Below are 144179 nucleotides of genomic sequence, written 5' to 3'. Positions count from 1 at the left end.
ATTTCGTGTGTTCCTCCGAAAATGCCCGAATGATGGGTGTCTTCATCTAACATCCCTATCGGACGAGCAGATGATCTCCTGGCAGCTTTTTTGTTGATGTTCGCTCCACACGAAAAAAGGAGGTCAGTAGTATAAATCTGCGAGTTGGTGCCACTAGCGACCGTTCGGATTTGTTACGGTCAAGGTGAGCGGTTGTTTGATAGGGTTAGGTGAGATTATTTACTTCATCTCTTGGTTTAATGCCTACTGAAGCGTTTGGTGCCATCAGTGTGTGCACAAGCAATGGGAGATCGCACACACAGAACAAATAGATTGGCACATTGTACGCTGCATGAGCGTTTAAAAGGGTCGCTCGAAAAAAAAATTTACGATTTGCCGCTGCCTCTAATACCTTAATCTCGTCACGGGCGTACTTTGCGCCACTGAGGATACCTTAAACAAACGTCAGGGTGAAGACACTGATGATTAAATGTGCTGCCGGAAATTTGAAGGTGCAAAAATCCCTCTCGGGCTGTAGCTTGGAAGGGGAGGAAGGACCATAGTTGGAATGAAGACGCCGCAAACATCGCGGATTGTCCGATAGTCACTGCAAGATTACTAACGAAACACGTCAGCACCAATTGCCAGAGGATGAGTTATAACTTCACAGTTGAAGCTGCGATTCATAAGTGTTAACTTGGAATGATTTGAGATTAGAAAGGAGTTTGGCTGCAAGTAGTGGTAGCCGATTGTTATCCCCTACCGAAATATTTTGTTTGGAAACGTCATCTTTTTTTGTTTTAGATCATTGTTGATTTTTTATTTTTGCGGTACGAACCTAAAAGTGCGTTTCAAGGGCTTCAGTGAGTCTTTGAACTGTTAGTGCAAATGCTCTGTTTCTTGTAGATCGATGCAAATAAAGTAAATTATCCTTCACACGTTGATTGCCACGTCACCCGTTTCTCGAGGGACAGTAGCAATCCACATTTGCTTTTTACACTACTTTAGTAGTGAACTAGTACAGAAGTAAGCAACAGTAATTGCAAACACATATCCTTTAGGAAACTTAATCTTAGATTGTTTTCATAAAAATGTTACAAACATAATGAAACCAACAGGTTTAGTACCACAAGCTAAAAATAGACTTCCCAGAGTAGTAACTGCAACCATATAGTATAAAACTGCAGTACAATGTTAGTGTACAAGGCTGATGTGGATTGCTGCTATCACCCGGCTGACGTGGCTGTCAACATGTTAAACTAGTTATCAACTAGAAAAGGTGTACTTTGAACCAAATTACCCATTTGGAATTGAATTGCTTAGTCCAAATAGCACGCACTATTAATCTTTGGAATGCATGAAAAATAATTTCATCTGAATATATAAGAAGGTTTAGTTGTAATTACGCTATTTATTATTAAAGCTATTATTTTACTTGCCTTGCTATTATTTTACTACTTTGGTAGTAATTTTGGTCTTATACGATTTCAAACTATCGGTCGAAGGGTTAACGATCTGTCATTATTGAAAATGTAATAGTTCAAAAATAGTCCAATAACAACCGATAATAAATGCTATAGAAATCTTTTAACTAAAACAACAACTGAAACGAGCATTGGAGAAATAAATTGCTAATTAAAACTAACTTACCTCCCCGCACACCTCTCACAAGCTCCCCGTGCATCACTTCTGATAAGTCTCAAGATTTAGTGGCCAACCATTGAGGGCTGCCAAACAGTAACACTTGCTCTATATAAAGCGCTAAGCATGATTCGATCATTTCTGCGAAGTTGGAAAACGAAAAATCGGAAAACCAAGAAAAGCACAAGTAAAACGGTGGAAAACCCCTCGGATTCGGTGCAGTTGCTCGCCCACTTGAGCGCCGATGCATGACCACGAAAGTATACAGGGTGGGTTCCCCCATTCTCCATCCTTCTTTTCCTCTCTCCATGTTCTTCTCAGGCACGTCTTTCGATGGTTAATTGCTTTCCACCGGGAGAGGCAGAGTGAGAGATGCTTATTTAAGATTTTTAGTTCCGTTGCACAAGGCCAACTCCGAGCGGGGAAGAAGAAATGTGATGCCTCGATGGCTTCCGGCTTCAACGTGTTGACCGCAGCACACCAATATGTCCATTCTATATTTTTGCCAACCTGCAGCCAGAGCAGCACCGGGTTGAAACTTGGCCGGGTCTTGAACGCAACCCGCGATCGTGGACGTACGTGGATAATTCTCTTTCGTATGCTTCACCGGTGGAAAACCTTGAATCATCGTTTTTCCCTGAGAACGGTTGCAAGGTAAAGGACCGGTTCGGTAATGTGATATCTCAGTGTCTACCCTTTTTTATGGTGGACGATACGAGTACTTTCGTACACTTGCTACCAATAGTGTGTCTTGCTGGTGGTAAATGAGCGAATTATCGCCTGTAAATAATTGATTTCTAACTGCAGCTTCTTAAAAACTGCAATATATTCGTAGTTTAATTTCTTTGTATTTGTTAAATAATCATTTCATAGTTTGCCTAGATCTGTGTTTTAAGTTTTAGTTTATTACTCCTCATTTTACGTACAAATTTGTAAAAACAAGTAGAGTGTTGAATTTATAGAGAAAGTAAACTTACAGAAGTTGTTTTTTTTTAACTAATGATTTAACTTCTTTGGAGGGTAAATATAATAGCTTTCAAAGGTAACCTTTCGAAAATCGTTGCTAAAAAGTGAGCTAGGTAAATGAAGTAGCAAATGTGTGTCACTGTATCATCAAGCCTCAGAATCCGCGTGGTTAAAGTAAACTCACCGGACGCTGGGTGGCTTTCGGTTTCAAGTTCAAAAAATACCTCCTTGCCGTCAGCATCACGTTACTTCACGCCACATTCGAGTGTTTATTTTCCTACCGCACCGAGAAGCGAGCGGGCGCGGAGTAGGATCGGTCCGTATGCAAATAAGGAAATCAATACGTGATCTCAAACAATACACACACAGACGGACTGCGTGAACACCCACCGGGTTTTGAGGAGCACGTGAGGAGGGCGCGAATCACGAGACCACGCACGACTGTAATTGAGATGTGGACGGTATGATGTCTTGCCCGCCAGAGTCGATAACATTGCGGATCGTCAGCGTTGCCCCTACAAGGATTGCCCCACCTAAGATGGGAGTGGATTTTTTTGGAATCCGACTTGAGTGTCACACTCGCTGAAGATGAGCGGATCGCTTTGAAGCGTCGTAAGGATTGAGCCAGAAGGCATGATTAATCGACCTTTTTACACATCTCGATGAGCGGTCAAAGTTTTCAGAAAACATTTGCAATTCCAATAGCTTCCATGCAATTTATACTAGCAGCAGCGTTGAGTTTCCGTATCCAAAAGGTAAAAGGCAAAACTCGTGTTGATATTATCGTAGAAAAGTAGTATGTAGTATGTTGTTAATTCAACAGCTAGATTTGTTATGATACTAGAAGAACTATCGCCATATCTTCCACCCAAAATTCTATCTACGCTTATTTTTCCATTTGTTATTTTCCTTATGCACTGGTTGTGATATTAAACATTTTTGGAATAATTTATGGAATATCAATGTTCTTTAATACTAGATCAAATTAAATAAGATCAACATTATGTTTAATCCTGAAATAAATCTGTTTTTCATAGATCTGTAACTTTTACTGTCAACGAAACGTAGTGTAGTAAATATTTTCATAATTTATTCGTCTACATATTTTCATGTTATAGTTCTAACTAGTTTTATTAAACAGAATGAAACATACATTTTGAATATAAGTTTTTTCCTACAAATGTGGTTCCAATATAATATTTATATTTAGTACAACAATGTGGATATATTTTAAAATGAATTATTTTTAGGGGATCGAAGAAGAAGTACCAGAAGTTAATTTAAATACCCGGTGCTCTATGCATTTATTTCTACGTTTTATAAGTGTGCGCTTGCTTATCGAGAATTTTAGAAGTTTTTTGAATAAAAAATATTTAAAGCATGTTAAATATCTAATTTGGATCTCAAATTGAAGCAAAGCAAAGCATAAATGACTATCCTTAAAATTGATCACAGCTTATGATTGGGTTGAACGAACCTACCCTCAACAAGGCTGTTGACCATTCAATGGCAGGCAGTTGATGTTATGCGTATTTCCCCCTAATGTTGAACCATTCTACGACGGAATTTCCGTTGGTATTTAGAAATCCCCTGACTGCGAAAACCAGCATAAAAATGATCGACAACAGTGTGACTCAATTCAAGGATTGAGTTTTCTCATAAGTTTGAGGTGATAGTTTTCTTTCGACACGCTTCCTTCACCAACCACTGACGATCAATTCAAACTGCACTTTGAAAGCAGCAAATCTAAGGAAAGAAATAAAATGTCGGCCTCTCCACCGGATGTATTATCGAAGTAATAGACATGCGGCGTTCGTCGACGTCCCTGACCGAGACATTTCGCGCACAGTGTTGGCCCTGAAATTTGCATCATGGAGAGTCCCATTTTTATTACCGCAAGTCAGACGCTCAGATGGCTTGCCTCACCCTGATTCAAACCGTCCTACGTAACGAATCACCAATGGGCGAGTGCCGTGGGCAATGTCACCGAAAAATGTCAATAATTCTTGGGAGTGTTAAGATCATCACTATCGAACCGAACTCTTATCGTACGCTTCCCATCGCAAAGGCGCGAGGTGACTAGGAATGATCGTCGCCAATCAATTTCCAGCCTCCGGACCGCCGTCTTTCGATGGCCAACGGGTCCGGGCTGCCGACTGCCAGCGCGAAAGGTTTCGGGTAGCTCTATGATTCCTCCGAATCAAACCTCACGACTTGCGTACCGTTGTTGGTAGCTGCTAACCTTGCCCGCGGGCTTCGAAATCAACATTCGAAAATGCTGCATGTTCTGCACTATCCCCGCTACATATTCCGCCTCGTACGCAGCCGCACTTTACGGGGAGTTCTGCTCCATATCGATTCGACTTAGCGACGTTCGAGGGGTTTTGGCAACCATGAAATTATGCTCTCGTGCCACGAGTGACCACTTCCTTCCAAAACCTGCGAAAAGTTAGTGCTGGGGGGGGGGTCGGCTCGTCATGCTGGTAGTGCCTCCCAGGGCTAACTAACAGCAGGTGTTGGTCAACGAAACACAAACGTATATATCTAAGCGCCTCAGTGACCTACAAATCGAAGTTTGGCGGAAGGGATTGAGTCGAACGAAGAACAAAACAAAAATCTACTATATAAAAAAGCACATCATCATCTCGTAACCTCAACTAATTTGAATATCTTCCCATGTGAGCCACTGCGAGGTGCTGGATACCCGCTTCTGGGCAGTGGACAAGGTAGCGCACACCGGAAGTCGAGCTGGAGGCGCCTTTTGCGGAACCCTAGGAAGTTGAAGGAAAAGGTCGCATAGTCGATTACATAAATTAACCACATTCGAACAGCCGGCCGCTTCCCCTTACCCGTTCATCCTGCTGAATTGGAAGCGAGAAGTCGTGCGCGAGGTAAAAACATACCGCAACTTCTCGTCGATCGTCCGGCAATCAATTGTTGGTAGGAAGGAGGCGCCAAGGTACGCCTTAAAACCGTTTAGGCATCGCTTTGCGCATCGTTTTCTGCAAAACTTATGGCTGTCGCCCTCTTCCTTCCACCGCAGGCCGGTGAGGGATGGGAAGCACACTTCAGACATGTCTCGCGTCTAACACCGAGCTAATGATATGTCTGTACTTCCTAAAATGGACCATCCGGAGGTTTCAGTAGCAATTATGGAATGGAAGACACCTGCTCTCCGGGTTTGTAGGTCTCTGGGTCTAGTGTGCCGTTTAAACGGTCGCCTCCAAGGATCAGCTAGTGTCGATGATCGATAGGGAAAGATTTAAGATCCCGCAAGCCACCGTGGGATGAAGTATCGCTAACAGGGTCTGTTGTTTATACATCTGATGAGTTATGGCGCAGGTCTTTGCCAACTCGCTCCGACCCTCATGGCTTGGGGAAATTCGCTGGAGGTAACACAGCTACTACCAAAGTGCTTAGAATTGTAAACATTTTGTCATGTTAGTTGTTTCAATTCGTACTAAGACTTTATGACTTATAAATTGATCACACAAATAAGAAGGTTACTGAAGTGCCTTTCATTTTATTTGTTTGGACAAGAGTGCAAGATTGCTGATTAAATATAAATGAAAAGATTTTTTCTTATCTGTTTAACACATTATTGGAATAGAGTCAAAAAAGCACAATAACTTTCTAATGATCGTTGTTTTTGTTTCCTTTAAAAAAGGTCTCCAGCAAACGGTTATCGCAGGAAGGTCCGGTTGTTTTTCGTGTACTACTTCATAACTAAATTAGCCAGCGAAGGTAACGTATGATGCAACCCCGCAAAGTCAGACCACGTAAACTATGACGCACACTTCGTGCGGTGCTACTACTTTTTCGTCATGAAGTGGGCTGGTTTCTGTACGTTATTACCGGTATTCATGTTCTTTTTACTCTCTAGTCGGCAGTGTTTAGGAAGCACTTTTTCAAACTCAGAAGGTAAACCCACCCTGGTTGGTAATGCTGCTTCAAGGAAGGTAGTTCTACCTGGCGTGCCTCGAATGCGTACGGAAATGAATGGTAATCGGAGCAGATTGATTCCCACCAAGGGAAAAGTGGTATAGTTTTACATCCAATTTGTCGTGCAGGCATGGGTTTTGGGGGAAGAATGGAAGCGTTCTTGCTTACATTGCGTAATGCTGGCTTTAAGGCGCGCCAAATGGTGGCGTTGGTTTCAATGTTTTGAAGTCGTAAGGGTTTTCCTTCCTTATATAAAATAATTTTGAAGCTTAGAAATGTAGTTTTAAAATGTTCTTCTACTTACTCCCCAAAACATGGACATAGAAAGGTAATAACCTAGAAAATTATTCAGACATCATACCGCCTCACAACAACGGCAGTTTATTCACGTGCTCCATTTCATGACACAATGCGCCAAGCCAAAGCGTTCGAAAAACATTCACTTTCTGCCAATCATAAGGTCAAAGTCAATCGTTGAGATCTGGTTTCATTTCTCACAGTATTCTATCCTACTTTATTGCACTGAGTATGATAGGAGGTCATGTTTTGGACGGATCGATTTCGATCTCATTTTCAAGTGGTTTTGATCTGTTATATGAAGTTTTTTCAACCGGGATCCACAAATTTATAGAACACAACAATAATTCCCAGTTATGTAGTTGTCTTATTAGTAATGATTTCAAAGGTATATTTTATAAATGAATCAATCTATTTTCTAAATAAAATATTGCTTATTTATAGTAAATCTTTAATAATTTAACTTCCAACTAGTATTAATCAAACTAAAGCTCGTCGGATGCTGGAGAAGGCCAACGTTGTTGTTCCACAACAACACTACTAAGTGCGGAAAAAGTTTGTAAATGGCAACAATGATTACAATAAAAAAGTTTTTTTTTCTGAGCCGGTAAAACCAAGCGGCACCTTCAATGGCCGCGTAGCTTCCAAAAAGGCTCACTGAACTTTCCAGGGTCAGCTAGGTGAAGTGATTGCTTTCAGTGTCACTCCTCTATGGACCGTTCTGGACAAAATGGAAGGGGTTGTGTCTCGTCGTAGGGCTTTGTACGTCTCACTCTAGCTTGTCTCACGTACATAGACTACGGCGCGGATTTTACTGTGAGAATTCTATGTAATAATGTTTGACTTATTTATTGAAATTGAATGAGGTGCTTATAGCGCTTTGAGGTTCTATAAATAAGTTCCAACTTGCTTACAGAATATTTCTATTTGTTTGGTTTGGACCACGTTGTCGATCTAATGAAGCTCACCTCCCTAGGGAGTTTAAGGATTGGACATCCTTCAATTCTTCGCCGATCACATAACCACCACCGCCAGACAACAAGGGATACCGATTGCAGTCAAGTGAATTGACACACTGACCTTCGATAACTCCTTATAGAGCTCTTTTACTCTTCGCTCGTTCCTCGTTCACACAGTGTTGGAAGGAGCAGTGCGTCGTTCGATCACGTCGAATGGATTGGCACTAGGGCTCCCATGAAGCCTGCTTGACATCCTCGACATCGTATTTTGTTGTTGTTCCGCACTGCCCATACAGCGGTGAATTGTCGCATGAGAGCTTTCTGGTCACGAAACCAGCCAACCCGCGAGCGAATGGTATTACGTGAACGAAATGAAAATTCCGTACACGTATTCGGTATTATTCTGCCCTGAGGTTGGTGATCTTGAACCCGCACTGGTGTGCGCTGTCGATTGACCGACTGGCTCGATAACTGGCCCGATCCTGGCTGAGAGAAGGACCAGATTTTGCAATTTGCTCAAGTGGCACGTGATTCCTCAGAAGGGCTTCAGACAAAGGTAAACCAGCTCGGAACGTTGATGTAGAAGCGCCGGCCGTTTAGGAACCCTTCCAACAAAAGCGAAAGGAAGCGGGAACCTCTCCGAGGACCACTTTTGGGGATTTTTTCATACCTCGCTGAATCCCTTTCCGGACCGGTCGGCCTTTCTCGTTCGTGTTTGTATTGGTACTAGCATGACGCATATTTTTTTCATGAGACTAAAATCCTTGGCATTTGAAGTCGTAGAATTCTTGTTGTCTGCCAATATGCTTACTTAGGTGATCGGGTAGAGATTCGATTGCCGTCCGAACCTCCTTCGCTCAATGGAAGTTGCCAAATGTAGATCAAGTCAAAACAGGTTCGAGAGACGAGCAATTTCCCATAAATTGTTTATTTGGTTTATTGAAATAATACATTCGCGTCGGGAGTGAGAATTGTATGTTTGATTTCTTCCATCACAATATGGAATATCACCATAGCTAACCTTAGCACGAACTGTGATCGAATTAATCCGATCGAATTGAACTGCCAAATTTCATACATGTCTCGTCAAATAAATCCTTGAGCATTTGTAGTATAAACTATGCATTTCTGTAGGTCGAAATAATTCGATTGAATTCCGTGCTTGCATCGATCATCTTTTCAGAACAAAAATGACAGACAAAAATAAATTGCAAGGAGAATAATTATAAAACTAATTGTAACGTTTATATAAAACTGTGATATGAAAAGATATCTATATATATGATATCTTAACGATCAATATTCAGGATTCAAATATGAATATTTTTTTTTACCTGCTTCTTTATATCTGCTCAGGCTCTGCATATTTCCTTTTTACAGTTGTTAATAGTATCTGTGCCGTAAGGGGTATTGTATTTAGATAAGTACTCTTTTTTTTACATTTAGAGTATAAAAATATAAAGCTGTAGATATTCAAGTCATTGCAATAGATTATTCATAATTTTGTAGTTGTCTAAAAATAAGCATTGATAAACAACTAGATATTGCAATAAAAGAATGCTAACTAAATACTTTTTTTTCGTAACCCAATAGCCTTCAACGCCACGTTTATGTGTGGGCAAGGAAATACATAAATTCAACAACAAACATTGTTACAATACATGAAACATTGTTTTTATTTGATTAGATTGGTTTTGTAATCATTTTATAAGAAAATATGAATTTATTACTAATAAATAAATTATCAAAACTGTACTGTCTCATCACCCGATTTTTTTAAAATTAGCTGATGGTTAAGTAAAAAATTTTTTGTAAAACTCCCCATTCTGCATCCCATGAAACACATTTTTAGATGACGTGGTGGTTGAAATGGCCATACATGTGTGCCTAATTGAATGCGACAGTATCTGTCCTTAGCCCGTCCGATGCAATGTCGCCCGAAAGCGGGCTCGATTTGATTGCTCGGATAAACGATTGCCCCGACCCGATCGGTTCTGGTAAACCGACATAGATGACGTTAACTATCGTACCGACGCCAACGGCAATGGCCATCATCATTGCTGATGGGGCGCTGATTCTAGATCATTTAGCCGTGCGTTTCACGTTCGTGGCTCTCCACACATCCGGTTTTGCCGGTCGCGAACCGGGCGCCGCTCGGCGGTTCAAATGTCAGGTGCGGTCGACGAAAGCGATCGCAGCGAGGGGAACCACTAAATCATGGGATCGCATAAATAAACCATTCGGGCAACCTTGGGCCACGGCCAAGGCTCGCGTGGTGCAGTATTATCTCACAGTGGCTCCGTGGGCTAATCCATTAGTCACCAAAGCGTTCGCGAATGGCGTCCATAAAATATGAACCATGCTGCCGGTGCGTGTGCGCACGGGGAATTAGATGGGTTTCTTTCTTCCCTCGACATGCCAGCCAGCCAGCTGCCCGCTTCATGTCCGGGCCGAGCCTTCATCAGAAAAGGTTAACGCTCATTCGTTGCACCGCACCGCGCCATTTGTAAAGCCAGTCACGCACGCATGTGCCAAGTTCAAGAGTACCAACGCGGTGGCCGGCGCCGGTTGGCGGGGAGAAATAGAGACGGTGGCGCGAAGGAAAAAAACAAAACAAAACCAAAATGGCACGATAGTGAACGGCGGTCACGTGCTTCCGCGCCCCGGCTGTCAAAGCATCGCACTTCCGATAGTTTAAATCTGATCGCCGCAAACACCCGCCGCGTGCATCGAGTGACCCCGTTCTGATCGAATCGTTTGTGGGTTTAAATCACTTCCGGTGGAGACAGAGAGCGGTGTGTGAGAGTGAGAAAGCGCACTAGAATGTGCTATCCACTCCGGGTCGGCAGGGACGAGTGTGGAAAAGGGCGATGGCCCAGTGTGCGTGGGGACACTCCAGGAAAAACCTCCACCAATCAATGTCGCACATTCCGATCCCACAGGGCCGACGAGGGGCCGGAGCTCGAGGACGGCCGGAATCGGTGGCATGCGCGACGGAACCGGCCAAGTACATCGGGTCCGATGCACCATCAACGATGGGTGGTGCGTAAGGTGCATCGTGGATGCGCGTCGGAAAGGCAAACGCGGTCGGTTTTGACGTGTTGATTATGCCGTTCGGCGTTGTCGCCGTTGCATTTCTCGCCGCGGTGGGGCAGATGGAGGCGGAGGGGGCGCGGGCACACTTGACCGCAATCGAGTCCTTCGTCGGAGGAGGGAGTAAGAGGGCGCGTGGGTTGAGTTCCGCGCGTGAATGATGAAAGTATTTATTTATTTATAGAAACATTAAATGAAAACCAGCGAATCAGTCATACCGACCCTCGTGGGGAAGGAATATTTGAAGGCCCTTCAGGGAAGTTTAATGAAGCGAAAGGAGGGGATAAAGTGAGTCGGTACAACATCGGAACGACGCGCCAGATGCTGGCGCATGCTATAGAGTGCATCCTTTGTTCACAGAATATCCATCGTGATTCTTACTCTCTCCGGAAATTAAATTATATTAACACATAACTTTACTTTGTAAACATTCGCCTTCGACATCGATTTACAACAATAACCAATAAAATTTACAAACTTTTGTAGATGTTTACGTAGTACTTAAAATCATTTTTCTTTTTGCACTCTCCATCTTGAACGTTTTATGTAGATTGTATTAATTTATTCGATAGTTTGAAATAATTCAGTTTGAAGTAAAAACTTATGAAATAGAATGAAGCAATAAATGCTCTTATAACAATTTAAAAACATTTTAAATACAACCACTACTGCAACTGCAACAGCTTTTAGCGCAGCGTGCCCATGGAATAGTGAAAAAAACAAAGCACTACAGCGAAAGGCAAATCCATTGGTTTCTTTACTGTTTTAGTCTGCAAATTATATAGAAGTTTTATAATGTTTCAATCTTCAGCGGGTTTGAAAAATCTAAAATAATTTTGGAAGTTCTTTGCAAGACATGAAATAAGTTTTGTGTTTCTTCGTTTAAATTGTTTGCCATTGTGTTATCATTCCGTCTATGAGATGGTCATTTAAAATAAGAAACGTCAAAAAAATCTACACATACAACTTTAATTATGTGATTGCTTCCTAACTGCACCACTCGTACAACGTTTAGCAGGTGAAGTGATCTTGCCTGGTGGTCTCGCGCTCGACCTCCGACTCCTCTCATTTATGGTTCACGCTCGAATTAGTTTGCAAATCGATTGTGGCCACGATGAAGAGCCGGCTGTCGTCGTTGTGACCAGGCACAACCTCCACCCGGAACGCCTCGTTCAGCGCCAAAAGTGCCGACATAGACGGCGCTCTTCGTATGCTGCGCCGCCACATGTGGCCGGATGATGATTTATTTGCATTTCGTGCCAACACTGATCGACGCAGCGTGGCCTACTCGCTCCTCGCGGCCATTCACTTTCCCGCCCGCGGCAAGCCACCCCTTTTGACATTCGCTACAGAGCGATTCTTCCGTCGTTTCCGCAGAGCAACGCATAAGTAAATATTTACCCCGCGTTTGGCCCTTGTGATGATTTCTTCACATTGTTTGCTCGGAAATCCGTCGTGATGGCTTCGGAATGACTTCGAGACCTACGATCTGGCGTGGAGGGCTTCCTATACGTTTGTGCGCGATGCGACGCGTGTGTGTCACAAATTGCAAATGAGATGCACCCCGTCTACAAGCGCGCCGCCTCGATCTTAATTCCGATCGGAGGACGAATCAAGGGTGGAAGCCATGAGTGCGCGGTGGGTGAGTCGGTAGGTGACGGTAATTGCCATTTGATGACAGCATTAGTGACATAAATAAATAATTTCGAAGCACCTTGCACTTGCACTTGCTTACGTCGTCGCTTGCAAAACGAGCTGGCAACACTGTGCGAGTTGCGTTGGACACACACCGCAATCCGGTTGGAGCGGGGTTGGGACTTACGCAAGTGTGAAGGGGTAGAATTCGGTGAAGTCCGTTGTGGGTTCCGTACGAGGTAACCTTGTGCCATATCTCTGTGTGAGCTTCACAGGTGTCCTTGCGGCGATAACGTTCTACCCCCCGGTGGCAAATTAGTAATGGTTTGTGCTTGCTAACGTAAGAAGGGGCAAACTAGACGGGCAAACTACAGTATTCGAAAGTGATATGATGAGCTGCTACAGCGTCATTAGGCTTATAACATTTTTTCTCAGCCTTGTAAGGATACTTATTGTTGGTGTATGTGAGTGACTTCAGTCACCTTCATTTGGGTAAAGTTAAATCAAGAATCGCAATCGCTCATAAAATACCATCAAAGTTGACTGAATGATATTGAAAGTTTCTTCTTCTTCTTCTTCTTGGCGTAACTATCCAGTTGATCATGCCTGCCCCGTTAAGGGCTTACGAGACTTTTACCCTATGTGTACGTGGATACTCAGTCCTCTCGTACAGGGGAGGGTCCGGTCTCGGTTGGGATTCGAACACACGCCGTCGAGGTGGTAAGCCTCGGCGCACATGGGCCGATTTTATAACCGGCGCTACCGCTCGGCTGTCGCGGACCTCCTAAAGAATAAAAAATATTAAATGTAATTTATAAATATGATTAAACATGTTCTGGTGATTTAGCTACAAAATTTATAGTTCCCTCGTACATTAAACAAGGAGATCAATTATTAAAGCTGTACATTTAAATCAAACAAAATTTATCATTTGTAAATCAGCTCAGTAAATGATCTTAATAAATCATTCAAATTGAAGCATGTATAATAATTTATATACCGTTCGATTAAAATGTAGCCTTAATGCTAACACGTGTTGTGTTTATGATAAAACTGTTAAACATCCTTCAGCTCGTTGATCAATCGCAGAGGAATATTATTAATGTGATGTCACTTGTGGCGCTAGTTGCCATGTGTCATTAAAACGAATCTGTTCGAGAACTAATGAATAGACAAATATTTGCTGAAAGGTGTCGTTCAAGAACTCAGACTCAAGCAGACACTTTGCTCTATATCGTGGTACCCCGTTCAGTGAAACATCGTCTAGATGAAGAAACAAACGTTTAGAAGTTCAAGGTTTTGACTGAGTCGCACAACATTGGTCAGGCGTGAATAAGTCTCGAAAGCACCAGAAAGGGAGTGGAAGCTGTGGATCGTTGTGGCGATCGAGAGAAGGTTACGAGACAGGCCGGCGACGTGGCGAGATGAGATGTTGTCATTCAACCCGGTGCGAATGCGATTATAGCCTGCGCTCTCGGAAGCTTCCTCTCTGTAGAGACTGTGAACGGACTATGGGAAGCATCGAGATGTGAGCCTAATCTGGCACGCGAGAACTCAACCTCGTGTTTGGAGGCGTCGGTTCTAGCAGATAAGTCACCCGCTGTAGCCCTGGCACGGAGCGACGAGTTGAACGTCCCCAACGGTAGTCAGCAACGAACACCAACCGAGGAAGCCTGAAGTTATCCACGCGAGCTTTTTTAGCATAAATCGCTCGTTCGTTTCGACGGCCTGTTGCCCTTGAACCTTCGCGCGATCGTAGCTAGAATAAGTGGCAGGCGACTGGGAAGTAGGAAGTAGCCACAGCGGTGCCTCAAGAGGGGTTTTGTGCTGGTCAGCCACCGAAAGCACGATCACCAGTTAAGTAGCAGCTGTAGCGTTAGATCACCATTTAGTTGAGGAACGACTTTTTAAGGCGCTTTTGAGAACACTCCGGAAGTACAACGAAGAGAAGAGCACAAAGTTACCGGCGAGGAAACTAATGGATTCGGACTTTTGGGAAACACATATACAGATCAAGAACCACTCTGAGTAAGAAGTTCCTCCAAACTAATTCTACCAAAAGTGTTCTACTTCTCGTCTCTTTATCCGTAGTTCTACTGACACTCCGACAAGGTCAATGCACACCGTGCTCACGCATCAGGTGTTCTATGGTGGTGCACTGTCCTCATCATACGGAATAGACAGTAATGGGTTCTGGCAGCCACTGGAAGTGCCCTAGGTTCGTTGGGTGATTTATTCCTAATCTCTTACGATCAATGTCATGGTCAGTGTCTGTAAAGGGTTCACATGAAATAGATAGTTCCATCCACGTATAAACAGTATAGACGATGATACAGTACTTGGTTACTGTATCTTTCAAGAGTAGTACGTACTGGTACTTCCTCGGGTGCACCTAGAGCCCTGCCAAATATATCATTTCGTTGGTTGACGATGGAATGGGATGTCCTGCGTCTAATGCACCATGACATCGATTTCCATGGCTAACGGCTCGATGCCATGTCCTTTCACGGCACGTTACCAGCACGACTCACACTATCATTCGGCACCGTGCCGGGGAAGAAGAATGGAATGGTTTGAGAAGTCAGTGTATGTTACTGCCCATCGTAAATCACACGCTCACCCTGCGCGACAGATGGTTTCTAAGGTCTCAGGAGGTTCCGCGAAGTTTCGCGACGGGACGGCCGGGTGTGTCTCCGGTGCGCTTGACATTTCTGGCGGCCGCCACTTACACTGTGGAATGTTTGCAAATATTCGCACTCCTCGCAACGATTTGACGTGTGAGATGGAGGCACTCTTCTGGCTCGCCATTGTGTGTGTCTTTAGGTCAGGGATAATTCTTGCAGACTACGCTTTGTTTAAGTGCACTTTTTCTACGAGAGAAATGCTTTGTGATCCAGCCTTTCAAAATTAAAAGTGGTGTCACGATAGGTCTTTATAATAGTGTTTACCAGTCTAAACGCATCGTAGAGATTCATTTCTTCAAACTTGGAGTCACAATCACACTGCTTTCAGCGATACAATTAAACGCTGATAACGAACAGCCGTGATTCGAAAATTTACCGCTCGCCCTAGAGTTCAGTTAGAGGGTATCATTTTTACGATGATGATAAAATCCACTCCATGTACACCACACTAACACGGTGCTGGGTTCGAATGGGCTCGTTCCTCGGGTTGGCACCGAACGTAGGTACCTATGAGATTGTCGTAGCTGCTAATGACAACTAACACATGCTGTGTTGTTCCCCACCCTATTTCTCACATGCCCTAATCGGTTAGGTTCCTCACGGGACTCCCTGATGACCTTGCTTGCTGACGGGGTTGTTCACGTGTGGTGCTAAAGGGTGACATAAGTGCGCGGTTCACGTTGATAGATGAATAATATTAAGGTAATGTGAGGAAAAATGCTCCACCTAAGCGGAAACAATAATTTGTAGCAGACCATTAATAGAACAAAAATTTAAATAAATACATCCTTTAAACTCTCTTCAACTGCCAAACATTGATAACATAATATCAAAACTTTACATTGTTATCTACACGAAGATTTGTGGGTCAAAATGGACCAGATTGTGGGGCACATAATTATTTAAATAGAACTATTTGTCTTGATTATATATTTTTGGTATATTTGTAACTCCATCACAACTCTGCGTCAAGAAATTTATTTAAACGTGTTTCTAACCCATAAACATGTCTTTGCATCCTCCAATTAATTTAGTTAGAACAGTGCCATACTGAATAAACTTTAATAATTTGCCTAACACTTACAGCAGTGCATTCTGCCTTACATAACCCGGTGTATATTGCCTCATGTTGAGGATGTTTTTTTTTGTCTCCACAACAATAATTACATTATTCTGTTTAGTATTCGTTAAGTACTATGTTGAGGTACGTAATGATTATCTGCTTGATTGAAATTTTTTTATAACTTAAACTTTCATTCAGTTATTTTAGACGAAATTTGTAGTTTTTTCTGTTGAAACTTACTGTAATGTTATGAAATTCAGATAGGAAAAACTGTACACGCCAATAACCATATTCTATAACGTCATTTTTTATTCTAAATAACTTAATTCAGCTCAAAAGGTGCCGGTGTATTCACCCCACCGGGGTATCTTGTCACACTTTACCTCCAATATGTGACGGGAAAATGCATCAGAAACCGGATAGATTTGCCTTTTATGAAAGTTGTTTGATTCTATAAAATAATGTAATGTAAAATTAATTACAAAACTGTTGTAAAACAGCCTTCAATAAATAATAATTTAATTAAAATTGAGGTATAACCTGCATGTAATGTCTAAAAACTGAAGTTCTTGTTGTTTTTTGTCCAAAACCCTGCCGTCTGCTTTCGATATGTTCAATCGCGATAAAACATAAACGAGATTCGTAACAAAAAAACTTCTGTTTTCTAGCTTCCGTTGGACCTTGTCGGCAGCCGATGCATATGTTAGATAGTTGCATCAACAGATTTTTACGGAAGGTCTTCCAATTGCCTGTCGCGGTTACCTATCGACAGAATGGGAATGTATTCAGATGAAGATGTACAAACTTACACCACGAGCGAATATAATCAAAATTATTTGTATGTATTTTATGTGAAGATAAATTATATTCAATTTATTTAATATTTTATCTATTTAGTATTTAATCATGTTTCATCAAAATGTTTAAAAAGACAAGGGTTCTAGAAAACGCTTATGTTTGATCAGACTGACAACCGGCCGTACATAGCAATCAATCAATAGTGCATAAGTGACCGACAATCGTCCTCGACATTCACAAATGCGAACGGTGACAGATCGTGACAGGGTAACTGGAACAACACGTAAGCTATAAAGCCGATTCAGTGATGCTAAGCTTCACGATTATCCGCAATCATATGAGTCTTCGGAAGAGCTACGCGAAGAATCTTAGATTCAGTCGAAGACCAAACAACTTGGCTCTGGTAGTCGGAACTGCTGTGCCCGAGTGCCACTTAACACCTTGTTCAAAATCGGACAACAAACACGAAAATAAATGGCGGATGAAAAATATTGAAATATGTGTCCCTCTCCACCGGATGTGACCTTGACCGACAAAATGGCGCCGGGTTACTGGACGAATTATTCTTTGATTACGCAATGCAAATCTTTTGCTTAGTGACTTTTTGCCATGATGTTATTTATAAATTATTTATTAATTCCTATTTTTTTTTATAAATTTCTATTTGATTAGAAAATTATTGATTGAGGTTCCATCGCCCTTAAATAAAAAAAAAATGTAATTTGAACAGCTCCGTACCGTCATGCGGTTCATTTGGCAGCAATCGTACAGTGGTTTATTTACAAATGTGTTCAAGAACTACTATGAAACTTTAAAATATACTATAAGCTTCATTAATTCATTTAGGTCAATGTGTTTGATTTTCACATCCCATGTTTTACCCATGTTTCCTTATTATATTTCATTTTGTATTTACTATTGTTTAACCCTGAATTACAGCCTAAACACAACACTTCCACATATTATCTAATGAGGTATAGCCCTGGGCAGAATACATTGCTTCACTAATGAATTCTATAAATAGACTGACACAAATTTGGAACCCGTTCTTCAAACCGCGTTACCGGTTTAGACCGGTAGAATGGGAATCTCCCCAAAGTCGTTGTGACAGCTGATTTCCACCCGATATGCGTGGTAGGAAGGGATTGTTGTTTTTGTTTACTACAATTCATCGTCGTCCACGGTGCTCCCACGTGTCCGGAACGCCGTAATCAGCTGTTTACGGAAGAACCCGACGCCGGAGGGTGTGCGTGTGTACGCGTGTGTATGTGATTAGGAATTCGGCGGTGATGGAACTGTTGCGAGCGGATCTTCCCAGATCTATGGCGCAGCAGGAAGTGTTGTGCTGGTAGTGTCCGCGTTGTACAGCGAATGTGCGCCCGCTTTTGACCATGGAACCGTCGAGGTTAGTTGGCATTAGGGGATGTTTTTATTTTTCCCTTAAATTTTCGGCAGAACGTGACTCACCTTGGTCCAGCGTCGCCCGTTGGTGGTAGCTGTGGGAAGGGGGGAAGGGGAGGGATGTGAAGCAGGTGTACAAAGTTGTTACCTTTTGATTGCGAGAAACCGATTGGTTTGCTATCTCTTTTTGGTTTCTGGCAGCTCTCTTGTTATTCGGTTCTAAAAATTTCGTAAAGTAAAAAAAAGTCACGTAAACAAGTCAGGGCATAAACAAACCGACATTTTGTGGTTTGCTGTAAGCTGGTTCCGTTTCATGTAAGTTGTTTACATGCACACTCAAAGTATCATGTTTTTCGGTTCACTGCGGCATATCGATTGTTTACGAACTATCAAAACAACTTTCTATGAACGTTTGAAAGTTATCTTTTATTCATGATAAACTTCATACAAACAGGCACAACTATGAATCGAACATGTTTCTGGGCGTTTGAAGCATCGGAGTCGTATTTATAAACTACTATTGCAATTTAAAATCGATGAAAGTACGCTTTATCTTTTTTCCTTTCTTGTTATTAAGTGTTTGGGCTGCCCTTTATCCTTTACTTATTTTCTCGAGAGACTTTTATACTTTACTTCTTCTTCTTCTTCTTGGCGTAAACGACCTTGTTGGTCATGCCAGCCCGTTGAGGGCTTACGAGACTTTTACCCTATGTGCACGTGGATAGCCAGTTCTCTCGTACAGGGGAAGGCCCGGTCTCGATTAGGATTCGGACCCACGCCGTAGAGGTGGTGAGTGAATGATAAGTATACGCTGTTCAAACTCGTTATTATATTTAATTGTACTCATGTTGCTTCTTTTATTTTCTTGCTAGTCTAATCATTCTTAATGTTTGCTTTCTGTTACAGTTTAATCATTTTCTTCTCACACACCCAAACACATCCGACCTGGTTGAAGTGAAAGAGTGTTGCCGTTGTTTGCTCGGTTTTCCAATTACCACCAATAATTCCTTCCACGTGTTTCCTCGGTTTAGAGAAGCGAACGGTCAAGTCGCACTTGCCGCGAGCCCTTTTTACCGGTAAGCCTTCGTCAAAAGAAAAACTTCAAATGTTCCAACGTTGTGCAGCGAAAAAAGTGTTTCGTTCAATGAAAAAGATACATCAAATTTCGCAAACCCTGCTCGTTCGTTGCAGCTAGCCGCGATTTGCACCGTTGTCTATTTTCCACCATAAAGCACAGCTCCACCACATAGAGCCTTCACCACAAACTCACGGGTAAATGAATTGGATTAATTGGGCTTAAGTCAAATCGACTCCACAGTGGCTTTGCGGTGTGCTAAATAAAACTATGAAATACCTAAAATTAAGATGGGGAAAAAGGTATACAAACGCCGGCGAAAATTGTAGATTACGGTGCAAGGAAAAACACAGCAAATCACTAAAAACTTCCCAACGGGGAGGGACGTGTACATTTCCACCACATTCAGCTGTCGAACCGGGGGAACGGGGTGGTTCCACGTTGTCTGAATTTTTATGACCACCCGGTGCCGATGCCATTGACCCCGTAGATTTTATTTCATCGCCATACCGTTTTTGTTTCGCCACTGAAGAAAACAAGAGTAGGAAAACCTAGCGTGTTCCACCTGAAAGGGTGGAATGGGAAACTCATATGCTCGCTCAGCTGACTTTTCTCGAGCCAGCCAAGTTAGGGGCCGGGGCAAAGAAACCCGAATCCGACGTCCACTTGGGCGGTACGGAACGTGCCGGAATGATCGCGTTCGGGAAACGATAGAAAGTTTGACTTATTTTCTCCCGGCTGACTGGTGAAGTTTGGCTCCTTCCGGTTGGCTGACCACCGGAACCGGTGGTATCGGCACGTACATTGAAAACGAAGAAGCTTGTACGTTATCATTTTTCCCCCCAAACGAGTTATTTTTGGTTGCTTACGGTTCAACATCGCAGAAAACTTGGGAGCTCCAAGGGGTGCGTGGTGTGGTCGACATGATTTTTACGCTTCATTGTCGCTGCATCTGTCATCGTTCACTGACGTTGGTGACCCGTATCCATATTTAGTAGCATTTTTAGGAATTAGTACAATGGAATGTTTATGCCCTAAGAGAGATAAACTCCAATAATACCGGAGCTCATGCTAGATTACTGCACAAACAATTTGTCATTCTTTTCTCCAATTTTTTTTTGTTTGAGTTGTTCATATTTTACTTACCCTTTCCTATTTACATTTTCTATATAAAATGTTCGAATATCCTGCTGTACGGCTGTTGCTTTGTATACAAGCATAGCTTGAAACTGTATAGTAAAAAACTATTTATTTCAATAAAATGATCATGGTTAACATTCAAGCAGAATAAAACAAATGTTTGGATTTCATGTTATAATTTATCCTGCAATGCTATGCTTTCTCAGATAAAATAATTATTTCTACTTGTGTAGAACGTTTTTTTTATGTTTTATAATCTGTATTACTTTTCTTTTTTTATTCTTTTATTATTTCCATTCATCTGTATTACTTTTATTATAGAGAAATAAGTATTTGGGACATTTTTTCCAGCACAAAAATATAAATTATTGGAAAATGAGTTTCTCGTAATAATTTTCCAGTTTGTCTTTGCATAAATAAGTAGATAGTAAAGATCTAACGAAGCAATCTTGTCCACGTTTTCAAATATAGTTTTTGCATAATTTAACAAATATTTTTGTATTCTCAACCCATTCGAATATAATTCCAAATATATTTACAAATTTTTTACATTTCTATCGATGTTAGGCAGTAGAATTAATACATAAATACATTCGTTCGTTTTAACCGCTGTTACCAAGGTGATTATAGATCAAATGGCTTATGTAAGGATCAAAACAAAATGTTTGTGTCATGTGTACGGATATTTTGTAGGCGCGAAACGTATCTAGAAACGTCTTGGACACAAAAACTAATGCCATCTTTCGATCAGATATTTTCTTATCACCGAGAGGATTGCATGAACGCGTGGCAGTGAAATTCTCTTCAGATGACACGACGGCAAATCAATAACGGCCAGGCAATCGGTAAAAAATGAATGCCATCCACGGAGTCATTATGCAAAAATAACTTAACCTTCCGAGTCCAGCAGGTGCCACGGGAAACGAGGACGAAGACCCTTTTCTACGGCTTCTCCTGCCGGAGTGGCCTGATCGTCACCTGGACCAATCGGACGAGAACGTAGGCACACGCCAAACCACTTCGCCAACTCATGCAGTGTGATTGCACAACGGGCGACGCGGATTAGGGACTCCACCGCGAGAGGCTTGTCCGACCCAAGAATGGTTTGGTCAGGTGATTTTCCGATGGGAAGCAACAAGCGCAATGCCCATAAATGGGCATTGGTTGGGCCAGCTAAGCACCTGTGCCACCTAAACAACCAGCAAAGAATGGTTCATAACAGGGGAGGCCTCATATAGCAGAGGAAAAGCGGGAAAATAAGGCTCACTTCGCTACGAGGCCACCAACCAAACAGGTAAAAATAAACGCATGCTGGCACTTTGCAGCTAGAATTAACAATAAATTCTTGGCCCGTGAAGACTTCGACTTCTCACCTTTGCTTGGTTGGCAATGTTTAAAGGCTTGTGAAGATATTTACGTTGTTAATTACGACAGATCGACAGCATACAAACAGGAGTTATTTGTAAACATTCATAGTAGGTAGAAGTACGTTCATGAATCAGATACAAGATTTAGTGTAACTAAATAATATACAGGAAAATGTAACATTGATCACGATTGATCCTTTAATTAAGTTGATTATAAAAGGAAGGTCGAGAAAAACAACATCCTCTTTTAAATGTTTTATTGTGGAAAAGCTACAGATAATAAAACGCGATGAATTCTCAATTCGTATTATTTCTATAATACATTCACTGTTTTAAATTGAAGGGACATTCAGTCACGTTAAATATAGTTTCGATCATAAACGCAATAATAACATTTTGTTTTTGCAATTGTTCAAACCAAGCATAAAAATGGGCCGGTTTCCATAACTTTTCACTGCACTACAAAATTATTAAAAAATAGTGTCGTCATTATAATTAAAGGATCACATCAAATTTTTCGATGTATAATGATCATAAAAATAGCATTTTTTTTGTCACTTTGTTTGATTCAAGGTTATAGATTTTATTTTTTAAAATACCCCATATTCAATGATTACTGAAATTGCAAAAAAACTGTTCGCTGATAGAAGACCCTGAATATGTTTTGTATTGCATTAAAACGACGCATTGATTTTTTCGGGCTTTGTTTATCGCTTCAAGCTAGGGTAAGTAAAATGTAAAACAAAATATTTTCAGTAAAAAAATGAAAATAAATACTTCATATTACCAAATTTTTCAAAACCATCGATAAAGTCTTCAGAAACGCCTTAGTTTTGCGGTTGTGCTGATCAAGTAAATCAGCCCTTCGTTTGACACTCCTCGAGCCAGCTGTGGTTGACTGACCGGGTCGACAAAACGGTCCAGCAAAGGGCAAGGGCTAGCGAACGCTTACAAGGTTGGGGTTTGATGTCGGCTCCATTTCGCCGTTGAGTGTCACTAGAGACGCAATTTAGTGTCGGAGTGATCGAGATCGGTAGGTTTCTTGCGTGTTTACGGAACTGAACGACGGTACGCGAGGAAAATTAATTGGCTCAACGGTACCTTTTCCAGCGAATCGCGCGGCGTTCCGTGTGGCAGCATCGATCGAGGGGGCGAGTGTAATGACCTAATGCTTGAAGCAGAGCAGCTAAAGATTTCGTAAACAATTCCAATATAATCGTTGGAGGAAGCGATAAGTTTCCATAAAATCCATTTACACTCTTTTCAAGAGGCCATATACATTGTTTAACGGATATAGTTCGACTAGATTCGATGTAGTTCTACGTAGATCATCTTTAATGGAGTTATACTACAGACTCTAGCTTATCCGATTCGAGAAATCGACTGCTTCCGATGTGTCGATGTATTCTTGCGTTAGGCATGCTTTCATGACACTGAAGGTTCAATTTTTATCTTCTCCCTACTACTAACTATCTTGCAAACTCACAGATTGCAGCCGAACGTGGATTCAAACTGATGCTGAAAGTTTCTTCGGTGACGTCGCGTGTCACTAGAAGGTTCATTAAATGGCAGGTAGCGTGCTAGTGCAGGGATTAGTAAAACTACGTGAGGCATATGACCTACCGATTGGTTGATAATAATCTTGATCCAATTATTTCATATTCAATGAACTTCAATGCATACCACTAAAGCGTGTCTCACTTGTTCTTCTTAAAGCATGCACAACAACCCACTTTATATATTTAATTTCCTGAATTGTGCACAGAAGATAGACTTTAGCTTTGGATACATTTGTTTTGTGCCATGCTATTTCTGAGTGTACCATGCAATATAAATACACAGCAAATCAGGCAAGACATCTCGTAACAAAATATACAATAAAACCAAGAGAAAAAGTTCCAAATTTAAGCAATGGAACGAGTAAAGCGAATAAACATTGAGGCTTCAAAAACGAGTATATCATTAATCCACCTGAGTGAACGAATTTTTCAATTTCATCTAGTGGTCTTAATCATAATCAAACTTTATCCAATCATTATTTTGGTAAATGTTTCATAAGTTCGTTTAATAGTAAGAAAATGCTCGATTCTCACTTCCTCATGTGCCACACATTACACTCCTTAGATCGTAGGAGCAACACATGTTGGTTTATTGTAATTACAGGTTGAATTGCACGGCCCGGTCCACTGCCTGGTGCTCGAAGCAGGAAGTAACTGAACACCGCCAGACGTCTGGGGCTTCAGCTTTGCACCGTGGCCGTGCACCGTGAAACTAACTGTGAAATAGTGCCACCGGGCGCCAAGAGGCACACGACACCACACATGCACGCATGCACAAGCACATATCGTATACGTACGCGTGGCTTACACGAGAGAAGAAAAATAGCAAACGGAACACACGGATCGCACGGATTGCTGACATTGAATTTTTCCATTGAACTTGAAACCCTCCTCCTCCGATCGAGATGCAAATCTTGACTGGCCGTTTCCCACCGCTGGTTTTTGTAGTTGCCGCCAAGCCGTGCGAGCCACACGGGCTGGCGGATGGCTTGCCACTTGCACCCGACCAGTACCACCAGCTCCCACCGACAATTACTACCGGGCCGGTTGCCGTTGGATGGCGCACGACGGTCCGAGAGCATTGGCTGGTAGACTGGATGGTGTGATTGTCCAACTTCACGGTCACATCTACCGTTATGTCTGGGCTGTCCCGTGTCTGACCACCGAGGCTTGTGCGATATGACCCGGTGGCTGATTGCCACGAGAACTGAAACCGCCAATTAATAACCGTGGCAGTTTGGTCATGCTGTATATAGTGCTGATTTACTTTTCTCTTGTTCCATCAGGTTTGCAAGATGAGGAAACAGATCAAATAATTAAAAGCATTACTTTTTGGAAAGCTTTATATTTTTTAAATTCCCAAGAATGTTGATATATTTGTATATTTCATTTACAGTTTACTTGATTCTTTCATCAATTGAACCGGAGTCATTGAACTTTACATACAAGCATTTATCGATTTCCATACGAAATTTTATCATTGAGGTTTCAAAGGTCTACGACTCATAGTACTAAAGCTAAAGAAGAATAAAACCAAAAATTCGTCGATTCTCATAAAACATGTATGCCATACCCAGATACCCAGCGGGCATTGTTGCGCATCATTTGCTTGCAACGCTACACATTTTGGCTAATCTTTAGCTAATCCTCGAAAAAGATTAGCCAAAGATTAGCCAAATATGAATGAACGAATCGTGACGTCACGCGTGACCATTCGAATGGTTCACGCGATCGCCTCCGTGAACTCTCCTCTCTTCGTGTGTACATTCGCCCTGCACCTCGAGGTTCCCAATACCCGAGGCGAACAAAACACGCCAGAATGAAAGGAAAGCAAATGATGTTTGTTTTAGAAAGATGTTTTTTATTATTTCATCACTTCCAAATGATGTCGTCGCCTCTCCACATGCATTCTTTTCACATTTGATATGAAAACATAACGTTTTCACGCGTAAATTCGTCAACTTATTTCACTGAAAACTTATCACTGTGTTCGCACCAAAACCCAAAACAACTATGATCGAGTTGTCAAGATTCACTCGCAGAGCTCGCTAGTGATCGCAGCGCTAGGAGAGGGAATGCAAATCACGCCATACACACGCAAGTACATGTACCGTATGCGTGGTAATGTGCTACGGAGTAGTGTGGCGTTTTTAAAAAATGAATTGTGTCGCACTTCGCGAGCAAGTGTGGGATCTAACGGGGGTGCGGGGAGAAAAAGCATGAAATTTGAGGGGAATTTGATAGGATGTATTGCAACAATGCCCGCTGGGTATCCGGTCTGTTGAAACAATGTGACAAAGTAGCTTAGTACCCAGCGGGCATTGTTGCAATACATCCTATCAAATTCCCCTCAAATTTCATGCTTTTTCTCCCCGCACCCCCGTTAGATCCCACACTTGCTCGCGAAGTGCGACACAATTCATTTTTTAAAAACGCCACACTACTCCGTAGCACATTACCACGCATACGGTACATGTACTTGCGTGTGTATGGCGTGATTTGCATTCCCTCTCCTAGCGCTGCGATCACTAGCGAGCTCTGCGAGTGAATCTTGACAACTCGATCATAGTTGTTTTGGGTTTTGGTGCGAACACAGTGATAAGTTTTCAGTGAAATAAGTTGACGAATTTACGCGTGAAAACGTTATGTTTTCATATCAAATGTGAAAAGAATGCATGTGGAGAGGCGACGACATCATTTGGAAGTGATGAAATAATAAAAAACATCTTTCTAAAACAAACATCATTTGCTTTCCTTTCATTCTGGCGTGTTTTGTTCGCCTCGGGTATTGGGAACCTCGAGGTGCAGGGCGAATGTACACACGAAGAGAGGAGAGTTCACGGAGGCGATCGCGTGAACCATTCGAATGGTCACGCGTGACGTCACGATTCGTTCATTCATATTTGGCTAATCTTTGGCTAATCTTTTTCGAGGATTAGCTAAAGATTAGCCAAAATGTGTAGCGTTGCAAGCAAATGATGCGCAACAATGCCCGCTGGGTATCAGCTCTAAAAAGCTTAGTATTAGCTCTTTGACTAACTGCCCAGCGGGCATTGTTGCGCATCATTTGCTTGCAACGCTACACATTTTGGCTAATCTTTAGCTAATCCTCGAAAAAGATTAGCCAAAGATTAGCCAAATATGAATGAACGAATCGTGACGTCACGCGTGACCATTCGAATGGTTCACGCGATCGCCTCCGTGAACTCTCCTCTCTTCGTGTGTACATTCGCCCTGCACCTCGAGGTTCCCAATACCCGAGGCGAACAAAACACGCCAGAATGAAAGGAAAGCAAATGATGTTTGTTTTAGAAAGATGTTTTTTATTATTTCATCACTTCCAAATGATGTCGTCGCCTCTCCACATGCATTCTTTTCACATTTGATATGAAAACATAACGTTTTCACGCGTAAATTCGTCAACTTATTTCACTGAAAACTTATCACTGTGTTCGCACCAAAACCCAAAACAACTATGATCGAGTTGTCAAGATTCACTCGCAGAGCTCGCTAGTGATCGCAGCGCTAGGAGAGGGAATGCAAATCACGCCATACACACGCAAGTACATGTACCGTATGCGTGGTAATGTGCTACGGAGTAGTGTGGCGTTTTTAAAAAATGAATTGTGTCGCACTTCGCGAGCAAGTGTGGGATCTAACGGGGGTGCGGGGAGAAAAAGCATGAAATTTGAGGGGAATTTGATAGGATGTATTGCAACAATGCCCGCTGGGTGAACCGAAGTCCACCGATACAAAATTAATGGTACCGTAGATGTACCATATTTGGCGCAGTTAAGGAAATTCTGCATAAAAAGTTGAATAACTAAATCAATGTTCGGTCAAATCATACTACGTTTTGCACAGTGCTAGCCTTACTACCATAGAATACAAGTAAAATAAGTGAGAAACTCTTAAATTAATATTTCTTCAAGTTTCAGAAACCCTTTGTGTGGCACATTATGTTCCTAACTTGGCGCATTGTGTTTGCAATGTTCCTTACTTGGCGCGATGTGTTCCTTATTTGGCGCACTTAAAACAAAATGGCTGTAGTTCATTGAATTCAACAGCTTTACTCAAAATTCAACTTAAAACAATAGAAACACTTTTCAACAGCAATTTAAAAAATAATTAAGCTTTTTTTTTGCAGCGGACTTTGGCTTCTCTCGTGAAAATAAAACTATCTCATCGCTAACTTTTATAATCTCATTCATCAAAGCCTTCTATGATTCAAAAATATCGAGCGGTGCGAACAGTCATATTCTCCACGGTGAATAATTAGGAACACTGTGAGCCAAACTTGGCGCAAAATATTTTCGCTTCAAAATTTGCATAAAAATCTCAAAAAGCGCCGAATCTAACCACGATTCATTGGAAATACTTACGTTTTAACAGTTTCTGATAAAAAAAATCGTAGGTAAGCCAAAATTCTTTTTGACAGATTGAGCAGCGGAATGACACGATTACGCTAGCGATTACGCTTCGTTTCCCGTACCCTAAAGGGAATATTGAAAGAAATTTTCATTCATTTTCACTATTTGGTAGCTGTTCACTAAAATTGATCAGAAACTCAACATTAAACTTTTTTCATATATCTGCTCCCTTACGATTCTTCGGATGATGTTAAACGAAAAATCGGTAGCACGTGGTTGAAACTATTGTCCCACATGGAAAGCGCGGATGAAATGATGGTAGTTTCATTTTCATTAGTTTCCATCACCGCCACCTCCAGCCACCTGTTGTTCCGGCGGCCCGTTTCACCGGCAGTGTTTTACGGTGTTTTACTACCATTGCATTTCCCACCAATGGCCTGATGAAGGACCAAACCTTTCTAGCCAGTGAGCATCGATTCGGCCAGTGGAAGGGGCAGAAGAAGAAAGTAACGTAATGGACAAGAAAATCCGCTGGTATTTTGTTTTCCTCACTTGTGCCTCGGCCACCGTATGTGTTCGAGACAAACTTATTTTCTTCCTCTCCCTCAACCCCGCTTTGAAGTGGGCAGAAGCCCTTGGCACGGCAACCCTTCCACTCAACAATGTTGCTCCGAACAACAGGCTATAAAAGTTTAAATACATTGCGAGCCACAATACGCTCGGCCAACGCTCGATAATGAACCATTTCGCGCTTCGTTTCGGGTGCGGATTTTTGTTCGTTCTGTTCCGGTGATTTGTTAGTTAAAACACCGAACCACCATCTCCCGGGTCGGTTGTGTTCGAGTGCCGGCATTTTCCTTCAACCCTGGAGCTGGCGGAACTGGCGCTTAAACTGACAGCAGGAGGGTACGCAAGTTACTAAACCAAACCCTGGCATCTAGGCGGGAGGAACATCACGTGAGGTCGGTGGAAGGTAATCATAGGAAACGGTTCGCAGTTCGTCACTAATGCACACGACGTGGTGTTCAAATCATAGGGGGTCTTTAATACTCCTGCATGAGCCGACACTTTCGACAGTCTGGTTACGCAACTATGGCCCTCTTTCACCTCAGAATCGGCACAAGATCGTGTGATCATAGCAGTTTCGTGGTATCAAATGATTCCCTCCCGGGCTATAATGCGCTTCTATTGGCTAAATACAAATTGTCGCTCCCAACCGGAACGATACTTTCCCCCATGTTCTATCCATTTGTCGAGGGCAACGGCCGTGATGGGGCACACTTTACGCAATAGGAAAGTTGCGACACGCGAAAGTGGCAAATGTTGGTAGATTGAAGAATAAGCAAAACGTGTCAGGTTTTCGAATGTTGTGAGAAATAAAATATGTTAACTTCAATATCACATTATTAGTTTTTTTAACAGCCAACGTGGTCATGCAAAAAATTTGTTAGTTAGAAAATTATCGTACTTCTGCATGTATAACATAAACTTTATGTAACGCCACCCTAGCATTTTCTACCGGGTTTACTCAGCAGTAGGGTTTTGTTTCAATTTATTTTTAAATTTATTAATATAAAACATGCATTAAATGACCAAATTACTTTGATTTAATAATAATGAAATTATCTCTGCTACTTGCAAAATAGATGCTTTCGTTTTGTTTTGCTCTCCGCTCCATTCGGCAGAACATAAAAATAAAGTTCGAATTTCGTTTATTTTTAATATATAAACCCATTTCAGATTCAAAGCTGTTTTTTTTTTATAGCATTATAAATTATTCCTGTATATAACTCGCCCTTTTCAGTTTAAGTAACAATATTTATAAAAAGGGTGGTGTGACGCACACAAAAATGCGATAATTTGGGGCATTTGAATGTGAAAAGCAAGATTTATATTTCTACTAATATTTTCAAACTTAATTGAAAAAAATTAAGCTTTGGTATATTTATTTATAAAATAATAAAAAAGTCCAGTAAGTCCAAGTATTGTCGATAATAAAACTCAATACTGGATAACACTGAAATAATTCTTAAATCGTCATGTAGAAAAACTAGGCAAGGATATAATTTCGCATGAACTTGAAATTTTATGGTAAAAAAGACTTCATTTTTACACAATGAAAAATCTCCACCAAGGTTTTTTCAAACAAAATTTTGCGTATTCATAGCCAAACAACATACAAACCCGCTTTTCATACACAAAAGCAATTTACATGACAAAATATCTCAACACAACAGTCGAACAATCGAAAACAGGTAATACTGGTGAGTAAGGACACTCATATCGAAGAATACACGTTGATTGGACCAAAGTGAATAAAAACTCCCTAAAAATGTTCAAAGACATTTGTTTGCAAAAACAAATAATCTGTGATCTTCTTAGTTCCAACCGTCAAGATGCACGCAGACACACGCCAAAAAACATTTAAAAAAACCTCGACATTCGTAACCATTTTTGCGGCACGCAAACACCACGACCTTCGCCGTTTACAAAGTGGCTTTACCAAGGTATCATAATCGTTCGAATCTCGGAGCAGCTTCCAAAAACAAAACAAAAAATGGCAAATCAGATAGGGAAATAGAGCCGCCTTTTATTTGAGCAGGAAAAAATAAAACAAATGGTTATTGAAATTGGACAATATAGCCCACAGGTGTTCCGCTGGGGAACCATCGACCTTGAGGTGTCAGGAGCTTGGGACCAGAGGCAGAGAGAGAGAGGAGAGAGGCACAAACACAAGCCCATCCATCAGTCACGCGAATTTGAAACCAGTTTGACAGGCTGATGGGGCCATACAACATAACGATGCGAACTCGGTCAAACCAACCAAAGACTCGTGATGGCTAAAGATGGTTGATCTCTGGCTCGCGATGCATCGCAGAGACGAGACACAGCAGCATTATTTCTTTGGGAACGGTTCGGCGAAACGCCAAATGATGTTCGGTTCATGTATCAGGTGGTTTTCCAACCTTTAGGGTGTTTCGGTTCTACCTCGTGGATGTAACACGCAATGTAGGTGTCCTGCAGCCACCGTAGAAGTTCCTCGAGTTTCTCACACCCCGTGGCGTCCACGTTTTCGCAATGTGTCAATGTTGCGTCGTTACCGTACTCATTGGGAACATTGCCAAACCTGTCGCCGGTAGCGTGTTGCTCGTGTTTCATTTTCCGTTTGAGTCTGGGATGGCGGTTCGCAAACATTCGCACAGTGGGAAGTTAGAATAAGACATGTTTTCATATTTCTTAAAAAAACATTCGAACATGAAGCAATGAAAATTTCGTACTCTACAAAGAATTTTAAGGGATCGCAGTGAATTACTAAATTGGATTTTTTTCGATGTTTCAATATGAACATGAATTATTGATAATTTTGTTTACTCATTTTGAATCTAAATATTAATCCAGTTATACTTCTACACAAATATTTTATTTAAATGTTTTTCATGCTTATATTACATATTACATGATGATTTACACTATGTTTCTAACTTCAAAAGCGACAAACCGCATGTGAGTGTCACGAACTAAGTTTTGCATACGATCGGGTTTTTTTTGTTGTCAAGGTAATTCGAACTTGAACTACTTTCACAACCAGTGTGAGAGGAACGTGCGAGGAAGGAAGTCACAGCTAAAGCGTCGTCCTAGTCGGCAACACCGACGCAGTGGACCACCACGAGTGATTTTAGGTTTAAAAAAAACACCATGGGGTGCCGAGGGTCGATCGTGTTTTAGGGGAAAGTTGGGTAAAATGAACGGACATATTTACACACAGTCTGAAATCATAACATATTTTATTTAATTAATACTTAAAAGATAAGCCTTGCATTCCTATCTGGAGACAAATTTTTTAATACCCCCACCTAGGCGTTAAATGCACCAGCTTATGTGACGCAGAATGCACCGTTTTAAATAAGGGAAAACATTCAACCAACCTTATTGAATGTGTTACTGCTCAAACTAAATTAACTCAAGCTTATGTCACAAAATTGTTGGCTTTCGACACCGTATATTGAACCACATGATAAATTATGTTTAATTGGTGCTGGAAACAAAATTTTGGTTATTTTAACAAATTGATTAACCTTATTGATTATAGATTTTCAAAAATGATCAAATTTTAGCTATTTTGTCCTTCAGTTTTAAATGAAGCGTAGAGATGCGTGCTATTAAACATGTTGGTTTTAGTTTGTTAATAGATATGTTAGATGACCTTTTGATATTTTATGTTAAAATAACAGATGCTGGAGGTTCAACCTGTGAAGATTTGGGGTATGTTTTCAAATGGATTAGATAAAATTAATGTTTCGTTTAAGGGTTGCATATTACCACACCTTACCTTACTTGTGTATGGGTAGATAATGGAGCTCCATTCGATGACCTAATTTTATTTTTGCACGATACATTTTCCTACCCTCTCCGCTAGACGGAAGTAATGGAGCAAGATGCTAGAGGTCATTCGATCGCATAGCAATTCGCAACTAAATACGACGTTTTTCACTTTCACCGTCCGTTGCAGAAAACGGCTCGTGTCAAAAGAGCAGTAGTTTAAAATAAACAGCAAAAGATGAGCGTCATCTTCACGTGCGAACGAATGTGTTTATTTTTGTGGCATTAATAATTAAGGCCGCGCTTATTTTAATTCGCGTTGACATTGGAGAGATTAATGAATACAACACCCCGAAGGAAGCGCACCACAGCTCTCATTAGGAGGATGAATGATTTTAGCGGCGAGTGAGTCTGATTTATCCGGCAACATTTTCGGGCAGAGGAGATGCTTGCTTAAAGCCATTACTTACAGCAGGATGGCTCGTTTATGTTTTCAATCATATGTACTGTACACTATTTCGTTCTACTTATGTCTTTCGTTTGATTTGGTTCTTTTTTACACAACGTCTCCTTGCGTTTGCCAAAATCTTTTTAAATTGAATCACTCCGACTAAGCTACAGAAAGTCGCTTGAAACCTGACTAAGTGTAGGCGAATGGTTTATTTTCCGTTGAATCCATCGTTCCATTAAGAACTCACGCAATGAAACGAGTAGCAGCTGACTGTCCCGGCGCTGCATGGTGATCGTAAACAACTATCGGCTTATCGCAGTATGTAACATCGCAGAAGGATACTTAACCATGGCCAGTGAGCCATATGCAGTCACAGGCCGCAGTGTAATCAAAATAAAATGCATCCAATGAACAGCGGCAGATTACTGTCAACCCATGTCGAGGAAGGCATGGGCTAAATTGGTTTCCAATAAATCGTATCAGAAAGAATAACGTGTGTTGCAATCCGAGCCGTGTATTGCTCAGTCGCCCTTCGAAAAACGGATGGAATCCATCACTTTTAGTGATCACTTGATGAAATTGATCAGCTTCTGAAGGGGTTTTTAGGAACTTTAATAGTACAAGGCATGAGGGATGAGTTTTATTCAACCACATGGCTCTATCAGATGTTAATCTTTGGTAGGCCAAGAGCATTACTTATAACGCTAAAATAGTATTTTAGATCAAACTTCACTGACACTTCGCTTTATACATTTATTAATTCACCGATGAGAGTTGTGCGATTTAATTGTTCAATTCTAAATTAACATTTGTTTAGGTACGTATTGCAAATGTTATGATAACTTAATAAAAGAACAACAAACTTCACAGTAGATTTGAATTATTATAAACACACATTGCACATACTTTTAGTTCATTTATATAAAAAATAAGCCTCTTTTCAAGACTGGTTTTTTTTTAAACAATAAAAGTCATACACTGTTTGGTTTGGCAAAAACAAAATATGATGTCGCGAGGAGTGAAATAAAACATGAAAATTTTGTCTTATTACACCACAGTGTTGCTTTAGTGCACATTAAAACTTCTCACAAAATGTTTGAGATGCGAACATGTTTTCAGTTGGTTTAGTCAAAAAAATTGAAACTTTGTTTATTGTTTGTTTAACTTTGTACATCATTGAAAAGATGGTGTAGAGTTTTTTTAAATGTTCTTAAAAATATATACATATTTGTGATGGAAGTGGCTAAAATACAAATGTTGTAAGGTCTTTATAGAATAAACAGGATGCATACAGGAAAATCATGAAATTAAGGAGAAATATAACCAAATTGAAATTGAGACACAAAGAAAGGCACCAGAATATGCAAGAACAATTTTTTTGAAGTATGGTGTAGTAGCTAACCATTCTTCAAATATCGGTTTATTTATGGTTTAGTTTCAGATTAAAAAAAAACTCATTTCAAATTTTAAAGCTTTTTTTCTGTGTTTGAAATTAATCCTGTGTTACTTTTATTCCTGATTATTTACTCTATGGCTTAATATTATTCATATTTCCAAGGTTCGACCAAGGGCCGCTAAATAATAACTTCAGAATAAATTTACACACATCGAGTGTTACAAGCTTCCTCATAATAAACACTGTTTCCATCCTGAACGGCGGAGCCCGACTCCAGTGAAGTGCAATTTACAATGCCAGCGAAGATGCCGATCATACTTATCATTTCATTGCCCTAGGGCTCGGCAGAAAGAGTCAAAGGTGGCAGTGTTACGGAAAGAGGGACACACACTAGTCGGGTGGTCAGTCAGAGAAATAACATCACCACCGACGGTCAAGGTTCCCTGCACATGGGGCTCGCGAACGGAAGTGGCAGGAAGCTGTCTCCAGGGTCTATCGACCAGCGGTCGCAACCATCACCGCCATATCACTGCAAGGCTCCGACCTCTCGACGAGTCGGCGCTTGCTCACCACGCCTTATAAAGTGCTGTAATGCAGCGGCACAGACACGCAGCCGAGACCAGCAGCGACACACCAACCTACCGACCTACCGACCTAGCGAACGTCTTACGCCTCCAAAGTGGCGGGACAGGACGTGCCAGGGGAAGAGAAAGAGATGCTGAGACGGCTCCGGGTGCATGGCACTCTGTGAAGGTGAACTCCCTTCGATTATGGTAGTCCCCAGTGGATGCCCTAGTGCTCGGAAGTGCACAAGAGAACGTCGACTGTGCGTTGTGCACCCTATCTCTTAATTTTTGCTCTTTTCCACTGCACTACCTCTATCAAAGCCTCATGCGTCTTTCTGGTTGAAAGGAAAAGAACATTGCAGACATTGTAGAACCACGTCTGATGGCTAAGAAGGGGGTCCCATGTCGTTGGACAGGAACATAAACGTGACCTTCGGATGGGAGCAATATAGAATACAAAATTCTATTCATTGAAGAGCCTTTAATATTAAATTTTATACAAAATACAGATCATTTTTGGCATAGTAGGCAAAAAATAACAATCAGGAAGCAATAGGTTCGGTTTAATTATAAGATGGATTTCAATATTATACCTTCTTCTTCTTAGAGTAACGATCGTCTTGGTAATACCTGCCCATTAAGGGCTTACCAGACTTTTGCAGTCTTCTCGAAAGAGAAAATTTCTGGATTTGCCCAAACCTGAAAATTACCTGAAATGAAGTGCATAATAACGCTTATATATCAGATATATTTTTATGTATTTTTAAATAAATTAATCTATTTAATTTTATTTAGAGCAGCAAGAACTCCGCCGTAAGCGTATCTATGACATGCTATCGTTTTCCATATTATGTTGCAATTAAAAAATATTGTGCGATTTGGTAGAGAGTAGACAAGTGAAAGTACATTATTACTACAGCTAACTGATTGCTCGAAATCTTTTATTTAATTTAGAATGCTCTTGAAGTTCGTCAGGCTTGTTTTCCATGAACACTATTTGTTCACTTATCGCGAAAAATCTATGTAAAACCTTTGCTCTTGTCAACCGATGCGAAAAATCTTTCTTATAGAAATAGTTTAAATTGACGGTGGTTTATCGTCTTGCTCGTATTCAGTTCACAGGTCGTGAAACCACATTCATAAAACAATGTTTGGTATTCAAACGAAATGATCAAAACTTTCTACGTACTTTTCCAAAGGGGTTGCGGGTCGCATCCGCAATCTGCAGGAGTCTTCACGGAGACAAAAAAACCCAATAACAAGTAGAAGGAAAGCTCCAAAGTAGTCGATATAAGGTAGCGCAGTATGGTATGCCATTGCTTGCCAGAAATTCAAATTGCTTGGAGGAAATCACACAGCTTGTCGTCTTGTTTCCACGCATTCCATCGGTGCGTCGAACGAGAAATGAATGTTGAAAACACACATGTGCGGCAAATGTGCGTCGTCCTACGCGTGAAGGTTGTAGCAGTTTGCAGTGCACCAGTTGGACGCCGGTAAGTGCATCGATAACGGTGCAAAAATGCTGTTGCGTTATGCCGAAGTCAGGCGAATGTAAGGCAAACCATAAAGTAGCTTTTTGTGGCCTATGAGAGTGTTACTCGCATTGCATGGCTCGTGATCATTTGATCAAGTTAAGTACGCTTGTATACGTCTGGTTGGGGTGATTGAACACGTACCATGGTATAAGTTAAAATAAACAAATCTCTCAAAGATTAAAATTAACCATAGTTTTATTCCACGGTTTTACAACGTCTAATACACAAAGTTTAAACTAACAATTCGTTATTCATTGATCCTGTTTCGTCGTTTTTTCCCAACTGCTGTTGTTAGATGACTATTGAGGAGTTAGCTTCTGTTACGTAAGCCATTCATAAATCCTTATATTTCTATTTTTGGACTCATTCATGATTCCTTACAGTTTGCTTTGTTTGTTATGCAGCTAATGCGGTTACTACATTGTTAATGCTCGTCTTTTTTACGCCCAACCGACCGCACCAGTTTGTCCTAGTCAGTTCAGTCCACAAAATCAGTACCGACAAAGTGCATCAAGCGTGCGACGGTCACGATCAGTCATCCTAGTCGGTCACTTCAGAGTACTTTTGAGGGTGCTGGAATAGTCGGGCAAGCATTCATCAGCGCTAATCGCATTAGAAATGAGTCCATCGCTGACGTCAGGCCTACGGATGAACCATTGTGCGTGCAAAATACTAAGGAATCATTTTTATTAAGTTAGCCTACGAAGGGCGGAACAGACTATGTCTGTTGGAATGTCACACCAAGAAGTTTTATTAACGAGTCTATGTTGCTAGTAACCACAACTGTTTCATTGGTAATTGAATATGTTCATACAAATTTAAAAAAGAGATTAATGATTCCTTCTTCTTCTTCTTCGACGATGATTTATTCCAGTACGGCTATTGAATCCAGCTTCCTGGGCCTTCGCAAGCTAACCTGGATACATTGACCTCTATTTAGTTAAGGACCGGCTACTAAGGCCATATGTCCTGATTTTCTATGATTATTCTGAGTTTATGTGTGAGTCATCTGCAGAAAAATAGTATCATAAATTTAAATTAAGGATTGTTTTTATTTGTTTTCTCCAGAAAGAAGAATCTATTAATCGATAAATGGACAACAGGAGAGAGAAGCCAAAAAAGTGGCAACGGAATCTAGAAATTGAACACATCATAAGCACCCTCGCTTACCTGCCGAGGATAGGTACGTTGTCTCACATACTTTGCATTAAGGTTTTTCATACAATAAAAAAAAACATTGGCATATTGAAAACATAGTGCCGTAGATTTCTCAGAACCGATTGAATGCAATGTTGCTTTCTTCGATTTGAGGATAGTATGAGGTGTAATTTTACAGTTTAAACTGTTTACTGCTAAAGCAAAACCCATTTGTATGTAATTTTTCATTTCCTCCAGTTACAGTTCCGTTCAGAAATTCGTACAATTTTAGAAACTACTAGCAACGCTTTATGGCACTTGATGATCATGTGGACTTAAAAATTCTAAAATAAAACTGTTTTATCAAATACTTAAGTCAATGTAGTAAAGAAGTCACCAGTAGCTTTGGTTAAACAATACATATATTTCTTACATGTTTGATTAAAAATATGGATAATATTAAATGTTTCTTAGTCCGTTCCTCTTGCAATCAGTTTTACGATTTCATTTCAATTGTTCGTTTCAGATCCTCCTAGTCCGGGATATCGCACTTTTGACCTCATGATTTCTTATAAATCAATCTATGATTTTATTTATATACATTTGCAACCAAAGCGTACTTGTTATCGAGTAATTCCCACTATTCCCCCGAAAACTATGAATTTAAGTGTTATGCAATAAATTGTTGAACGCCGAATATGAAGATTCTAAATCGAACAACAGTTGACGAACCTGCGCTTCGGTGAGATCGTCGGAAGCCTGCATTTCGTTCAATGTTGCAAGCCAGGAAGCTACTTTTTCCTTGCCCTCGAAATTGTCCGGGATTAGCGAGAGACGGTTCATCGTGTCGAGCAGATCCCTTAACTCGGGGTGCAAGTCATCCATGGCACGTATTTCCAACCGCAGCTTGTCCATAAGCGTGATGAACATCGACACGATGTCAGCGATGCACTTGCTCGTATTACCCTTATCATCCCGAATGGTAATCGGACGGTCCTCGCGGATGCGTTCCAGCGCAGCCGGACAGTCCAGTCTAAACTTTTTAACGAACGCCTCGATCGTGGGAAACTCGGGTCCCTGCACAATCTTGAACGCGACTTTGTACTGCACCAACAACTTCGAACAGGCTGCTGTGTACTCCTGCGGCGTAATGCAATCACGGATGTAGGCTTTCTCCAGATTTTGGAGTGTCGATACTAGTGCGAAAAGATCAGCCATATTGTCGTACTTCTCACGTTCCCGGGCCTGACGATAGAGTTTCACCTCTTCGTAGAGTTCTGGTCGATTTTCTTGCATGATGAATTCCTTGATTTGTGGTCGATTAAAGTTGCTTTGTGCGTGTGTTTAGTTTCAGTCTTTTCACGAGCCAAACATGAAGCAATTTAAGAATGGGTTGGTATATCGGCTCACTTACGGTGCCGTTCACTGGAAATACGATCAAAAACCTTAATAACGGATACCTAGAGTAGATTTTACAGTTCAGGAATTTTAATTTGTTACCTTTTCTGCGCTGAAGATTTTATTGTTTATTGAAATTGACTCACCAGAGGAACTGCGAGTTGTCATGACAAAGATTGTAGCAAGGCAGGCTCACTCACATATTTTGACAGTAGGGTATGACAATGCGAACATGACAATAAGAAAGTAATTCTAGGATTTCATTGATTTTTACTTATTTTGCAGCCTTCGGCATTACTATTAAAAATAGCTACTCATTAAGGGGAAGTAGTAGTTATTATTTTATATAGCTGCAGCCAAAACTGTTCTTCATAAAATAGTGTATTCAATTTGCACTACACGCTACCTAAGCTATATCAACTTTGACCGCAATGTCCGAAAATTGAAAATCGAAAACCGGTTGTCAAAATATTCCGCCGGCTTCTGACTTGTTATTTGTTTTGCTGTTACTGTGATTCGCTAACTCTGTTACTAAAATGGATAATTTACAATCAATTCAATCAAAGCTCACTCTCCATTCGGCTGCTGCCCAAATTCAAAAAGTGTTAAACCTTTCGAAATCAACCAAGTCCAATCCTCGCAAAGTGTCGGATGCTGAAATCGATCTATTGAAAACCCTGTGCAAGTCGGATAACATCCGAATCTGCCAGCTGGCCAGCGAAGCCTTCCTTCAGCTCACAATCGAGGGATGTTTAGAGCTTGGTCAAGCTGTTGGAGCACTTAATATGATTCTTCCGCACACGACTCCTTCACAGTTTCAGGCACTGAGTACGATAATTTTTGAATTATTGCTGCTCGATCTACGGCGTCGTTGTATTTCTACCGGAAGCGACCAGGATTATGTGTGCCAGTTTGATTTGAAACCTCCACAGCATCCGGTGATAGCGTTCATCAGCGACGGAAGCGTTGGTTGTATGACAAGTATAATGGATATGCTGACCAATGCGTTGGACAACCGAGATGATATTATACGAATGAACAGTGTCGAATTCCTGCGACCCGTATTGCTGCACCTATTCGTTAACGCTAGTCTTTTCCCGGAGTGCCAACAGCTGTGGAAACTTTTGGTTATGAAATCACTCACTGACCGGCGTGCTAAGTCGATTCTGTTTGAAATTCTTGCTTGGCGAAGAGAAACAACAACCCACCAAACGTGTTACACTATGAGTCTTCTCATGGAAACTTTAGAGCTGATTCCTCGGAACGACGAGTGCTGCATAGGTATGAGTATGGAGATTGCTTACTTAATGGCTGCTGTAGCCAAAGATTACATTGAATACAACTACGACCCAACACGGTGTTTCAATCTTTTAAAATCCGTTTGCACCGAGGCAATGCAGTGTGATCCACAGCCTTCCATGGACGTTATGTTGGCGATCGCCGCTGACATTCTGTCCGTTGTTAGTCCAGCTAAGATAGAGAGCCTATTGGAGTTGATCAGTATCATTCTACCAACGTGTGGACAAAATAGTCGCATGCTAGTTAAAGAAGCCGTAATTCAGCTTCTCGGCCAGCCTTCATATACGACGAAACTTCTTTTACTTTGTGATACAATCCTTCAAACGATTGAACAAGAAAAGTCATTACCAGAGCACACAGGTGTGAATTTTTCAAGCGCATCCCGCACGGTTTATTATCACAGCGAACTAGCCAAATGGACTACCGTTTGTCGCTGGTGGTTCTCTTCTCCCGAAGCGGTCGAAGAATTTCTGAGTAAAGGCCAAAAGCAGAGTGTACGATTGTCCACCAGCCTCAGTCAGTTCCATCGGGGCATTTATCTTTCGTTGCATCACAAGGATGAAGTGTGGCGTTCAAACTTCCAATCCTTGGTTACGGTCATGCAGCAGAGTGAACTTCAGGCGGCTCAATCCATGATACCGCTACTGTATGGTTTGGCCAAACAGAAGGACACCCGGAGAAGGTTGCACGTGCTGCAGACCATGGCATCGATGGGAGCAAAGGAAAGTGTAATCGGTGTTCTGAAAGCCCTCACGAAAGATCTGGATCGTGCAATCTGTATGGATTTGTATCTTCGGCTATGGAAGGCAGAGCCCCGTACCTATCCTTTGCTGTACGATTTGCTGAAGGATAATAGTCGGCGGCAGGGCGAAGATCTGTGGGAGCATACGATCGCCCGGGCGTATACTATTCGCGAAGTGTGTCTTATAAAGTAAGTGGTAAATAGGTATTTATTTGAAAGAAAAATACATTTTACTTTCCATACGTGTGCCTATGCATTTCTCATTACAGACCCCAACAGCATGGTGAAGATTTGGTGAACTTGTTCTCGGAGGTCCTCAGCAATCCGAACAATCAGGAAAATGAAGTCGCAATTTGTCTTTCACTCGACGCCATCACCAGCCTGTGTGAAAACCACGTCGTGAATATTGTTTCCACCTGGAAGGTGCTCGGTTTTCGCTTCGCCAACGAAAAGCGCCCGCGAATTATCAAATGCTTGTGTCGGTTCTTTGCCAATGTGCCAAGCATCAAGGTGACCACGCTGGACCAGGAACGGCTGGTGAATCACATTATTGGAACGCTCTGGAACTACGTGACCGACTATGATGATGGAGAAATTAATGCTGCAGCCTTGCAGGCATTGAAACTGTTCAATCCACTATCGTTCACCCTGCGTCAAATTCCCGAACAGTTTCGACAGGGTATTGATCTGCCAGACACGGATGACGACGGGGTTTCTGAGGCGGACAGTGCCGGATCGGTGTCACCCGATTGTTGGATCCAATTGATACTGTACTGTAATCACGGTGCCGTGGAAGCAGTTGGCGAACTTGTGGCCTACTACATCGTACGGGAGATGGAAAGCTTCCGCGGCGGGGTCTACCAAACACCCGAGGGTCGTCCGGAACCGTCGAATCTGAAATATCTTCCGCGGGCGAGCATTCTTTCTAGCATCGTCAACTATCTTGTAGCTCAGAGCGCCAAATTCCCTAACGTCGATGAGCGTGTGCTACTTGAAATGCTTCGAATAATCGCTAAACCTTTCCCGAAGCCGATTCCTCCATTGAATTGGTGCTTTTTACACGAGTATTTTGCCCACTGCTTCGAAATGCGTGACCTTTGCCTGCAGATTGCTGTCAAGCAAATGCCTTACTCCGGGACGGCCAAGCGGTTGGTTGAAAACTATCTCAAGGAACTGACCGAAACGGTAATGTTGGAGGACGATTTGCTGAAAATTTACACCGCTATCGGGGAGATCACCGAAGCCGTGCAGACGGAAATCTACAAACCATTTCTGCACCTTTCACTGCACTTTCTTGCCGAACGGGCGGAGGATAAGCGGTTTAGTGACAACTCTCCATTAATGAAGGCAATGCAGCTTATTGGCAAATCTATTACGAGGAAGTACAACAATGAAGACAACTTTTATCATCTTTGTGTGACGTTGGAAAGCTTTTTCCTGCGGTTCGATATTAAATCAAAGGTGAGTAACAAAATTACATGCTATATAAAAAGCACACCTGAGTCTTGTTTTTTGCTATGTTACCTTCTAGTTATTCAAAAAATACATTGAAATGATGGTAAACCTTCCGGTGGAAAAGTGCACCAGTCTCCTGAAACCAGCCACCTGGCCGGATGGTGAAAACGAGGAAAAACTTCAAAAGGCGATCTACCTACAGTTTGCCTTCCGGCGCTACAATCCCAACGCAACCGAGCTACATTTTTACGGCCTCGGTGATATTATTACAAAGGTTGCCCAAATGGCCACCAAGAGCACGCTGAGTACGTTCTTTTTAAGTGGTCTGTACGGGTTTGTGCAACTGTTTGCAGCCGACGGGGAGGACGACAAACCGTTGATCAATTTTATCAGCGAACTGCTCGGACTCATCCAATGCAGCATAACCGAGGGGCACCAGGATCAGCAAGGTGTAACGTTTATGCTGGACGCATTCTTCACAGCTGTGATAAGCTTCTCGGGATACGGCGAACTGCATGGCGGGCAAGTGTTGGCAAAGGAAATCCACCTTCGGTTGGAGCTTTTCCCACTCGCTTTGTGCACACTTTTTCAGCAAAACTTGTGGCGAGAAATTGAAATCAAGGTGAGTTTGTTGAATTTCTAGTCCGTTTGGTGCAGGTAATAATTTTATCGAATTATTTGTTTCAGATATACGAATTCCTTTATCATCTGTATGAGAATGCATCAATGCCGGATGACTACATGGAATGTCTCAGAAACGCGCTAATATGTTGCAAGAAACAGCCCTATTTCCAGCAGGCAAAAGTTTGGCCTAAATTCGTTTCTATGCGTAAAGTTAATACAATGTACAACGCCTGTTAAATGAAGGGAAAATCATATAATTTACTGTAAATATGAATAAATTTCTTTTACCTACATTCATAAATGTGTGTAAGCCTTTGAAGTATTTTCTTTGAAAATATTTTGTTTTCCATTTATTTAATCTGAATTGATTATACGTACCAAAACCTATGTATACACTTTTAGTTTTATTATTTATTAAAAAATATAAAAAAGTGGTTGTGCTTTTCCGTTTTTGGTAGCATTCTTCTAAATGAACAATGAACCTGCCCGGTAAACAAAATAGATAAGAAGATCGTCAACATGCAGTCACGAAGGTCAGCGCGAAGAAATACTTTTAACTGCGTCACGCACACATAGCGCACTAAAAGCGTAGAAAGATAATGGACATTTGACCGTATCAAACGAGCGCTCTCTTCCAACATTAGAACCCAAAGCGAACACAGTCGAAAACAAGTGGCGAACCGCGCCGCACAATGGTGACAGAAAACAGGCAAGTATTGATCGAAACTGCTCCACATCGATTAGAGGCTGCGTACAAGGATATCTTCACCGAGGGAGCTTTGGAGTTTTTAGCGCAGCTGGTGACCGAATTCGATCCGGAAGTCGAACGGGTTCGTTAGACCGGAAGGTAAATGGACCCTGTTTACGGTATGTCGCTTATCAAAGATATTACGTGTTTATTTTGCGTACAGGTTTTGCAGAACCGTATCCAACGTAGACTGCAGTTGGAGCAAGATAGCTGGACTCCGGAGTTTCGGAATGACAGTGCGGCTTTGGATTGGACCATCGACGAGTTGCCGGAGCGGTTGCGCAATCGGAAACTCGATCTGGGAGACGTAAGCCCGGCGAATACGGTTCATTTCATCGATTGTCTATATGCCAATGTGCAGGGAATTCAGGTGCGAAGATAAAAAAGTATCTGATCATTCGAAAGATTTTATAATATTGTTTTGTCTCTTAAGGTTGATTTTGACGACGGGCACTGTCCAACTTGGCGTAATACGGTGCAAGGCATATACAATGTGACGAAAGCCGTGCATGGCACACTGCCGGGTGCTCCGGCAGACGTACAATCTTTCCCAATACTGATGCTACGACCAAGGGCGTTTAATATGATCGAACATCACTGTATCGTGAATGGAAAGGAAGTGATCGGACCACTATTTGATTTTGCCATCCTTATGTACCACAACGCTCGCACGATGGCTAGCTTTGGAATTGGGCCCTATTTTTATCTTTCCAAGGTAGTATAGCATCATGTCAATAAATATAATAATACTTTAACGTTTGAATTTTCTATTTTCAGATTGAAGACCCAACCGAAACCCAGTTGTGGAACAAAATCTTCACCTGGACAGAACATCAGCTGGGTATACCAAAGGGTGCGATCAAGGCTTGTGTGTTGATTGAAAACATACTCTCCGCTTTCCGCATGGAGGACATACTGCACTCGATTAAGGAGCACGCGATCGGTTTGAACTGTGGCATATGGGATTATTGTGCAAGTATCATAGCCAAGTTTGGCATGCGGAAAGAGTTTCTGCTTCCAGATCGCAACAAGTATGTTAATATGGGACAACCGTTCTTGAGGAATTACATGCGCATGCTGATCAACATTTGTCACAAGCGAGGTGCTTTAGCGACTGGTGGCATGGCGGCCAAGGTGTTACCGTTTGGTAAAGAAAAACCGGTACAGTAAGTAATTTCTTGGACTGTTTTACCAATCACATGTACTAAATGTAAAAAATCGTTATAGAAGCGATGAAGAAATCATTGCTAATGTTAAATTGGCCAAATCGGTTGAAATAGATGCCGGTGTTGATGGATTCATGATCTACGATCTGCGAATGGTGGAAGCAATCAATGAACTATGGGACCAGAAAAGCCATTCCAACAATCAGCTTATAGTGTTGCCAAACATAAGTCAAGTAACTGCTGGAAGTTTGCTGCAAATTCCAAAGGGAGGTGTGACCATCGCTGGTCTTAAGTAAGGAGTATCTTTTCTAAATTCACAGCTGAACAATCTTAATCTGATATTTCGATCATCGTTCATTTTAGCAACAATATTACGGTGGCGTTATTGTTCATCTATCACTGGCTTACCGGAAGTGGCGTGTTCTTTTTGAATGGAGCCGTTGAGGATTCTGCCACAGCCGAAATCTCACGTTCGCAGCTATGGCAATGGATTCGTATGGGAGCACTTATTGAGGACAAGGAAAGTACAATTGTAACGCGCCAACTGGTGTACAAGATGCTGGATCAAATCATTTCAGCTGCTTATAGATCGTGGTGCATAACACCAGCGGATCGGAAGCGTTTACTGTCGTCTAAGTTCATGCTGTTGGATATTATTTCATCTAGAAACTACATACAGTTTATAACGACTTACCTGAATGACAGTCATAAGTTTCGAACATTGCATAATAAAAATGATGGGCTGATGGCAAAGCTTTAAAAACACGTGGGGATAACTTATGCCATTCTATTCCCCTGAGGTGAGTGGTTTAACTTCTGTTTAGTCCCCAAGTAGGGCACAGTAGGGATGCCCATGGCGCCGGCATTACGAATGGCTGACCACCGATCTATAATACAATGTCTTTCCGTCACCCAAACTCTCTTCGATGGGAGACCTTGTCCCATCACATGTTGTATCATTGAAAAAAAGGCCGCAAGTGGTTTGAGCACGATTTAAAATTATCTTCAAAAACTTGGACAATTTTAACCATTCACCATCAATGCTGTCACTTTCACAATGCAGCCAAATTATGCTGTCAGTTGAGCGTTTCCTTCGCCTGATATACCTGTGCATGTTGATCCACCTTATGCCTTTAGTTTTGACGTTAGGTATTTTGACAGATCGCTTTTTCTTATTTTTATTCGCGTGTGCGAATGCTTGGTTGTACCATTCGGTTTGTGGTGGATTTTTCCATATTTTCAAAACATTCAACCAGGTAAATCGATGTAAAGTGCGTTTTCCAACTATTTGCTACTCGTACATTACAGTCGTCGGCTTCGCTAGTGCACGGATTTGTGAACGCTCGATTTGTTGAGTGTGATTCTATGTGAAAACTGTGGATAAAAGCTGCTGCTAACTTTCTCCGACAAGCTAGTTATTTGCATTGATTGAGTGTTACTGCAAAGCCTATCATCTTATCAAGCTGTTACCAGATCTACAACGCCACCGATAAGATGGAGCACATCAATACACCAAAGGTAAGGCCGGAACTTTGTTTGGCAACGTTGCATGCGATATACCATGACATTAAAGCGCTCTGATAAGAAGAAAGGGTTTGTGCGATGTAAGAGCATCTTGTAGTTTTGTCCAAATCCTGCATCCTTGCTGCAGTGCATGGCAGCATAAAATGCATGAGAGATGAAATCAAACGGAAATAGATTATCGATCCATGCAGCATGATTGCTGACGTGCTAATTGCTGCCCACGGTGGAATGGATGCCCGACTCGCTCGCACTGTACTCATACAGCTGTTGAAAACCTGTTTTAACTGTATCGTGTTGCAATTTGTTGTTTGTTGCCTATACGATGCAAGTTTGCGGAAATTCTGGAATTCTTCGATTGCAGGTAATTACAAAATGCGACTTTTTTCCTGATCATTTTTCTTTGGCCCGCTGACGAAAAGACAACTGTTGCTTGCTGTACTATAAGCAAGGATGGAAAAAAATGATTCATAAAACGGATGTCCTACGGTGAGAAAGTTCTAGTGAATAGATTGAGCATACTCTTTATGTTTCAACAAAAACCAAATTGCCTAAGTTTCTATTATAACAATTGTCACCATGCTAGAAATTTAACTAAACCAAAATGAGATTCCTTCACCCTAGAACACCCTTGTTTTGGACGATATTCCAGGTGCGGTCACCTGTCGGAATATCCTTATTATTTTCAAGTCTCCAGCAACATGGACCATCAACGTAATCCTTTTTTCTTTTATACTATGACCTTACTCTGCTCCTTCAAGATCACTCTGAGCTCATCTAAAGTGAAGCTCCTACTCTTTGTTTTAGTCAGTACCAGGAAAATTAAGGTAGAAGATAGCAACTCGATTCATTCGTTAATTTTATCTATGTCAGGACAAAATAAAATTTCGCTTTGATATTGAAGGATTTTTTCGGTTATCAAACCGCGCAGAAGTTTATCAATCGATACACGGCAGACTCAATTGTATTTTATATTTGGTTTGCCTAACTGATTCCCTAACTGTTATGTATTTTCTAATCCCGTATTGAGTGTCCTTTGCTTGCTATTTTCCTGTTTTCTCTTATCATTGCACCCCAAATTCCCCTATCACCACAACCAGTTCGCCATTGGAGTCTGTACGTTGCGATTGATTGCTATCAATGTTATTGAAGATCCCGCTGTAATAAATTTCAATTGAATTTCACGGCACCGGATTGATTTGCATGCACTGCAGTTAATATTATGGATTGCTGCATTTGTTTATTAAAGAGAAGAGCAAATGAATCGAAATGTTGTATTAGATGATCATTGCCTGCTGGCTAATCAGCACAACTTTTATTGAATGTCCTTAAAGATAATCACCACAATTCATTAAATTATATATAAAAAAAACTTAAACAGCGAGCCAGATGCACCAAACGATAATTTATAGTTTTTAGATAAGGCGATATATAACTTTTGTTGAAATAGATTTTAAAATTACCTGGAAATACGGGGCATCAATGATTTACAATAATATTTCAGATTTTCCAAGCCATGATAAGTTAGTCAGAATTTATTGGGGGTTAAATTGTTCGTCTTGCTTTTGTATTAGTTACTGAGAAGCTGACTTTTTCTTGAGTGTGTTCTTTTGTTTTGAATTTGCGAAAAAATAGATTGATTGTGTGCTATATTTAATTTAATTTTCCCAGTATATATTTTCATATTTCGAATAAATATTCAAGAGTGAACAATGTGTGTCTTCATTGATTTTTCAATTAAGTTGTATCCCTTTTCTGGGGTAGTTATTTAGTTAGGTGAGAACATGTCGGTTTCCCTACACTTTTCTATCGATATTTGGCTTATTAAATCAGTGGAATACGTTTAAAAGTTCTATCATAAACCGTAATTGCAAATGTTGAAAAACCTCTTCAGAAAAAGTCTAAATAGTGTCAGGTTTTATTTGTTACTGTGACCAGCGGTGCATAATTGTACGCTGTCCTCGCGTGCTCATAACTCTAACAAATTCAATTATATAACCCGGTGTCTGGTTAGTACGCACGTCATGTTCCACAAACATTGCGGCCGGAAAAGTTCTCTTGGTCGATACTGAGTTGGCTGCTTGTCGCCACCCTCGCCACAACATTGCCAAATCGACTGGCACAAATAATGAGACCACGTAGTGCTGGACTGCAGATGCATTTCGAGTTGCAGCAAAATCAAATGTAGTTGCATTCTCAAAATAAGGAGAAAAAGAGAGCGTGTGGCCGATATGACCGAACTTCAGAGAGAAACATTTATTTGCTTGGCCTTGACCTTCCCGATTACATACATTCAAAATTTATGGCACGCGACTTAACACAAAGTAAGTGACGCTTTCCTGAAAAAAAACATTAAAAAACATTATCAAATAAAGTACATTCCACCAGTTCGCTGTATTTTTTTCCATTTACTTTTGACATTGCGTGAAATGCAATTCGTTCGGAATGGTACCGACTGACCACAAAGCATGCAATAAATTACTTGACCTATATTCGAATTGAAAAACGCCCAGAATCATGAGAAAGATCGCCGGGCACACAAATCGAACGGTTCGAAATCATTCTTTACGATCGTTGCTATCACGATGGCACGATGGTCAGGATTTTCCTGCACGTGACCGTACCTTACTCTCCAGTTCGGAGGACACGGAAAAAAGCATGCGCTTTTCAACACCAGTTTTTTTTCCTCCAATGAACGGAATAGCAGAAGGTTTAAATTTTCTATTGGTCACATCTTCCAGTTTTTCTAACTGGGCAGTTACGGCCAAATTTGTTTAAAAAAAAGTCTTCTTTTGTTCTTCAAATAAAACGCACCTCTAGTTATACCCTTAAGGGTAGACGTTATTTAAAAAACATTAAGTCTCATTTAATCATAACTGTCGTAAACTGTTCAATACATATTTTATCTATTCGTAACAATCTTAGTAGTATGTATGAAATTTGTCTCGGACTTTACTATTAACGAAACGAATCCAGAAGCCTTCGGGATATGTCTGATGTTTTCACGAGAGCAGTGAAGGCAACCACGAGCAAAGTAGTATACATACGTTGTATATAAACAGAGAGAAGCCCGAAGCGTGGTGGCAGCGAATAAGATAGGTCAATGCTAGGAGAGCTGCTGAAGAACATCCTGCAGGAGCAGTTGGTATCCTTGTTCCCAACGTCCGCCCAACACGGAGAATGCGAGAGCGAACAATAGTTGGTACTGGCATGGCAGGTCCCTCTAGGACCGCGTCGGGATGTACCACGGCGTGTCTCGGTGAGCGGGAGAATCAGACGGGCCAGTTTTTCTCGTGCGAGCCTCCCAAATCCAGCACGACGTACGATTGCAGTTTACGTGCTGGGTGCTGCGGTCTTCCCGCATTGGGAACCTTTTCAGTGCGCGTTTTCCATCGCACCACGTTCGGTCGGTACGGCTTCCCAGGGCTCTGATACCTGGATCTGAAATTCTGACGCAAAGCTTCGGTAAACTAAAACACCATATTCCGATATGTAATCACTTCGGTGGTCGAGTGAGGTGTGGAGTAAGGCTTTTTTGGGGGGGGGTAGAGATAGCTGAAAAGCAAATCAAGCGCGGGGAGATGGATTAGATAATTTTCCCGCCCGCCACAAAAAAGGGCCATTGGCCCGCAACGTCGTCCCGTGCGTGGGTGCGTGTGTGTTGGTGTGTATCGTTGAAGGTTGTCGAGTGTCCCGAGCAGCGCTCGGAGAAGTTTGTTTGTCGCAGGACAGTAGCCTTGATAGGTCGCCGCCGTGTTTACATACAGAGGAATCGATTTTCCGAAACGGCCGATTAGCGTCGGGAGGCGCGCAGGGTGCGGTAATATGTTTTGCTTCGAACACCGATCTCCCGAGACACCCGCGACATCGGCGACAGTGGTTAATTAACGTTTCGTATTGCCGTTCCGTGGCGTTTTTGTTCCGAGTTCCGTGGTAGAAAACAACGTGGCGTGTAGAGCAAGTTTAATCAGCCCGAAACAGATAAAGGAAAGTTCCACCGAGTGAGACGCTAATAAGCAAGTAAAAGTTGTAATAAGGAGCCGCGTTCTGTTCTCCTTGGCAACCGAATTGCAATGGCGGAACCGGAGCCAGTGTCCCCGTCGGAGTCGTCGTTCAAGCAGAACTTCGACCTGGTGACACCCGAGTTCGAGCAGGACCCAAAGTTGCTCTGGGGCGTTCCGGTGCCACCGTTCGTGTCGGATAAGGTGGTGACGTGGGTTGAGGAAAACTTTCCGCATCAACCGCCGCCGGCGATCGAGTTCCGTGGTCATAATGTCTTGAAAAAGGTAAATAAATCGTTCTGCAAACTTAGGAGTCAAGCTGCTCGGTTTACAACAACCAAAACGGGAGAATAGCTCAACTGGAAAGCAGCCCTTAAGAGGGACTTTTGGCTTTATGTGATACTATAGAATCGCATTACAATCTTTGTAAAAATATATCCTTTTATTTCAAGCGTTTACCTTTTATAAATATATATTTGTTTTGTCCAACTCTATTGAAACACTTTATTCATGCTCGATGGGATCGGACACTCTGCGGTACAGAATCCGACCGTTCTTATCGCTCGACAGAGGTTTTATCGGTTATTTTATGTCCACAAAACGCTAGTTAGGTGCTAGTTTATGGATACCCGGTTGGCATTCCGACCCATGAAATCCTGTTTTATACCGACGGGAGCTATTTGTAGGCCGTGTTTGAACGTGAGTGCTCCATAATATCCACCGTGTGATTTCTTTGCCAAGTAAAATATTGCTCTATGTCATACATGTTTGCTATCGAAGATATATATATTTTGTAAAAGGATAAATGTATATTGACTGGTTGGATTTTAATGTTGCTCCTTCAATACGTGGTACTAGAATGGTTGACGAGATCTATTTCCTGCTAATGGAACGCTCAGCTGGTCCTGCGTTGGCGTGATTGTAAAATAAAAGGAACCGATCCGACAAATTTAATATTCAAGATTAGACCCATTGAAAGGAAATGGATCCATCGCCGCTGGAGCCGTTCCTTTTCCTTCCTAGGAACCTCGTTCTCCAATGAATGGCCCTCAGCTGTCGCTGTTATTTCAACGTAATGAATTTACCATTCCCCCTCGGCAGGACGTTTGTAACCTTATCCGCGTTGCTCCGTACTAGTCCGATGACGGCATTTGTGCGCTAAATAGACGATTTGGGTTCGGCTTGGGGCAGACAATCGGGTCACATTCCGCCCAAACCGTGCGAAATTCAAAGACGTCTTTCCTTTGAAGCTGTGAAGAGAAAACAGAATAAATCGTACGTCCGTGGCGGCAACTTGCGTTGGGGTTTTTGTTTTCCATTTTCAAGTTCATATATGAAGCAATTCCACTTGAACTCACAACCCATGCAAGCTTATTTAAATAATGCTTATGTAAGACGTGTCTGTGCGTTTTTATTGGGTTGATAATTTCTTCGCATGCATACGTATAACCCATGGAAATATACTGTAGGTGGAGTAGACAAGTTGGAATGCTAAGTGGAACAGAGCGAAAGCAATCGTCAGAACATTCATATCGAGTTGAGCGTCCATCGAACGATGTTTGGTATTTCAGAAAAAGGGCAAATACTTTCATCGTTTCTTTATCTATTCTATACGAAGTTATTTTCTTTCGGTTGACCTGGAAAGAACAGTACAGAAGATGGACAAAGAAAACGATTACTTTCGATAAAGGGTAACTTATCAATGTTGTTCCTTTTTATTTAGACAGTAATGAAAGTAATCAACTTAAAGTGTATAATTCTAAAACAGTAATTTAACATTTCTCAGATTAAGAGTGTTCTGTACATATAATTTTATTACATATTACGTTACTGTACATATAATATTATTTATTTAAACTGGGGCCTCCACACTTTGGTTGAGTCATTCAGATTGTAGCTATCCTTATTTTTCATCAAGCAGTTCACATAGTTAGGTTCGTATTTCAATTTTCTTTTTTAACAGATATGCTGTAATCCAAGGGATAAACTTTAATATTTTATTTGAAATTTACTAGTAAGTAAAGTTTCAACATTTTTCTATTTCAAAGTTATTTCTGCATTTTTCTTCTGCTGAAAGGGGTAAAAATGCTTAAGCTTACACTAACTAAAAACAATTATCATTTTTTCCTGTTTCCTAAGAGGGTTATTTCAAAAGCAATGAATCATTCACAGCTTAATAAACTTTCAATTGTTTACTTTTATTCTTACCTTTTACAACTTGCATCACCTTAAAGTAGAAATTGAAAAACCCAGCTTAACTATCTTATCAAAGAAAAGAAGCAATTTCTTTCACTGCGTTTTGACAAATCCTTGGCTTTTAAAAAGCTAGCGTTTTTTTGCAGAGTAACGATAATTTTACAGCCCTGCGTTCTGGTGGCTGAACGGGATGCTTTTCACTTCACGGAAGGATTAATTGTAACGCAAATGGTTGCAGAGTTCCGCAGGACGCGCTGGGCCGCCCTAATACATTCGGAGAAAACCCGCTTTCACCTGTTTCACGTTTTACGTGGAGGGTAAATCCATTGGGATTGGTTTTATTAGCTTGGGACTGTCTACCTTTACTTTTCATTTGTTTTCCTTTGGTAAGGCTACTTACCCTTTTATGCTAGTTTGTTATGGTGCTAGATCATTCTTTATACAAATTTTACTTATAAATGATGAATTTGGAGAAGGTTGTAATAAGCAATGAATGCAATCTCTAAACTTTCCATATTTTTACAGATTTTTATCCACTCTGATAATCAAACAAAAATGTCTAATCTACTATGGTGTTGAACTTTTTTTATTGTTCACACACTCACTCAGAACGGACGGTCTCTAAACTTTCCATCTTTTTACAGATTTTTATCCACTCTGACAATCAAACAAAAATGTCTAATCCACTATGATGTTGAACTTGTTTTTTTTTGTTCATACACTCGTAGAACAGCTGGAAAATTGAGTTAAAAAAAGAAGCGAAACAGAGAGCATTATGAATAACAAAGTTTTCTGCGGCCTTTAGAGCCTCTGAAACATTCGCCGTCAAAGCCGTCGTTTCGCTGGTTTGAGATCAAAACGAAACGATCCCCAAAAGAGAAAACAACAACAGCCAAACCAATCCGTTTGTGCTGTGTGGCCTGCAGGAGTTATTTTGTCCTGTTGTTGTTTCCGTTTGGCCAACAGCGTCATCCCTTTGCCACTTTACAGACCTTCAAAACAAGGCAGACCGGCGTCCAAAACGGAATGCTTGGTCCGGTCCGGGTGGTTCATAAAAAATTCAGCTCATGTGCAAACTGGATGGCGCTTTCCCGAGCGCAGGGCGTTAATATTATTGCTTGTTGATCCTTCTCGTAAAGTTTTTTTTCTTTTTCTCCTTAACTTGCGCTTCTTGTACCTGTGGACTTAAGTTAATTTCCAGCAACATTCCGCGTTTGTGTTTGCCCAACTGAGATTACATTTTCGGAAGCGAACGGAGTTGTTTGGCTTTATGTTTCTTTTCAATTAACCACATTTTCTGGCCGTATGTGGACGACGTCACACTAATCAACAGGAATATTTCGCACCATCATTATTGTGTAAGGCGATTCGGATATCGCTTGGCCTTTTTGTTTTCACAGGAGCTTACAGCGGATTTGCAAGAAGGAATAATGATGGGTCGAAGTTGGATAATAAATTAAGAACCCAACAAGGAGGTGGAACGCCATTCTTATCGCCTTACCGTTGGCTGGAACTCTTCCTCCGAATCGCATGCCAAGATGTGCTTGATCATTCCTGCATGGAAACGGGAACCACATATTTACGTCATACCTGGTTTCCTCGTGAAGAAGAAAAACGGAATCGTTCTGTAGCGCACGTGTCATGTAATATACGTCCGGAATGACATTCACGCAAAGGGCCGGTGATATCGAACAGTGCCAATGGTCCAGGGTATGGCGTCAGGCTGGTGTGTAGCACCAGTTCATACATTTTCCGCCCAACTTGCCTTCCCCAAGTTGCCCCGTAATGATACTTTGTACGATTGTTGCCGTTGTTGTGCCTGGTGCTTATCACCTCCGTTGGGTGTTGGCAATAACAGAGTTAGTTGTGCAAAATAAAAATAAACGAACCATTGTTGGTGGAGCGAACCCGTAAAACGCTTGGAAAGGGAGGGCGTAAGTTAAGCGGCCTTTTTCTTGAATGCCACTTGGAATGAGGTATCGTATTGTTTTAATGCTGTAGACCCATGAGGATGATTGTTTACTATCGCCCCGCTTTCGAGCACATGTGTACGAATTAGTGTCGACATCGTAAGAACATAAACGTGCGTATTCATGGTATGTTGGGTTAAATAAAATAGTCGCGTCCTTCAGCTTTACCGCGAGAGATTGAATTGATTAACACTGGAACTACCGGACCAGTAATTTTGACTGGTCAGGTACTGTTTTCAATAACATTTATTTTTTAAGGGTGAACAATTCTACCAAATGTTAATGCATTACTTTCACACACACACACACACATCCAATGCAATGTTTATTCTTTTTTATCTTTTGAACATAAATCGCGGTAATGCTTTTTGCGTCAAAATTGCGGTAGTACTAGTGTTAATAGACTTATTTTCTTCAAACATTTTTTTTATTTCGTTCTTTTTGTTATTTTTACAAATTGTGAATGTCATGTGTCTAAATTGGATATCATTAATATTTCTAAGACAAGCTGTTTATAATTACCTGCAAACCCTTCTTAAATTGATTAAATACTGGGAAAATGCATTTGGTGATGATAAACTTCCGTTTTATTTATGTTCAGTTTTATCTACCAATGGAATACATTTTATAATCTCGTTTATGGCTCACAGAGTTTGCTTTTGCGCTGCGATTGAATGTTACTCTTATCGTTGCTATTCAATACAAGTCTTCGTAAACTTGATAAATATGTAATAATGTAATAAATGTAAATAATGTAATAATTAAATTAATTTCCACAAAAAAATCACTTGAAGTATCTCAGCTAAAGTTGATTTTATGATAGTTATTTAGAAATGTTAGAGTACCGTTTATTTCACATGTCATAAACATAATCAACATAGTTTTCTTTGCCTAAAACATCATTGATAAAGTTGTAATGTGGCTAATGGAAGAATTACTTTGGAAGTGATTGTGAAACATTACATTAAATGTGGAAAATTACTCGTAACTATAATAATCACTTTACCTACACTCCATCGCATAATTAAATTAGCTATTCCTAATCCGTCACCAAATTGGTATAGATTTAAGCTATCTGCGGCGTCAGCTGCTACGGTGTTAATGAACCGTTCCCCACATTGTCGCCACTCCGTGTGAGCAGCATGAATAATCCAAAGTTAAACATGAGCATCCGCGTCAATCGTAGACCCCGATTTGGGTGCAACGTGGGAGGGTGGCGTTGGTTGTTAATTGCAGATGATGGACGATTTTCCGGTCTGCTGACGTCTGATCGTTGGTTACGTTTCACTTCCGATCAGTCCATCGAAAATCTCCTTCTTTTCAGATCGAAAACGTCCGCATGATTGACAGATACAACAGCAAAAATCCAACCGTTGGAGTGCTCTACCTTACGGCAACGCATCTCATATTCGTCGACCCAGATGCCAACAAGGAGACGTGGGTAAGATTGTCCTTTCTTTCGTTTGCGGCATAGGAGAGGGCAGCAATTTGCATATAACTTGTTCTCAAGCGTATATAAGTCAAAGATCAAGCGTAACAAGAAGAAGGATTCCACTTCAAATTTCTATCCCTTTATTATATCGCTTTGCGAGTAGGAATGTGGTATGATGCCAGTTCCTGTTCTGTTTCGTGTTGAAATAACAACTATGATGTAAATTAAATTTGTTTGGTTCGAATCTCATTTGTACGTTGTATAGAACTTTTTTACTAATTGAGTATGTTACTGTATCCAAACAAATTTTTCATTTGTGTATTGTATTCATTTGTTTTTCAAATATACAATTTTTATATCTCTGTAAATCTTTTGAAACAAACGTGAACTCCAACAAAATTCGGTGTGTTAACGTTTTATTAATTATTGTTTTGCTGTTAGTTGAAGATTTTTTTCTTGACTTAGATACCAAATGTAAATAGTAAATAATTGTGTTTGTTGATGTCTGATTAACTGAACTACTTATTACTTAAAACTTACTTTAACTTACTTAACTTAAAAATAAAAAAAAAGTTCTATCCGGTTGTAGGCCATCTTTAAAAAACGCCGCAAATTGAGATATATGAAATGAAATTGGTCATTAATTGATGTGAAACAAAAAATCGTTAATCTTAAAATACCTACTGTTAGTTGGTTTGGTAAGCTTTTCAGAGCTGTCGTAGAATTCGAAACAAGAAAGGGCTATCGTTAGAAAGGCTATCGTTAGAAAGTACATTTTATGTACTAAGTTATAAAGTATGGCACCCACCTGTTTTCATTGGTTAGTTTTGAATTATCGCGCTTGGGGGATTAATCAAATTTTGAAACATACACCATTTTTAACGATATTTTGGTTTTGCTCGAAGAAAAAAAACAAATGCACGCTTGGTATTGGGTCCGGTTATGCGTGAGGAACGGAACCTAAACAATCGAGAGCAAATTTAATTAGTCAAAGCGATATTCATCTTCCAAGGCGAAATGGAAAGTTATTTATACAAAGTTTACAAACACTCCTCCCAATTTTCCTGCACCCCTTGATTATCGTGATAGGAGCTATTGTGGAGGTTTGTGAAGATTACAGATTATTGCAATACACCTGGGATGCTGCTGAATCATCTGATTAAGCATGTTTGGAATAACCAATGCGCCAATTTGTCGCATGCTCACTCTTGCCTGAGCTTACACTACGTTAACCAAAAATCCAACGTGAACGTGTCAACGTAGGAACACGTTCTCTCCGTATTCCCTGGGGGCATAAATATGCGACCATGCCATTGCGCTTGACTTCCCGAATACTGCAGAGGAGGCATAGCTCTAGAAATAGGTCGCCAAGAATTGTTAGATAGACAGTTTCCTGGTTTTTCATGTGTGCTTATTAAATTTACTTGTAAACAAACCAAACCCTCCAACCTCTCTTTGTGGCGACACGGGGACAAATGCCTATCGGTCACTTATCAAATTGTTTTACTTTGTCGAATAGGTCCTTTACATGCACATAGCGAATGTGGAGAAGCTGCCCCTGAGCACTACGGGGTCACCGCTGTTGATCCGCTGCAAGACGTTCCTCTCCATCACGTTCGTCATTCCGAAGGAGCGCGAGTGCCATGACGTCTACACAACGCTGACCAAGCTGTATCAACCGGTGCACATCAAGAGTCTGTACTGCTTCCACTACACCACCGCTACGAAGGATCTGCCGAAGGCGACCGGCTGGGACTACTTCAAGCTGGAGAACGAGTTCCGGCGAATGCGCGTCCCAAACGAGCAGTGGAGTGCCTGCACGCTCAATCAGAACTACGAGCTGTGCGACACATACCCGCAGCAGATCTACGTCCCCGCCGATGCCAACACACAGATCCTGCTCGGCAGCTCGCGGTTCCGCTCGAAGGGTCGGCTGCCAGCGCTCACCTATTTGCACGCGAACAAGGCCTCAATCTGCCGCTGCAGCCAGCCATTGTCCGGGTTCAGTGCACGCTGCCTCGAAGACGAGCAGATGCTGGAGACGGTGCGGAAAACGAACCCGAACTGCAACTTCATGTACGTGGTGGATACGCGACCCAGGGTAAGGAGTAGGACGAAGGGTGCGTTTTCTTCAAGTACCGTTCAGTGGTGTGAACTTTCTTTTTTACGCTTTCCGACCAGATTAACGCCATGGCAAACCGGGCGGCCGGCAAGGGGTACGAGAACGAGGCGAACTACGAGAACATCAAGTTCCAATTTCTCGGCATTGAAAACATCCACACGATGCGCACCAGCCTGCAGAAGCTGATGGAGTGTAAGTGTTTGCCAATGGAATAGTATCCTTGCCAAAAAGTGAACGAACAGAAAACCTGTTAGCATGAGGAATCATCGGGCCGGGGTCGAGTCGGGGGAGAATTCATTCCTTGTGGGGCTGGTGTGATTTATTGGTTCGCAAGTCGACGGCGCGTGAAAGCTCTTTCGCGAGACGACGGCTCCTTTATCGTGATGAGCATATATCGTTACCGTGAGCTCACGTTGTTTACTTCTGTATCCTTACCTTCCGTCTGTCCTCTTTCTCGCCGCCAGGCTGCGAACAAAAGTCGCCCACGATGAGTGGATTTCTAAGTGCTCTGGAATCTTCCGGCTGGCTGAAACACATCCGATCGATACTGGATACGTCCTGGTAAGTGCTGGAAGAGATGTCGGGTGACCCGCCGAACCGTAGCGTACGGAGTGAAATTAACGAGCGATACTGGTGCGGGGTAGGTTGGGTTATTGCTTACTGCTCCTTTGGGGGTGAGAGATAGAGAGGCTAGAAAAGGCGTCATTACACACCCGGCTGTTAAGAGACATCTGTTCTACGGCCATTAACTGGGCCATGGGCATGATGAGCCCTAAGAATACTTAAGGTGAAAATCACCCGACGTTAATTGATCGTTTGTGTTGCCTCCTTAATAAGGATATGTTTTCAACGTATAACTATCGGGTTTTACTGCAGTACTTATAATGAGATTCAAGAATTCAATGTTTTGTCATAATTTTCGTTCATGTTTATATTATTGAAACCTTAACATTGTTACGTCCGTACGATCAAAGCAAAACAAATCATAAAAATATGATCATAGCGTTCTTAATCGCCGTGCAACCAAAAGAAACCATCTTCACTCCAAAATGGTGTAATTGGCTGTCAATCAATGCGATTTTTTCACTGCGTACGGCAAAGTGTTAATTATTACAGGAAAATTATTAATATTTTTAACATTTGAGTACCAGTGTTTTATTCAACCATAAGATATCTCGTGCACATTTTATCTGCCTTATTAATATAATAAAAACTCTGTTATAAGTGATTTTGTTTAGAATAACAACTCTTGTTAGAGATTTACATCTGACTTAATAATTATTAGAATCTTTTAACGATTATTAGAATCTTTTAGTGAATTATTTATAAGCGTAAAATGAGTTATAAGTCGCCACCGAGAGTTAAATCCTTAACAGGGATTCGAATCCAAAAAGAGCGAATGAGTGGGTGTAAGAGTTGCTAGTCGCCACATAGATTTAAATCAAGGAATCGGATTCGAAAGAGGAATTGTAATCGCAACAAGATGCAAAAACATCATTTGCATCTTGCACTTTCTTTCTAGTTGATTTATTATTTTAATAATTACTCTTATGGCATTTGAGTCGCTGTTTAAGATTCGAATCCTCATTTGAGAATCCGATCCTTCATTGAGATTCGCATCTCTAAATAGAATTTGAATTCCTAAATGAGATTCGATTCCTTGTACGGGTTCTTTTTCTCACTCTTGGGATTCGTATCTCTTCTTCGGACTCGAATCTTTCCGTGGGATCCAAATCGCTGTGGCGACTAGCTTCTTTTCCACTTACTCATTGACTCTTTCTGGATATGGAATCCCTGTTAAGGATTCTAGTAAAAAATGAGTCACAAAAACTATCCGTGAGAATTAAAATCAATCAATTCAATAGGAAGTTAAAATTTTCACGAATTTTATTGGCAAATTTGTTTCGATTTTTGAATTAAAAATCCCATTCCAGAAATGTTGGGTATTGTTTTGGATACGCAGATAAGATTAGTCTCATGTTACTCATGTTGAAAATCACAAATTTCATTATTTGGAGATTGTTTTTAGCTAATTATTGACGTTATTCTACGTCCGATTTTGAATTTCAATGTATGTTTTAGTTTCATCGCGAACGCCGTCGATAAAGGGATCTCCGTAGTGGTGCATTGTTCGGATGGATGGGATCGTACGGCACAAGTGTGTTCGTTGGCCGCGCTCATGCTGGATCCATACTACAGAACTATTAAAGGATTTCAGGTAGTTCTTTGAAAAGCATTTGGTTAAGCACCTCCGTTTTAAACATATTTACGTTGTGCGTACTTATTTACAGGCACTGATAGAAAAAGATTGGTTGGCTTTCGGGCACAAGTTCAGCGACCGCTGCGGCCACATCCAGAACGACCCGAAGGAGGTGTCTCCCGTATTTACGCAGCTGCTCGAATGTACCTGGCAGTTGATGCAGCAGCGCAACGATGCGTTCGAGTTCAACGAGCGGTTCCTATTGATCCTGCACGATCACGTCATGTCCTGCCAGTACGGTACGTTCGTTGGCAACTGCGAGAAGGATCGGCTCGATCTGCGGCTGGCGGAGAAAACCTTCTCACTTTGGGGCTACATGTCCAACCACCTGAACGAATACATCAACCCACTGTATCGGCCAGAGATGGACGAAACGATCAAGCCAAATCTGGCACCGCAGAATATCAAATTCTGGCGCGGCATGTACAGCCGGTTCGAGAGCGGCATCCACCCGCGGGAACCTCTGGAGGATCTGCTGATCGCTAGCAAGGACCATTGCACCTCGCTCGAGGACCACGTGCAGCACCTGACGAAGCGCATTAACAGCTTCAAGAACATGCTGTCGAAGTCGGCGAAACGGCTGCAGGGAGGCAGTGCCGCGCTTCAGTCACGCTACGGTCCCGCCGATACGAGGGGTCCGCCGATTGAGGTGAACGATAATCGGTACAACTACGACCGGAAGCTGAGCGAGCTGTCGGCGGCGGACGATGACCATCCGCTGAAAACGAGTGATTTCTCTTTCTCTAATCTTTCGGTAAGTCAAAGTGTGGGTGGTTATGGGTTTTGCAATTCGAATTATTTTTGCAAACGCTTATCGTATCGTATTTTTCGTCCAGATCTCAGAGTACAATAGCGAAGTGGAAAAGGTTAACGATGACATTAACTCCGTTGCTGTCGAGTGGAAGTCCCTTCGCTCGGTTGTAAACTGCCCGACCTGCTCGATACCGTTTGATCAGATCACAAAAAAGGTAATATTCCCCATCAATCCTGTCGGTTGATCGGTTCGGAGAACAACCAATTGGAAATAGTATATTTATTTAAATCACAAATTACGGCATCCTTTCAGAATCACTGTTGGAAATGTGGCGAGGTATACTGCGGTCGGTGCATCGACAAAACACTGCCGCTGCCAGGTCACGATAGCGGTAACCCGGTACCGGTCTGTCGCCAGTGTTTTCGGATCGTGCAACAAGTTAGCCCCTAGAGGAGTTCGTTCGGACATTCCCTAGATGAACTGAGGCGAGCGGTATCCTTTAGTTTTGATTCGTGATACATTTAAGCTAGAGAAACATTATCTGCACAACAATGCGAGGCTAAGGGTTGGGTTGTTAGTGTTTGGTTTTGGGGAACGAAAAAAAACTGGGCTCAAATTGGAAGCGATCGTGAAATGTTATCACTTTTTTATCTTAATTATTGCGAAAACCAAAGCTTAAGCAAAAACAAATGCAAAAAAAGGATGACCTATCGATGGAAGCTGAAAGTAATTGGTACGAATAGCGTATCGAGAGAGTCGATTTGTGACGATAATTCATACCCAGCGAAGGACTGTCAATATTAGATGTTAGAAACGTTAGTTGTTCAAAAGCAAACTACTACTACAGTCAAGATAATTGAAACCCAACATGGAAGCAACGAGAAAATACTAGGAAGCTTTACGATAAGAAAAATGTGACATTAACAGTCGAATCTAAAATTATACTGAAAAATATGTACAGACAATTTGGGACTACCTTCCATGATCCTAGCGTGATCCATGATAATCTGAACCATACAAAATTACAATATGCGCTTTGGCATGGGTAGGACATGGGCTTCGAATGTGACCACCCACTAGCTGGGAGGGCAGGCTTTAAGAAAGGATTATACATTGGGAAGAAATGAATAGTCTTCTGTTGCGCAACAACACAAGTTTAGAAAATAGCTCCTTTCATATATAAACGCGCACATCATGTTGGGCGGTGGAACGCCGATGGTAAAGATTATGTGATTTCATGCTTGAGATATTTCCATCGACTGCTGTTTCATCTTCTAAGTATATTAATTGTTTTCCCCTTGCAAGCATCACAATGCAGTGCGGACGCTTAGTTTTAATCCTTGTTGACAGTATTTGCTTTTGCACGTGCGGATAAACGTACAAAAAAAGGGAAAACCTAAAGTTCAGTGTCAGGCAACGGCACACTAATCCAATGTAAACTATATGTATATGGTGAGTGAAAACATGAAATGACCTGTTGCTCTCAAGTTAGCTAAATATGTTTAATATGCAAAACAATGAAATAAATCAAATAAAAATATACACAAACCAAGGATATTCGCCAAAATATGGTTGAGTCCTTTTACATTTTTTTTTTGTTTCGATGACAACATTCGTCAAAGAAAATGACAAGACTTTCGTGCATGCATTTTCTTCAGTTGGAGTTTGGAGTGCCGTTTTCTATTGGTAACCTTTTTTGGAAGTCTTTTGTGGAATATCGCACGATCTTGCCCGACCATATAAATATTACGTACAACCGTTTCATTGCAGAAGGATGTGAAAACACCCAAAATTAGGGCACGAGCCGTCCAAAACAACTTACATAAAACATTCAACTATCCCACCTAGTATCGTCTTATCACGTTGTACCCTTTCCAAAACATTGACCAGTTTTGGACGCGAGTTGTACCCTTTCCAAACGCGTGCCAGTTGTGGAAGGGAGTAGAGTGAATCCGTAATAAATACGAGTCGCTCGTTGAGAAATTAAACCAAACGATATCGCGAATCCAACACCGACGTAGGATAATTTTAAAGGATTTAGTATAAATTAAGCAATATTAAAATGATTGTGGTAAGTGTTCTTTTTCGTAATTAATGTCTATGATTCTTATAGGATATTCGAAAAAAAAATGCACTAACAATCTGCTTCTTTTTCATAGATATTTTACAGCGTAGCACTACTCACGATGTTGCAACTCTCCTATTCAGTCGAAGTCTCTGGATCGTCGCTAGTTAACCATTCGCCGTTGGCTGCACCAGGGCACTCAAGTGCGACGCAAACACTTCCACTTATCCCGAACGAACCGACCGATATTGCCTCCGTCGATCTGCTCGGCCGAAAGATCTTCATACCGGTCTTCAACCAACGGAAAAAGTACAACAAACGGCGACGTGTGCAAAAGCGCGCGCCAGTCCGAGCGCCGCCCGCTGGACGCTCGTGGCCAACCAGTTAGTGAGCACGTGCGAATAGTGCATCAAAATTGGTTCGACCGCCGGTATCGGTCCGGAGATCGAGCGGAAAGGTGTTACGGTACGATTTACGCCGTTCTGTTGGTGAATAGTTATTTAATATTTGCACTAGCCGTTGTGTTGTTGTGACATAGTTTATTTGTAAAGAAATAAACAACAGGCTGCACATGATCAGTGTTTACTGATGTTACTAGTTCAAGGACTTAGAAGTGAAACAATAATTTATTCTCAGCACTGGATTATCTCGTTCTTACACATTTGTCATAATCTTAGGAGAGATTTGTAAGGCAAATACAATTCTAAACTTTGGCATATAACTGTGAAGCGTTTAACGTTTGTTTTATTGCTTAACCTCTTTCGCGTCCAGATTTTGGTATCGAAACATGCGTCCTCCCATTAGCATATTTTTAATGAGCCAATGGGTTAGCACCATGCCGGAGGATTGACAAAATTCCGTGCGTTCCTGGAAGAATTTGATGCATGTTTTTTTTCCTTTTTCGCATCTGTTTTATTTATAAACACAATTTCATGTTTGGCTTTCCAATCTCGACACTGTCCTATCTTGTCCTTGGTTCAATCGGTCACTGATGATTAAGGGTTTTTGGGGCGTCTGTTTACACAGAACGTGTAAATCGAGCAACATCTGCTGTGGCGCGGGGAGGTGAGAACGAATGCCGGATCCGGATCCGTTAACATATAGTTGTCGATCAGATAGGAACCAATTTTTGGACGCAAATTCGTTCCTGTGCGCCTGCCGAAATGGCGTCAATCGGCGGGGAATGAATGAGGACAGGGAGAGTTAACGTACACCTTTATTTTTGTATTCATTTGAACCATGCCGCTAACAACTGCGCCGTGTGTTTCCAGAACATGTTGTGCAAATATGTTTGAACACTGAACAGTTTTGTGGACACGCGTTTCAATCGCCAGGAAAAGTCATCGGAAGCTAAACGAATCTTATTCGCACATTTTAATAGCGATGTTAGATGATGCGATAAGTGTATCTTATTAATATAGGAGTCCTAATAGTACCAGTTTGAAAGCAGAAGTGTTTCATGTTTTGGCAGTGCAAATATCATCAAAATCAGTTTCTTTTACCCTACCTGGATGTTTGGATTTTCATTGATGAAAAAACTGCATACCACCAGATTTGCATGTAACGCAGATAGCAATGTGTTCATGCATACCTAACTTTTTTTTTTAACTTTAAGTGCGATGTTACGTTCGATGCCTTACTTTAGTGCAGTTTTATCTTTGCACTTTCTTCACCTGTAAGTGATTTTCTTGCTTACTTTTCAATGTAGCAATTTTCTGTTAGTTAAAGATATTTAAGTTACGCATTTAATTAGGATTGGTGTGAATTCACTTTTTACAATAGTTTTTATTCAAATATCCAGCCACTCATTTAAATTTGGTTTTATCATGCTTTCGGTAGATTTGGTCTAAAATATTCATTAAAATAATTATATATGAAAAGTAAAAGAGAGGGATGTGTGGTACTTGGCCGGTTAGGCGATCGCAGGCGCCGCATGCTTCTGTTGCTGACAATGGACGTCTAGCGATTTCTGTGAAATCCAAGCGCAGTGTTCCCCCAGTCAGACTACTCGATCGGCGTGCTGGTTTCCTCATTATATCATACATATGGATAGGATACATGTGGACGCAGCCTCTGTGGCTGCTTGTATAAAGAGGCTTAAACCATCCACCAATCCTGGTCCCGACGGTATTCAAGCGATTGTGTTGATCCGTTGTTGTGACGTTATTGGCCCTATACTGGCGAACATATTTAATGCGTCTCTGCAAGCTGCAATTTGTGATGCCCATTCACAAAACAGGGGACCGCTCTTGTGCGGCCAATTACCGTGGTGTTACGTCGCTCTGTGCCTTACACCTTTTACCACTGTTTAGCGCGATGGCCAAGGCGTTTAGTGACACCGTCCAAAACATTGATACGATCGCCGGAGCTATTAAGACAGCGCGAGCGCCGTTTAGCAACTCTATCCAAAGCATTAAGAAGATGACAGACCCTTCTAAGATAATGGGAGCACCCTTTGCGCGTTGACCGCACCCATTAGACCGTTCGCCGCACCTTTTAGCGGCAGTCATTTTTCCGAGCCTTTTGTGAGCGCTTTTGTTCAAAGAGTCGATTGCTGGTGGATGCTTCATTTCGTGGTTTGAATTTTCCGTTACGTATCAATATTTTCGCATATTTTTTGTTTAGCTGGAAAGTTCTTTAAAATGTCTCGGGAAATTCTTTCTGAAAATTGTAAATGAAAATATTAATTTCCACAAAGAGCTTTAATATTTATTTTCATAAAGGTCGCCTTTTCATCGCGCTAAACAGTGGTAAAAGGTGTATCGAAGGTATTCGAACTTCTGGTATACGACGCCATTATGAGAGCTTCTTCTAGTTATATCAGTCCATCTCAACATGGGTTCGTTCCAAGGCGGTCGACTACTACAAATCTCACCGAATTCGTCAGCTATTGTAAGCGTAGTCTGGATTCCGGCACCCAGGTTGACGCAATCTACTTGGGCATCAAGGCTGCCTTTGACACCGTATCCCACAATATCCTGCTGGCAAAGTTAGCCAAAATCGGCTTTACGGATAACTTGGTGAGTTGGATTCAATCCTTTCTCAATGGCCGGTCGTGCCGTGTTAAGGTCCGCTCATGCCTGTCCCGGAGTATATCGTGCACTTCAGGAGTCCCCCAGGGTAGCAACCTTGGGCCGCTGCTGTTTTTGTTATTCGTCAACGATGCGGCGTTGCTACTGCACGACCAGAAGGTCCTATTTTTTGCCGATGACGTCAAGCTGTATGGTGCAGTTAAGGATCTTGACGATTGCAGCCGCCTTCAACAGGCCCTGACCGCTTTTAGTGTTTGGTGTAATTGTAATGCGTTATCCCTGTCTATCGATAAGTGTCGTGTTCTGTCGTTCGTTAGATCTAGGGTCCAAGTCTCGTGTGACTACCATGTGGACAATTGCGTGTTGGAGCGCTCGGAAACAATCTGTGGTCTTGGCGTGTTACTTGACAAGCGTCTCAGCTTTAGGCCGCACATGGAGAATGTTTTGAGTAAGGGCAATCAGCTATTAGGTTTAATTTTTCGTTTGACCAAGGAATTTCGAGACCCGCTTACTATTAAGGCTTTGTATTCTTCAATTGTGCGTCCTGTACTAGAATACGCTAGTGTTGTATGGTGTCCCTCAGCCACCATTTGGTCCCAACGGATTGAAAGCATCCAACGAAAAGCAACACGCTATGCCATTAGGCTACTTCCTTGGAGGGCAGGGGACACCCTCCCCTCGTACGATGCCAGGTGTCTGTTTCTCGGCATACAACAGTTGTGTTCACGCCGTAAGTCGGCTCAATGCCTCTGCATAGCAGGATTAATCAATAATTACATCGATGCGCCTAACTTTCTGAATGAGATCCATTTTTCAGCGCCATCAAGAATGCTTCGGCCTCGACATTTTCTAAGGGAAAGGCATTTTCGCACAAATTTCGGACAATCAGAACCAATCAATGCCATGACCGCAGTTTTTAATGAGAACTCAGACCTCTTTAGCTTTGAAATGTCCCAAGTAACTTTAGCTTTGAAATGTTCCGTGACTCTCTGCGTGCGCGTTTTGCCTAGTTTTGTTATATAATTCATAAGTGTTCATGTAGACTAATAATGTCCGATGGACCCAATAAATAAATAAACATAAACATGAATAGCTGCGTCAGGTTACTGACATTCATCCAGTTATGATCGTTCTCGTGCTCGACACTTCCGTTACGTTGATCATGCATTTAAGCTTTTCGAATGATGATTCGCGGGCGGGCTCTACTTAGTTAGAACCTCATTTATTTGTTTTGAAATAAGCATCATATTCAATTTGTTTTAGAATATGCATAATGTAATGAAGTTACATCGAGCATTTGATCTAAATATTGTTTCTTGGGTAATTCTTCCACATTGTCTGCACTTTCGTGTATCATAAGTACTGAAATCAATGGATGATTGCATAGAATTGATTACACATTAGTGGATTTATGTCTAACCACAGCCACGCGTTTAAAATTAAGGAAGCTTGGTAGGTTATTAATGAAACTGTAAGTAGATAGTTAGGTACTGTAGGAATTGAAGGCCAAATGGTGTTTCTACATAGTTATCCATTCATATTCCAAGATGAAATAAACAAAACTAGCCTCATATTTTTCAAAAAAAAAAAAAAGAAATGTAAAAGATAACAATAAGCAAATACGTTTCTTTATACTTGGTCCTTATTAACGATTTAATTCCGCAGTATTTTAGAATTAGTCACTGAGAAGGAAATAAAGAATTCCCAGTAGCGACTTGTCTGTAAACAATGTTTCTCGAATGCAGGTCGCACTGGAGCTCTTGGAACAAGGACCTGGCAAGGCATTGAAGGCGCGGCTCTAATGAGCCTGACCTATGCATCGATACTTCCAAGTAGTGTTTCTTGTCTTCTTTTTCATCCCTTGCCCGGCCAGTTCCACCTCCTCCTATGGCAACGGCCGTAGGCTTCGCATGCATCCCAACATGCAACGCAGCGAGGCTGTTGACGACGGTAAAACGCTCGTGCCTCGGATGAGCGCACGAACGGAACCAGTTCTGTGCAGTTCCAGAAACCATCAGCTGCCATCAGCGAACGGGGCGCAATGTTTGCGCACCGCGGCTTCAGCGGGCTTCCTCGGCAGGGGGCATGTACGTCAATTCGGCGTTCTATCGCTCAATTTGCCGCTTCACGCCCGCCCGCGTAGAACTACTCTCGCGGGCGCAGGTTGACGTGTGACTTTTGTCACACCGGAGCGTGAGTCAACGCAATTGGTAGGGTGGTCATATAAATGCTGCCGCCAACCGATCGCTCGCTAATAGTGCGGTGCGAGATACGGAACCGAGACGAGGGACCTAGTGAGCAGCGATTGATCGCGGTGTCGTGTTAGGAATCGACTTGTTATTGAATATTATTATCTAAATACTCCACGCGTCTATCCACAATGTTGCAGCGTTTTGTACAGAATTTGAATGTGGTATGTGTCATTTACGCGGAATCTTCGGAAGAGTCGTTTCCGTAAAGCAACGACGGCGCAGTGAGACGACTGGTTTATTTTAATAAATTGTGTGTTTGTTTTCTTCCAGGTAGCCGCCTCGCTAGTTCTGATACTGTTTGGAACGCTTTGCAGCAGCTATGCTATCGATTGCAAAGACCTCTGGGATGAGGAAACCTTGAAGGAGTTGATTGAGGATGAAAAAAAGAACGAGGAAAATTATGAAACTGGCAATTTTGAATATGGGGAAGATTGGGGCGAAGTTATCCACGAGGACGAAGATCAGCCGTGCGATTGTGAGGATGAAGCGGACGGTGAAGACGAAGACGAAGAAGGCGAGCATCACCAACACAAGTGTCACGAAACTGCATCGAACCATACACCAAAGAGCAACCATGCGGAAGAACGTCGTAAGCGCCAACTAACGGAGGACAACGTCGAACCACGAGCAGCATCTGTGCCAACCGATGGAGATCCAACGACCGATCTGGAGGTCGCCGAAACGCACCTCTTCCGTCCGGTGTTCCGCTACAAATCGCAGTACACGGAGAGGAGGCGAGTGCGGGACAACTTAGCACCTTCCCGGCAGTGATACTCTAGCAAACAGTGTCGTGCGGGGTGTGTCGGTGACGTACTTTTAGTGCTCATTTGTAAATTCTACTTCATTCGCCTCTTCGTTCTCATCTTGCCACCGTCGCACGTGGAGTCGTGAACTTGTTCTAGTGTAAAAGGGAACAAACAAAGGGTAAGAATAGGTTTACTTTGCACCAAACGGAGTAGCATGTCCGGAAGCTGTTTCTCTGAACCCTACGAAAATCACGCCTATATGTGAAAAAACAAGCAGTACCTGCATCGTGTGCGGAACTGGCAGCGAGCGTGTTGGTGTACACTAGTTTTAGTCCACTTACGATGCCGTATTGATCTGAGAGTGGACTTAAGATAGTCAACTAGATAGTTGCCCTAGTCAGTACTTATGTTCCTTCTCCTTTTATACCTTATGTTACCGTGGAGAAAATTTTTTTTTTTTCTGGCCAACGATCAATTCGATTAAAACTCCGTCGTTTCCCACATTGTATTGTTGTGGCCCGAACTAGGGTCCAGACTTTAGGTTTAAAGTTGTACACGTTAAGTTATAAGTATTATTCAGCAAAACGAGGCACGGAAAATAATAAAATAAAATGTTTAGAGAAAATATCCACTTATTATCAGAGTAGATCGGATATATTTGAAATTTCGTTCATTTAATGAAATATTCAGTTTTCCAACAACGATAATTGCCCTAGCTAATTTTGCAAAAAAATCCTTACTAAAACTTAAACGAATGCAAGCATCTACAAAAATCAAATCAGTTACTTTATGCTTTTGATATGCACTTATTGTTTCGATGTTTCTCTTTGTGCTGATTTTTGTAGCAGTACTTCGCAAGTTTGCTGTGTTGTGCGAAAATGTGGGCGTCTCCATTTCGCACGATGGAGGCGCCCAGTATGCAGTAACTATTTCGTAACTACACATCGTCGTATTAAGAGAAAGTCAGCATTTTCCATGTTCAATGTTAATAGTTTCATCATACATAATTTATCGACTATTTTAAATGATAGAGAATCTATTTTAAATGATCATCGAATTAATTTACTTCCAAAGCAAAAATGTTAGCTTCGAGAAAAGAGCACACTGAGTCCTTCAGAGCAGGGTCCGGCATACATATCCTAAAAAGAGCCAGATGATAAAACGAACCCGAAAGCGCGGGCCTGATACTTTAACCGATATTTTAATGTTTTCAAAGTAATATTACAAAGTAACTTTCCTACGACCGGGGTGTCTGCGACACTTTTGACACAGAGATGGCCGAATCAGGCTATTTTTTGATTATGTTGACACTTCCGTCGTCGCAGAAATCCCGGTCGCAGGAAAGTCGTAGCACCGTGTAGACCTGCGGTAACGTTTTTCAGAATGATCAATAATGCAAATACAACAGAAAAAGTTTAACAAAAAATATACTAGGAAGTCGTCTGGTGTTGAATCCCTCGTTCAACAATTCCAATCTACATTTTTAGGGAAATAAAACAAGCGTGACATCGTGACCAAGTCCGATAAGCATGGAGTTGTGTTGTTCAAATGTAGCACTAACATTTTCTTATGGGCTGGGTATAATCAGTTGGCGGGCTGAATTAGGCCCGTGGGCCGGACTTTGCCGACCCCTGCTTTAGAGGAAAACACATGATCGTTACTGAAGAATCTCCAATGCATGTAGCCATGGTCAACCGAGATCTCTTGATATTACTTACTTATTTACTTAATTGGCGCCACAAGCGCTGAGCGGTCTTGGCCAGGCGAAGCTCCATCCGAAACTGCTGTTGCTTCGTTCACGCCATCCTTCCACTTCAATTTAGACCTACGCCATCTCCTAAGTCTTTCGGGATTTTAAGTATAACCAGCCCACCGCAGCCTGGCGAATTTAATTCGCTGTACGACAGTCAATACAACTCGTAGAGTTCGTCATTATGTTGGCTCCTTCATTGTCCTGAGCATCTTCCTCTAGAACACGGTTAAGAGAGTTTCGTCAGAGCAATAGCGATTTAAACAATTAATTTTTGATTCATTTACGTGTAGTTGACAGTCGTGCGCGTTAAACGTCGCATAGTCCTTTTAGTCTATGTCTAGTTTCCTATTTTTTGCCACTCGATTGGTAAACTCTAACCGTTTTTACTACAACTAGAAGTTGAATCAAAAATAGAGAAAAAATAGAGTATCCGTTTGGCGAAGCGTTTTACAAATAATGAAAAGGTTCAAACATAATGCACGATTGCAGCGAAACACAATGAACCGCAGCTGGAGCTTTCGCTGTTGGACTCAACAATGGAAGATGCCTACTGTCTTAGTTTACTGTGTATGTATTGCGAGGATTCCCAGCTCCCTACTGGGACAGCTTCTATCCCTCGCACGTAGATCATACGCTTAATACGTGGGTAAACATTATTTCTTCATCGTGTAATAGTATTTAAAAAAAAACGGCGTTTCATATGTTTGTTCGGGTTTCATATGAAAAATCCTGAGATTAGTTCTGTATGGAAGACGAGCGAGGGATTTGAGTTTGCTTAAACAGGTGTAATGGGAGTTTGATAACCTATTACTGTTGTCAAAGGCACAGTGGCTTTCGCGCATAGCGTGCTCAAAATATATCAGAGAACGTATGGGTCCGCCTCACATCGCCGGCTGTACAGCTGAATGTCACCGGATGTATACTTTTAGGTAGATCGTCGCATAACAGCCACAACCGAAAAAACTATGGCCGGATTCTTATTTATTGTTTTACCTAGGTGGTAGTGACTAGAAATGCTGTGTCTTAATATTTAACTAATTATTTGACTGGATCTGGCACGATCCAAAACCCTCGATGGTTTATCTACCTCACGCAATAGAACCGATGTTACAGACAGTTGAAACCATACAGTTTTGTTGGTCGTACACATGCTAATAATTATTCCTATCGTAAATAATCACATGCTAATAATTCTTCCGACAAATACAAAATTGAAATAATACAACAGAGTGTTGCGAGATTATTCTACCATGAATTAGGTATACTTTTTATTCATTTGCAAAGTTAAATCGTGAAAGCAGGTTTAAGACAAATGGATTTGCAGTATGCAGTGCCTTACCAGACAGCAAAGGATGATTAAATACTAAATGTGATGGGAATCGAATAAACGCATGTGACACTTTGTAATGAGCATTGCTGGAAGATAATATTCAGGATCAGTCTGATGCCATTTACGTGTTCCGAATGCCAAGGGCCTGCTCGAGTTCTGCCCGCTTTTGGTTGACCTTGGTGAAAAAGTATCGCGAGACGGCCTCTTGTGTCCATGGCTGATGGTAGAACTCGGCTCGTCGCTCCTCCTCCGGATTGCCCACAATATCCGTCATTGCTTTCAGATCGCGCGTCTGCGAGACGATCCACTTGTGAATGAAGGTCTGTGGATCCTTGGCGAAACTAAGGAAAAACTCTCGGTTCGTCTTGAGCTGGTTGATCGTCTCAACCGTGTCGTGGATTTTTCCGTCCAGCGCTTGTATCTCCTGCTGGCTTGCAGTGCTCAGTAGAAAAGTGTTCATCTGGTTCTTGAGCGTGTCGTCCACTTCGACGTCAATGTCGTAGCAGGCCGTCTGTTTGTTCTCCTGTCCACCTTCGACCGTGATAACGTGGTTTATTACGATCGGATCCGGTGGGTGTAGCAGTGGGTTTAGTCGTTGCGGAATTTCTGCAAACTTCATCCGCGGACAGCCGAATATCTGCTCGAGGTACTTGTCGCATGCGATGTACTCGCGTTCATGCGCATCCTGCAGCTTGTGAGTTTTGATGTACTGCCACAAGGCAGATATGATGACCGGACGGGTCTGCGTGTGCACTCCAAGCAGCCGGGCCAGTCGCGGATCGAGCTTGAACTGAAGCGGCTGATAATCGAGCAGAAGCAATATGGTACAACGCACGTTCCGATCACCCGGTCGCTTCACCTGAAACCCGTCTGTTTCTTGTGTCGAATGTGTACGGTGCCACTCAACCAGATGGTTGTCCGGGCCGTAAAGATCTTTGTCCAGCTCGATGACGAGCGACTTGAAGAAGCTGGAGAACTTGCGTTTAATCTTCGCTGGATCGGACTTGTTGTCCTCCAATAGGCGACCCTCGACGCGGAGCTCCCACGATGCGACCGATCCGTCCGGGTTTGTGTCACCCTCCGACCCATCCTTGCTGGGATAGAAGGTGTTGGATATGAAGATGCGCAGCTTGCGCTTTTGCTTCATCGGGCGCTTGAGGGCTTCCTGAATATCCAGACGCTTCCGCATAATAGTCGCGTCCAACTTCCGCTCGAAAGCCAGCAAATCCATATAGGCCTGAGACTCCGGCACCAGATCTCGCACCTTCTGTGGAAGTATTTTATCCGCCAGTTTTTTCTTCTTCTTCACCGAATAGTCACTGCAAGGAAAGCACCGTCCACCGTCCATTAGTTCTATTCAACCACAATTTGATTTCAAAACTTACTTCTTCTGATGGGCTGCGTTCATTGAGGAACGGTTTTCTGCGTTACGTTTGCCACCGGAGGAGTTGGACATTGGTGAACCTCGCATACCGCCACCCTGAAAGCCGGGTTGGATAGGACGTTGATGTTGATTTTGATTCGACACTCCGCTTCCCATCTGCGGCGGTGGAGTGTAGCCGCGGGGCTGTCGTTTGCGAAAAGACCCATTTAAGTTTTGTCTGATGTAGACTGGATGGTCGCATTATGGTCACTATAAGGGCTTACCGAAAAATTATTCCCCGGTCCGTACGGACGCATCACTGGCGGAGGCTGGTTTGTTTGCCCCGGGGACGATGGATATCGTTGGGACCCACCAACCGAGTTAGCATTGGCCGCCGGAAACCGCTGCGACATGATAAGCGGTTAATATTGCTGGAAAACACTACAAAATAACTTTTTTACACGCTTTTCAAAAATGCGACGGCAAGATGCGGAAAACGATGAAAAAACACTAGTTGTCAATCGAAAGCGTCTACCCAAGGAATCATAAACATAGTAGGTTGCATCAAAAGTGGTTTTTGCATTACGTCAGTTGACTGGTTTTCAAACCCAAATGTCAAACTAAAGTTTGTTTAGATGGTGAGGTTTTATTTATTGAGTAGGGTAAAAGTACTCTTTTTGGCCCACTTATGGAAGGGTCACCACAAAATAAATCGTTGCATTAATTGTTCCGATCATATTACGATAAACTGGTTATGATAAAAAAAAAATGTTTTCACTGAAAAATTATCAATTTCCGAACACACTTTTTGTCGCTATTTTGGCGCGCTTTGCTTCTATTTTGGTCCACCTGTCTACTACGGGGTCCACACTACAGCGCGACGTCCCGTCACGAAACGCGACGTCGCCTGACAGGCGGCCGAACTCCATACTCGGGGTCCACACTACAGCGCGACGTCCCGTCACGAAACGCGACGTCGCCTGACAGGCGGCCGAACTCCATACAAAAAAAAAAAATGTCGCACAAATCGCGCTAGTGTAGAAACAGCGAAAAACGCGACGTAACGCTGGCTCTTGTCAAATGTCAATTCGAAACGAAAACAAACCGACAGCTGGACAAAACGTAAACAAACCAAAACACAAACGCGAACAAAACGAGCCAGTTCCAGTTCGGTAGTGAATCAGAGCGGAGGTTAGCAGTGCACAAGTTTCCTGAAAGGGTTAGCGGAAAAGTAAGGTTACGGCACGACCGCGTGGTCACGCCGAGCTGGAGCTCAGGTCAGAAAAATCCTAGCTGCCGCACATCTCGTGCTGTTTGAGTCAATCAAGCGGACCACGAGTTCTTGTGTCCTGACAACGGAAGGAATTATCCCTCCCGTGGACGGCGGGTGGACATATGGCTTTTATAGCCGGTCCTAAAGGACGAGCCCCTTCATAGGAGTTCGGACAGAGTCGGTACGCCTCTGATTACGAGTAAGGGAACAAACGTTCGACTTAGCGTAGGAGGATATACCCCGACTCGCATAGCGAAAGAAAGAAGAAGAAGAAGAACAAAACGAGCAATATTCTCCACGAAACATTGGATTTTTCGTTGTACTACTTATTTCTAGCCTTCGCAAATGTAATTCAGTTATGAAACTCAGTTTTAGTTGATATTTTTACCAAAGTGTTTTCGGGTGCCGAAACGTAAACAAACTGCACTCAATACGTAGGAGATGATGGAGAAATATATACCTCCTACGGTGGGGCAAAATATCGTCGATGGTTGTTTTAGGTGGTTTTCTCAGTGAATTTCAAAAGTAGAAGCGCCAAACTCACTCAGGGTGCATAAAATACGTAGCTAAACAAATATCATGCATAACTACCTCAAAATTCAACAAAAAATTTTAGCCGAGTTTGCGCCCCAATTTGATACATATTTCCACATACTCCCCTACCTCTGTCGCGTTTGGCTTGCGCGATTGTTCTGCCGAAACTGGGCTACTTTGGAAACGGGACGTCGCGCTGCAGTGTGGACCCCGAGATACCCGGGGTCCACACTACAGCGCGACGTCGCATGACAGGCGCTGAACTCCATACAAATCCGATTTGCGGGAAATTGCGCTAGGTTTTTTTAGTATGGAGTTCAGCACCTGTCAGGCGACGTCGCGCTGTTGTGTGGACCCCGAGATACAAAAACATGTCGCGCAAATCGCGCTAGACGATGCCACGGGGTCCACACTACAGCGCGACGTCCCAAACTCCAAACTCGCCGAATTTTTTTTGTTCAATTTTGACGTAGTAATGCATGATATTTGTTTAGCTACATATTTTATGCACCCTGAGTGAGTTGACACTTCTACATTTGAAATTCACTGTGAAAACAACCAAAAAACAACGACGATATTTTGCACCACCGTAGGAGGTATATATTTTTCCGTCATCTCCTACTTCTTTAAGAGCAGTTTGTTTACGTTTCGGCACCCGAAAAAACTTTGGTAAAAATATCAATTAAAACTGCGTTTCATAATTGAATTAGATTTGTGAAGGCTAGAAATAAGCAATAAAACGAAAAATCCGATGTTTCGTGGAAAATGTTGCTCGTTTCGTTCGCGTTTGTGTTTCGGCTTGTTTACGTTTTGTCCAGCTGTCGGTTTGTTTTCGTTTCGCTTTGACATTTGACAAGAGCCAGCGCGACGTCGCGTTTTTCGCTGTTTCTACACTAGGCATCGACTAGCGTGATTTATGCGACACTTTTCTTGTATAGAGTTCGGTCGCCTGTCAGGCAAAGTCGCGTTTCGTGACGGGATGTCGCGCTGTAGTGTGGACCCCGAGTGATATACACTGGAGGAAACAAGAATAGCACCACCCTGTTTTTTCTTACAATTTTTCATAAATTTCCATAATTTCGAGTTTGGTACGTTATAACAATCAGTTTAACAACTTTCCAGAGGATTACGTTCGTATTAATGAGGACTAATAACGTTAAAACCCAATAATTCATGAAAACGGGGAAGAAATAAAAATAGCACCACTTTGGTTTTTTGTTCAGCATTTGAAGACGTGTGGCACCTCGGTAACGATCTTGATTTGCATACACTTCAGCGTATTGTTGTTTTTTATGGGTTTTTTAATTATAATTTGCGTACCTATACAATACTACTATAATTTGAGTACTTATACAGTACTTTTATAATTTGGGTACCTATAAAATGAACAATAATGGCCAACTTATAAATGTGCAGGTACAACGGCATGCGGCCACTTAAAGTGCACCAACCGGCAAAGAAGCCTTCCTGTCCGATTTTACTTGCGTGTCCGCTTTTTGGGTCTTCGCGCACATTTTGGGCCGTATCTCAGTGAAACAGTCGATTTTGATTCCGTTTTCAATTTAGTTACATAGTGGAAGAGTTGATGGAAAGAAATGTACACGTTGAAGGTCAATATTCGGTTCCGAGAATGCTATAGGCTTTTGAAAAGACAGTAGACCGTCTCATTTTTCGAACGTCAAATTTTACTTGCTGCAGGCTGAATATATTTCAGTTCGCTCCGAACCTCCGAACGTAACGGATGCGTATATAATTGATGCAATAGGCGAAGTATCAGCCAGCCTGGCTCGGGTAAACTTAGTCCTCCGGGCAATCGTAAAAGTGTTGTGCAGCGTCGAAGTGTTGTGTTTAGTGTTGGGGAAAGTGCGATTGTGCGCACTGTGCGCACCACACACCTTACTGTGTGCACAGCACAGCACAGCGCCTGAAGTGTTCTTTGGTCGCATGATCCGCGGCAATGAAAGAATCGAGGAGATTCGTGACAGACCCGTGAAAGATTCATGCTCTTGAAGTGCGCACTGCGTATGAAGTGGTGCTAGTGCGTGTGCGCACAGCACACTGAACTTTGGTGCTTGTTGTGTATTCTGAAAGTTTGTGTCGCCCGGATTAGCTGCCCGGTATTCAGCGCCGGACTGATAAGCGGGCTTTTGTTCTTCTTGCTGTCTCTCGTCTCCACGTTATTCGTCCAGGCAAGCAACTGTGTGAAATAGTTTCGACTTGCCTTCCTTCGGTAAAGGCTGATTCGCATGGTAAATTAAAATTCATAATTTTCTGTGTACTTGTGTGAGTGATTTAGTTGCCGGTAAGTAGGGGAAAGTGGGGTAAGATGCAAAGGCATGTTTTTAGCCGACGTAAGCCATTTACAAATAAATTAAGTAATGTAATGTGTTGATTAACGGTTCTGGTATATCCTATGTGAATTTAACGGTACGACATTAACACGTTAAGCGCTACGTCGGTCCCGTGGGGCCAACAGTGTTCTTTCCCGTAAGTCGGCGTCTGCATGGACCGACAGAGCCCGTTACGTAGGCCGGCGTTTCTACGAATCGCTGGCAGAACGAAAAGCAGTGCAAATTGCGCATAGCGCTTAACGTGTTAACATCTCATAAAGTGTTACTGCACGTCTAACCAAGTATGTCCCTCGAAGGAAGACCTCCTTGGTTGCTTATCGGTGTGCAACGGGAAGTTACGTTGTTCTGCCGGCAAATTGCCGAAGTATCTGGATCTCTATTACTTTCCAGCTAGTTGCCTCTGCGTGTGGTGGAGGCCTATACTTTGAAAAGGGAGACTGGGTGCTTCGAGCTTTCGGATACTGCAGTGAGTGAGAACAGATAACAACCAACGAGGTTACTCTAGTCGGAGTTTGAGTTAACACTAAATTTATTTAAAAATAGATTCCGTTTATATACCAGAATTTCTTCATGGTATTTGTGCTTATACAAAAATGCGCCAAAATCATTTTCTTCCATTGATGAAGACGCTGCTACATTTGGTGATGATGCGAAACCATGTTCAGGTCATACGTGCTGTTCGGCCTGCCAACGAAATAAAAAAAAAGCTATAGTGCGCAATGGGGAAATGATTGTTTTACTACGGGAAGTATGTAAAATACTGATCTCAATGAAAAACATTCGTTTAAATGCACAAGCGTTGCAGTTGTGCAATTTGGAAAGCAAATTGGGAGACGAATACTATTTCTACAGCATCGTTCAACGATTAGACGCAGAAATAGATTCGCAATATGCGGATCAACGAAAGCACACAGCACTAGATTTATTATTCGAAAAACATTTTTTTACGCAATGCAACTGGGAAGGCAGGAACAATAATAGGATTAAATTAAATTCACACACTAATATTTTGAAATTATTTAGGTCAGTTGCTACTAATCATTTAGGGGTACAAGTAGTGTTGGGTCAAGTAACACTTTTTGATGTGCCGTACTGTGGTACCATACACAATTTACTGTGCTGTGCATTTGTGGTACCACAGTAAAGTGTCATACAGTCATACAACATCTCAAATTTTTTGAGCAACACCTTTTCGATTCAAAAACAGTATGCAAAAAGTTCGATTGAACAAGTGTGCAAAAAACTGCACAGAAATGTGCAAAATTATCCAAGAATTTAACAATACAAAATTGGTTGGCAGTTTCTTAGGAACCACTTGGATAAGGTGTATAATTTTCAATGATATTATGTTTGCTCGATAAGGGATTTAGTCATGCACACGTTCATTCTACAATTCAATATATACAGGGTGTTCGAGGTAAATTTGACAGTTTCTGAGGGAATTGGAAAGGAATTTTTGTCAAATTTATGTCAAGCATTAAAAAAAAATTTTCTTCTACAAAGTTTAGCTTACCATGTTTGCCGCAATTTTTTTTACCCCCCTCCGCGTCGATGGCTGCCTGCCCCCGCTTCCGGAACCGCGCGCATGCCGCGCGCACACCTGTGGTGTGGTGTTTCCTCGCGCTACCGCTGCGCCATGGGCTCCCCCAACAGGGTAATAATATTCACTCCAAATTATGTTTGATAAACAATAATTTTGCTAATTTGCTTGTTGTCAAACTGTTTCTTTTTTTTGTTTCTACGTCTCCTGCCTTTGAGAACACTCGCTCACTCGGCACTGACGATGCAAAGCATGCGTATCATTACTTGGTACAAGTTTGGAAAACTTTTTTTTCCAACTTCCACCATTCTATTGGATCATCATTTCAATTTATTAAAGGGGCAGCTAAATAGTCTACAAGCTCTTTTTTTTATGATCGAGGTTGAGGCACGACCTGCGAGGATACGTTCCCATCAAATTTTTGCCATATACTCGCCACGCCTTCAGGTGTGGCTTTGCCCATATCTACTTCAGTTTGGCCATCCCCATCTGTATCTAAGCTGATTTTCATTTCGTCTTCTAATTTATCAATTTCTAATAATAACATTCCAACTGCTTCATCATATTCATCATCACTTTCCAAGCCCTTCTTTTAAAATCTAGGGTCTAACATAGTAGCTAATGCAATAGTTCTTCTATTTAAATAAGTAAATCTTTTGCTTAAATTATTGGTCAAACAGTCTACTGATTTCTCACTTCATTCGTTTTGTTTGATAAGTTTTCTTCTTTAAGCATCCCAATAAGCAATATTATGATTACTACTTTCGTCTTTGAAATCGTAACATTTTTTTCGGCGGAAATTTCTCTAGTGACGATCTCAAATGTGCGAAGTACGTCGACTGCTTCTTTCTTAACCGTCCGATCAATAACCGGGTACCCGGGTACCCATTTCAGCTTCCATGGGAGAATTTTGTAACTTTTCTTCCGAATCGTTTTACGCCACTTTAGATCCCCAGAAATGAAAGCTTTTTGCACTTAATTTGCAACACCGTGCATAGTACTTAACAACTCAATAATAGTTATAAGTGATTAAACAAAACTTCCTCCATACAATAACCGGGTACCCGGGTACCCATCACATCACTTAGGTATGAATGCTTGGTTTATGGACAATAATATACCGTTTATCCGGGAATGCCTGTAATTTGTCTTCTGAATACATCAAATATAATAAATTGTATTGTCTTTCAGGACTTTTAGCAATTTTAATTATAAACAATGCAGAAGTAGATAGAATATAGTTTTTATACTATAAAACATTTTATTCCACATATACGTATTCGCAAATAAAATTGTGCACTGCTCACATGTACTGCTTTATTGATTTGTTGTTTTCATAATATAATGTAATATATAAGATGCAAATCAAGCGACTTTGAATAGATCTTTTGTAGTATATCTACCAAGCATACTGTCCATGATGTCCACTCCAGCTTTTGACCAGTCATTCAATTATTTCTGTTTTTTTCTATTCTCCATCACCAATTTTCGATTCCAGGTGCATTGAGGATAGCATGATCACGGTTTTTTCTTTTTTGGCATGTAGCTGCACATGGGAAATTTTTCATTGAAGCCGAACAAAGTAGATAATTCTTCACGTTGTTTCAAACCTATCATGGAAGGTGGTATAAATGGCTTATTTTTTCCAAAGTACCAACAATGGTTAGGGTCCAGGACAGTAAACATTTGGCTAATGGCAACGAAGTGAAAAAAAAATCCATTGTTACGTTTCTGACCCTTTATAAGAAGCGACTAAATCCTTAACAATTCTCTTCCCAACGTTCTTTCCACGGCCAGCATTCGATTTCCCAGTGTAAATCTAGCCATTGAGAGGATACGAATTCACAGCGTCACAAATCCACCAGACTTTAATCCCATATTTGGCTGATTTGTAAAGTATGTATTGTGTAAACCTGGTTCGTCCACGGTACGGGAAAAGCTGCTCGCCGACTGCTAAGTACTCCGATGGTTTATAATTTTTTGCCAAATTACTATTTAGTATAGCCCATATATGGCGTATCGGAGCAGCTTTGTCATCTTCAATGCGCTGGGCATGAGTATTCGCATCATCGAATCGGACAAAACGCATCCTATATAATAATTTTCCTTCCGAGGGTCGACCATGGCCCAATAAACACGCGCGCGAAAAGTAACCCTTATTCGATCGATGCCTGATTCATTGTCGCTACTAATTCAAAATCAGAAAAATGGGCCTGTTAAGCAAAACCGACCCTTCTGTGCGTTGTTGTTGGAATTTTGTGCTGTTAGTGTGTGTAAGAGTGAGAGAAAGAAATAGGGAGAGGTATAACGAGAAAATGAGAGAGAAAGAGAGAGACATACGGTAAAGATAGAGGCAGACATAGTGGGGAACAGAGAGACAACAATGGAAAGTATGACAAGGCGAGGCATAGGGATAGGGATAGATATAGCCAGAGAGAGAGAGAGATAAATAGAAAGAGAGAGGTAAAGAGAAAGAGACAGTGTGAATGCGATGGGAGATGTGGTAGGCAAATTAAGAAAGAGTACGATGGAGAGAAGAGAGATTGTTGATGAGGGATGGAAGATGGGAGATGGAAGATGGGACATGGGAGATGGGACATGGGAGATGGGAAAGTTGGGGACAAAGAGTGGTAAACAAATAAAGAGCGGGATGAGAAGTGGGAGAGATATAGAGATAGAGCGAAAGAGAGAAAGAGAGAGAGAGAGAGAAAGAAAGAGAAAGAGAGGAAGAGAGATGAGATAAGAAAGAGAGAAAGAGAACGAAGTTGAGAAAGCGAAAAAGATAAAAAGAGCAAAATTTAGAGAGCGAGAGAGAGAATGAGAGAGAGATAGGGAAAAGAAAGAGACAGAAAATGAGCGGCATAGGACGGTATGTCTAAGCTGACTTAGCGATTATGTGAGAAGGAGTGAGAACAATTGCGCTCGCATACAGGATTAGCTTACAACGCATCCAGTTGATTCAAACTCGCATCTCTATGCATGTGTTAACGGATCTACCACTACAAGAAAACAAAACAAGAACGTGAGCAGTGGGGATCGCTATCCGCGGCAGAGCATACGGTGGACCGATCCGAGACTGCAGTTGTGCGAGCAGGTAACTTTACCTTCCGCGAAACGAACAAGGCAAGAAAAGGGAGATAGTTCCTTCCGCGAAACACAGAAGGTGGGGGATAGCAAGCGGCAGAGTGTGCCGGCCGTCGAGCTGCTACTTCGCGCCTTTTATGAATCATCACACACATGGAAGGATTCTCCATTACAAACAAAAGAAAGAAAAAATCGATGGGGGGAATAGTGAGCCACAGAACGTGCAGCGTATGCGGCACTGATGGCACAGGGAGAGAAGGATGTGCCCCTCATCGCATCACAATAATATGGATTATCATGCGTAGCAGGAGTGTTATGCTCAGTTTACACGGGACGCAAAAGCCTGATAAAACACGAGCAAATGTCAGTTTTGCTGTCATTTTTTTTTCGTTTCGTGTCGCCGCTACTATTCGTGAGCCGATCCAAATGAAAGCGCATTCATGATTTGAGTGCTTAACTGTAAAACAATAGCAGAGAGGTAATGTGTCCACCGAAATCTTATCAACAAACATTGAACATCATCACAAACAACTCTTTTCCATCCACTTGGTATCAATACTAGGTGCACACATTTTAGCCTACTCCTTTTTTAACTCGATGACCGAGAAACAAATTTGCGCAGATTTTGACAACTGTAGTTAGTCAGTTAGTGTCAGACTGACAATATTTTACCGTTTGCAAAGGTTGCTTTGTGGTTCATGTTCGACCCACACTTTAAAAAGTGGCATAACCACAGGACATGCGTAGGCTTGCATGTACTGCGTAGCACAGAAACTGGTACAATATGCTGTAATTCGGTTTAAGTACATGTCTTTGAAAAACCTCCTACTAACCGGGCTGTTTGATAAACACGTTTGATTTGGTATTTGGTAACATTTTTCGATATAACTGTAATTTTACATTTATATCGATGGGGGCTACAGTCAAAGGGAGACATCCTGTGCGCCAAGATCTGGCTAAGGTCGAACAGGGAGACGGTCAGCTTACTTCGTATCTTATCGATGGTCCCGCAATACGTATTTTAAACCCCCTTACCGTTCTGCAATTGCCGATACAATTGAAACCATAACGGGACGACATGGAACCATCAAAAATGCGGTAGGGGAACCAGAGACTGCCGACGGGCCAGGTACCTGGCCTAAAAAACCTAGTTTAATACTTAATGATGCAAAGTTCGGATACTTTCCTATAAACGTTCGCGCGTGTAGCTAGTGCTAACCCAACTGACGGTGACATGCAACATTGCCCCGTTTCCCCACATTCCAACCCCCTTAAGTCCAGTACTGTCAGCTTTCTCTTGCACACTTTGTCTTCCCACTCGTTCTAACGATGAACCGGTGTGCTAGGGGGGAAGTCATATCTGCCCTTTCACATCTTCCCTTTCAGTCTGGCACATTGCAATAGCGGAACCGATCGTGTAGCATTCCCATACTGCACAGTAACCCGTGTGTGTGTTGGTGCACTTCATGTCGGTCAATCATGTACAGAATAAAAAAGGGCGTTTGTATGAATGCCATCACGCACCGACTGTCAATCGCGACGCGGTGAAGTTTTCAGTCTTCAAAACAACTAGCGCCAGAACAGTCGTGTTGAAAAGTGTGAAGTGTTTTTCCAAAGTTCATGGTGCCCAATGGGAAACTTAAAGAAGAAAAAGTGCATCCATCAACAAGTCCGCGACGGCGTCAGTTCATGGACGATCTGGTCCGTAAAACGGATGAGAAGTTTGATCGTTTGGAAGGATCTTGGAATCGGTAAGTAAACAGTGTGATAGAGCAACATCATGACCGTTAAAACAGCGATTCGTTAATTCCTTTTCTTTGTTTGTTTCGTTCAACAGAAATAACACCAGAGGAAGAAGCCGCCCATAATGTTCCGGGAGAGCAGAGTGTAGGAGTAGAGTTCAAATTTAATAAAGAATAGAAATTTCCGCGTCGACGGATTGCGCAGAACACAACACTGTTTTCTCATTTGATATCCGAAACGCATTATATAAATGTGTGCATGCCAATATGGTGAAATAACACGCACACCTTCATAACCCCCTGTTTGACACTAACACTACCACAAAATAACCGATTGAATGTTGCACCCCACCCCCTTTTTTGGTGCAACACTTTGTCTTGTTATCCATCAAAAAAATTAACTAACAACATGAAAACAATATGTTAACAAGATAAAATCCGCCAGTTGGGAAGTTACACTTAGGCGGTTCATCATTAGAACGAGAAGGAACCCAACTGGTGGATTTTATCTTGTTAACATATTGTTTTCATGTTGTTAGTTAATTTTTTTGATGGATAACAAGACAAAGTGTTGCACCAAAAAAGGGGGTGGGGTGCAACATTCAATCGGTTATTTGGTGGTGGTGTTAGTGTCAAACAGGGGGTTATGAAGGTGTGCGTGTTATTTCACCATATTGGCATGCACACATTTATACAATGCGTTTCGGATATCAAATGAGAAAACAGTGTTGTGTTCTGCGCAATCCGTCGACGCGGAAATTTCTATTCTTCATTAAATTCGGACTCTACTTCTACACTCTGCTACACTCCCGGAACACTAAGGGCGGCTTCTTCCTCCGGTGTTATTTCTGTTGAACGAAACAAACAAAGGAAAGGAATTAACGAATCGCTTTTAACGGTCATGATGTTGCTCTATCACACTGTTTACTTACCGATTCCAAGATGCTTCCAAACGATCAAACTTCTCATCCGTTTTACGGACCAGATCGTTCATGAGCTGACGCCGTCGCGGACTTGTTGATGGATGCACTTTTTCTCCTTTAAGCTTCCCATTGGGCACCATGAACTTTGGAAAAACACTTTACACTTTTCAACACGACTGTTCTGGCGCTAGATGTTTTGAAGACTGAAAACTTTACCGCGTCGCTATTGGCAGTTTGTGCGTGATGGCATTCATACAAACGTACTTTTTATTCTGTACATGATTGACCGACATGAAGTGCACGAACACATTTGCGGGTCGCTGTGCAGTGTGGGAATGCTACATGATAGGTTCCGCTATTGCAATGTGTCAGACTGAAAGGGAAGATGTGAAAGGGCAGATGTGACTTCTCCCCTAGCACACCGGTTCATCATTAGAACGAGTAGGAAGACAAGGAGTGCAAGAGAAAGCTGACAGTTCTGGACTCGCGGGGGTAGGAATCTGTGGAAACGGGCCAATGTTGCATGTCGCAGTCAGTTGGGAAGACAAAGTGTGCAAGAGAAAGCTGACAGTTCTGGACTCGCGGGGGTAGGAATCTGTGGAAACGGGGCAATGTTGCATGTCGCCGTCAGTTGGGAAGCGACAAACATCATCCTACACATGTAATAAATTATGTACATTGCTAGTTAAACGATGTTCTCCGTATAGAACGCCAAACTGTTGCACAAACTTTTTCAGAATTTGGTTACCCTCCGGCCAATGGCATTTATAATAATTGGAGCTTAATAGTGTAATTGCTGTAAAATACAGCATAAAATGATTATATTCCCTATCCGTTAACACACTTTTCAGTGCTACGAAACTAGCATGGTGTAAACACATTTTATATTCACTAGCTTTCCAATCACCAAGCAAATTTACATTATGAAGTTTACGGTGAAATTCGGCAGGAATTTCCACATTCGAAAGAATATTGGTCACCCTTTGGCATGTCTCGGTGGACCAATTGCCTTGTATCCCCATTTTCCTGATTTTAAACCCTGCAGCATAGTACGGGTTACTCCAAAATCCAATAGATGCAGACGATCCGCCACAACAAAGTCCTTGATCATATCCACGTTTTTCAGATCATGTAGTGGCGTTTTTTCTCTATGATGCTCAATATACTCCTCATCTGTCCTGGGGTGGGCATCAACGCCAGGAAAATAAACTAATCTACCAACGTCGTGGTAGAGACCTTGAACGGTACATTTCTGTGATCCTTTTTTGCCGTTGAAATAGGTAACACCTAAAAAATAAATGTAAATGACATAAAATTATAAATGCAATATTCTACAAACTTTGACAATCTAACAACCAACTTTAACGTTTTATAAATGCTCGAGCTGGGGCATCAGCGATGAAACTTCGAACAAGAATTCGGATCAACTTATTCCCTATTTTAATCCCTGAGTCTATTAATTGGTTCAGTTCGTTTACAAGTGGCCGTAGATATTGTTTCATACTTTTTGGTTTAGATGTTCCACAATAATTTGCAACCATCAGGACAGGAATTTCAGGCAATTCATTTACAGTCATTAAAATAGGCCAAAACTGCTTTGGGTCACAGTCGAAGAGAGGCAAACCATCGATCGAAAAGTTTAACGAAAAGATGTTCACCGATGGCTGAACATAACTGGAAAGCAGGATAAACCACAATTTGATAAATATTTGATCATCTTATAGAATAGTGAAAATATTATTGTTTCTTCACTTATCGAAAAAAAACTTTTCGGACTCCTGCATTCCAAAGTTCACCTCCCTCGATTTTGACGATCTCTTTATCGCACTGCTTTGTTTTCAAAAATGTACGCGAATCTTTTGGCAGCTTTAAATCAGTGACGTCGCGCAGAATTTTTTATAACTTAGTTAGTGGCCAGAGCTTCTGATTAGTTTCCAAGGCCCAGTCTAATATCCTCCCTTCGCCACTTTTTGGTTCCACTGGCTCCATGAAGTCTTCTTCATCCTCGATCGTCGATGTTGATCCAATTTCTTTGGATATAATTTGTAGATTCATCTGCAACTGATTCTTCATCTGTGGTTTCCTCATTAGATGTGGATACATCTTCAAGCGTTTCAAATTCGATGCTGCTTGGGCCTGGTGAGCTCCTTGGTCCTGATGAGCTGCTTTCCCCAAATAATTCTCTTTCAAGAGCATCCGTTCTGTACTGGTACGGTAACCATGGTAACCGTTGTTTCACTGTAAACCGCTCCATTAACCGTTCCGCGACACGTACAGTCTGACAAGAAAGTATCCGTACAGTCACCAATTTCAACTTTAAGCCTAGTTATCTCATCGATTACATGACCTAGGACAACCATTTAAACGACATATCGTAGATAAACTTCTATTCTATCCAATGAGTACTTAACATTTCGGAAAAGTTACTTGTAGGTCACTTTGTTCTATAGAAACCCTAAAAAAGGCTCAAAATCGATGACAAAAAAGTATCCGTACATGATGAGTATTTATGATGTACCATCGGTACCTGATGTGCCAATATGTTACAATCAATGCCACTTGCCTCAATAATAGCCTACAAGTGCCAAGGCATCATTTCTACCAGCTTTTTTTCGAAAGATGCTGGAAATTTGATCCGATTTCTATAATGTTTCTAAAGGGGTCTACTAAGATCAAGATAATGTCCCGTTCATGGTAAATCTAGGCGTCTTTCGACAAATGTTGTATAGAGATCGATTCCGGAGACTTTGGGAGTATCGTCAACACTTGTACGGTCTCATAAAGTGGTAATTCTTGGACAATACATGGCTTATTCTTGGGATCGTTATTTTATCTCTGAGCATATTATTGAACATTTAAAATTTAACCTAGCCATGGCTTGTCCAAGTGACAAAATGGGCGAAGTAGACTATGTCCCACAGATGATTCATACTTAATTCAATATTTCCAGTTCGATTAATGGCCTTGGAACACCATAACACAAACTCTCAACTACTGTGTTTTATAGTTGGAACAACGTTGCTCGTAATGATGGTTGAGTTCGACGTCTGGTGTCTATTGTTATTCGTTTTTTGGCCAAACTTGCTTAATTTTGTCTGTATGAAGTCTGTATATAGTATATAAAACACTGTGCCTACACGCCAATGGCATCAAAATACAGCGATTTGCAAATCCCCAGTCTATCTTATTCTTTCGTAGGAAATGAAAAGTTTGCAACTTACAATAATGCAATGTAATTGTTATTTCCAAAAAACCTTCTTAAGAGTTGAAATCCAAATCATATGATTGGTGATCTAGACACTTCGTTCGTCATGTTTGAGAACTCGAAGTTTGGAGAACTTAACAGCTTTTCGAGCAATCACCCTCACATAGCGATTGAGTAACCACGAAAGATGTCTGTTTGCAGGGTTTAGTCTAGTTGCATCCTGATTAATTCGACAAATTATAAGTTCCTGAGACTTAGCATGAGACTTTTCACAGGGTTCATCAACTTGCCAAGTTAGGTTCCCTTTACTTCACATGAAAAAGATAGTTCTCTATTGGTTGCAGCTGTTTGCCTAGTTTCACCGGCCATTTCACGTTGAATGATGATATAAAGTTGTTGCCGCTATACTTTTAGACACTTGATAACTCTAAATAATGACTAGGTTAATATTTTGCCTACTAGAACCCTACCAAACCGGTGTTTTTCGTCAAGAAAGGTGGGTGTACGGATACTTTTTTGTCATCGATTTTGAGCCTTTTTTGGGGTTTCTATAGAACAAAGTGACCTACAAGTTACTTTTTCGAAATGTTAAGACCTCATTGGATAGAATAGAAGTTTATCTACGAGATGTCGTTTAAATGATTGTCCTAGGTCACGTAGTCGCTGAGATAACTAGGCTTAAAGTTAAAATTGGTGACTGTACGGATACTTTCATGTCAGACTGTATAATTTTTACCAGCTGTACATTTTTGTTGTAAATTGACAGAATTAGTGCCCCGGGGCAGTGCTTACTAATGCTTACAGGTGGACATTTTTCAAATTTGATATGAAATTTGCTGTTCCCGCGCCGGCATGCGTAACTTTTATCGAAATCAATTTACTTACTTTACGATAAATTTCGTTTACTTACCTTCAGACGGCCTACGCGGTCATATCATAAAACTAAACATATCAAAATGCACCAACACTCCACAATGTTTTACATCACACGCAATACCGTTGGAATTAAATGAAGACTTGCCCTTACCGTTGGTTAGAAAAGGACGATCATCTGCTAGGTAGCCAAAGCGAGACGGATTGCATTGTTCGCTCGGTGCGATGATGTTTCTCTCACAAAATTGAATATTTTGTTTGATTCTCTCTCGTGCATGCAAACTTTGCTCACCTCACCGCGCTTCTCCACCTTTCAGCCTGCCGCAGCAACCCACTCCTTACCTACGAAAGTACACTCTCTTTGCTTGCCGGGCACTCTCATGCCTCGAGCACACAGCGGGATTCGAACCCATCCTCTCCAACTCCGGTCTGTGTACGCTAACCACTAGACCGGCGCTCTTGATTGAGAAAGGCGCGCTAAAGGTAAGTTCACAGACTGGACAAGTTAGAAAATTAGACTGCGCTGCAAAGCCTGCTTTGGCAGTTTATTACTCGCGCCGATGGACCAAAAGTACGCTGTTCATCTGTATTTCTCCCGCACAATTCAACTCATCGTTTGATTCTCTCTCGTACAGGCAAACTTTTGCTCACCTCACCGCGCTTCCCCACCTTTCAGCCTACCGCAACATACTCCTCGCCTACGAAAGTACACTCTCTTTGCTTACCGGGTGCACTGCTGTTGTACGGTGGAGAAAGTGTAATTGTATGGACCCGGCAAGCAAAGAGAGTGTACTTTCGTAGGCGAGGTGAGGTGAGCCAAAGTTTTCCTGCACGAGAGAGAATCGTACGACGAGTTGAATTGTGCGGGAGAAGTACACATGCACAGCGTACTTTTGGCCGATCGGCGCGAGTAAAAAACTGCCAAAGCAGGCTTTGCAGCGCAGTCTAACTTGTGCAGTCTGTGAACTTACAGTTCGGTCGCGCGTTTTGAGCAGTAAAAACTTGTGATTTTGTGTTGGTGTTTTCAGAAAAAAGGACAAATGGTCATCTCCAGATTAGCTTACGAAGGCCCAGGACGTTGGATTGAAGATCCGTACTGGAATTTACTCCAGCGGAAGTAGTGGAAAAAAACTGGCAACAACACGGTTAAATGTGCATTTCCAAATATGTTTTGGCTATCCGATTGTATAAACGGATAAAAATTCAAAACAAAATGCATTCTTTTGTTTTTTTTGCCTACTGGTATACCCAAAATAACGAAAGAAACGAGCGCGTAAAGCGCGAACCGGTAGAAAGAGCGTAAGCAAGCGAGAGAGTATTTCCAGAGAGCAATCTGTAAAAGCTCACTCTAGCCCGAAAAAGTAGTACTTTCGTAAGTTGGAACAGAAAGAGCACTTTCTCTCTCGTTTTTTTGCAAGCCGGGGAGTGTATTGCGCACTCTGAGAGTTTCACACCTGCTTGTATCCACGCACCCTCGACAGAGCATCAGTCAGTCGCTGCGTCCCGCTCCGATACACGGGGGCAGGTCTAAGTTCATTCAAACTGTCTGTAGGGACTCCACAGAAAAGTAGCGATAATTTTTCATAGCGGAATGTTGGTCGGGTCGAAGCCTTAATGAATCTTCATGAATCTTTCATGGATCTGTCACGGATCTCCACGATTCTTTCATAGGCGTGGACAATGCGACAAAAAAAAAAACGGGGGTCCCTCATCCATTTTTGGCTGGTGACTTTTCATCATTTGGTGTGTCTTTAGGATTCATGAGTCTCTCGACGAAAGATTCATGAATCCCTTAAGCGACGGCTAGACACAGCGGGAATCGCACGAATATTTCCGCCAGCCAGCGGGAATCCCGCTATATGGCATATAAAAAAAACGGATTTCGTTCCAGCTATGTTTAGAAAAAGGGAAACTACGACCTGGCGCGAACAGACGCAGTTGCTTAATTGAAACGTTTCATGAAAAGTTTCATTCGCTTGCTACAACAACGTCGGTATAGGCAACGTATATAGATGCGGCCGATGTTGTTGGAGAGAAACCAAAATGCGAGTAGTCTTCTACGCAAAATTTTGGCGGAGGAACTCAACAACACCATTCATAAACTTTATATTTGATAATGATTCACAATTCCACTTTTACCTTCCGCCAATTTAAATCACGTAAACAAACTAAAACGTAAACAAAGCTTTACTTTGACAGATCGGACGAATAAGCTCGTTCCCGCTGGATATTTTGTCGAAACTGGGCTACTTTTTTCCGTTCCCGCCACCGGGAATTCCAGCCATGTTTAAACAGCGGTTTAGAAGGCAGAGATTCATTCAGATTCATGAATCTGGTTTACACAACTCTAATCACCAATGCGTTTTAAAGTTTTTGGTAATCGATTGCATATGATACTATGTAACACGTTAACACGTTAACCCCCATGTCAGTCCCTGGGGACTGACGGCGAAGTTTCCGTTTACGCCACGTCGGCCTCTAGGGACTGAGGAATTCATGAGTCGCGTCGGTCGATCAGTGTCAGTTCGCCAATGTCGGTGCCCCAGTGTCAGTCTGCCAATGTCCGTGCGCCAATGTCGGTCCGTCAGTGTCGGTCCGCCAGTGTCAGTCCGCCTGTGTCAGTCCGCCAGCGTCGGTCCGCCAGTGTGCTTCATTTTCATGCACTCTCTTCGTTTCTTTCTTTTCACTTCGTTTCACCGGTGCTTAGTGACAAACATCGAACGAAATTGCCGACCGAGTGGCGTAAACGAAAAAATTCATAAAATAGGCTGGGCGGTTAACACTTAAAGCGCTACGTCTTTCCCGTGGTGCCGACAGCGTTGTTTCCCGTATGTCGACGTCGGCCCGCTCGGCTATTTTATTCACCGATTTACAATCAATGTAATCTTCACCGGTTTGTTGACAACCGTCAGCGGTGTCAACGCTACCTTATTTCCCTTCGTGGCAGTCTATATATTCTTAAGAAATTGCTCTATTGCATATGCGAGTTTTCGAGGGCTCTTATTGTTTCATGATGATAAGCGATGGATTGTAGTTTTTCAATATACTACATATTTTAGCTTTTTTTATGTATGGGGTGTTCTGTGTACACTATAAACTTGACCAATACTGAGCCGTCGCTTCTGAAACATTTCACACATTAAGTTTAAGTACTGCAGATGTTGTTGAAGATTTGCTTGATCACTAGTTTTTGATAAAATCATCTAAATTTTACAATCCTTCAGATCTACAACCGCCTACCCAGGTAAGTTTTGCCCTTTTGTTTTGTAATTAGGGGTGGCTGGGGTAATACGCACCCCTGAGGCAATACGCACCCTTTCCCATTTCCCTTGAAAAACGAGTTTTGGACGCGTAAAAAGTAGTCTCCCTGTAAGAACAAACTAAAATATGGTCACCCTGTGAGTTTGATAGCTCTACATCAACAGAAACGAGAAATAAACGCAAAACAAAATCATTCTCAGCGCAGACAGTTTTTGTTATAATGTGACGTACCATTCCGCTAAGGAATATTAAGTGCAAAACCGATATTTATCCACGAGAAATACGAAATTTAGTGAATTAAGAATCAGTGCTTGAGACTGTTCATGGAAATTTCGGAAAGTATGCAGATTTACTCATATTTTTGTTGAAAATGTGTTCAAATATGAATGGGGGCAATATGCACCCAATATGTCGGGGTAAAATGCACCAGTTTGTAAACAAACTATCTTTAATTGACGGTGGATGTTGCCTCTTTGTTGTGGTGCGTATTGCCTCTTTGTTATGGTGCGTATTGCCCCTTTGTTGTGGTGCGTATTGCCCCTTTGTTGTGGTGCGTATTACCCCTAGCAAAGGTGCGTTTTGCCTCAACCAGATACAGATCGATTAAAAATTGAAAAAGCGAAAAAAGCTAACATTCCTGAACTGGTAACTAGTTTGAACCTTTATGAATCCTATTCAGTGATAAAATCAACAATCAAGAGCCAAGTTGATAGAACATTTTATAGTTTTCCTTAAGGGGTGCGTATTACCCCATCCACCCCTATTTCGAATTGAACAATTGTATCGACTCGAAATTTCTGGAATGCCTCAAGCAACATGTTTTCTATCGTTCTTCCTAAAACGGAATTATTATTTTTATTCGAAGTATTTTGTACAGCATTTTTAGATTTATACCCCTTAAATCTACAACCGCCTACCCGGGTAAGCCATACGTTTTGTACGGGGGTTTGCATTTGGGAATGGTTTATTTTTTTTCAGTATTGGAATGGTAACCATAAGAGCCCCGCTACACGACCCGAAAACTCAAAAACTTCTCGGCGAGAAGAGGGGAACAACCGAGAAGTTTATGTCAAAAACTTTTCAGCTCCGTGAGCTGAAAACTGCACCCGAGAAGTTTTTGGCAGCTAACCGAAAACTCAAATGCGTCAGAAGAAGAAGACGAAAAAGAAATAAATGTAAACATAACAAATCTGAAAAACAAAATAAACGAACATATGGTGATAAATTTACGTGTTTCTTTTGTAGTTACGGTTAGTTAATATTTTGTTATTTTATAGCTAGAATATCAATTATAAATTCACTATAGATCAGGGGTTCGCAAAGTCCGGCCCACCAACTGATTCCAAAATCTAAAAGTTTCAAAAAGTTTAATGATAAAGATTAAAATATTTTATTCTACCACTTTTTATGTAACTTGAGAACATCAAAATCTTCCTTCTTCATGCGAAGAAAGTTAATTATAGTTTCATTTGCTTGCTCTGCTACAGTATTGTCCAGCAAACGGTTGCCATCTTCTTGCCTCCGCACAATACGCCTGTTGCGTTGTTGCAAGTTTTGGGTACTCAACTCGATGACCCGCGATAGGGTAGATTATCAGATTATCCATCTTTTACTTTTTGTGTGAATTGAAATAAGATCTTGTTTGCTTTGAAGGAAGATTTTTGAGTTAACTGAAAAATCAAAAACAAAAACCTCGTTGCGCCGCAAAGTTTTGAGTTTGCGGCTCGTGTAGCGTGGCTCACAGAATTGGTACCACAAAAAGCGGCTACACGAACCGAGAAGATTTTGACGTAAACTTATACGGTTTTTGAGTTCTCGGTTGGAGTTTTCGGTTCGTGTAGCGGCCCGGTAAGACTTGCTTACCAAACGCGGATACATATACACGCTGAACCACTGACGAAGAAAGAACTGCTAAGTTATAGTATCAAATCGTTCAACAGAACATTGCTGCTCAAGTGATATCCCCAATCAGTTGTATTTCAGCACTAGAACTTGTTGCAAGTCTGTTTTTCACAAATTGAAATCGTTGCATACGATTGGTTGATTTTATTCCAAACCAGGTAAATGATAAAAAATGTAACGATCGGTCATAAAATGCATGTGATTAAAATACAGGGTTTGACATATCAACTACAAGAACCAGCAACATTCCTTATAAATAACACTTTCTTTCACGTCATCAGCAAAATTGAAGTTGTAACGTCAACGGCGTTATGTGTAAACATGAACCCAAAACTAGCCACGGAGAGCGTAACCGATCAGTGTCAAAAAGGAACTTGTCAATGACATGAGCGTTCACACTATAGAAGACGGACGGAACAACTCAGTGAACAGTTAGCATTAGAAGAAATTCAAAGACGATCTTCGAATGTGCAAATCATGCGACACTTTGGACCACGTAGCGGCATCGAAAGTATATTAGGTGAAATTGCGTCATTTGCTGAACAAACTAGTAATTTACCACTACAAGAAATTCGTGATGCAGCGGGTAGAATTAAACACAAAGGCAATTGTTACTTGTGTGAATTAAAACGATCGACAAGAAAAGCTAGTGAAATATGCAAAAAACCTATTTGCATTGTACATTCTGTAAATAAAATTAGTTGTAATTTATGTACATGTAGCAATGTTCGGTTTCTTTCCGACTAAGAACGCACGTGTTGCTAGTGCTAAGTTACACTTCATTCTAATAAACGGTCGAGCCTTGCTGTACTGGTATTCGAGCGACTTGGTGTTTCTCGAGGAAGTGCTCTGGGTGGTGCTTTTACACGTTTGCTCTTCGCGATCTACTTTGCTATTAATCTCCTTGCGGAGGTCAGTGCTAATCGCAGGGCTGACCCCGTGACTGCTTATAAGGTAAAGTGGGGCAGGACGCCCCCCTTAAGCGAAAAACATTATTTTCTTCTATTCCTTTCATTAAAAAGTCTCTAATTTTCATAGTTAGATAAATGAACATCTTGTTTATGTTTGAAAAATATTAAACACTCTATCAAACTAATCAATTTCGTATTAAATAAGATTTTCGAAGGGCCTTTCAGTTTTTGCTCCGTTGACTATAGTGGGGCAAGATGGCCCAACCGGTGGGGCAGGACGTACCACTACGTAAACATGGGGCAAGGCGACCCAAAACAAGCAGGAGATGGACCAAGGTTGCTTGTTGAATGGTTAGTCTATGCAGAGGCACGATTAATCAGTCCAATACTGAGCCCATGTAACCCACATTGCATTGAATTTTGTGGTGTATCATTCAAAAGACAGTTTGGGTATAAATTCGTTGCTGAATTCCGAACAATTATTGAATATTTTCACGGATCTGTTTTTGGCCTTTTAAACAAACCTCCTTAGTCCTACCTTTACAATTACATCAACCTTGCAGATAGCACTTCTGACAGAGTCAAAATTTGACGTTTTGTAATCCAGATGATCTGTGGTTTGAAAACACAGTTGAACTTCATGAAAAATTTACACAAATTTCATATGAAGAACTAAAAACTATTCGTTTCTATTAAACTCACATGACATGTTTAATATAAGACTTATTTAAATCAACAATGCGTGGATAATGGAGGCACCGTGCGACTTGCTCTTGTTTTAATGGTGCGTCCTGTCCCATTGTTTACATTTGAAATGCTAGGGCATCTTACCCCACCTCGGCCGGTGCATCTTGCCCCACTCTGATGATCGTCCGTTTTATGTATTTTATTTAAAATTTTGAGAATTTTAAAACAGTTTCTCTTCGGTATTCGTTAAATACCACTATCAGGTAGTAAACGAAGGCCTGTGTGTTGAAAAAATATAATATCAAAGCATGCCATACCTTACATAAAAATTACAAAATATTAGATCATTTAGAGTCAATTAGGTTTTTTTCTCGTTTTCTTTTTGAAATGGTTATTTCGTGTAGTGAAATTTTTATGGGCTATATTAGATACGTTGATGAACATATTCTATTATTTAAATTATTTTTAAATGGCTTAATTCAGCTTAAAACAGGCCGGGGCATCTTACCCCACCAGAGCGTCTTGCCCCATCTTCCCCTACTTTGACCTCGTTGCCGGCCCATCGTTATCATTATCTTTCCTAGTCCCTGCTTAGTTCCTTATCACGGGTTCCTAGTTCCTCGTAGCCTTGATATAAAATCGGGAGCTAGGTTGCCCTCGCTACCTAGTTTCTTCGTAATCTGTCACTTCGCATTCTGTCACTGTTGTTTGCTGGCCAGCACGTGTTTACTTACCAACATCCCGCCGCCCATGAATTCTGGTGGCTCAGAAGGATTCACTACATCAATGGAAATTTTCCTCTGGTGCAACTCAACTTAGCTCCCATCAACCTCTTCTTCGTCAAGCTCGGCGTCAGCATCCCATTCCACACCAGCGCGCCACAAATCCTGCATGAGAATGCGCCCATGGATCAACATCGGTGCGAGGAGGCTCAGAGTGACCTTCTTGGTGGGAACCTTTTTCCCGGTGACGTATGGTATCAAGCAAGATGATCTAATATCGAATAGGTGACTTTTTAGGAGGTATTTTTTTAGAAAATGGCGACCGTGGCTTTTGACAGCATGGTGATAAACAGCATAGAATGTAAACAACTATGCGAGTAACGAGAAGGTACGTGAGGTGAAATTTCGATACATTTCGTCGAAAAATCGGTGACCCGCTTCGGCCAACGGCTTCTTAAACATTTTCCATGCGAACAAAACAAAAGCAGTTGAAGAATCGGTTTGTTTGGTTCTCAAGCGTTGTTGTTTGTTTGTCTTCTAAGAGCGATTCCCGCCAAATTTGAGTATCAGCATACTGTCAAAAGCTATTTTTCGATTTTTTGCAGTGTAGACGTCAAAATGCTCTACATTACGCTACCTTATATAGTGTGTATTTATCTTGGTATCAAGTGATCCTGCCAGCTCGCGGGAAATTTCAGCGTATCCGACTTAGGGTCCCACTCTATGCCCAGCACTCGAGGGAATCGCTCATTCTGGTCGATCTCGATGGTTTTCTTCTTTGTGGTGGCGTTTTCTTGTAGCTCTTCTGCGACTTCTTGGCTGCTGCTCACCCAATTCCGCATATTGAACCCCGCCTGTGCGTGAATACACCCCGGTGTACAAAAACTTGTATGCAATCACTGAACGCCATACATTAGAATTACTGAACGCCATATGCTTGAATTACTGAACGCCAAGCAATAGGAGTCTTTTTGATATATGGCGTTCAGTAATTCGAAAAATGAGAGGAAAGAACTCACTCTCCTTCTTTTATGGGTTACCCCTCCTCGTTTCTCCCTTCCCACATTTTTCCCCATACCCTCCGGGTCACCCATTGCCCACGAGGGAAATGTCATCCGAAAATGTAAACAACAACTATTTTGGAATTTACCTTTAGGTTATGTTACCGTTTTATTAATTTAATTTCTCGTTTTACACTTCACTGGCACTACTCCTAGGTCTACTTCTGGCAAAACCTGCAAAAGAAGAAAGACTATATCACTTATTATGTACAATTATGCACAATATAAAGATGGAATACTTATCTTCTTTCCATTGCCAGCATCAAGTGGAAGAGCGTTGACAATACTGAAGCACGATCGATTTTCATCTGCTTTACATGTTAAAATGAAAGCAAACACTTTATTAACCAATCTTATCTATTAACGAGCTTGGTTAGATTGAAAACACAACTATTTTTCACACTTATATTTTTACTGCACACGACGCACTCCAAGTGCTGCTGGCAGCTATCAACACTGAACTAGAGTTGGAACGTTGGAGCTGGATCGTATGTATTCATTTGCTCCATATAAGAAATTTTTCATTCCAACCGTAAATTAAGTTTTATTGGCTCCTCATATTGCATTATGAAGATTCATTGTGCTTAAAGATTGACCCACTCGTTGGTAAGTGGCAAATGACTGGCATGCAGACAATTTGACGAAAGCTGTTCGCTCCGGAGCAATCATTTACCGGTAACAAATTGTTTGAAAGCTTGTAATTACATAAGCTGTGAAATCATATAGCCACCTGAATACCAGCTCCTTGCTCACACGGGACAGGTAGACTAGCATTAACCAATTGCCAATTTCAGGCTTTACTGCGTACTTGCCTGAGCAATCAAGTTATCTTTTCGACGCACGAGTCAACTATAAAAAGCAGTATTTGATCGAGCAGCGAATATAATTCTAATATTCGTTTTGTCCGTGACTTAATCAGTAGCATAAAATAATGAATAAATGAATAAAGATTATGGTGTTATAATACCATATTTTTTTATCTACGAAAGGACTCGCTCCTTTGCTGGATCGGATGCGAAGATGTCGTTCTTTTCTGGAGCTATCCCATCACTACACTGATTTGTCTTTAGACAGCAGGAATGCTGACGGCTACTATGGAAAAATACGATGGTCAAAAATAAATCTAATTGGTGAGCAAAAAACGTGTTTGCGAAGAAATAAACCATAAAAAAATATGTTTGATTGGATACTATTTATTTGTAAGTGCGTCCGGTTGTATATATTAATCAATCGCACTAAAAATCGGCAGTAACATTGTAGAAAAATATCCGGAATAAAACTTTGACCAGATGTGAATCAAACCTTCCTACTGTGGCAAATGTAGTTAGGTTTCGAGGAGAGTGAGAGATATTTGAACCATGGACCCTATAGGGGGTGAAGCAGGAAGGCGGTGTTTGAAGAGTAGCTAGCGGTTGTGTGCAAGCAGCAGTTTTTAGGGTAGGGTGGGTAAAACAGACAGTGAAACGGGTGGAAATTGTGTGCAAGCACTCATTTTGTACCGCGGGGCATTTGACTTGTTTAGCTCTCTCCGTGGCTTCCTCTACCAAGTCACAACTGTCAAAGTAGTCATCCACGTAGGTTTTTTTTCTTAATGGCTTCCGCGGCTAGTGGGTATTGTTCCGCGTGTGCGTCTGCATTCATTCGCATAATATATTGCGACGGGAGAACAGGGAGAACACGTGCTCCCGAATGTAGCGACGTCCTTCAGATATGTTGGACGTCTCCGACGGATCTGATCGAAATAAGAACCGCTGTGCGTGTAAGATACACACGCGAGAAAATGTTTCATCAAATTCGCATCCGCAAATTGTATACACGCTGTGAATCATCGATGCCGTCATTGCAGTGAAAGTTTCTGTTCATCGTCTTCAGCTGACACCAAGCTTGTTTTCACATATGCACCCAGCGGGATCAGTGCCTCCAACGCGTCATTCTTTTCTAACACTTCTTTTCCAGTTTCAAAGGGCATAAAAGGCCTACTCACTACTCCTCAAAGGGCAAATTAATCCTGTTTCTCCTTCGAATGGTAAGAATAAATCTTACATTTCCGTTTCTATGGACCCTCCTATGATTTGTGTATACCACAATATACAATTTCCTTAACAGATATTCAATAAAACCGTTCAATCGTTTAAAATAATTGACTCACAGCGTGGATAGAATTTGTGAACAGTAACGTCTTTTTCGAATGGTTGACTATATATGTATGTGTACATAATTTGCATCTATCCGGGCCGCTACACGAACCGCAAACTCCAACCGCGAACTCAAAAACCGTATAAGTTTACGTCAAAATCTTTGCGGTTCGTGTAGCCGCTTTTTGTGGTACCAATTCTGTGAGCCACGCTACACGAGCCGCAAACTCAAAAAGTTTGCGGCGCAAAGAGGTTTTTGTTTTTGATTTTTCAGTTAACTCAAAAATCTTCCTTCACAGCAAACAAGATCTTATTTCAATTCACACAAAAAGTAAAAGATGGATAATCTTTTGATGAGTGAAGTGTGACTAACTACCCTATCGCGGGTCATCGAGTTGAGTACCCAAAACTTGCAACAACGCAACAGGCGTACTGTGCGAAGGCAAGAAGATGGCAACCGTTTGCTGGACAATACTGTAGCAGAGCAAACAAATGAAACTATAATTAACTTTCTTCGCATGAAGAAGGAAGGTTTTGATGTTCTCAAGTTACATAAAAAGTGGTAGGATAAAATATTTTAATCTTTATCATTAAACTTTTTGAAACTTTTGGATAAAATCAGTTGGTGGGCCGGACTTTGCCGAACCCTGATCTATAGTGAATTTATAATTGATATTCTAGCTATAAAATGACAAGATATTACCGTAACTACAAAAGAAACACGTAAATTTATCACCATATGTCCGTTTATTTTGTTTTTGAGATTTGTTATGTTTATATTCTTCAATGTGTCTGTGTTGTTTTATCTATTCTAAGGATTAAGTTTTTCCATAACTCTCACTTTTACGTAGCTTTTGTTGCACATTGAATCACACACATAGTCGAATAGAAGTGGATTAATAAACGTGTTTGTGGCGCATACTTGTACTTAATATTTGATTAAGATTTTAGGATCTAAACGTAAGGCATAAATGTTTAAAATTATAGAATTCGTGTTTCCGATTGAAACAAACAATCATTCCAAAACATTTTTGGAAAAAAAATGTATGTAAATGTAAAATGTAAATTCAGTTTCAATGTTCAATGCGTTTCAAAAATATGCGTACTGAAATACAGAAAAGGTTAACTCTTATCTAAAATGTTGGACCTACACAGGTTTAGGTCATATATGTGAACTTCAAATTAACATACTTAATGAATTTTTCAAATTATAAAAGTTATACAATAATTTGGGAAACACTCTCAAGTTACTTCACCGAAAATTTCAAATCGATCCGACTTCTCATTTAAAAGATATTAAAGTACAGGAAAACAGAATCTCCCATACAGAATGTATGGACTACCCGGGTAGTCTAGTTGAACGTTTGAGGGGTATCAGGCGAAAAACGCGAATAAAAATTATTCAACTTCCTTGGAATTTGTTTTTTCATTAGCAAAACGATAGAAAATGAGTTTTTCTAGGCATTCTAAAAGTTTCATACCGATACGTCAATCCAAACGAAATTCTTTTAAGAAAACAAAATTCCAAAAACTATCCGGGTAGGAGGTTGAACGAGTAATGGTTAAATTTAAGATGTTGAATTTACTGAAGAACTTGAACATTTAATGTCAATATTGTCCAAAATGTAAAATGTTATAGAAATATATTTCGAAATGTTGGAAAATACCAAAAACTAACTTCATCGTAATTTATTAAGTATAAAAGAAGTACAATTACTTATTGAAAGTGTACGGCTTACAGAAAAATGTACTTATTGAACTTTCAAAATTATTATTTAAATGAGATGTATTAGAAAACATTCTTAAATATCATCACTGAAAATTTCAACTCATTACGGCATCTAGAACAAAAGATAGGGTAAAAGTACCCATTTTGGCCCACTTAGGGAAGGGTCACCACAAAATAAATCGTTGCATTAATTGTACCGATCATATCACGATAAACTGTGTATGATAATGTAGAGTAACTATCTAAGCATGCATTAAAATTCAAATGTTTTAGTTTATTTGATGTTTTCACTGAAAAATTATCAATTTCCGAACACACTTTTGGTCGCTATTTTTGCCCGCTTTGCTTCTATTTTGGCCCACCTGTGTACCAGTTTTGGCCTACATGAAAAATGCCTTTTTTATGTGTTTCATGGTTTTAAAAATCTTTATAATAATTTAAATCTGCTATTTACATTTATTTATTTTATTTTATTCATTTATTCGACAGACTGTGTAGCCCTCTCGAATTTTGGTACACGGTTGATTACAATTACGGTATAGTTACACGTTTCACGTCACAGATAAGGGATTATTAATGGCTGCGGGAGTTGCGGAGACGGTTGACAAACTGGGCACGTGTGATGCCCGGCTCGAAGAGATCACATATTGAGTTAAATTGGCGACACATGGTGATAAGCGGGGACAAACCTCCAAAACGTGTACGATGATCAGCTAAGGTGATCATGTCGCGTGAACGAAGTGCTCTGGTGGGGGCGTATAGGTTGATAGCAGAAAGCAGCTCAGGAGAATCGATGTTGCTGTTCAACAGGTTCGCAATGAAGACGCATTGTGCCGTGCGATGTCGCTCGTCTAGGGTATCAAGGCCAAGTAAGGCGCACCGGGTGGTATAGTCCATTGCGTTCCAGTGGCGTAATGCATAACGGGTGGCTTTACGTTGTATGGATTCGATCCGTGCTACTGGTTGGGTAGCATTTGGCCACCACACCTCAGATGCATACTCAAGCACCGGTCTGACCAAGGAACAGTAAATCATTTTCACAGTGGTTGGGTCACGAAGTTCTCGAGTAAGCTTAGCAAGCAGACCAACCAGCTGGTTTCCTCTAGAAACGACGTTGTTCAATTGTTTGTCATAATTAAGTTTTTGGTCGAGAAGAACTCCAAGATCGCACACGCAATCTTTACGGGTCAGGGTTGTACCGTTCAATGTGTAGTCGTAGAGACGAGGTTCACGAGATCGGCTGAAGGTTATGGTGACGCATTTCTCTGTGCTGAGATGGAGGCAGTTTCTGGAGCACCAGGAAGAAAAAGTATCCAAGATACTTTGGAGCCGAACTTGATCGGTTGTATCTTTTACAGGAATGAATAATTTTGCATCATCAGCGTAAAGCAGGTGACATTTAGCGGGAAGGACAAGCGACAAATCATTCATGTACAGGATGAACAGCAACGGCCCTAGGTTGCTGCCCTGTGGTACACCTGATGTAACTTTAATACGGCGAGATAGGCTATCTCCTAATTTTACCAAGTATGCGCGGTCACAAAGATAGGATCTTAACCAGTCCATCATCAGATTGGGAAGCCCGAGGGTGTCAAGCTTTCTGAGAAGGATGGAATGTGGGATGCTGTCGAATGCTGCTTTGATGTCGGTGTAGATTGCGTCCATCTGCATTCCGGCATCAATTGAGGTGTGCACGAGATTGGTGAATTCTAATAGGTTCGTTGTCGTTGATCTCTTGGGGAAAAATCCGTGTTGATTTGCAGAGATGTAATTCTTAGCGCTGGCGAGCAGTGGGTCGTATATCAGTAGTTCAAAAGCTTTGGCGCAGGCGCATAAGGACGTTATGCCACGGTAGTTTTTCGCATCAGTTTTATCCTCTTTTTTGTGTGTAGGCGTCAACCAAGACACTTTCCATGAAGCAGGGTACACCCCTATGCGGAATGAAGCGTCGAAAATTTTGCAGAGAATGGGGGCAAAAACATCACGACAGCTTTTCAATGGGACCGATGGGATTCCGTCTGGACCAGGTGTGTGCGAGGGTTTTATTTTGTCGATAGCTTTTATGACCGAGTCAGAATTGAAGATAGGGATGCCTGGATTGACTGCGGTAATTGGCGTATTTGTGAGGGCTGCTGTGATTACGGTCTGGTCTGTTATGTCAGGAAGGAAGGAGTCTTGGAACCTTGTGGCAAAAATTTCGCACATTTCGGGCATTGTGTTTCCAATCACGCCGTTGTATGAGACAGAACCAGGAAGGCTTGGCGATTTTCGCTTACAGTTGACAAAGTTCCAGAGAGCACGAGGGCAGCGACGAAACTTGAGCTCCATTCGTCGAGCGTAGTTTTGGTAGCATATCCTATTGTAGCGTCGGTATAACGAGTGGACGGCGTTGTAATAGAAGCGTGTATCCATAGTATGGTGTTGCTGGTGGCGGCGGTAAGCAGCACGTTTGTCCCTTTTCAGTAGACGGAGTGTTCTATCACCCCACACGGGCCCGCGGGAGGGCTGCACAATTGGGGTGCAAGTGCGTAAGGCGTTACGTGTAAAGCTTAGGAACGCTTCAACAGCATGATCAACCGATGGAAAGTCAGAGCAGTGAAAAGTGGCATTGAACGAAGAAAGCATCTGCCCGAGTATATTCGTATCAGTCCGTGCAAAATTTAGCCGTGGCTCCATATGTGAACTGATATACGTGTAGGGGTCTGCGGCGGCTATCAATTCCATAATAAGTGGAGGATGATGAGTGTCAACGGGTAGCAGCGGTGTATCACATGTTGTTATGACAGAAGATAGTTCCGCTATGTTGTAGTTTGCCATTACGAGATCGAGAACGCGACCAGATGAATTTGTCACGCTGTTCAACTGGAAGAGAGCATTTTGCGTCAAGCCATCAATGAGTCGATTAGAACTTGAGCATCGCGAATGAGGATTTAGATACTGAAAGGGAATGTCGGGACATTCGGGAGGTACAGACCAAGCGATCGCGGGCTGGTTGAAATCACCTAGTATGAGTATCCCGTACCCTGGGAGCATAGTTGTACAGATGCCGTTTATGCAGTCAAGAATTTCTTCAATGACTTGTTCATTTCTGCTCATATCGGGCGGGAGGTATGCGGCTATTACGTAGAGGCGTGAATTCGAGAGTTTAATGCAAACCCAACCAGCCCGGAATTGAGTTCCATTTGAAAATTGAGCAGGCCGGAGAAAACTCCATACAAAAAAAACCAGCTCTCTCGGACTTAGCCGATTTTTACGATGCCACACTCGATGATTGCCGTCCGCAGATGCCGCGATAGTGGCGGAGACCCGTCGCTCGCGGACTTAGCCAAATTTTTCGATCCCGCTCTCGAACATAGCCCGCCGCAGATGCCGCGATAGCAAAGGAGCGTCCTTTTTGTGCGATCGAACGAGCGCGACGATGTGCGTGTGGATGTTTTTTCCCGTTCGTACGGCGCATCTCACACGCAGAGTTATTTTGACACATCGAAGTAAACAAAGCAGCACGGTAAGTTCGCTAAAGTTTTTCGCTGATAATTACATTTTATTTCTACATTTCAGCTGTTATAGGTTAATATTTCGCTTCATCAATCAACATTCAACCATTTAACATACGATTCTGACCAGTTCGCGTCGTATTTTAACCACCGGAGGGCGATGGATCCTGTACAGTGAAAACGTAAACAATCAGGTAAGCAGTGAAGTGAAAGTGTTTCGGCATTAGAAATAGTTTATAATCATAATATTTCTAACATTACTATTCACCATCATCAGAGCAAACTTTTGTCGAATTGGTGGTTACATCAAGTGTTCACGGATATGCTTCAGGATTAAACTGGTTGAAAAGAGAAAGGGCTTGTATTTTTCGATTATCGAATGCATTGCTGTAGGACCGGCATTGAAAATAAGGTGAAGTAATGCCGAAGCAATCAAACCGATCATGCAAGTGTGTTGTTTTCCAGAATGTTAATTAACGTTTAATCAATGTTCTGTTTTTACAGCACCAAAAGCAGTGCCCTGTTTCTTCACAGAATATTAACGACATCAAGAGCGTAAACAATTGATTCGTCCAGATAGTTCTACACGTTTTCGAAACTATTTATGGAATCATCAGTTCATATCAGGTAAAGTATGAAGTGTTTGTCATGAAATAGTTCCCAATGTGTTTACATAACTGAATTACGTCATTTCAGCAGCACGGGTAGCGGATAGTATAGTTTCGTGCACAAATTGATACCAGCGGCTTCAACTTCACAATACCGATAAAGCGTGAATGTTTTGCTTACGCGGTAGGATTTGCTGTGCAATCAGCTGAGATTTGCAGGAAAAATGATTGTCTCGAAATAGTCAGTTGACATCGTGTGACTAATTCAATGTTTTCGGTTCTTTCAGCTACACTTGCTTCTTTCAGTGGTGCTTTCCGATCACACTTCAGTTTCAGAATGTGCTAAAAATCAGGCGTTGCGTGTTCAGAGCCCCAAAATCAAAGGCGAATGACATGGAAGACAGTCGAAATCCTTTAGAAAAGGTACAAACAAGTGTGTTTGGATAGGTTCGGTTTCAGGCTGTCCTTGCAGTAGGCGCCGACGCGTGCAATCAGGGGATCAGAGCCGAGCGACGTGTCGAATTATCTATAGGTCATAGATTCAAAAAGTTGCTGCTATGGAGCATGTGCATTTCCGCAGTATTCACCTAGGCGAAAATCAGCATGTGCCCGAACAGCAATCGGCTGTGTACCTCATCGAAACTTCGGCAATTGCAGAGAGATATCCGCGGAAGAATCCGTGGCCTGTAGATACCTGCTTTAGGTAGAAGTAAATCCGCCCGTGCCTCCAGATTCTCCGTAGCACGATTTTGAGTAATACACGCACGTCAAGCACATCACGGAAAAAACCACCAGGGTAGTATCCACGATAATTTGCATCTAGGTATCGGATATTGCGCTAATGTGAAAAGAATATGCTTCTGTGTTGATGAAGGTGAATATCGGTTGAAAATAATTGGTAATGAACATATATTTATAGATATTATATTTTTTCTTCTCTTTCAGCAGCAAATGCTTTTTTGTATTCGAGATAATTAGAAGAAATTACAAGCAACGGATTACCGTTGCAAACTATACAGGTAAGCTATCTATTTAAAGATAAATTAAACAGCAGCTACACACATGCCGTGAAGTAGTTCACAGCATTTTTTGGGTTGTAATTAATAATATTTTTGATACGTTGTAGATCATTTGCCGTATATAAGACCAGCACCCCTTAGATGCGTGTTTCGACAAGGAAGAAGAAGATCTTAGCTTCCTCAACTAAATTTCTAGTGATACGGATCATCATCATAGAAGGTACGACTAGCAATTAATTAGTAAGCTCATATTTTATTATGTTAGGACTTACAATCTTGATAACACAGAACGGAATATTTGGCGTGATATGGTATTCCATAGCATACCATTAAAAAGAACAGTCTTCTTTAGTTTCGTGGCCAAACATTTGCTATTGGTATTCATTCATTTGTTGTAATCTGCATGTTGTTTAATGCATACCTATCATATCTCAAAGATTTATTATCATTTTGTAAAAAATTGATATCATTTACAAGGTATATTGCTAAGCAATATGTAATTTAATAACCGTGTTTAGTTAATATCATAATTAATTAGAATCAATCGTCTTTAGTTGATATCGTAAACATTTAGAATCAAAAGATTTACATCATTACATTAAATTTGGGTATGAATAACAATGTATGTTGCTAAAAAAAATGTAATTTAATAACCGTGTTTAGTTAATATCCCAAACATTTAGTATCAAATCTGCTATGTTGATATCATCAACCAAAAATATTAACTCGTTAATGCTTTTCACGGGAATAGTTATTTATTTATGTTTTTTTTCTTATATTTCATTTCAGATTTATTATTTCATCCCACGTTGTAAACATTGAGAACTACCAGCGAAGAAAATGGTAAATAAAAAGAAAAATAAACTGAAATTATTTTCGTTCAACGTATTTATTCGGCGCACGGGCTGTGACGTCACAGCCAAGCGTCGGAGTGAAAGAAACAAATACACCGCGGGGAAAAGTAACTCAAGGCCCTGGGGTGCTCGCGCGCTCACCACTGAAATAGGCCGCGAAGACGCTGCTATCGCGGGGAGTTGTCGCTGTCGGCTATTATTTGCAGATAGCCGGCTATAACCCGCTCAACTCGAGTTTATCGCATTCAAATGGGTAGTTGGGAACGCACAGTATCTCAATAGATGAGTGGCACGTAAGGTGTTCATGAGACGGCAGACAATGCCCAACCAGCCTGGAATTGGGTGGCATTTGAAAATTGAGCAGGCCGGAGAAAACTCCATACAAAAAAAACCAGCTCTCGCGGACTTAGCCGATTTTTGCGATGCCACTCTTGACGATTGCCGTCCGCAGATGACGCGATAGCGGCGGAGACACGTCGCTCGCGGACTTAGCCAAATTTTTCGATCCCGCTCTCGAAAATAGCCCGCCGCAGATGCCGCGATAGCAAAGAAGCGTCCTTTTTGTGCGATAGAACGCGCGCGACGATGTGCGTTTGGATGTTTTTTCCCCTTCGCACGGCGCATCGCACACTCAGAGTGATTTTGACACATCGAAGTAAACAAAGCAGCACGGTAAGTTCGCTAAAGTTTTTTGCTGATAATTACATGTTATTTTTACATTTTAGCTGTTACAGAGTAACATTTTGCACTATCAAACAACAATCAACCGTTCGACATACGTTGCGGACCCGAAAATGGCCGAAGTTTTTACCGCCGGATGATAAGTTCCGGACAAGCTGATCGAGACGTGGATCCTTGGCAGGCAAATGTAAACAAAGAGGTAAGTTGTGCAGTGAAAGTGAAAGTGTTTAATCCAAATTAGTTTATTGTTTTAAATATTCATTTATGTTCTTGCAGCATCGTGATTTGGGTTTTCATTGTGTTGTTATTTTTCAATAGCATGACTACGGCAAACGCGGAAAAACTTCAGGGTTGCGATGAATCCAAAACCCCTTTTGTTTTATTTTGAGATCGATGAACGCATCCACCGCTTTGGTTATCAAAAGAGGAACATCGTAAACAATCAAGTAAGCTGTGAATTGTGTATCATTGGGAAAAAATCATTCGCTATTATTTTGTTGTATTCCTGCAGCTTCGTGAAAGTGAATTGCGTTTTGTGTTTTCGTTCTGATTACGCACTGGGACCACGGATCACACAGCATTCACTGCGATCATTCTGGATCATCAAACTCGAAAGACGTACCCATCTATTGTTTAGCAAGATGGACAGCAAAGAAATGCAAACAATCAGGTAAGCTGAAGCAATGGGACTGTTTCAAATTTCGACCGAAATAGTATATCATTTTAATATGATGTTCTATTCTTTCAGTACAGCGAATATAAAGTTTTCTTCATCCGACATTGATCCCTAAATTTTGCATTGCTCTGATTGTGTTCTGTGTTTACAGCTACACAGCCGGTGAAAATCTAGTGTAAGCGCTGTGGCTACGTTTCCATTTGTGATATCCAGCACTTGCACAAAAGACATCGGAAATAACCAAGAGGAAATCTTCCGGAATAGACGTATTGCATCAACTGTTACAAAGGATCATCTATCAGGTGAGGCTTGTTGTGAAAATTATTGAACCGAAATAATGCTTTTCGAAACTTTTGTTGTATTTTTGTAGATTTCTTGCTGCCTCCAGTGTCACCAAACTACGATGAGGTTATAAAAACCTTATAAGTTGTGTTAGTTAGTGGATGTGCGAATGTGTTTATTGAATACACACTTCATTATTAAAATGTGCGAAAGAAAACAGGAGATCACGCATGGAGCATTGATATCGCTAGACTAATCATCGGCAGAAGTCAGGTAATTATACTTCATTAAACTCGTAAATTCGAAAGAGTGCATTGATATCTGTTGAAATATTATTCTTTACTTTCAGTGGTACGAACATTTAAACATGATGTTTGCGAGGACAGGAAATATGCTAGTGAAGACCAACAATGATGTGAAGTAGAAAACTTAACGCTTTCTATTGAAATTAGTTTTTTTTTCCAAGCACATTTTATATATCTGTGTTTGGGTTCAGTTTCGATGGTAATCGAAGCTTGCGAGACATCCCAGAATGGAGTTACATGTTGGTAAGTTTTAATACATTTCGACAATTATATTCATTATGCTACACATGTCCAAATGTTAAATGTTTGTGATCTCTTATCTCCTTGATCTTTTATCCAGATTTAAATAATTGATTCGAGAGGATTTCATTCGCATAAATTCGAATACTGCCGTGAACCATTCAGGTAAGGTGAATGTTATAAGACAAATTAAATTGTGTAGGACTTTACTTGGTTACTAACATTTTGGAAACATTCTAGATAATTTTTTCTTCGATACGCGTTTGAAAAGTTGGGCATAACCTGACGTCTGCAACTTTCAACAGCACCAATATCGTGACCCTCAACATCATCATAGCGGATAAACAGGCAGATCAGATGGTAAGCTAATTTTTATATTTACTGTCACAGTAGTAAGGATCGTACCCGTAAGCTTGGCTTCACAAATTTAAAAACAAAAATTTGCTAACATTTGCTTTCATATAACGCCCCAACAGTATTATTCATTACAAATAATGTAGTCCGTGAAATTTTGTAGAATAATATTAAAATATTGTTATCGTATGAAAAGATTAATGAACAAATCGTGAACATCCGATAACATAGGCATCAACTGTGTTCAGTTGATATCGTAAATAATAAATAACAACTCTGCTATCGTTAACCAAGAATATCAACTCAAAGACGATTTTCACAGATAAGTAATTGTTTTCTTTTTTAAATTCTTTATTTATTACAGGATGCCGAAGATCGCGTAATTAAACTGTAAGCAACCAAAAAATCGGTAAATAAATAGAGTAAAAGGAAATTATTTTCGTTCAGCGTGTTTATTCGGCGCACGGGCTGTGACGTCACAGCCAAGCATCGGAGTGAAAGAAACAAATACACCGCGGGGAAAAGTAACTCAAGGCCCGGGGGTTCTCGCGCGCTCACCACTGAAATAGCCCGCGAAGACGCTGCTATCGCGGGGAGTTGTCGCTGCCGGCTATTATTTGCAGATAGCCGGCTATAACCCGCTCAACTCGAGTTTATAGCATTCAAATGGGTAGTTGGGCAGGCGGTGAGCACTCCTCCCCCGCGAGCGTGAGCGCTGTTGTTGCTATTCCTATCACGGCGGTAGACTCGAAATTCATCGCCAAATACCAGCGAAGATGGCAGACTTGGGTCGAGCCAGGTCTCCGACTTTTGTTAAATAAGTAAGATAAAATGTTTAAATCGATATTTTAAATTTCACTTTTGCAAGATCATCGGATTTTCGTTTAGACAATTTCTGACAACCAGCTGTCAGTGTCAAAATGCATACAAATTCAATCGAAACCAGATTTCCTTGCATCTATTTTGGCCCACTTTTGCATCGAAATTAAAATTATTTCTCGTGCTCTAAAAATTCAAGTAACGTTTTGATAATTCCTAAAAACACTCAAAGCTTTAGAAAAACATAACATTTTTTACGCAGTGGTTGCTTTTATCTCAAGGTGGGCGAACTATCTGCCTACGGTATGGTTTTTTGAAAAAGAGACAGCTTCGTAGTTTTAAGTGATTTTCTCGAAAAATATTGATGCAATCGCCTTCAAATTTGGTATTTGACAAGAATAAATTGACCTCAACATTAAAAAAAATGTTAGGGGGCATACGCTTGTAGGAATAAGTCCAGCGCTTCCGGAAGTGACGTGTCCTCTGCACAAATCTTTTACATTCCCCTCTTAAATGTGTCTACAAATCTCTCCGCTTGGCCATTAGATTGCGGATGAAATGGTGCCGTTTACATGTTGAATGCCATTTTGGGTACAAAATGTAGCAAACGCTTCACTGGTGAACTGTGTGCCGTTGTCGCTTGCGAGTGTGACTGGTGTACCGAAACGTGCAAATAATCCTCGTAGAATGGTTATAGTAGTCGTAGTTGTAGTACTTGCAGTTTTAATAATCTCTGGCCATTTAGAATAAGCATCAACGACAATCAGGAAATTGTCTCCTCCCACTAGGCAAGCATAATCAATATGCACCCGTTGCCATGGAGTTGAAGGCTTTGGCCATGTAACAGCAGCTGAATGTGGAGGTGATTTTGCTGCGGCCTGACACTTCTCGCAAGTTGATACACACTGGCTTATTTCATGATCGATGGATGGCCAGTATACGTAGCTCCAAGCTAGTGATTTCATTCTATGAATACCAGGATGTCCACGGTGAAATTGACGAAGACATCGTTGCTGAAGGCTTCTTGGAACTACAACTCTCTCTCCAAATAGTATAAAACCATCCACTACTGATAAGGTTAATAAGGCTTCCCTTCTTGCGTAAAATCGTGATCGAGATCTCCTTCACACACTTTGTCACGAGGCCAACCACATTGTATTAGACTTGGGCAATTCGATTCTTTTGCCTGAACGTGAACGATCCAGTTCTTTCATTGAGATGAATCGAATGTGAATCGCGGTTCTTTCATTCATTTAGTTGTCAAAAATAAACATAAGATTTTTCGAAACTTTAATCAACTAGTAGAATAAAAATATTGCTTTCAAAGTTCTGATAAATATAAAAGAAAAATCCTGATGTTTTTTTTTAAATTTTATTTTCGAATAATTTCATAACTCTTGTAAGTATTGAGCATAGCAGTAATGTTGTAAATTATAGAGAAAAAAACAATCTGTTTTACAGTTAATTCCACTCTATTGTTTTAACTGGAAGATAATATAAATAATTTCTTTAATAGTTTAAGCATTTTGTTGAATAAAAAGCATTTCTTTTAACTTTTTTGGTAATAACCTTGACCGCTTTTCTGAATAAATCTGCCCCGGCTTTGAAAATAGTCTTAAATTAAACAAATTAATCGTTTGAGTGTATGATTGGTTTTGAGTTTAGATGGATAAATGGACAACGCTCGTATTGGTGTCATGCACTGATACTTTTCGAATGCCCAGTGCTCCCCAACCTTTTTAAAGCCGAGGATCATTAGCTCTTTATTTGCTCATCATTTGCAATGTACAATAAATATGTATATTTTTTTTTATAACATGGTTTTTATTTACGTTAGTACAACAGTTTTTCCTTACGTACTATTTAACAATTTTACTTGTTGGACAAGCAGCATGATGAGAAACAAAAGCATGATTTTACATACAGAAAGCTTTTACAGGGAACATGTAAGGACATCTACATCAATCGCAGCATCATTGTTTCCAGTGATGTGGATGATGTAGTTTGCAAAGACAGAGAGTATTGCACTACGTGTACCCGCTCTTATTCTGTTTAGAGCGGGCCAGTGCAAATCAACCAAACGAAACTGGTACCCTGGAGCAACTTGTTCCAGTCGCGTCTGCAGGATGTCCCACGCAAAAGCAACGCGAGGGCATGCTGCAAACTTGTGCTCCAGGGTCTCAACAGCAGGACAAAACGGGCATGATGGTGTGTCGGCTCTGCCGGCACGGAATAGATGCTCCCCGTGTCGCAACTTCCCGTTTGCCAGCAGATATAGGGCGGAGCGTTGTGCTGACGTCAGCCTCCTCGAGCTTATGTTTCCCCACACTCTTCTCCACAGCGTATGTGGGGAAGCTCCAACCACCCTTGGGTCCGGAAGGGCGTTTGTTGCTGCGCGTCGCAGACCACGTGTTGTTGGCGCTCGTCGCAGAGTTTCTGGTACGTACGCCAGATGCTGGATAACCTTGCGGAGGCAAGGGTAGGACGACGGGACGGAGTTGGTGTCGGGTGGGTTCCCAGCATTGGCGATGTGCTCGGACCCGATCACCAAGCAACCCTGCTCCGCAAGGTACCGGTTTGTAAGTAGTGCTTGTGTAGTGATTGAGGGGATGTGGAGGTTTAGACCACCGCGGTCTCGTGGTAATGCCAGCTGGTGGAGAGGTACGCGGATGCCTCCAGAGCCGTTCCACAGCAGTGATCCAATCATGTGAGAGACCTTTGCCACGTCTTGCTGCCGAGCGCCACATACCGACGCGACAAACCACAGCCGGGTCTCTGACCCGCTCGATTTTGGAGGAGGAGGAAGTGATCACTGAGACATCGTCAGCATATGCATTGATCAGGTCATCCTGATCGCAGCAAATGCTTTCGAGCTCAGTGATAAGGGGATGAAGGTAGAGGACAAACAGATGCATGGAAAGAGGGTCGCCTTGTCTGACGGAACGTTGGATGGGGAAAGAAGAGGACAGCTGGCCATTTACCAGCAGACAGGAAAAAGACCGCTCTCCAATAGACCTGAGAAGTCCAACCAGCCGGGGATTGAATCCCAGGGAGGTCATGGTCGTCCACAGGAAGCCTCGGTCGACGCGATCAAACGCCTGCGAGAGGTCAAAGGAAACGAGCTTGCCACTTTTCTTCCTCCTCTTCAGGTCCATAATTCTCTCCTTAACCGAGAGAACAGCTTGAAATATGTTTTGCGGCTTGTTGCTGCATTTTTGAGCTGGGGAAATACTGACAAGTTTTTACCTGCCCCTGGTATGAGATGTGTGTCAGCTCCCCTCCGATGTGCAGATACGATGCAATCGGATGCTTACGCACCATGCGCACCACACGCACACCAGATAAAATACCGGCTAGCGGAGATTTCTCACCATGGGTAAGCCCTCTAACGGCCAATACCTGCCCATACTTTTCTAGCTCTTTTGCAAGTGTTTCGTCGGTGGCGAAGTATGGCAGGTCTAGGATTTTTATGTCCGTGGCGCCATCCGCAAGCTGAATTTCGATCGGGTAGCAGACACCATCAATGGTTTTACCATGCTTGCCACGGTGCTGCTCCACGATTTCTTCGGCCTCCTCCTTCGAGCTCATCTGTACGAACACAGTGTTCGCCGGCGAGACCAGATGAGCTCGCTTCACGACGCCCTTCTTCGAAAGTAGCATTCCGAGTAAATCATGCACCTCGGCTTCTCTCGGCCTGATCGGGAGTGCATCAAAATTTACTTTGAATGCATTCTCCCATTTGGGGGCTTGCTCCATCTTCAAAAACTGCAGTGAAAACTTGGCGCACACGTGGAGGATCGATGACTTAAGGCTGCTCCCAGGCCAACAGAAGATGCATCAGCTGACACTACTATCTCGAGTCGTGGATCGTAGTGAGTTAACAAAAGGTCTGATGCCAATATTGATTTGAATTTTTGAAAAACATTCTGGCACTCTACTGACCAATCAAATTGCTTTCCGTCCTTCAACAAGGCATCTAGTGGATATCGTAAATTTTGCAAATTTGGGATGAAACGGCCATAATAATTGATTGCTCCAAGGAATGACCTTACTTCGCTTATATCGGATGGTGCTGGCAGATTAATGATTGCTTTTATCTTTGCTGGATCAGGTCAGATACCGTTACTGTCTATTACATATCCCGGATAACGGATTTGTTTTTTATTGAAAGAACACTTCTCTACACGGATTGTGAAACCGGAGTCCTGAATCCGTTGAAGAGTCTGGTGCAAAATTCATCATGTTCTTCCTGATTCCGACCTCCGATAATGATATCGTCCATATAGCTGGAAACACCAGGCATAGCTGCTAACATCTTGTCCTTCAGTTCTTGAAATGCCGCGGGAGCTACCTTGATTCCGGGTGGTAGTCTGTTGTAGGAGAATAGCCCGCGGTGCGTATTTATTGTGAGGAGGTTTTGACTTTCCTCAGCTATTCCCACTTGGAGGAACGCATCTGATAAATCGATTTGCGTAACATGAGTACAATTTCCCAGCTATGCGAATACAGTATATTCAGTCATACAATTGCTAGTTCCAACCGGTTAATTGAGCCATCCAAACGCTTCGGTGATTCATACACCTGCTCAATTGCGGCTTGCAAGCATACAGTGGCGAGATCCAATCGCTGAGGGGAATCATCGAAGCGAATTGTGGCGGCTGCCAACCGGTTGCAAACTTGCGGTTGTTTGGCAACCTTGCAAGGGCGGCGCTGCCAAATGTCAAATTGCATTGTTTACCAAATATTCCGAAGTGTAAATATTGTGTTTAGTAAAGATAATATGTAAGTTCGGCGATTTTGGCGGGTTTCAACCTCTAGATTCACTAGATATCAGATGTATTCGGCTAATGCGTATGTTGGTGGTTCAGCTTATTTGCGTCTTTCCGACCTAAAAATTCAGTAGAAGAGCATGGGTAACATTACAATTCCTAAGGTCGTGGTAACTCGAACTCCCTTGGACAGCACATCGTCACGTATTTTAGTCTCGATTTGACGATCGTATTCAATTTTCATTGATCAGATCGAGATCAACACGATCGAGACCAACAGGCAATTAACCGAACACATCTGATATCTAAAGTCTATCTGGAGGTTGAATCCCGCCAAAATCTTGAAACTAATTACAAAATTGTGTACTAATAGTTGGTTCACGTTGATTGAAATGCTGTTCCTTCAAGTTCAGAAAAAGAAGAAATATTTTGTAAAATAACTGTTTTACCCATTTTGTAGGTACATTCAAGCTTTCCTCTTGCTGACAACACACAATAGAACAAAAATAAATATTTTATTTAATTTAAACATGTTTCTTAGCTTTATTTCACATACTTCAAACGGATTGATAACAATAAATTAGGTGAAATGGATAACAATATAAAATAGATAATGAGTTCATGAATTTCCCTGCCTACGTCCACGTAGGTTGAGCGCTTTGCTTTTTTTTGTAATTGGCTTAATAAAACAAAATTCATTTATTAATCTATAGGAACTATGCAAATAATACATAATATCATTATAGATATGTATATATCATACATAACAAAGGAACATCCTATCTAACTAAATGAAATGAAAAGTGGAAAATGATTTTATATAGAGATTGAGAGATAAGTACGATTGCTTTTAGTTCAGTAATTTAGGCTTATTTAAACAAAATGAAATAGCCTATCTAAGCGTACAAAATATTATCCTTCAATATTCCTATAAATCTAACTAACAATACATACTATTCTTAAGGGTACCTTACTCTAATCCTAATCGACTATCTCCTCCGCATTTATACACTTTCTGATATACTTCCACATGTTCCTATAATAACCATCGGCGGGTTATTAAATCTGCGCCATTTTTTATATACTCCATTAATTCTGTCTCATTTTGCGGCCGAGAACATGTTCTCAATTGGATTTAAGATCGGGGAATATGGAGGGAGATACTCTAATCTTACATTATTATCCCGAGCAGCCAGCATTAACAGCAGCCGTCTTATGGAAGGCTACGTTGTCCATAATTATAATCGGTGCCGTAATGCTGTTTAGTGCAAAGCCGGACCTAAGCCTATCCAGGAACTCCAAAAATATGGCTTCATTAAAAGCGCCATCAGTCGCCTCATATGCTATTATGCCGTTTCGGGTCATTGCGCAGCAAACCGATACGTTACGGCTTCTAATTGAAGCCACTACCTGGGTAGCCGGTTTTGCCAGCTACGACACGCCCTCGTTTGCTTCTTATTGAAATGTTAAATCCTACTTCATCTAAGTACACAAAGTTTGATTTGTTTAACTCCTCCTGCCAGTCACAAAACCGATCGGCGTATTGCTTAAGTTCCTCGATATTTGTTTGGTTATTCCGGCGCTGCGGAATCAATTTCACTCTCTTCACAGTGTAATTAAAATCCGACAAATAATTATTTATAGTTGAAGTACACAGCTTAATTCCGATTTCACGCTCGCATCTCTCACTAATTTTTTTCAAACTTATTGAGCAGTCCTCATCCACCCATTCCTTTATCTTTCCTAGCTGGTCCTCGTTTAGTTTTTTCTTATGGTCCCCTCCTCTTTTCTTGGTATTATCTATCACTTCTCCTTCTTTTAAATATTGTTGAACTATTCTAGATACGGTTTGTGTAGCAAGCGACGTAGTTTTAGCTATTTCGTAACCCTGTACTGGTCATTGTACAATTTAACAATATTTCTTTTCTCTTCCAACGAAATACATTTTCGACCCGGCATTTTGTCTGCAAAAGAAAAATTAAAATTAGTTTCACTATTTACTAAAACAGGTACCTACCCATGAAGAGGATATCATAGCCAAATAGCATCTTTCGGTCAAATGTACCTTTGTTCCCTGTGTAATTTCCTATTGGTCCCTGTGTGTAAGATTGTGCTGCAATTACTGGAAAAAGTTACTAAAGTTAAAGTTGTAAGTAAAGCAATGTATCCACCAATCTAGTAGCAAAGCCAAACTCTCGGCCTTGTGAGCACAGGATATACATAAAATGAAACCAAAGTAAAAATGTGTTTTGATTTTATGTATTTTGCTGAATTAGACGAATTATTTGCTAAACACGTAACTGAAACAAAAGACTACCACTTCGGACATAGTTTCAATTTGACATTTGGTAAACAATGCAATTATTGGGGGTACCCATGGCGCAGCGGTAGCGCGAGGAAACACCACGCCACAGGTGTGGGATCGTATCTCGAGTCTGGCCCCCCCCGGTATTACGAACGACTGACCACCGATCTATAGTATACCGTCTTTCGGTCACACAAACTCTCTTCGGAGAGAGGCCTTGTCCGACTAGGGGATGTCGTGCCACATAAAAAAAAAAAAAAAAAAAAATGCAATTTGACATTTGGCAGCGCTGCCCTTGCAAGGTTGCCAAACAACCGCAAGTTTGCAACCGGTTGGCAGCCGCCACAATTCGCTTCGATGATTCCCCTCAGCGATTGGATCTCGCCACTGTATGCTTGCAAGCCGCAATTGAGCAGGTGTATGAATCACCGCAGCGTTTGGATGGTTCAATTAACCGGTTGGAACTAGCAATTGTATGACTGAAAATACTGTAGATCTGCTGGTAATGGTAGCAGGTACACTTGAGACTATAAGGCTGAGTTGAGGCCGGTGGAGTAATCTCCACATATTCTTATGAGACCATTTGCCTTACGCACAATCACGATCGGTGCAGTCCAACCAGAAAAATGAACTGGGGTGATGACTCCCAGTTTCTGTAACTTGTCCAGTTCCGTTTCGACTGCCTCACGCATTGCGTACGCAACTGGACGCTTTGAACAGAAAATCGGATGACATTTCTCCTTCAGCTGCAGAGTAACGCTTCCCATCGTTGGGAGAATAGACCCATTTCTCCTCTAAAAAGTCTAGGGAAACGTTGTTTTAGGTTCTTATTGGTCTTCGCTGAATAAATAGCATTGCAAATTTGGTCTATAGGGACTGACCACAGAGCAAATGCTTCGACTAGATTTGTGCCCAAAAGTTTCAAATCTGCCTGGGAAACGTAAATAGTTTCTTGTTGCTGCTTCTCACCGATTGTGATGTTGGCATTGAACTGCCCAATCAATGCTAATGCGTCTCCTGATGCTGTCTTTGCTTCTACCGATGATGGTGAAAGCGGTGGTGCTCCGATGTGCTTCCAAACTTTCTTGCCGATGGCTGATGTGTCGGAAGCTGTGTCGAGATGGAGACGAACACAAACGCCATTTATACCGATTGGCACATATTTTCACCTCTCCTGTACGCTGTTCACATCCACTGTGACGGTCTTTGTGTTCATACGGGTACCTTTGAATTGTTTTCTGGGTTTTTTTATGAAATGGATCACGTTTCTTTTTGTAATATCCTTCTTTGTGTCCAATCTTACCGCATTGTGTGCATTTATGTGAGCGATAGGTACAATCGGGGGTCCGCAACAGCCGAGCGGTAGCGCCGGTTAGAAAATCGGCTCATGAGCGCCGGGGCTCACCACCTCGACGGCGTGGGTTCGAATCCCAACCGAGACCGGACCCTCCCCTGTACGAGAGGACTGACTATCCACGTACAACAGGGAAACAAGTCTCGTAAGCCCTTAACGGGCAGGCATGACCAAGAGGTCGTTACGCCAAGAAGAAGAAGAAGGTACAATCGCGAGACCAATGTAAAGATCCACAAAGCCAAAATGGGGTGCTAGGATTCTTCGGAATTGAAAATCCTTTTGAGGAACCATGATTATGATGATGATGATGCTGGATGGCACCATATTGACCTCTCGAGATGGCTCTTGTTGGATCATCGCGCTGTCGTGCCTGAGACTTATGATGCGCTGACATTCCGCTACTAACTGTTCCAAGGTACTGTCTGGACGTTCATTTACCTGGGTTAGTAAGCGCTACCTAATATCTACGTCCCGTCCCTTCTTAAGACCGCAAACGAATATTAGACATTTAAATTGTATTGAGGCATTTATACCGTCTGTGCAGCTGTGAATCTTTGGTGCCGAAAAGTTGGGTTAATTTCTGGGTTAACTGTTTCTGCAAATGGAAAATCCCGTGAGTGTTTAGGTAAAATGAAGTTGACCGGTCGTGCTCCATTGTTCCCAATTGCCTCATTAGTAGGCGCACTTTCGCCTCGTCGCTCAGTCGGGATGCATCCTTCTCGAACAAGTTCTCGTATCGGCAATACCACGCTGCAAAGGTTGATCCTGCTTCCGCGTCATAAGAAAATTCCTTCAGATGGCTGCATAAAGAGTCGAGTATTATCTCTGGAGCTTCTGAATTCAATCCTGTCCCTTGCTGCTTCATCAGCGCGGCCAGAATGCTCTGCTGCTGCGCCATCTGTTGCTGCATCAGTTGTAGAATTTGGGTCGCTGTCGTGTTTTCCGACCGGAACAATGGCGGACCTTGCGATGGCGGTTCTCCGGAACCATTTTGTAGATGCTGCCGTTCGCTCGCTTCTCCAGGGCGTCTTTCTTCTTGTCCGCTCGTGTTCATGTTATTTTACTGCACACACTTCTTGTCCAACCCAATGATGGGGATAATCAATCACACACTTTTTCTTGATCGACAATGATGGGGAATAATTGTCTTTACGCTTTTTTTTTCGACCCGATGATGGGGAAAGTGGAATCCACGCACGCACTTTTTGTTCGACCCAATAATGGGGAAAATGATTATACGCACTTTTTCAACCCAATGAGGGGATAATTGAGATCGTATATGCACTTTTTGTTTTTTTCAACGCAATGATGGGGAAAAATTTAATTCGCACACGTTTGTCCTGTTCTACCCAATGATGGGGAACCTCGTCGCCACTTTTGTGTTCTTTATTTCGTGTGATATATTGTTTTCCTTGCACGTCGCTTAGTGAAACACAACTGGTCTACACTTTAAAACTTTGAAACATTTATTTCAACACATTAAAATAATAAATAAGACCTTTAACACACGACACTAGGGAAGAATACTCGTAGCGTGATTTTTGGTGCGTGCTCTTTGGTAGTCAGCGATGATCTGCTCGCCGCTCCGTGTCATCGCTCTCCCGAGACACGATCGCAATGGCTGCGCCCGAACGATATCGCGATGGCTGCGCCCATGCGCCCGAAGCACAGCACGTGGTCCTCCTTGACATCTCGATCCTGTCGCCTAATTCGAGCAGTTGAGAGACTTAAGTGATCTGTCCACAACAATTTCTTTAACGTCTTTATCGATTCTTGGCTATGTTTTTTGTTTGATTGTAGTGACAGTACGATGAAAGCCTGCGTGTCCCGCCGTCGGTAAGGTGTGATAGTCGTTCATTATGATTAGTTTCTTTGCTACTTCAGAGTCGCCTATCACTTTTACATGCTCATCGAGAACAATTATCTCTGGCATTCCCTTCTCATTTTGTTTCATAAATGTTCTGGTTGCTTCATCTTCTTCTTCTTCTTCTTGGCGTAACGACCTCTTGGTCATGCCTGCCCGTTAAGGGCTTACGAGACTTGTTTCTCTGTTGTACGTGGATAGTCAGTCCTCTCGTACAGGGGAGAGTCCGGTCTCGGATGGGATTGGTGCACTGACTGTAGGTGCAAAAGTTAAATTTATAGTTAAGAGTAGCTTTGAAAACTATACAGGGCAGCGTAAGCGTACATGCAAGGCAAATCATAACCGTAGAGTTAAGAAGCAATAGATAATTTTAATTATTTATAAAACGACTACCCAAGTGCAATGATATAATAAATATTCCTATTTTCCGTGATAAATGCTATTATTGACGTTACATATTGTGAAAGTTACATGCATGTCTATTGTTATTATTCGTTAGTTAGTATTTTAAACGACTGAACGGTTCTATTGAATATCTGTAATTGATAAATAAAATAATTGATTCACAGCGTGGATACAATTTGTGAACGTCTTTTTCGAATGGTTTACTATATATGTATGTGTACACTATTTGCATCTATGATACCCGAAACAAACCGGCCTCCAAACTGACAGTGCGATGATGAAGTTTAAGGATGGCATATTCGAGTGTACAGAATCAATAACGAAGCTCACAGACGCGATAAAGGATTGCAAGATGTCATATTCCGGTTCCTAGATGCGATAACGGAGTTCACAAAGGCGATCGACGCGCTTATGCTTAATCTATCATTCATAAAAGGGTATTTCTGCACCAAAAGATACTTTTGAAGGCCATCCTTCTCGAACGTAGGATTACACTTGCTGTAGTATTGGATCTCTTATGGTGCTTCACTCAACATCACTGAAAGTAAGTGGAAATGAGCTGACGGCATTTACGGCTACGGACTTTAAATCGTTTTCTAAGTCGATGCTTGCTATAATGTATTCTACTTTTGGCTTCGCGTGATTCTTTACCAAGCGGGATAGTACGTCCGCATTTCCGAATGAACCCGACGGTACATACTCGATTTCAAAATCGTATAATTGCAAAGTTAACGCGAATCGTTGCAATCTGTTGGCTGTGTACCCCGGGATGCTTTTCTTTGACCCAAATATACGGAGCAGGGGTTTATGATCGGTTTGCAGCAAAAACCGCCTGCCGTAAAGCATGTTGTGAAACTTTGTAATGGCGTAAAAGGTTGCTTCTCGATCAATCTGACTGTAGTTTATCTCGGCTTTTGTCAGTGCTCTAGACGCGTGTTGGACCACTTTTATCGAACCGGCTGGAACTTGTTGACTTACTGTTCATCTCCACATAGCGAACTCTCCTCCGTCGAGTTGTCGAACTCAGTTCCCGCAACAGCTGGGAAACTCGTAGGAAACTGGTAGGAAACTCTTGACAGCACTAGCAAAGCCCCTCGTTCTGACGTTTAATACTGACGGATTAAGAAGAAGCGAAGAAGACCGAAACAAATGCGTGTTCACGAACTCGGGAAACTCGAAACTCCATACAAGTTTGATAGGAGTTTCACTAGAGTTTCCTATGAGTTTGCTATGTGGAGATGAACAGTTATGGTCGCGCCGAGACCGATCGATGAAGCGTCTGCGGATACAATAATTTTGGCTCTAGGACGTAGTGCGTAAGAAGCAGATCAGACGGTAGTATATCCTTAAAGCGGTTGAAAGCCTCCTCGCACTCTTGCGTCCAAACGAACTTATCTTCTGCTTTCAACAGATTATCTAGCAGATATCTAAGGCCTCGCATGTTTGGGACAAATTTACCATAGAAATGTATGGCTCCTAAGAAGGATCGTACGCCGCTGATGTCTTTAGGTACTGGCAGGTTACGAATTACTTCTATTTTCTCTGGATTTGGCCTCAGTCCGCGGTGATTCACAATGTGATCCAGGTACCGGATTTCACGGACCTTGAAAGAGCATTTTTACGGGCGTATCGTGAAACCGTATTATACCGATAACCGTACCGCCGCTATTCGTTGGAACAGATTGGAAAGGTTTGTATCATGGTCGTGTTCTGTCTCGCCGCCGACAATCACGTCATCCTTGTATCCGCACATTCCTTTAAATCCGGCGAACATCGTGTCGACAGTTTGTTGGAATTCTGCCGGTGCCGTCTTTATTCCCGGTGGCAATCGGTTATAGGCTATCATCTATCAAATCGGCTCTGAACAGTTCAGGTTCTGAAACGCGAATTGTATCCTTTTTGTTATTTTCGCCGATCCTAACAGCTGCTTCAAATTCGCCTGATAGTTTTAGGTTTGACCCGGATGCTGTTTTTGCCTTTACGCTGGCGTTTGTTAACCACTGTTTAAACATGGCTGGAATTTCCCGTGACGGGAACGGGAAAAAATAGCCCAGTTTCGACAGAATATCCAGAGAACGAGCTTATTCGTCCGATCTGTCAAGGTGAGCTATGCAAATGAATGGAACTTGCTTCAAATGAGCAACTGCGTCCGTTCGCGTTTTTCCGTTTTTTTTCATATGGAGTTTCGAAATCCGTTTTTTTTATGTGGAGTTTCGCGTCGTCGAACGCGATCCCCGCTGCTAGTCTAGCCGTCGCTTTAGAGGCGGGCTGCCGATGCGTTCTCACTCGGGGTTCACACTACAGCGCGACGTCCCGTTTCAAAAGTAGCCCAGTTTCGGCAGAACAATCGCGCAAGCCAAGCGCGACAGAGGTAGGAGAGTATGTGGAAATATGTATCACATTGGGGCGCAATCTCGGCTAAAATTTTTTATTGAATTTCGAGGTAGTAATGCATGATATTTGTTTAGCTACGTATTTTATGCACCCTGAGTGAGTTTGGTGCTTCCACATTTGAAATTCACTGAGAAAACAAACTTAAACAAACAACGACGATAGTTTGGCCCGCCTGGTTGTCAAATTGTTCGCGCGAACAAGTTCGCAACGTTTACGGCCTGCTTAAGAACACTCCTTAACTCTTTACCTTGGTTGGGCGAAATTTCGCCCGATCAAGATGCCCGAATGATGGCACGATGGGCATTTTGAAAATGAACCGGCCATCGCGATACGGAAAAGTATAAATATAAGCCTACGAAGGGAAGCGGCCTCTTTTATTCGACTGCGAAGATAGCCGAATAAATACCGCGTTTTTTAAAACGCTTGTAACACCAAAAAAGGAGCGATTCGGTAGGGCGTATTTTTCACAATTAGTCTACGTATCGTATGTGAACTTACTTACTTTATGCATTTTATATCATCGCTGAATAATAAATCCCGCTTAATTACGCATTGAATTCACCCTCATATTTATTTACACAAATAAAAATCAGATACGCAATTGTGTTGGTGTACTCGTTAAATACATCTCAAACTCCTTGCGCCAACGGGTCGACCCGAACCAACGGATCGAACTCGCATCGTTCGAACTCAGGCCGTAAACGTTGCGAACTTGTTCGCGCGAACAAGTTGTCGCGCGAACAAGTTCGCAACGTTTACGGCCAGCTTTAGTTTAGCCCTTACTCTCTAAACCATGCCTGTCACTCATTGTTATTGTCCTATATAATAATTTTCCTTCCGAGGGTCGACCATGGCCCAACAAACACGCGCGCGAAAAGTAACCCTTATTCGATCGAAGTCTGATTCGATGTCGCTACTAATTCAAAATCAGAAAACTGGGCTTGCTTAACAAAACCGACCCTTCTGTGCGTAATTGTTGGAATTTTGTGTTGTTAGTGTGTGTAAAAGTGAGAGAAAGAAATGGGGAAAGGTAGAACGAGAAAGTGAGAGAGAAAGAGAGAGACATACAGTAAAGATAGAGGCAGTCATAGTGGGAAAAAGAGAGACAAAAATGGAAAGTATGACAAGGTAAGGCATAGGGATAGGGAAAGATATAGCCAGAGAGCGAGAGAGAAAGAGAGAGAAAGAGAGAGAAAGAGAGAGAACAATGGAGAGAAAGAGAGAGAGAGATAATGAGAGAGAGAGAGACAGTGTGAATGCGATGAGAGAAGTTGGCAAAGTGAGAAAGAGTAGATGGGAGATGGGAGATGGGAGATGGGAGATGGGCGGTTCGTGGTGGTTGGTGGGCTGTTCGTGGTGGTTGGTGGGCGGTTGGTGGTGGTTGGTGGGCGGTTGGAGGTGGGTGGATGGTCATCAGTGGTGGTAGATGGGTGGTGGGAGGAAGTAATGGACATAGAGAGGTGAACAAAGAAAGAGAGGGATTGGGTGAGAATGAGAGGGATGGGGAGAAAACGAGAAAGAAAGAAAGAGAGAGTGAGAGGAGAGAGGAAGAAAGAGCGAGAATGCGAGCGGCATAGGACGGTATGTCCGAGCTATGCGAGCAGGTAGCTTTACCTTCCGCGAAACGAACTACGCAAGAGATGGGGGATAGTTGCTTCCGCGATACACAGAAGGTGAGGGATAGCAAGTGGAAGAGTGTGCTGGCCGTCGAGCCGATACTGCGCTTTTCGCGAATCATCACACACATGGAAGGGTTCTACAGTACGAACGAATGAAAGAAGAAACCGGAAACGAGGGGAATAGCTCCAGCACGTATGGTCTGGAGAGAGAAGGATGTGCACCGGCAACATTGACTGTTCGGTAAGCTCAGGCTGCGAGTAAGTGCTTTTGACTTCTTTGAATTGTTTTGTTCCTGTTTGAGTTGATTTGTGCTATTGGCCGAAACAATGCCCAATTTAAATCTCAATAATGTGGATTATCATGCGTAGCAGGAGTTTCATGCTTAATTTACACGAGACGTAACAGATTTAAAATACACGCACGAATGTCAGTTTTGCTGTCACTTTTTTTTTCGTTTCGTATCGATGCTACTATTCGTGAGCCGATCCAAATGAAAGCGCATTCAGTGTTGATTTGAATGTTCAACTGTAAAAAATTACAGAGAGGAGGAATATGTTCACCGAAATCTTTTGAACAAACATTAAACATCATCACAAACAACTATTTTCCATCGGCTTGGAATCAATACCAGTTGCGCAAATTTTTGCAAACCTATTTGTCACTCGACGACCGAAAACACATTTGCGCAGATTTTGCATGTGCTGTGTGGCACAGAAACTGGTACAATATGCTGTAATTCGGTTCAAGCCCCTGTCTTCGAAAAACCTCCTACTAACCGAGCTGTTCGATAGACGCGTTTGGTTTTTTGGTTACATTTTGCGATATAACAGTGCTTTCGCATACATATCGATGGGGGCTTCAATTAAAGGGAGACATCTTGCGCGTGAAGATCAGGCACTGGTCGAACAGAGAGAGGGTCAGATTATTTCGTAATTTTTTATCCCGCAATTCGTATTTGTATTTGAACCCACTTACCGCTCGGTAATTGTCAACACAATATACCTTCTGCGGAAAGACCTAGAAACTGTAACAGGGACGGCATGGAAGCTACAATGCCAGGGACTGCTGACGGGCCAGGTACCTGGCCTAAAAATCCTAGTTTACTTTGTAATACACTGCCGCGTGGATACCTATCTAGTGTAAGTTAAGTTGTCGGCCAGTGTTACTTTGTAACATTCTCCCTACCGGTACGTCAATCTTGTTTTTGGCAGCCAACCCTTGTTTTTGGCCGACATCTAGCACGGTGTAACCAGCTACCAGTTCACTTAAAGTAACCCTTTGCCCTACACATATGCCCTGATACTACCTGCGCGAGTTCTTCGACTAGCTTTTTTGCGTTTTTGTCTAAAAATGCGTGATCGTTAACGCCTAATCCTTTCGCGATCGATTTTACAAACCGGGACTGTTTCCTTCCTTGACGATACACGTTCTTGTCCTTGGGACGATGGTGGCGGATCGTTGAACGGTATTCAATACAATTCCTAAAACGAAACAAGTGTTTATATTTATGTTTATGTTTATTGGTAAAGAGTCTGGCCATCCTGTGGCTAAGACATATCTTACAAGTAATTTTATACAAAGGTTTTCCGCTTACATTACTAAAATATTGAAAAGCGACGTTAACGGAACGGAGTATCACAAAACGGAATATCACAAAAGGGCACTAACTGAGTCTAAGTCGCTCACGAAATGACGCAGGGGACAAATTGAAGTCGAACAGTTCACTCACTTCATTAAACGCCACGCACATGGCATTCATAGGTTCCGTTTGTCCAAGCTGGGTACGGAAGTGTCTGGTCGCTAAGAGAGCCCGAGGCCGTAGAGAGCGTGAGGGCGCGTGAAAGTTAACCGACTCGAGCAGTGCGGGGGCATCAATCGATCCACTGAGCAATTTACACATGAACATCCGCTGCGCATTGGCTCTCCTGTCCGCGAGTGGCTCCAACCCCAACAGTAGGCAACGTGCAGCGTACGGAGGCATCGAATTCCGATCTCTCCAAGGCAGCATAGCGATTGCGACGCGCGTCAATTTTCGGTGGATGGATTCTAGGCGATCGATCCGCACCTGCGCGGTCGGATTCCATACAACTGATCCATATTCCAGAATGGAGGGAACTAGTGCACAGTATAGGGTCTTAGTGCAGACCGGATCCCGAAGATCCTTCGACATTCTTAGAACAAGGTTAAGCATCTGGTTGCCCCTCTCGATGATGCTGTTGTACTGTGCGACGAAATCAAGCCTACAGTCCAATAGGACACCTAGATCACGAATAATCTGGACACGTTCTAGCGGAATGTTGTCGATGGAGTATGGGAAGCATGTCGGGTTGTGGGCTCTGGTGAACGTTATTGCCTGGCATTTCCCAATACTCAACGATAGCCCATTATTGATACACCAACAATTGAAGCTATCCATTCGATGCTGGAGTTGGTCACAGTCGCTACGGGATTGGATGGCAGCGAACAATTTAATATCGTCAGCAAACATCAAGTGCCGGCACTCCGGGATCGCTGCGGTCACATCATTCATGAACAGGAGGAAGAGTAGAGGGCCAAGATTGCTACCCTGTGGTAGGACGGATGAGCTGATCACAGTGCGAGAGGTTTGCGTTCCTACCTTTACATTGTATTTCCGTCCGGAAATATGTGATTGCAGTCATGCTAATGCTGGTGGTGACATTCCTAATGCGGTGAGTTTGGCGAGGAGCAAGTTATGCTGCACGCTATCGAAGGCCGCCTTTAGGTCGGTGTAAATCGCATCAACCTGGTTGCCCTTATCCAGTTGTGTTTTCACATAGCTGACAAACTCAACCAAGTTGGTAGAGGTGGAGCGGCTCGGCACAAATCCATGTTGGATTTAATAATCCGCTCGAAGACCTTAGAGCATGCGCAAAGCGAGGTTATTCCGCGGTAGTTCTCTGCCTGTGAACTACGAAGCGATGCATTGAAAATCTCCACAAGAATTGGGGCCAGCTCAACGCGGCAACGATGAAGGATGAACGCAGGGATACCGTCGGGGCCAGGACTGGTTGAGGGTTTGATGCTCGCAAGACACGAAAGCACCATAGCCTCAGTTATATCTGGCAGTCGAAATTCGATAGCATTACGTGGTACATCACTCATTAGTGGCGGGTTAGCATTTAGTACGAAGCTGTCCTCGAAGCGTGTTGCAAAAATTTCCGCGACATCCGCTGGAGTAGAAGCCGAAAGTGTTTTATAAGTTCTTGAGCGCGGCAGTGCCTAGTTTTTCCGTTTGCTATTAACATATCCCCAAAAGGATTTAGGGTGCGATGTGAGCTTCTTTCGTATTCCAACCAAATAGCCCTGGTGGCGGATGTGATTGTAAGAGCGAAAAATACCCGTATCTGGGGAGGGGTGTCTTCTAGTTGCAGGGTTATTATGGCGTCGATGGGTTCTGGCCGCAGAGATTTTTTTCCTTTTCAAATACACCAGTGTAGAGTCGGCCCAAGGTGGGCTAAGTTTACGTTGCAAGGCGGGTACACATAGTTCCAATGTTCCCTTCATAAATCCGGTGAATAAGCCAACTGCCTGGTCGAGTGTTTCGCACGTTGAGCAACTAAAGTGCTCGCCAAATGCTCGTATCCGCGACTGGAGGGCTGAGACGTTCGTTCTAGCGAAATTCAGATGATGCGGGTTGGTGTTGGTCGATCGATAGTTGGGCGCGCGGACCACGATTTGCCATTCCAACGGTTGGTGATACGGATCGGATCTCAAAATCGGGTTGTCAGCGGGCTTTAAGCTTGAGCAAGCGTGAGCGGCCGTTGCATTAGCGAATACCAAATCCAGCTGCCGATTGCAGTAGTTTTTCACGCCACTTATTTGAAATAATCCGTTGCTGGCAACGGCGTCCAAAAAGATGAACCCATTAGCGGCGTTGGAATATGGCTCATAATGTTCAAAAGCGGTAAACAAGGCATAATCATAATCGCTGGCAGCACGTGGCTGTGCCCAAGTTACCGTGGATTGATTAAAATCACCCAATACAAGAAGAAGGTCGTTTACATCAAGGCAATTCGTGACTTCTGCAATGCTAAGTTGAACCTCTGAAATGACATTAGCATTATGCGATAGGACAGGTGGTAGGTATATTGCACCGATGGTAATAGCAGGCTTGGTCGTGCTTAGTTTGACCCAAACTTGCTCCATAGTAGTGGTGCTGGTCAGGACTTCGACGGGGCCTAGTGAAGCCCGGCAGGCGATAAGAACACCACCACCACGAGTATAAATGCTGTTTGCTGAATCTCTATCCCCCCGGCATATCACATATCTATCATCGATGAAGAGACTCGAGGGAATGCTACTATCAAGCCAAGTCTCGGTGAACACAATAATATCATACTCATCCTCCGAAAGGGATAATGACAACTCGGTTATTTTTGTGCGTAGACCCCGAACGTTCCGGTAGTAAACATTAAGTGGAGTCCGTGCGACGGGACTACAGGTGAGGCGGTGCGACGGGACTACAGGTGAGGCGTGCGGTACACTTACAGACGCAGGACAATGTGTGTGAATGGTAGTGCGCTATTCGGGGACGGAGTTGATTGCGGATGAATCTTTGCCAGTCTCAATCCTCGCATGGTCCGCTCGGGTTCTCTTCTTCGGGCCTGCCAAACTTTCCGGTGAGGACTTTGAATGAACAGAAGCGCAGCTTACTCGAGTCGACGTCCTGCTTGACGAGCTTTCGCACCGATATTTCCTCCCTTTTCAAGGACAGCCGTGTCGAAACCATAGTGGTATCGTGGTCCTCGGTAACGGTAGGGGCAAAGCGGGATAGGAACAGCCAAATGCGAGGTGTGCTAACAGGAATCATCGATGGATCATCATTAGAAGTGCGCGTATCAAAACCGTTTTGCAGAAGTGGTTGTGACTCAGCCGGAGTGCGTGATATGTTGAGTGAAGTGCCCACGTGAGAAGCCATGGATGCTGAGCAGAGCGTGCAGCCGAGTGAGTGGTGAGGAGAGGCCGTGTTTGTTTACTCGTGAGTTGAGAGAGGATATCCACTCTCAAAGAAAAGATGCCGGCCAACAGGGTGGTCTCGACGCCATTCACCACTTTTCGAAGCAGCAGATTTTGCACATCAAAAGGAGGCCGCAACTCGCATCCAACTCATTCAGGCCACCACAGGACACACCGGTGCATTCTCTGTGGAACGACAATCCACAGTTTCCACGGCAAACCAATGGGGACTCCTCGATGCGCTCTCTGAAGCCATACCACGACGACATGGTCAAACAGTATCGGGTAACGGGCCGAAACAGGAACGGAAAAGAAATAACGAAGCTTTCTTTTCTTTCAAGAAAACGGAACTCGGAAGTCGCGATAACCGACATGACTGGAACACATAGGAAGTGTTGACTTGGGAGCAGGAAAGAACGCGACCGTTGTAGATGACTGACAACTGACAACGCATGTTAGTGAATAAAGGTCGGCTGCACCGTCAGCCTTTACATCCGTCAACTATATCAACTTAGGGCAGACTTCGTAGGATTCAGGATGAGCTTGGTGAGGTTCTTTTGACTGTAGGTTGCTCTTAACATTCTCGATCTTACAGAGCTTAGCAGACCGAGCTGTGTGCACCTTATTACCCTTTGAGACGTTCGCGTTGCCTTACATGGAAACGCCGTGTACGTATCTCCCTTGGGGTCGAAAACCATATTCGCTAGGCGCGCTCCCCACCGTATCGTGGACCATTTAAAGATGTGCACTGCGCAAACTAGTGAACTCTTGCAATCCCAAACTTCCCCGCTGACGCTATTTCATACGTTACGTAGGGCACTCGATGCCCAGGATTGCCGGCAATAGGATGTACCATACTATTTTGTTGTTCATTTATTTTTAGGATGGTGAAACTCGGTGCTGCAACCTTTATGATCGTTGGCATCTCGTTGCACACCAGTTTCTCCAAATAATCGTTTGCCGGATGGACGCTGCTGTTGCTTTCCTATTACGATGTTCTGGATGACGGTGGAACTAAACTCCATGCTGGCGTCTCTACCTTTGATGTGAATCTCTCGTGGACTCAGGCTCGTGCATGTCACATACCACCAGTTTTGATTTCCGCCATCTACCGAAGACATCGTTGCGCTCAGATAATCGATTGCTTAAAGGAAATTGGCCATTTCTAGGCAGTTGATATGAATCGTAAGAGGCTTTTTGTTGGATCGTTCGTTAACTTCAAGTTTATCCAATTTCCTCTCGTTCTAGGTGAGTCGATGATTCCTTTTGGCGTTTCCAGTTCCTTTCTCGTCGTTCGAGTAGATGATGCCATTATTCCAGTGGCTCTATGCACACCGAACGCCTTCTTCGGTCCTTCATCGAGATTAAGGGACTCATTTTTCCCACTCACTTGTTGGCTTAAATCAATCGCTGCCGTTTCAGTTGTTGATGCTGCTCGTACGTTTGCTCCAGCAACTGTAGTTCCTCGGGCAGTCGTCGCTCGTACCGCCCATCGATGCATCGTAGTTCCTCCTCGATGGCGGCTTCCTTGGCATAAACTTCAGGAGCCACTAGACTAAATTGTAGGGCTCGTCTTCGTTGCCCTGCAGAGTATGGGTCTGCAACAGGATAACACGGCACCGGCATCACTATTGGTTTATAACCCATTGGAACGTCCGGTCCCGGTTCATCGCCCTGTTCGGTTGCTGCTCGCCATTTGTAAATGTCGTTTGCGATGGTGGACGACGAAATTTTAACGATTTGGTCGTCCATTTCATACTGGATCGTTTCCAGCTCGTACCTGGTTTCATGACTTTTCCGTGATAAGTCATGTACGGCACTTGATGGTGATGTTCTTGATAATGATGTTCTTGATGATGCATCGGCACTGCAAGTTTCCCACCTGCTTCTTAACTTCTCGACACACGGGGGAAGCTACTCCTGCCCATTATGACGAGGCTGTACAAGAATCGGGTTTGCAGTTCGGAACATCACATCACCTTTAATTTTCCCGTTTAATGGTTAAACATATATACGCACTCCATGCGTAACCTCTGTTGTGGTAGAACGGGTGCCCTCAAGGCATTCAATCTCGAGAAAGGCGAATATTGTCCGATCGCACTTCCTCGAGATCACCAAATTGCCGACGACGCTTTCGATGCGCTCAACGCAATTCTGAATAAGATTGTTGATTTTTTGAACATTTTCGTCCGTTTTTGAAGTTGGGGGGCGCCCAGAACGAGGTTGGCCTCAGTTCCACTTGGCCATCTCACAAAATCGCCGAAAACACTAAAACCGTTACACTGAAAAAAATCTCAAAGACTAGCGGATGCACTCACAGAAACTATACTTTGCATACTGATCAAGAACATGTCAAGATTTAAAAAACAAATATTGAACCCGATCCTCTTTCCCCCCTCTTCTCCCTACAACCCGATTCCCGTTACTTTTGGGTCCCCCCACGTATTTATACTATTCCGTATCGCGATGGCCGGTTCATTTTCAAAATGCCCATCGGGGCCATCATTCGGGCATTTTGATCGGGCGAAATTTCGCCCAACCAAGGTGAACAGTTAAGGAGTGTTCTTAATTTGGCCTCCCTTACTCTCTAAACCATGCCTGTCACTAATTGTTATTGTTTACTTTGTAATACCACTACCGCGTGGATACCTATCTAGCTTAAGTTAAGTTGTCGGGCAGTGTTACTTTGTAAAACTAATCATATAATTCATATCTATCATATAATTATAAATTATTATTTATAAATAGCATGTCGTTTAATTTTGGCAGTAATCTATTCCTTTTTTATACAATACCACCTGCCTTTGAAAAAAGTTTTTCGCAAGGCACTGATGTGGCTGGAATGCAAAAAATTGTTTGAACTATATTGTAAAGTTGAGGGTATAGAAAATGTTTGGAATTCCTCCAATCCAACGGGTCATTCATGTTCTCCATGCCTTCTTCTTGTAGGTATCTTTCTTATTCTAAGGTAGCTGATCTTTGGTTGCTTAGTGCTGTTCCAGTGCTATTTTCTAATGTGCGCAATTTTCGCCATAGTAATCCTTTAAATTTTTCTCCATTATTTACTCTCGTTTCATTGCTTGAGTTATGATTATTCATTGCGATTAATTTATCTTTCAGGGATGGTAAAGTGCTTTTATATTTGTTTCCAAGAAATGCTGGATCTTTAAATCTGGGATCTAGTAAAATTGCTCGAGCAAGAGTGCACTCGTTCCTGGGAGTAGCAATTGAACACAAACTCAAATTCAACCGCATATTCAACCGCGATTCAACCGGTTCGAACATTCGAGAGATACCGGAGAATATTAACCGCATGGTGGGGTAGCTGGTGTCGGCGTCAATCCGCGACTCGAAGTATAAAACGTTAGCTTCGGGCTCCCAAGTGATACCGAGTGCCTTTATCGTCTCGTCCGGTATAAATTGAAGAATCGACTGCGTTCCAATCTGATTCTCCGTCTAACCTGAAAGCACCGCCAACTGACTAGCAGTTCATTTTCGCAGAGAGAATCCACCCTTTTTTAGCATTTCATTGAGCTCCTCTCGTAGCTGCTGTGCTTGCGCCACTGAATCAGCACCAGCGATGACGTCGTCCACGAAGAAATTTCGAAGTAAGGCTTGTGCAGCATGCGGAAAGTTCGTGCCTTCAAAGCCCGTAGGTCACCGTATTCAGCTCGTAGGGCTCAACTGAAGCATCCGGTGAGAATCGAAAAAGCACGCGTTGAAGCCGAAGGATCAGGATGAACTTCTACCTGCCTGTACATTTTCGCGATGTCACCTACGAGTGCTTCTTTATAGGTACAAAAACGTAGAATAATATCCAGCAACTAGTCATGCACTACTGGACCGACACGCAATGCTTAGTTTAGTGAATATCCAGTAGATGTCTTCGCTGATCCGTCGAAAACGACCCGGAGCTTTGTCGTCGTACTAGACTCTTTCAAAACGTGATGATGCGGTAAGTAATACCCGTGGTCATTGTCTGCTGGAGACGTTGGACTCATGTGCCCCAGTTCCAAGTACTCTTTCATGAACTCATTAGGTCTGGATCACGTTGGAGTCTTCTTTCGAGAGGTGTGAAGCGGTTCAAAGCAATGTCCCTTGACAGTCCAGGTTTGTCGAAGAAATCCCTCAGTGCGCTTGTTGGCAACTTGGTGCACAACAAGTGTTCGAGCAAAATACCTCAAAAGGGTTCTCTTGTGCCGTTCAAACTCGTTCACTAAGAGGTGCAGTGCCGTCGTTTCCCTTTTCGCGGGCGTCATAGTGAATAGTGCTTGTAAATTACGGTTTTTGAGTAAATATTCGTTTCAGTAGCGCGCCGTTAATGCCTGCCATGCTAACTCATAATTTTCCGCGCTAATAGTGATCGCTTCTATTAGTTGTGGCACTTCACCCTTAATCGCGGCGCGCAAGTAATGGAACTTTTGGATTGTTTGACTTCCTCCTCGATTGTAGCTCCGTCCTCAAGCTCTTGCTGCAGCTTCTCCAGATCTTCACTCACTCTTTCGAACTTCGCTATGCGTTCTTCTACTTCAACAAGATCACGGTTTCGTTGAAAATCGCGAACGAAGTTTTCGTACCGGCTAAGCGAAACGAGAAGGATCGCTCTTCTCGGCGAAAGAATAATGGGTTACGCGGGCATTTTGAATTACAACGGCGTACGTAAAGTGTATCGCGTAATGAAACGGAATCACTGAAATGAAATTCACCAAAGTTTGTTTTAAAGTGATCCTGGTCACGGTACCAATGTTCTTGCGCGATTTTCTTTCACAATAATTCGGGATGGTTCGATGTTGCGATATTTACCCGGGTGTTTTTCGGTAGAAGAAAGTGATTTTTATTTCTAACTAATTTTTATAACATTTTTACCTAACTCTTTTAGTTCCCTTTTTTGATTATGCCGGGTTCGGGCCCATACATGGCTAATGCAGTGTTTTTGTTTACGTTAGGGTAGTGTCAATTCCTGCCTGATCAAGAGTACTTAACAAACACTTTTAGTAACGTTTCTTTAAGATCCACGGCATTTGTATACTCTCTATTGTATCTGCCGCCTTCCCTATTGTATGGGACCATTCGGGTGTTGGCCTTCTTACGTGTCCGCAATCAACAACCTCTCTCCACCCTGAGTCACTCCAACCGCTGAACCAAAACTGCCGCTCCAGACCCGTTACAAATCCTCCTGCCTGGATGCGTCCAACCTTTTACCTAGCTTTACAATTCTGTTAATGTCATTTTCCAAAACCTCGGCCATTTAATACAGCTTTCCAGCTATGGCCGCTACCGATGTGCGCAATATGGGCTGCACTACTTCGTATTCTTTCTGCTTTTCATCAAAACCGCAAAATTTCGCCTGCCGCTCCAATCTCAACACCCTAAACCATTCCTCACTACGCATGCTCATCTCCCTCAACTTAATTCTTTCTCTCATTGTATCACACATTCCATCAAAATAGGCATCCACTGCTTGAACTGTCCCTCTATATTCGTCTCCTGCCAAAACGCATTCCTGCCCCTCTATAATTTTCAGGAGATAGTCTCCCGCGAACACCTTTAACGCATTCATTTTTATTTTCGGTGACGCTCCACCCTTACATTCCACGATCCTTTCAAATTGTTCTTTGTACCGTATCCACTCCATCTTTTTTTTCAGCCACCGGCAACCCTTCCTTAAATTGTTGGATGGGCCAGGCGCCATCCAGCAAATTCTTATCCACCGTCTCATCCCGGCACGACTTATCTTCCCCACTCTCCATTACAATCCAATCTCCACTCATGTTTTTAACTACACCCAACTACACCAATCAAATTGACGACTTATCACCATATGACCACGATCTAACCAGTTCAAAAGCTTCCACCAGACGGACCTTAAACCGTTAGCCGGTAGCACTGCTTTTAGTTCTGCCGGCGATTCTAGCAACGTTCAATCACGTCTCAACGATACCGAATAAGGCAAAACAGAGACACTAAAAATAACGTCAGCATGTGTGGTATACGTTTTCTTTAGAATTAGAACAATGCTGTCTACCACACGATGCTTGCCTATCCAGACGCACCTGCCTACCAGTGGTAATCGTTTGTATGATGTACCTTACCTGCTATCCACCACCACTAGCCATACCTTCCCCACTATCTTTACCCTCGTCCGCTCCATTCCATGAACGATTAGCCGCATACACTAATTATCCACACTCTTACCTCTTTCTTTATCCTTGCAACTCACTGCCCAGTTGCTTTCCTTAACACGGCATTTGTAAACCGGTTAAATCGATTGGTTCTTCCTCCCCTTTCATGAATTGTGTGCTGCAAAGAACAGTTCTCCTGCGATTTTGTGATTACTTTTTGAAGTTTTAACTTTTTAATAATGAAAAAATTTTTTTAATAAATTATAAAACGCTATGAAAACTGTGCAGTGGGCTTCTTCTACTTCCCTTCTTCCCTTTTGTCATCCAGGCCTTATGCTTCGGATCATTGTCCTGGTAGAATGCAAAGTCATTCGCTATGCCCAATTGTTCAACGCTAGGCTGAACATTTGCCTTCAGGATATCAATATAAAACGCAGCATCCATGATTCCACGTATAACATGAATTTTGCCGACACCTTTTGCAGTCATACAACCCCATAACATGATGGATCCTCCACCGTGTTTTACGGTTTTAATGGTAAATTTTGCATTATATTCTTCCCCTTATTTTCTCCACACTTAGCGGCGGCCATCAGATCCGTAAAGATTAATTGTTGTCTCGTCCGTGAACAGAACCTGCCAGAAACAATAATAACAAACTCAATAGCATAAAACATCTAATTGCAACAGGTCACCGTGAAACCTTCGACCAAAATTCTATATCTTAATTGATATACTTTTTGGCGAACTGGAGCCGCAGCACTCTATTCTTTTCCGATATAACCGGTTTTTCTATAGCCACTCTACCAAATAAATTATGTTTTCTTAGATAACGTCTTACTGTTGAAGAATCAACATCAATGCCCCGAGTATCTCTAATGTTCTGTTTTTAGTCGGAAGAGGCCAGGAAGGGATTGGATCGAACTAGTCGCATAATGTGTCGTCCATCTCTATCATCAATTTTGCGTTTTGATTCGTTGGTGAGCTTTTTATAAGCTATTTTACCGTCATTTTTGTATCTTTAATTATGTCGTAAATTGTAGATTTGCTTATATTGGTGATTTCACTGATTACTCTAACACTTTTACCCTTCTCCATGTTAGAAATTACAATTTTTCTAACTCCAACAGTTGTTTGCTTCGGCATCGTTAAAACGTACTTGTTCTACAAATTGGTAATCCACTACTGAAAGCAGTGATACGTTCTAGCTTATACCTCGCAAAAAATTGTTCGTATCTTACGAAAATTCTTAGAAAATCGAATTGTCCAACTTTGAATGCCCAGCGTGATATGAAGACTTTTTTCATTTGCTCCCCGTTTTTTTTCGTAGAAAAGAGTATTTTCGATTCTCTTTCGACAATAGGGCCTATTACGAGACTCGAACGTTCGAGAATTTCCAACTCGAACGTCACATTTGTTCACAAACGTCACATTATGGCTCATCTTCGAGTTTCCGTTCGGCTCCCGTTCGAGAACTTTTTTGTCGATCTAAGTAATCTGTCGAACCATTTGGGAAAAATTGCATTACGGTTCTCGTACGGGATCTCGAATTCGACAAATTTTTATCCGTAAGTCTAGTGCTACGGAAAGTGCCAAAAAGTTCAATCGAAGAGACCTCACGGGAGTTCCAATAGTAAATTCCGAACAGTAAATGTCCGATTCGATTCACACCACTTTGACAGTTGCGCTTGGAAAAAAATCGATGAAACTTTCATCGACTCGAACAAGTGACCATAATGCAATTTTCTCTAACGTTCGAGGCGGCGGTTTCCGTGTGATGAGAGAGTTGTTCGAGTCTCGTAATAGGCCCTAATATCGTGTAGAAGGGAAGTAGAAGAAGCCCATTGCACAGTTTTCATGGCGTTTTATAATTCTAGGAAACTGATAAATGCGTCACAAAGTAGGAAGAGTGTCCGAATTCGAAGTGTCTGATTTTCAATACCCAGTACTGTAGCTAACAAAAATACGATGAAATCTAACTGTCCGACTTTGCGTTTGGTCGTCAAATTGCCCCCCTTGGGGACGATTTTTTTACCGTTCTTTTTGCACGCACGTAGGAAGGTGCACCAAGAAGCAATGAAAAATCATTGTTATCAATTCTAAGTACTCTAAAATTGACCACAAAGTCGGACGCATGCTCATTTTTTGAGCGTTCGGATTAACTTCTGCCCAGTGTATCTCCCCCCTTCTCCCAAGAAAACAAAAAACAAATTATAATTAAACACGCTGTGTCCTTCTAGACCAGCGGTCTTCAAACTGGTTTTTAACGCGGGCCGCATTGGGTGGAATAACCGTAGCGGGTAAAAGAGTAAATGAGGCCCCGGCCGCCATGTTTTCGATCGTGGCTACACCTCTTGTGGACGTTTAAACTGAATGTATGCAATTGGTGATACATTAATTCGTTAAATTCAACCTACGAGTATTTGAATCGTAGTGTGTACCGTTATTTTCGGCTACGCAATCAACCTAGGGGTGCGGTATGAGGGGGGCCCACGGGCCCCCCTTATTTCTCAAAACTATAACAAACTCTCTTTTTCAGTAGACCTAGCGCAGTCCGCTCGCTGCGCTCGCTGCGGGCGCGCCGCCGTTTCCAAATCATTCCTTCGGCTAAACTCATTGTTTCATGCTGTCCATCATGTGTGGTATAGTTTAGTTACTAGTAAGTTACAGTAACTTAACATGTAAAAGTATATTAACCCGCATTCAACCTTCACTGCGTGATTAGTTTAAACCGTTATGTTCTTTTAAGCGAACCGTTAGCGATCAAATATTTGAAAAGTATGCATGCGTCGCGCTTTGCATAGCTTCAGGCGCTTAATGTGAACCAGTAGGAAGAGGAGAATCTAGCCCGGGGCCTCATTTACTCTTTTACCCCGTAGCGTTAGGCCACCAAGGAGGAGAGGGTCTCCGCATGCGCCCGCGGCACTATGGAGCGAAAAGAGCAAATTTCCGGGATAAAATTCGGAATCAAATGTTTTGCATTTTTTTCATTGTAATATCGTGTAATACTATTATATTACACTAAATTATGATGTTTCTGGACAATCCCGCCAGGTGGCGCTGCAAAAACCTCATATTTTTTGACTTTTCTATGGGAGCATTATTTTTTCAATCTTTTTTTTTTTTACATTAACTTAAAGATTTTTTTTAGTTTGATTAAAAAAAACTAAATTTACTACAAACTTTCATTCAAAATATTGTTATCTGGAAAATAATTCATATTTAAAGCATCTAACGCGAACATAACGTCTCCTAACTAAGACATACTACTCTGAACTGGTACCATCATCTTCTTGGTTTTTAATTGGCAAGGGTCTGTTACTTATTGAGGAACTGTAATCTACGAAGAATGTTTTTACTGCGTCTGGGTTTGAGATTTTTTTTTTATTTTTCAACGATTTAGCCAGAGATATTGTTGAAATGTATGGATCGGATGGTTGTAATGCTCTCATAAAAATGTCTTTAATATTGAATTCTCGTTACATTTTACTGGCGTGTTTTCTTCGATCCCTTCTGTATATTTTATTTCTACTTTCTGCTGCTTCCTCTCCTAAGGTTCCCAATGGTGCTCTGGTCATTTACAATGATTCCACCTACATGCGTAAGAACTTTATGGACAGTAGAAAGCATTTTGTACTAACTAGGTAAAACGGCCCTGTTACACGGCCCAGTTACAGGACCCGTTTTACAGGACCCGGTAAGTGGGCCAGTTTACAGCCTAGTAACACGGCCCGTTTACAGAGCCCGGTTACAGTGCCCGTTGACATGGCCCGTTTATAGTGCCCGTTCAAAGGGCCCGTTTACAGGACCCGGTAATACGGCCAATTTACAGTGCCCGGTTAATGAACCCGTTTACAGGACCCTGTAACACGGCCCGTTTATAGGGCCCGGTTACAGTGTCCGTTTATAGGACCCAGTTTAAAGGGCCCGTTAACAGATCCCGGTTACAGGGTCCGGTAACACGGCCCGCTTGCAGGGTCTAACCATGTAGATGAAGTTTTACTGTTAATTTTATTCTGTGTTGGTTATGTTCATCACGTTGTAACACCATCTTTTTTCCAAGAGTAAATGCAACGTTTGATTGCAACGTTTCGAAAAACGTTTCATTTCCCTCCTATTACAAACTTTGAATGAAACTGTGTCTGCAGATTTCCGCTTTGCTTTGTTTTATTTTCCGCCAAAGCAACCATCGATAAACAAAGTAATCATTGACTACCAAAAACTCGCTCATCAAATCGTTCATCCGATCAGAGCGCAACAAAAATTTCCCCTCCATCCTTAGTATCCTTAGCAAAAGCAGAACGCGTGGGAAAACCGGTATTTTTCAGTGCATCTCGTTTTCGCGCACGATTCGCTCGTGCGTTGCTATATTGCTATCTAAGCGTAAGAAAAGCGTGAGATCAGTGCATCTCGTTTACGTGCTTGCTTCGCTCAATCGTACTGTCTAATGGAACCACTCAGTTACTGGAGTTTGTATACCGGATTGTAATGATGTATGTTAAACATGTATGTGTCTTTGCAATATAGACTAATAGTTTTTGGATTTAAAGGCTGTGAACAGTTAATGGCTATTAAAATATTTCGAAACCTTTCTATAAGTTCGAAACCTTTCTAAATTTCCACCCATTTGCCTTGGTTCATCTACTTTAACACCAAATTTTTGTACATCTTTTCCAATACAATGTTTTTCGATCCTTGTGCATGTTTCTTATAATTTTTAGTAACCTTCCATTTTTTAACTTCAATTCTGTACGAAATGTGAAGCAAGCGTTCGAAAAACCTCATCCAACAGTGCAGTAGAGATATTCCATTAGATAAATTCTCAGGATTTGGAATAAATCCATTTTCTAAGTGCTCTACACTGTTTATTTCTGTTGGTTTTGCACCATGTTTGCATAGACAGAAAAAATTGGCATATTCAACCGACACTCTATCAATTAAACTCATATAAAATGAATAGTTTACCACCACATAACTTGTTTCATTTAGCTGGATTGTATAAGGAACTAACCTGGTAATTTGGCTTTTGATTTCGTCTACTGTTTGTATAACTTATTCTTTTGACTCTCTCGCTCGATCGCAATTGGCCTGCAAAACCTAACACTTTGGGGCATCAAGTTTATCCAGATGATATCTGAATCGTCACTAATGAACGAAAGATGGATAGGCGTTAATGCCGATACTAGTAATTCACTGTCTGATGCAGCATTGCGGAACCATGAAACGGTTGATTGTAAATGCTGTGTCCACTAGATCCGTCAATGCCTCACGAGCACAATAATACGATGCTTAGTGAATCACACAAAGAAGATGAAAGGTGTCGCAAGATTTCTGCTTTTTGCATTTCAATTATTCTACACCCAGTGTGATTCACCAACTCTTGAAGACTAACTTCAACTTTTACAGGTAAGGGTACAAACAGGACAAAATGTTAGTGTAGGGTACATTATTAATAAGAATTTTGGGTATAAAAAGATGGGTTTGTGAGCTGTAGAACAAGAAAAAGCGTCCTAATGCATTCAAACCAAACCAAACTAAATTTCATTCTTTGTCATTGACTTGGCTTGTCTTTCCCTTTTTACGTTTAAGAAACCATAGGTGGAATCGCATACGAATTTGTTTAATTTTGAACCATGGCTTAAATTAAGCAATGGTCTATTTTAACCGCTCGAATTTGGTATCGCGTACTGTTTCAATTGACCATGGTTAAATGTTAAACCATCGTTTAGCCGAGCACCTTATGAACTGTCAAATGACAAGGAAAGTATACCCAAGAGGTATATGTTGGGGTGCACTTTTGACACGAAGCCCATTTTGACACTTTGATTGCAATCAATTAAAAATGATAATTTGACCGTTTTCTAAACAATTTATAATAAAAAAAGATCTTTTTTAGTTTCTTTTTGGTGCTTTAAAATTGTTACTAGTCATTTTCTTGGTATTGGTACATTTTTCTTTACATTTAGTGAATAAATAACTAAATGATTGGGAAAACATCAAACTGTAAAATAATTAACCTTCTTTAGTATGTATAACCTTTAGTCATTCTGTCATTCGCTTTGATTTGTGTGCACGTTATTACAAATTATTACGTTAAAAGATAAATTTACTCAATATGAATATTCTGCCACTAATTCTCGCCACGGAAAACAATCCAGTGGATTTGGTGGTATATCGTAGAAAACTACGAGCAGAACTAGATCCAATGACTCTTTCGGACAGAGCGTAAGTGAAAACAAACAAGAGATGTTTTCTCATGATAGACAAGTTTCTAATGAGTTTCTTGTTCAATTTTAGATTCATTCGTAATTTCAGAGTTACGAAAAATACATTTAAGAAAATCCTTGGTTTGATTGCTGTGCAGATCACCCCACATCACAACAGAGGTTTGACTGCGAAGCAAAAACTAGCGGCCACGCTAAAGCTTTTGGCCCAATGATCGTACCAGCAAGGTGTTGGCACTGATTTTACCATACCAATGGGGCAGTCTACTTTCTCGGAAATGTTCGACGAGACATTGAAAGTTATGGAGAAGGAATTATCTCGGTTCATTACGTTAGAAATGACCGAAGAAGAAAAAACTAGTGCGAGAACATTCTTTTATGAAAGATCCGAAATCCCGGGTGTAGTGATGAGCGTCGACGGCTCGCATATACGTATTCTAGCCCCAACAGAGGATCGAGTCTCGTACTTCAACCGGAAAGGCTTTTATAGCTTAAATGTGTTGATGGTAACTTAGAACCATTCCACATTTTTTTGAATACGTAATGATAAATAACTGATTTTCCAGATATGCGACCATCGAAAACTAATCGCCGCTGCCACACAGACCGCGTTCCGCAGCGCGTTGTTAAATTTGACAACGCAGAAACTACTCGATTTGCTTGATCCTAGCGCGTTTTGCATACCCGCGAAGCCCCTCACTCTATCTCAAAGATGTCCCGTTCTTCCGAAAGCTCTGATTTGTCTTTTCAAAACAATTCAAATATTCAACGTTAACTATAACGGACAACTAAGCGAGTGTTCTAATATTCTCGTTTCAATGATAGGGAAACTGTATTAGGTCGTTATAAATTTACACTTATATATGCGACGTTATATTTCCATTCTATGAAGACATTCTACAACGTTTACTGATAATGGTTTTATTATATTGGTAAGACGTGAACGAAAGGAAGGGATGAAGACGTTGTAGTCAAACAGGTAGCTAGAGCTATGGAAGGAAGACATGGCGCAGACAAATTGGATCATTCTGGGAGGAATGTGTACGGCGGGTGCGAATAAGGAGAGGAGACCTTTGCAGAAGGATATAGGAAGGGACATACAGAGGAATATGGGACAGGAGTTTTGGAGCGTCAGTGGAGTGCAGGAGAAGTTGGGTGATGAAAATAGCTTGAGTGTTCCGGTGGCGAGTCCGAATCGAGGATAGCCCCAATATTTGACACCACGACTTGTAAGCCGGACGTGTGAAGCATCTCTGCACCCTCTTCAACCATCCCAA

At 41.9% G+C, this 144179-nt stretch overlaps 6 protein-coding genes and 1 pseudogene across 7 annotated transcripts in view; 4 read left to right on the top strand and 3 right to left on the bottom strand.

Moving 5' to 3' along the window:
* Positions 1 to 37778: 37778 nt before the first annotated feature.
* On the bottom strand, positions 37779 to 38795 carry LOC131293339 (vacuolar protein sorting-associated protein 28 homolog). Its single transcript, XM_058321422.1, has one exon. The coding sequence runs from the start codon at positions 38668 to 38670 to the stop codon at positions 38038 to 38040; it is 633 nt and encodes a 210-aa protein (XP_058177405.1). The 5' UTR covers positions 38671 to 38795; the 3' UTR covers positions 37779 to 38037.
* Positions 38796 to 39308: 513 nt separating this feature from the next.
* On the top strand, positions 39309 to 43187 carry LOC131287596 (focadhesin). The gene is made up of 4 exons (XM_058316663.1): positions 39309 to 41002; positions 41083 to 42274; positions 42345 to 42890; positions 42956 to 43187. The coding sequence occupies exons 1-4, from the start codon at positions 39309 to 39311 to the stop codon at positions 43127 to 43129; spliced, it is 3606 nt and encodes a 1201-aa protein (XP_058172646.1). The 3' UTR covers positions 43130 to 43187.
* A 397-nt stretch (positions 43188 to 43584) lies between these two features.
* LOC131281394 (malate synthase-like) lies at positions 43585 to 45566 on the top strand. Its single transcript, XM_058310723.1, has 6 exons — positions 43585 to 43722; positions 43804 to 44010; positions 44074 to 44355; positions 44418 to 44806; positions 44868 to 45098; positions 45170 to 45566. Exons 1-6 carry the CDS (start codon positions 43585 to 43587, stop codon positions 45564 to 45566), a joined length of 1644 nt encoding a protein of 547 aa, XP_058166706.1.
* A 575-nt stretch (positions 45567 to 46141) lies between these two features.
* LOC131282241 (myotubularin-related protein 8) lies at positions 46142 to 61653 on the top strand. Of its 2 annotated transcripts, XM_058311655.1 has the most exons (9): positions 46142 to 46324; positions 55819 to 55935; positions 57446 to 58027; positions 58108 to 58240; positions 58513 to 58609; positions 60131 to 60266; positions 60340 to 61062; positions 61145 to 61276; positions 61375 to 61653. In XM_058311655.1, the coding sequence occupies exons 1-9, from the start codon at positions 46301 to 46303 to the stop codon at positions 61510 to 61512; spliced, it is 2082 nt and encodes a 693-aa protein (XP_058167638.1). In that variant the 5' UTR covers positions 46142 to 46300; the 3' UTR covers positions 61513 to 61653. The 2 variants fall into 2 exon arrangements, with proteins under 2 accessions (XP_058167638.1, XP_058167646.1); XM_058311663.1 differs by lacking the exon at positions 55819 to 55935.
* Positions 61654 to 72152: 10499 nt separating this feature from the next.
* Positions 72153 to 74097, bottom strand: LOC131282861 (brahma-associated protein of 60 kDa-like). The gene is made up of 3 exons (XM_058312408.1): positions 73888 to 74097; positions 73626 to 73807; positions 72153 to 73559 (listed from the first exon to the last, which is right to left on the bottom strand). Exons 1-3 carry the CDS (start codon positions 74014 to 74016, stop codon positions 72362 to 72364), a joined length of 1509 nt encoding a protein of 502 aa, XP_058168391.1. The 5' UTR covers positions 74017 to 74097; the 3' UTR covers positions 72153 to 72361.
* A 10872-nt stretch (positions 74098 to 84969) lies between these two features.
* Positions 84970 to 114528, bottom strand: LOC131293867 (uncharacterized; annotated as a pseudogene).
* Positions 114529 to 142793: 28265 nt separating this feature from the next.
* LOC131293866 (putative nuclease HARBI1) overlaps positions 142794 to 144179 on the top strand; it is a 2931-nt gene continuing 1545 nt past the window's right edge. Inside the window, exons 1-3 of the mRNA XM_058321916.1 lie at positions 142794 to 142847; positions 143127 to 143408; positions 143469 to 143486. Coding sequence (XP_058177899.1) covers positions 142794 to 142847; positions 143127 to 143408; positions 143469 to 143486 — 354 coding nt within the window. The remainder of the gene's footprint in view (positions 142848 to 143126; positions 143409 to 143468; positions 143487 to 144179) is intronic.

The sequence above is a fragment of the Anopheles ziemanni genome, chromosome 2 (assembly GCF_943734765.1).
Source record: "Anopheles ziemanni chromosome 2, idAnoZiCoDA_A2_x.2, whole genome shotgun sequence".
In the NCBI taxonomy this organism is placed as follows: domain Eukaryota; kingdom Metazoa; phylum Arthropoda; class Insecta; order Diptera; family Culicidae; genus Anopheles; species Anopheles ziemanni.
This window is presented reverse-complemented; position numbering and strand designations above follow the sequence as displayed.

What these genes read in the sequence shown, in the direction of transcription:
- LOC131293339 (XM_058321422.1), bottom strand. Translation starts at nt 38,670, where the DNA reads ATGCAAGAAAATCGACCAGAACTCTACGAAGAGGTGAAACTCTATCGT.
- LOC131282241 (XM_058311655.1), top strand. Translation starts at nt 46,301, where the DNA reads ATGGAGCACATCAATACACCAAAG. An exon ending in TGGTGGATACGCGACCCAGG is followed by an intron (nt 58,028 to 58,107) that starts GTAAGGAGTAGG and finishes CTTTCCGACCAG; the next exon opens with ATTAACGCCATGGCAAACCG. An exon ending in TCTCTTTCTCTAATCTTTCG is followed by an intron (nt 61,063 to 61,144) that starts GTAAGTCAAAGT and finishes TTTTTCGTCCAG; the next exon opens with ATCTCAGAGTACAATAGCGA.
- LOC131287596 (XM_058316663.1), top strand. Translation starts at nt 39,309, where the DNA reads ATGGATAATTTACAATCAATTCAATCAAAGCTCACTCTCCATTCGGCT. An exon ending in CGCGAAGTGTGTCTTATAAA is followed by an intron (nt 41,003 to 41,082) that starts GTAAGTGGTAAA and finishes TTCTCATTACAG; the next exon opens with ACCCCAACAGCATGGTGAAG. An exon ending in GGTTCGATATTAAATCAAAG is followed by an intron (nt 42,275 to 42,344) that starts GTGAGTAACAAA and finishes GTTACCTTCTAG; the next exon opens with TTATTCAAAAAATACATTGA.
- LOC131282861 (XM_058312408.1), bottom strand. Translation starts at nt 74,016, where the DNA reads ATGTCGCAGCGGTTTCCGGCGGCCAATGCTAACTCGGTTGGTGGGTCC. An exon ending in GACCGGGGAATAATTTTTCG is followed by an intron (nt 73,808 to 73,887) that starts GTAAGCCCTTAT and finishes CGCAAACGACAG; the next exon opens with CCCCGCGGCTACACTCCACC. An exon ending in AACGCAGCCCATCAGAAGAA is followed by an intron (nt 73,560 to 73,625) that starts GTAAGTTTTGAA and finishes CTTTCCTTGCAG; the next exon opens with TGACTATTCGGTGAAGAAGA.
- LOC131281394 (XM_058310723.1), top strand. Translation starts at nt 43,585, where the DNA reads ATGGTGACAGAAAACAGGCAAGTATTGATCGAAACTGCTCCACATCGA. An exon ending in TCGATCCGGAAGTCGAACGG is followed by an intron (nt 43,723 to 43,803) that starts GTTCGTTAGACC and finishes TTTTGCGTACAG; the next exon opens with GTTTTGCAGAACCGTATCCA. An exon ending in GTGACCATCGCTGGTCTTAA is followed by an intron (nt 45,099 to 45,169) that starts GTAAGGAGTATC and finishes CGTTCATTTTAG; the next exon opens with CAACAATATTACGGTGGCGT.